The 144179-nt window shown below is 33.4% G+C and overlaps 7 protein-coding genes and 2 pseudogenes across 9 annotated transcripts; 5 read left to right on the top strand and 4 right to left on the bottom strand.

The window, feature by feature from the left end:
* Positions 1-30512: 30512 nt before the first annotated feature.
* Positions 30513-32537, top strand: LOC142636985 (putative pectate lyase 2). The gene is made up of 4 exons (XM_075811280.1): positions 30513-31232; positions 31695-31798; positions 31878-32016; positions 32144-32537. Exons 1-4 carry the CDS (start codon positions 30513-30515, stop codon positions 32360-32362), a joined length of 1182 nt encoding a protein of 393 aa, XP_075667395.1. The 3' UTR covers positions 32363-32537.
* Positions 32538-33094: 557 nt separating this feature from the next.
* On the bottom strand, positions 33095-34694 carry LOC142636850 (uncharacterized). Its single transcript, XM_075811143.1, has 3 exons — positions 33765-34694; positions 33478-33522; positions 33095-33387 (listed from the first exon to the last, which is right to left on the bottom strand). The coding sequence occupies exons 1-3, from the start codon at positions 34624-34626 to the stop codon at positions 33260-33262; spliced, it is 1035 nt and encodes a 344-aa protein (XP_075667258.1). The 5' UTR covers positions 34627-34694; the 3' UTR covers positions 33095-33259.
* Positions 34695-54967: 20273 nt separating this feature from the next.
* Positions 54968-57832, top strand: LOC142636308 (putative WRKY transcription factor 31). The gene is made up of 6 exons (XM_075810486.1): positions 54968-55508; positions 55624-55722; positions 55872-56036; positions 56166-56540; positions 56631-56744; positions 56873-57832. The coding sequence occupies exons 1-6, from the start codon at positions 55074-55076 to the stop codon at positions 57593-57595; spliced, it is 1911 nt and encodes a 636-aa protein (XP_075666601.1). The 5' UTR covers positions 54968-55073; the 3' UTR covers positions 57596-57832.
* A 7918-nt stretch (positions 57833-65750) lies between these two features.
* On the top strand, positions 65751-71985 carry LOC142636236 (aspartic proteinase-like). Its single transcript, XM_075810382.1, has 14 exons — positions 65751-65878; positions 67224-67601; positions 67707-67767; positions 67982-68076; positions 68159-68271; positions 68371-68539; positions 68662-68701; positions 68865-68929; positions 69451-69564; positions 69761-69825; positions 70303-70459; positions 70547-70666; positions 71540-71628; positions 71731-71985. The coding sequence occupies exons 2-14, from the start codon at positions 67230-67232 to the stop codon at positions 71813-71815; spliced, it is 1545 nt and encodes a 514-aa protein (XP_075666497.1). The 5' UTR covers positions 65751-65878; positions 67224-67229; the 3' UTR covers positions 71816-71985.
* A 7343-nt stretch (positions 71986-79328) lies between these two features.
* Positions 79329-80805, top strand: LOC142634057 (mitogen-activated protein kinase kinase kinase 18-like; annotated as a pseudogene).
* A 4148-nt stretch (positions 80806-84953) lies between these two features.
* LOC142633471 (S-type anion channel SLAH1) lies at positions 84954-87742 on the top strand. The gene is made up of 2 exons (XM_075807710.1): positions 84954-85835; positions 87423-87742. The coding sequence occupies exons 1-2, from the start codon at positions 84969-84971 to the stop codon at positions 87738-87740; spliced, it is 1185 nt and encodes a 394-aa protein (XP_075663825.1). The 5' UTR covers positions 84954-84968; the 3' UTR covers positions 87741-87742.
* Positions 87743-87813: 71 nt separating this feature from the next.
* On the bottom strand, positions 87814-90508 carry LOC142633472 (uncharacterized). Its single transcript, XM_075807712.1, has 2 exons — positions 90010-90508; positions 87814-88661 (listed from the first exon to the last, which is right to left on the bottom strand). The coding sequence occupies exons 1-2, from the start codon at positions 90290-90292 to the stop codon at positions 88288-88290; spliced, it is 657 nt and encodes a 218-aa protein (XP_075663827.1). The 5' UTR covers positions 90293-90508; the 3' UTR covers positions 87814-88287.
* Positions 90509-125453: 34945 nt separating this feature from the next.
* LOC142635654 (serine carboxypeptidase-like 18) lies at positions 125454-131596 on the bottom strand (annotated as a pseudogene).
* Positions 131597-132729: 1133 nt separating this feature from the next.
* On the bottom strand, positions 132730-142162 carry LOC142633536 (serine carboxypeptidase-like 7). Of its 3 annotated transcripts, XM_075807773.1 has the most exons (14): positions 141899-142160; positions 141636-141781; positions 139164-139240; positions 138949-139071; positions 136000-136102; positions 134766-134803; positions 134548-134649; positions 134346-134432; positions 134090-134242; positions 133937-134008; positions 133738-133856; positions 133249-133362; positions 133067-133121; positions 132730-132969 (listed from the first exon to the last, which is right to left on the bottom strand). In XM_075807773.1, exons 1-14 carry the CDS (start codon positions 142057-142059, stop codon positions 132886-132888), a joined length of 1434 nt encoding a protein of 477 aa, XP_075663888.1. In that variant the 5' UTR covers positions 142060-142160; the 3' UTR covers positions 132730-132885. The 3 variants fall into 3 exon arrangements, with proteins under 3 accessions (XP_075663888.1, XP_075663889.1, XP_075663890.1); XM_075807774.1 differs by lacking the exon at positions 133067-133121 and having other exon boundaries at positions 141899-142161; XM_075807775.1 differs by lacking the exons at positions 133067-133121; positions 133249-133362 and having other exon boundaries at positions 141899-142162.
* Between the last annotated feature and the right edge of the window lie 2017 nt (positions 142163-144179).

Consider the following 144179-nt stretch of genomic DNA (forward strand, 5'->3'; position numbering starts at 1 on the left):
TATAGCAAAAGAAGAGTAGAACCCACATCATCCATGTAATGGACGACTATAGCAAACATTAAATGAGTTCCCCATAAATGATATGAATAACGATTAATGTGCCAAACATGCAAAGGCGTAACGATTAACGCCCTAGCATTTATTGCCAACAAATTTGTAAAGTTGTGATTTACAACTATATTTTATGTTGGCTTTCTTCCGTGACAAAATATGTTGTAATTGCTTTAATTTGTTTCCTTGTATTTTTGTGGGATTTATTTGTAATGGGTTTAGTATTAAGTGGTGGAGATTTGATCAAGACAGCTAAAAATCACATGTGGAGCACATGCCAGAAGTTGAAGAGTTATGTTAGGCTATCGTTTTTTGCGAGTGTCTCACGGGTAAGGCCTTCCTGCGAGATACCTACGAAACTCTCTGCAGCCTTGAGGATTTTTAAGTGTGACTTTCTTACCCTTCACCACAATATATATACCCTCATTACCCACAAATGTGTAAAGAGGTCATTCAGAGAGAAAAACCCTAAGTAGGTTTTCAACAACACACACACCCATCCTTTAGAGAGAGAGCTACCCATCCTTAGTGAGAAATCATTGTAGCCTATTCTCCTTCCCTCTTCGATTGCCATACCTTGAGAGGAGATTTGTACCCAAACACAACCCACACCATTTTCAAAGTGTTGAGAGTGTTTTGGAGATTGGAAGCTTTTGGGATTTGCCAAAACAAGCCAGTGAGGCTTGGTGGATGCAATCGGGCGTATTGCAGGATTTTGAAAGCTAGAGAAGACATGACTCTGTGAAGTCTGTTGGTAGCAGAAGCTTGGATGGCTCAAGTACATTGAGTAGACTAGGCTTGGAGGGTCTTTTATTATTCGTGTACTCTAACTTTATTCTCTAGTGGATCGATCACCGCTTGGAGGGCGGCGGAGAGGTTTTTCGTCGAGTTCTTCGGTTTCCTCTTTGATAACACATCGGTGTGTTATCTTGTGTTTGCATTTCTTTTCTCTTACTCTTATGCTTTACTTTTATTGTTTGTTGTTCATGTTTATGCACTAGAGTAGTCACGGTTCATTGTGCACATTTACTCTTGTTTCCGCACTTAGTTTAAGTAAGAGTAAAATCAATCGAGCTGTAATTTTTAATTTGGGATCTAAAAAAGCTCTTGTGTTTTAACACAAATCCGAGCTTTCAGAATTCAAGACAATTAAGGTTAACAATTACTCATAATGAGGGGCAAATACCTATAAAATGGCACAAAGAACCAGAACATAAGTAGGCAACTCTTATGCAACTTAGGCACTACAACTCTCTAGCCAAATTGCAATTCCTCTGTACAATTAAGCTCTGATCTTACTAACTAGCTCATTGGAGACCCTCTGGCACTCACCACCCCGGTGTGTTCCAAGTATATTTATCCTTTCTGTAGGATCTCACGACTGTTGTGATAAGGCTGTCCATCTAAATTGACGAGAAATTCAACTAATGATTTCCTGTATCATTAGTTAGGTAGCGTCTGTAGGAAACGTTTGTAGAGTCATACAGTTGCTCTTTTCTTTACAAAAGAATTCATTTTGATACCAGATGGATTATTTGAAGCAGCATAGAAAATTCAAATACTAACAGCAAGTATTGAAGAATTGACACGGCAGAATTTGGAGCTAAGTCAAATTACTGAAGCCCAAAGTAATTAAAGAAATGAAGATAGGCAGGCGAACAACAACGATGAAAAGACGATTGATCCATTGAATCATAGGAGAAGAACACCTGAGGGAGAAAATTCCTTTAGGATGGAAGAGATGTTCCGCTACATGAAGAGAAAAATAAATGAACTGAGACGTGCAGTGAAGGACAAATCTACGTCCAACCTAAACGGTATGATCTAGAGAATAGATTCACCCTTCACCACAGAAGTCCCAAATCATCCATTACCTCCAAAATTTTGGCTTCCATAACTTGAAACCTTCAATGGATTGAAAGTCCCCCTAGACCATGTCGTATCCTTCAAGACTTTGATGCACCTAGAGATGACACCAAACGAGGTCATGTGTAGAGCGTTCCCAACCACTCTAAAAGGCGTGGCTAGAGTGTGATTTTGCAAGCTATCACCAGGTACAATTGCTAAATTTGAACAGCTAAGTAAAAGCTTTGTTCGTCATTTCATAGGAGGAAAACGCCACAAGAAGCCCATGGGCCACTTGCTGAATATCCGACAAGTACAAGGAAAATCATTAAGGCAATATATGGATTGCTTCAACAAGGAGGTGTTGTAAGCATCACGAACATATCATTGTCTAGAACATGATTGCATGCAATATCTCTAGTTAAAACCTTTTAATGTATAATAATATTTTTAAAATAACCTCATGACTTACCAAATGCTTGTATTACTTATGTCTTACCTAAAAGCAAAAGAACCGAGAGCCTAAAGTTGAAGGAGCTCGGACTTGAGTGCTGGTAACACCTAAACCAATGATTAAAACTTGTTACTATTAAATCTAGCTTAAGCGTTGACTTATAAATACATCTTAAAAATATAGCTCTCAAAAGTAAGGACATCCTAATCTCACCTCAAAGAGGTTCCCAAAACACAATTTACATATATATCAACAATTTAATTCACATAACCGAAGAGAAATCATTGTTTAAATGTTCACAATCATGTCATGTCAGATGGAACGAAAAATTAGTTTCCATATACAAAGGCCACCATGTTTCAATGAGTTCAAAACTCAAACTTTCCATAGCTTAACAAAGAAACATATTTTAGGATCTCTTGCAATGAAATGGAATCTAAATACGAATTCTTTAGGTTTCATGGTTCACATACATCACATATCCTTCTGATCAATAATCTAATATGAAGAATTTTTATAAATAGTGATAAAGAGTCCATCATGGTGGAAAGATATAATAGTACTCATGAATTTAAATGATAGATCACTAAACAGGATGAATAAGTACAGCACTATCCACTTTTAGAGGTTCCTTCATATAATACTATTTCTTTATTTCAAGAGTTTATTATGAAGATATCCACAAGTATCAGATAGCCAGCAAATTGGGTCTTCATTAAATATACAATAACACAAGATATTCCAAACACCTCACAAGCTCAAACACATAACAATAACCTTCTATAATCCCAAATGAACCTTACCCAATGCAGTAATCAATCACAAGACCACACAAGTAAACCAAAAGAAAATCATATTTGCTTAAACCTGAAGGGATTTTGGCTCTACCGAATGCAAAGCAAAATGTTCCTCCCAACCATAATTTATTTATTTTACATTATGTCTTTGGCAATTGAAGTTGAAGCTACATAAATCATGGAATAACAATAAGGATACTTAAATATTGAATTACATAACAAGAGATATGCACAACCAAGGCAAACAATTCCATGGAAGCCTTGCCTACACAAACTAATATTAGATTCGGTTTGGACTTGGCTGAATATCAACTTGGCTCATTTTCTTTAGAATTATCTCACGAGTTCCCTCCATCTCTCTTCAAATTTTTTGGTCGACATGGGCAGAAAATGACCCGTTTCAGTAGCTAAAACAACATGGTTGCATGACAAAGTACGTGGAAGCAGGCTAGGTGGTGTCATGTGGTGGAAGCCTTCATGCATGGGGAAGTAGGAGGTAGCGTGAGGGAAGACTGGGGGTGTTGTAATAGGAAGCAAGGGGTGTCAAGGGCTGAATACTTAAATCTTTATTTACATGGTCCTTAAGTTTCTTCTTAATTGCACTAAGTCCCCTACTTTTTCAATATTTTCTCCAACACTACTGTCATTTACCTTCCACGTTATTTGAGTGTCCTATTTTACTTCTAGATTTCCATTTCCTTAAGATACTACTTGATTATCATTAATGGAAATGATATAGACATAATCATTAGGCTTAGAGCTGTGGGATATTACATCTTCTAATAAATTCCAATTGTACTTCTGGGAAAAAAAAGTGAATGCATTTATTCATTTAATAACTAGAAGCAAGAGTAAAACAAATCTTGATTGAATATTCTCCAATCACCACTGCTTAAGATATTCCCATGTTAGAAAATTGTAATATGCCACTAATTAAGGTTTAGAAATTTAAGATTAATTTTTTACTCATACTACTAAACTAACGACCTATTCTCAAACTTGAGTGTTAGGATAAGTTCACATTAAACAAAACCCAAGAGAGCCATTTAGTTGGTAGTCGTGGTAGCATTCATAGGCTACGTCTTAGGGTGCTCGCAATTAGACCTTAAGCAACAATATACACATCCAATATGAATGTGATTTAATGTTTTTTATTTTCAAATATGTAAATTTTTTATAATTTTTACTATAAATGGACTGATTAATTCTTACTTGTATAATTTTCATACAAATATTTATGGGTTATAAAAATTAAACATTATTTTTATTTAATATATATATTGTAAACATAAACATAAAAATAACGATAAGTACATTGTGTTTGTTTTATTTTGAGCCCACAAACATATTTTAATCTTTATTCAAGTTTTGAGAATAACGAAATTTGGAAATTGAATTGTCAACATATGAATTTATTAGGATATTTATACCTCATTATCATTTTTTTTTAAAAATAAAGACTAAAATATTTATCCCTCCTCATCCTTTATGAGAGGTGCTTAAGCTTGAGAGTCTCAAAGCTCTAAACAAGTTTTAGTATCCAAAGATAATTCAACATTGTTTTGTTGTGTTCTTCCACTTACTATTGATTTCATTGACTCTTCTTTCATTGTAATTTTGTTCGATACAATCGCAATTGTCCAAACAAACAAGTGCAATTTTACTTAAGTCTTGAAGTATTCAAAGAGCCAACTATTTAAGTGTTCAAAGAGCCAATTCTCTCGCACGTATTCACAAACAAATTCAATTTTAAGCAGTTTTGAAACTATAAAAATCTACATTACAAATTCACTATGTATATTTATATATTTTTTATTTTCTATTTAAATTTATTTATTAATTTCTTTGAATTGGTTGCCAATAAATTCTAGTTTATTGTTTATTTTTCATATATATATATATATATATATATTCAAAAAACTGAAAGTGTTACAAATATATCAAAGAAATAATAATTCTCTAGAATATAACATCAATAATTAATGTTCATGAACAACATAGTTAAAGCAAAAACAAACATTTGTTTTTCTTGAAGATTAATGCAAAACGCTTAATTATATTAATTTCAACCACTTGTTAAGTGATGAGAAATAGAATCCAACTAAAATACATCGCTTCACGTTATGGGTGATGAAGAAGGTAAGAGAAGCATAAATAGATTAATGTTTCGTCACTATATACAATACCCCCACAAACTATTTCAACATTTTGATCTCCGTGCATGTTTACTTACTCAAATGAAAGCAACTAGGAATCTCTTTATTGGGAGAAATGATCTATAATGATAGGAAACTCAAAGTTACCTATATGAATTACTCCATCCATCCTAAATTGTTGGTCTTACTTAGAAAACCTATTTTTTTTTAAGGAAATATCATTAATTGTCTTGTTTCTCAATTAAAAATATAAAATTTTCCAAAATTACCCTTAAACAAAGTTCTAAAAAAATTTACTATTTAAAATGCTTGTCTTTGGTAGGAGCAAAATATAAAACTCAATAAATTTATAGCTTTTAAATTTAGAAACAAACAAAATTTTGCAACTTCCTAAAATGAAAAACATGACCAAAAATTTGGATGGAGGGAGTATTAATTTTTTACATTATTAATTTGTCAATATATTTATAACTACATGAATGTTTTTAGTTGCATCTTTTATTATTTGGATACTAAGAACTTCATAGACATAAACATAACTATATCTACACACACACGTATGTACATACATACATACATGCATATACTATTTTTTATTCATATAAATAAGACCATATATGAAAAAATATTATGTAAATTAGTGAATTCAATAGGTTGTTTGCACCTCCTCCACATTTTTGTATATATAAATTAATTTTAAATTTTATTTACTAGAGATGTGTAAGAATAAAATTCTTTAAGCTCCAAACAAGTTTCAACATGTTAGGACATATGTGTTTCATGTTAGGAACATATGTCATCATGCATTGACTAATCCTTTGACAAAACGCATTTTACTTGTATTTGGGTAGATTTAGGATGTGTTTAATACTTTAAGGAACAAGGTTTCAAATTCAAGTGTTAAAGTCATGTAAGTCTATCCAAGAAACAAGTGAAGAAGTGCTAGTTTTTAAATCTCGACAACTAGCCCGACAGCTAGTATCTATCGAGGTTTAAAAATCTGTTTTAGACTGATACTCAACAGCTGTTCGATAGATAGGGTACTATCGAGATTTATGAAAAACATATTTTCAGTTCTGATTTTCATTCTAATTCATGAATAGATGTTTGGGCTTTCTTTTCTCACAACCCTAAATATATATAAGAATTATTTAAGGGCTGTCACAGCTAATGCACATCAACGCAAAAGTCCTTCAAAAACATATTTTGAACTGGAGACATATGCCCTAGTTCATCTTTCTCTTGAAGAAGCTGCTGTGTTTGTACACCGTAGGGTTTTATGACCAAGGAGTTTTGTGATCTTCATCATGTGATAAACTGAAGAATTTTGCAGCCAATATCTTTCTCAAGTTGGTGATTAAGTTGCATGCTGGGATCTGCGCATTTATTGGTTAATTTCCACTGCATTTTACTTTAGTTGGTGATTTGTTTGTGTTACCACGTGTTTTGCATGTTAATTTGATTAATTAATAAACTTGGTTAATTAATCAATTAATTCATCACAATGGGTCAATACATTCTTAACCTATTACAACACTTGAAGATAATTTGTCCTTACTTTGGATTGTTATTATTTGTATTGCTTTAATTGATTGAGATAAAATTTGCGGCAGTAGAAGGATAATATAAAATAAAATAATTTTTCAAATTAAACCATCCAACGTATGATGGTGCACCCCTATCCTAATTTTAGACCGATGAGATCATGGCACATTAGTAGTCATAACTAATTGTTTAAAGGACCAATCAGAATTAATTAACTATAATCATACATTTCTAGTCCTAATTATATGGATACATATTAAGCGCTAAAACTTTATTTGGTTATAATTTTTAATTTTGTGTTCCAATTGAATCACGTTTATGTTGTTTTGGTCATTTAGAACTTCTAAATTTCTTTTAAATGAAGAATTCGAAAATTCAGTGGTTGGAACTATATCTTTTCATTATAGTACTATTCATTTTCAGTTTTTTGCATGTTCCTATGTTGGTAAAGAAAAAAAGAGCATGTCATAACTAGCCCAAAACAAGCCCAGACCTTGAGTGTGTGACACAGATTGAGTTTGAAAATTTCGGGCTTCAGTGCTCTTGTCCTCCTAAATTAATTTTCTTTTGGGTCAGAGATTTAACTTTACAAAGCCAAGATCAGAAAGAAAATGCTAGTGTTCATTATTCTCTCCTCCTAAAATTTGTGTAAACTTCACTTCACCTCACCGCAAAATAGCCAAATCTTGCCCGAACATTTGGACATTAGAATTAGTGTATGACTATGATTACATCTAATCTAAGTCAAAATGTAGAGGAGACGTGGCTGCATATATTCATGTTGCTATTGCAAAAGTTGAGTACTTCTATAACTAATTCAAATGAATCAAATCAAATACTTCATTTAATTAGCAATATTGGTTGTGGGCTTTGTGTATGTCACACTTGTAAATGCTCCACATATACTTTTTTTTCTCCCCTTCCTGATGGAGATGTACAGGACCAAAGGAGTGCTTGATTAATCCCTAGGTAAGTGTTGTTATCCCTCCACACGCATCGAAAATTCATTAATTGAAAGCGTCCGCGTATATTTTCCTAGGTTATCTTAAGATGTTGGTAAGGTGACATGTACATATACACAATTTAATAATATGATTTCAACGATAATTTAATTATTGGAAACAAAAAAAACATAGTTTATTTATTAGTTATTAGCATAGATTTGAAGGACAGTTTTAGTGATGGTGCTTACTGTATATGGCAAAGGAATAAGTTTTACAAGTTGCTCATGAACAAGTTTTATTAGTTGAGCTTGTTTGAAAAGAAAATAAACCAAGTTTTAACATATAGTCAAATTTGTTAATAATCTAAACTCAACTTATGTACGAAATAAAATTAAATGAATATTCTTAAATTTATAATACTGACTTGTTTTGTTTACATTCCTACAAAATATATGCGTGCCTCTAGCACATACAAAGAAACTACACTGTAGATGCATGCATGCCTTTGGTACATACATAGCAACTATACTCTTACTTGTCCTGTATATAATATAAGAGTAATTCTTAAGTACTTCCGAAACACCATTTCTCCTTACTCCAAGAGTACCTAATCATTTTCCATAATATAATCCCATGCAAATCTATATAAATATATATATGAAATTTCTCCTATAATTTATAAGACTGAAATGGGATAATTCTTCATTGTTTGTAATATATTTCTCTCCATGCAATAAATGGAGGGTTAAGGTGTAAACTATGAAGCCTAGAGCCGTGTAGTTCAACTAATTAGCACATCTCATTGTAACCATCAAATTATTAATAAATAAATAATATTTTTTTTAAAAGGGTTCAAACTATGAATGAAATATGCTATAGTTATGGATTTTTTTTTAATTTTTTTTATATAAAATGTTTCCTATTGAAATGAGAACGATGATTAATCTCACATCAACAATATAATAAATAAATTTTCTAACTATTTTTGATCTTGTGATTAGAGTTAGATAATAAAATTTATATTATCTTTAATATTAATCATATAAAATTCAGAAGAAGAAAAAAAAAGTTGCTTTACTCGCTGAGAAAGGGAGGGGGACCTAATTACAAGGACCTAGTATATATCCCCTAACTATGCGATCAAGGGAAATTTCCTGAACGCCTACTTCAATGCACTAGTCAACACACTAGACATGTACCAATTTTTAGTTCTCTTCTTTTCCCAAATGTCTCTCTTACAGTGGAAAATATGAATTTAATTGGAAACTTAACTCCCATTTACTTGAATTTCATATGCTGTTGATAGAGACTACTACTCCAAGACAACTTACATATCATCATATAACCCTCTATAAGTACCTTTGAGGCTTTAACATCCCATCTTCAAACTACTCATATTATTAACCCTCTCTTACTTCCTCTCTCCGCATACGCATACACATACACATACACATACGCACAATGGCAATGAACTCATCAAAAATCATGCTCACCTTGCTGGTTTTAACTATGTGTATAGCCTTATCTCTTTCAACTCTTGGTGATGAATTACATGTCAACATAAAGAATGATAACGCTTATGAACATATGTTACCATAAGGCGAGGAACCCAAGAAGGGGTCGATTTCTTGCCCAACAGGTCAAAGCTGTGAGAACTTGTGAAGTGTACCCTAAACTCTGTCGGGATAAGAACAGCCCGGGGCCTAATTGCTGCAACAAACAATGTGTTAATCTGATGAAAAACAAACTTAATTATGGGAAGTGTGGAAAAAAGTGCTACTACTCTGAAATGTGTTGCCAAGGGAAATGTGTGAACCCATCCAGTGATGAGAGACACTGTGGCCAGTGCAGCAAGGGAAGTTCATGCGAGTATGGGCTATGCAGCTGTGCTAATTAAAGAGTTGTACTAGTGCTTTTCTGGTAATAACAAGTAACAACTAGCAAAGATATGCTTCATATATATAAATGGCTAGGGATAAAATGTGATAGTAATACATACACAGGACCAAAGGACCAAAGGAGGAAGTATGATTTTAGGTAACAAATAAAGGCAAGATGATCACTCTTTCATACGCTTTTGCCAACATACATATCTATTGGTGTGAAATATATTGCTTATCTTGTTTTTGGTGTAATTGGTGTGATAATATTTAATTATTGGTTTTTTTTTTTTTTTGAGGTAATAAGGTATAGAAATACCTCTCTATCTTATAATATTTGAGCATGCTTAATGCTTGCAATTGTAATTTCCATCTATGCTAAACCACATTACACATTACGAATACATATATATGTGGGTAATTGGTTTTTATTGTAACACAAAATTAAACATGATTTTAGTATGTGAGAATATTGTGCTATCTATTAGTTGATTGATATACTTTTCGATTATTTGGGCACAGTACTTCTATCAAAAAAAGAAAAATGATGTAACGTTGAGTAATATTGTCATAAATTGTGTAATTTTTTAATGTAAAACTCCCTCCCTCTCTCTCTCTCTCTCTCTCTCTCTCTCTCTCTCTCTCTCTCTCTCTCTCTCTCTCCAATACAACATTCCAAAACTTTTATTTTGCTTCCTTTTTTTAACCAAAGCCACCCCTCCCCCCAAAAAAGTAATTTCTATTTACATTTTTAGATTGGAAATTTGAACTGACTGATTAAAGGAAAAACTGTTAACATTAATAAATAAATAACCAACTAAATGATAAGAGGCCAAAACCGCAAAGGCAACAGCAGGAAAGCATCATTTTATAACCAAAAATAAAAAAATAAACTAAAATAATAAAAATATAGCAAGAAAGCATCATTTTAGCAACCATGCATGTGAATAGAATAGTGAGTATGACAAGCCCAACCTAGAGTTGAATTTAACAACTAAACCAATGGGTCAGACGTTTGACTGCATCCCAAACTGCCGTCTTGGACTTTTCGTCCAAAACTCATCCATGGAAAAAGGATGGGATGGGACTCGCCTTTGAGTGATTGCCGCTACATGCGCAACGGTGATACCAAGTATATCAGTTTTTATCCCAAAAAAAAAATAAAAATATATATATTATTATTATGTCTATCAGAAAAACAATTATTTAAAACGGTCCTCCTCAATCTTCTCAATTGATAAAACATTGCCACTTATGTAGGTAATCCTACTAGTGAATCTAATAATTTTTTATCCTTATTCATGACTAAAAACTCTCTCTTCCTTCTTTTTTTTTTTTTTTTTTTTTTTTCTCTCTCTTTTATAATAATCATCTGCTAATTCCTTACAAAAAAAATCATATAATACATCACATATATATGTATACACACACACATATATAGATTATAGACACATAACATAAGTACCATCTTTAGCCTCTCTTTTTTTTTTTTTGATTATTTTCATCACTTACGGAAAGAACGTATACAGAAGTCATTGTCGGTATAATTTGATTTTTTTTTAAGTTTGACCTTAAATAAAACTCTGCCTTATTTTATAGTTTCTTTTTTCGTATATTTTGTAATCATATAATACAATTTTGTCTCAAAATCAAAAAGTAAATTTGTAACGATCTTTGCACGCACACAAAGCTCAAAAGAGTCCCAAAACATAAAAATTCTTAATCACATTGATTTAAAATAGCCATCACTTAGAAGGAAGTAATCCTTTCACTATATATAATTTAAAAAATAAAAATACAAAGGGAAATTGTAAGGAGAAAGAAAAGAAAAATGGAGTCAGATATTGTAAATGTAATTCGAAATAAAATATTTGTAGTATATATAATGGAGCATATGATAGATATTCATGTGATTGTTTTGCTTCTAAGCAGTGAATAAGGCTTTTTTGTTTCTTCATTTCTATGGAAAATGATTCTTTCAATATTTTTTATTTGAACTAGATCTAGTTTATCTGTATATATTAAGAAGATTCCGAAAGTTAGTTATTGTTTTTTTTTTCTACCAAAAATACCCCTAAATTACTTAATCTACAACTTAAAAATGGGGTTAAAATAGTAAATTAGCAAAAATAATAAATTCTTACTCCTACGTTGTAATGTCTTCCTGCTTCTTCTAAACTCCTACTTTTACGTTGATTTAAATTTCTACTTCTACTCACTAATTCCCTACAAAATAAAATCACTCTTTTGTTAGTTTTAAAACTCCTCCAATCTACAAAACTCACCCCATGTATTCATCACACCCTTAGATTTTTTTTTTTTTTTTTGGATCGAAAAAAGTAAAAATTCAAAATTATAATAAATGCAAATTATTAATCTTTACCCCAAAAATAGAAGAGCCTCGCGCGTGCTCAGAAGCTAATAATGATCTAATTAAATGTTATAAATCTAAATGTATTAACTATTTATTCACCCACCCCCCCCCCCCCCCCCCAAAAAAAAAAGGAACACCTTGTTAAAGGGCATTTAGATTGCAAGCCTATAAAGGATCAAGGATACTTCTATCATTTACACTTCATAATAATAATAATAAATAAATAAAAATAGTTTAATCAATAAAGTCCCTTAGGATCAAATAAGAACAAGGCCAAATCCTTGCTATACTAAAACTAATTGATATTTTAACCTGATAATAAAGAGCAATTATTATGAAGTAGATATTATAAGTTCAAATATATCATATCAATAATATAATGGGTTCTAAGTTAGTGTAGGCACTATAAGTTAAATTTCTATCAAATCTATTAAAAAATACTAATGACAAAAAAAAAATATAATAATATGGTCCACCCTGCTTTTCCAAATAGTTTTATGATAAAAGCCTAAAAGTTCAAAACATAGACTACATGGATGTGCTTCCGTACCGGGTTTTTGTTTGTTTTTTTTTTTTAATCTCGAAAAAAGAAAGTGCTCTTTCCGAATTAAACGAGCCTTATAGAGCCTTTCTGAATCTCTCTTATATACGTACTGTTGCCGTCCTTTTTTTATTATTATTATCCAATTTTTGAAACTAAAGGTCCATTTGGATACTGCTTATTTTGCTGAAAATTAAAAATACTATAGCAAATAAGTGAAAAACTCTAGCTAATTATCTTTGGGTCCGAGTACTGTAGCTCAGCTGAAAGTATTTAAGGGTTGCATTTTTTTTTCTTCTATTCACTCCTCACCCACCCGAACGCCTGTGTCTTCGAGAAGAAAGGTCCACGCCTACCAGAGAAATCCACGAGGAAGACCTACATTAGTCTGACGCCAACGAAGAGCTGAGGAAGACAACCCAATCCGACGCCGACGAAGATCGGGTTCCCTTGGTGGTGGTGGATGGGTTGATCGGTGGTGGGTTTAATCGACAGTGGGTTTGATATGGGAAGTCGGTGGTGCTGGGTGAGGGTGAGATTGGTGATGGATTTGATTTGCATTTGCTAGGTAGATCCATTTGATCGGTTGCTGGGTTTGATCGGTTGCGTTTGTTGGGTAGATCTGTTTGATAGATTGCGTTTGCTGGGTTTGATCGGTTGATTGGTTTGATGGGTTTGATTTTTTTTTTTTTCACATGGGTTTGATTCATATGGTTTTGGTTTCACTGTTTTGATCTTCTCTTTTGATGGGTTTGCTGGGTTTCAAGAACATGAATAGTAATGTTCTGGGAAGAACATGAAGAACATGCATGCATTTGAACATCTTGATGGCACTGCTGATTGGTGCGGTGTTGGTGGTGGTGCACACCGTAGTGAGAAAGACTGATGATTTTTTCTTCGATGTAGAAGCTTATGGGTTGATGACTGGTACTAGTACAAGTTCTTCCAAAAAAAATAATGAAAAGAAAAGGAGCAGTACATGCCCAGTTTGATTGAAATAGTACATGCATGCAGTGTTTTATTAAAACGATGTGTTAAAGGAAAAATAAACTACGCGTTTCAGTTCACAGACTTGGCATTTTTCTTTGTTACTGTTTGCGTGGGTCCCACCTATGACCAAACGCCAGACGCAAGATGCTCAACTCAGACGCAATCCAAATGCATACTAAATTATTTCATGCAAATTTTAATTCATAATTATTAAAATGACACTAATTGTGAATCTGTGATCAATGTATAGTAATTAAAAAATATATTAATGATATATCTGAGTAAAGTTGTACAATTCACAACTTGTCGGCTTTTTCAAGTTAGTTTAAACTTTAAAGCAAAGATAGAAATTTAAAACTTATTGGCTTTTCGTTATTCTACTTTTGGATATGCCCAACCAAGTCTGTCATTTGCTTAAAATACTAATGATGTGTTTGGCTCAATGTAAAATCTTTTCAGAATGTAAAATAATTTTAGCTAAAAATATTTTTGGGAAAGAAAAATATTTTTAGGTGTTTGGTTACATTCCAAAAAATCTTTTGGAAAATATTTTCATGTGTTTGTTTGTATTCTTGAAAATGCTCTAAAAAATGCATGTTCTACCATTTCTCACATTTTTCTCAGCTTCCAAACAAATATTATATTAAAAATCCAAATATATAAACCCAAAGAAACAAAAAACCAAAATGAAAATCTCTATGGCACTAACCCAACACTAGAGAGAGAGAGAGAGAGAGAGAGAGAGAGAGAGAGAGAGAGAGAGAGAGAGAGAGAGAGAGCGTTGAGGCAGTAGCGGCGGTAATGGCAAGATTAAGAGAGAGAAGCAGCGACGACAAGCTTGAAAGAGAGAGAGAAGCAATGGCGGTGAGATTTAAACGCGTCGTCGAAGCAGAGGTGGTTTGATCTAGTCGTGGTGGTTGTTGTTAGTGGGTGGGTGGGTATAGTGGTTCGATTGGTTCGTTTGTGGGCGGGTCAGGGTGGTCTGATCAGTTCGTGGTTGGGTCACGATGGAGCAATGGTGAGCGACGACGACGAGGGTCTAGTGAGAGGAGGCATGAGGTTGTGGTAAAGCTATGGGTAAGCACTCTCTATTTCCTTTGGCTAGCAAATGTGTGATGTGAAGAGAGTGGAAAATGATTTGAAGGTAATTTGGAAATGTAAAACATATTATACTCCACGTCACCATATTTTCTGATCAACTGAATTTATTTTCAGTTTGACCAAATTTTCATATTTACCTAAACACCATCAAGGGTGTAAAATATTTTCCTAGATTTCTTTACAATTGAATCAAACACAGCCTAAAATTCAATCCCATCGAATATGATATTATTACCAACGATTTATATGATCCACAGGAATTAATATTATAAGGAGTAAGGAGTAAGGACATAGCAGCCTACCACCTTAAATGTAATTATGTCACTTTTTCAATTTTCCCCTAATTTGGAGCTTAAAAATTCTTTGGAAGCCTGGCTTCGTGTACTGAATCCATTTTTAACCATTGAATTAGACCATCTCACCAATTGATGAACACACCATATGGCCCATGCAACTATGACCTTTACTTTCCTTATCATGACCTTCCAATTCTCTATAAAAATCCCTATCTCTAGCTACATTTTTACCCTTTCAAATTGTTCCCTCCTCTTTTAATTCCTTCATTCTTCAAAAATCTCTCCCAGTCTCCCTTGTATTTCACACACTCACACACAAAATCATGATGTCCCCAAGTGCTTTCCTTATGCTAGTCATGCTCATGGCTTTAGCCATTACTAGGGCAACACCATATGAAAATGATGTAGGATTATATCTCCTTAAAGAGAATTTTATGTGGCCCACATTTGAAGATGAAACTCATATCTTAAGTTTCTTATTTCATGTCTTAAGTTTCCTATCTGTGAAAGTTACATGTTAGATGTAACATCCTTTAGTAACTCTCAAATGGTGTAACTCATTTGGTTAATAAATACTATCAAGTTACAACTTTTAAACTCCTTGATAGAAGGAGAGTTATGAAAATTTTCATCTAAAAGAGTCTCTAGTCTAGCCTATATATATAGCCTGTGTTTCCATAAAAAAGATATGTGTGAGGAAAAGGCCATAGACTAGAAGATCCTATTATATACACTATTATCATATAGTGAGTCTTCTTTTCTTCAAAGACTTAAACAACTATGGCTGGAGGTATGTTTATTTTATTCCGCAACTCTAAATTTTTCTTACATTTGGTATCAGAGCCTCCTTCATGCTATGTTGTTTAGTAATTTTTTATTCATATATTTTTCTATGATTTGACTAAATTTCCAATGCACATATGGATTTAAGGATATAAATTATTTGCATTGCATATTCTTTTGTGCTGGGACCTTTCAGCTAAATTAACTATGACATCAAAATCTAGCCTTTTAACCAATGTCAGCAAACCCAGTTTTAAGAGGCATGGAATAGAATTAAGTTTTATGCCATGCATCTCATGTGTGGGTCATAGCATATAGTATTGAAGCCTATCACTGAAATAGCTTTTATCATCATTTGGGCTGAATGGCTTTAATATGGGATAGTTTTCGGATATAGATGACTATCTATAGAAAATTATTCCTTTCGCATTTGGCATTGGCCGAATGTTTCTGTGGAGATCATGTTGGTTTTTTCAAATTTAAGCTTCTCATGAAAGTGGACATATGTGATGATAACTTTGCATATAGATTATTATGCCTCTCTGTTATTTAGCTGAACTTATCCTGTTTGACTTACATATAGTATGCAATTATTTTATAAAGTTTGTGACTATATATGAAAATTTGATCATTACATAGTTAAAATTTATAATATTTTTAGTGTATTTACAGTTTCTTATACTTGTCTTTAAATATCATTTTATGGTTTATTTTAATTGACAAATATAACGTTTAGTTTATCTTTATGATGTCATTTGAAGGGGTGAATATCAAAATGACTTGAAAGTAGCCATAGCATCTTAAGCCATAATGATAATCACATCAAGTTAATTTTTATAATATTTAATTAAGAATAAAGACATCTAAATTTTAACTAATTCATGAAAAGCAATAACTTGGCCCCATAGGGAGGTTATTATTTTTATGATTTAATTGGAATAAGACGGTGAATTAGGCATTAAGAATATAATTTTTCCTAGGCCCAAAGGTACGGAAAATTTTATTCTTCTTGTTTATATTTACTAGTCTTATTAATAAAGTATTTTAGTAAATTCATGTGTGATGCACCTCTACCCATAGGAAGGTTGGAATTTACTACTAAATTGACATTGATTGATTTAGAATTAAGGTTTATATTTCATAGCATTAAAGTTTATTTTTCTTGGTTATTGCAGCAATTCCTACTACTTATATAACTGATTCTTCACGTGTTCCAATGCTAATTGGTGACAACTATAATGACTGGAAAGAAGGTATCATATTTTCATTAGGATGCATGGATCTTGATTTGGCGCTCTGTGTGGATGAACCACCTGTCCCCACGGAATCAAGTGCACCAAATGATAAACTTGACTATGAACGGTGGGAGCGATCTAATCGCTTAAGTTTAATGTTCATAAAATCCTATATAAATAAGAACATTAGGGGTTCTATCCCTGAATGTAATAAGGTTAAGGATTTTATGAAAGCCATTGAAGAACAGTTCATAAGATCCGATAAGGCTTTGGCAAGCATCTTGATGAAAAGGTTTTGAAGTAAAGCTTTTGACTATTCTAAGAATGTGCGTGAGCACATTATGGAAATGAGGGACATGGTTGCTCAACTTAAGTCCCTAGAAGTTGAGATTTCTGAGTCATTCCTATTCCATTTCATACTGAATTCTCTCCCCTTTGAATTTGGTCGTTTCAAAATATCTTACAACGCACATAAAAATAAATGGTCAGTAAATGAACTTTTAACTATGTGTGTTCAAGAGGAAGAGAGATTAAAACATGCGAAAGTTGAAAGTGCTCATTGGGCCACTCATGTTAAAGAAAATGCTAGGAAGGGCAAGAATGCCTTACAAGTGAAGAAAAAACAGATAAAGCATAATGACAATAAAAACAAAACTAAGTGTTTTTTCTGCAAGAAAGAAGGGCATATGAAGAAAGACTGCCTAAAGTACAAGAAATGGCTCGAAAAGAAAGGTAATCTCATTTCATTAATGTGTCATGAATCTTTTTTTGTTGAAGCTCCAAATAATACATGGTGGGTTGACTCTAGTTCCACAATTCACATTGTCAACTCCATGCAGGGTTTTCTAAATCTAAGGAAGCCGAAAGGAAATGAACAATGCATCTATTCAAGAAATCGGATGTGTTCAAAAGTTGAGGGAGTTGGGACTTTTCGTCTAATTTTAAAAACTGGATATGTATTAGATTTAAATAATGTTTTCTATGTACCTTCATTTTCCATAAACTTAATTTCCATTTCAAAACTTGTTGTTTTTGGTTATGGATTTTTATTTGAAAACTCAATTTTAAGTATTTTTAAAAAAAATTCATATTGGAGGTGGAACCTTAGTTGATAGTTTATTTAAAATTGATATTGACCCTAGTTTTGAATGCAATTATTTAAATATGCATGTTAATGTTGGTATAAAGCGGAGCTTGATTAATGAGAATTCCTCTATGCTATGGCATAGGAGATTGGGACATATCTCCATAGAAAGAATTAAAAGATTGGTGAAAGATGGAGTTCTAAAAACTCTTGATTTTACTGATTTTTGTACTTGTGTGAACTGCATTAAGGGTAAGCAGACCAATAAGACCACTAAGGGTGCCAAGAGGAGCTCTGAAATTCTTGAAATCATACACATTGATATATGTGGACCTTTTGCTACTCCTTGCCCAAATGGTCAGAGATATTTTATCTCATTCATTGATGACCATACAAGATATATGTATCTCTATCTTTTATGATAAGGCTAAGGCACTAGATGCTTTCAAAACCTATAAGGTAGAAGTAGAGAAACAAAGAAAAAATAAAATTAAAATAATTAGATCAGATAGAGGTGGGGAGTATTATGGAAGGTACACAGAAAAGGGACAAATGCCAGGTCCATTTGCTAAATTCCTTCAGGAAGAGGGCATCATTGCTCAATATACAATGCCAGGTACACCACAACAAAATGGTGTTTCTGAAAGGAGGAATCGTACGCTTATGGATATGGTAAGGAGTATGATGAGTAACTCCGATCTTCCTTTATCCTTATGGAGTGAAGCTTTAAAAATTGTTGTGTATATCTTAAACAGTGTTCCATCTAAGGTTGTTTCCAAAACACCTTTTGAATTATGGTATGGATGGAAGCCAAGTTTAAATCATTTGCACATATGGGGTTGTCCTGTTGAAGTAAGGATTTATAATCCACATATAAAGAAACTAGACCTAAGGACAACTAGCGGATATTTTATTGGCTATGCAGTAAACTTCAAAGGGTTTAGGTTTTATTGTCCTTCTCACACTCCAAGAATAGTGAGGCTAGAAATGCTAAATTTCTTGAAGACTTTGAGCTTAGTGGGAGTGCTTTTCCTAGAAGGATAGAATTTGAGGAGGCACAAGATTTTATTGAACAGCCCTCAAATGATATCCTTGAGGAGCAACCAACCCATCAAGAACAAGTTCATATTAAACCAACTGCTGAAATTTTTAAAAATACAAGAGAAGCAGAAGGTGTAAGAAGATCCTCAAGAATGAGGAAACCGGCGATTTCTGATGATTATATTGTATATCTCCAAGAGTCTGATTTTGATATCGGGCCTAAAGATGATCCAACTTCGTTTTCTCAAGCCATGAGTGATAGCAATTCCACACTTTGGTATGATGCCATGAAGGAAGAGATGGAGTCTATGGCTAAAAATCAAGTTTGGGATCTCGTTGAGTTGCCAAAGGAAGTAGTAGCTATTGGCTGCAAATGGGTTTATAAAACTAAAAGAAATGCTTCTGGTAACATTGAACGATATAAAGCTAGACTTGTAGCCAAGGGTTTCACTCAAAAAAAAGGCATTGATTACCATGAAACCTTCTCTCTGGTTTCTAAGAAGGATTCGTTTAGAATAATCATGGCCTTAGTAGCTCATTTTGATTTAGAGTTACATCAAATGGATGTGAAAACGACATTCTTGAATGGGGATCTAGAAGAGGCGGTATACATGGTCCAACCTCAAGGATTTTATGATGATAAAGACAGTCATTTGGTTTGCAAGTTAAAGAAATCTATATATGAGCTAAAACAGGCCTCACGACAATGGTATATAAAGTTTCACAATGTTATCACTTCATATGGATTTGTTGAGAACATTGTTGATCAATGTATATACCTTAAGGTTAGTGGGAGCAAATACATTTTCCTAGTCCTATATGTGGATGATCTACTTGCAAGTGGTGATTTGGGCTTGTTACACGAGACAAAACAATTTCTTTCCCAAAACTTTGAGATGAAGGATTTAGGTGAAGCCTCATATGTCATTGGCATTGAGATTCATAGAGACAGATCACAAAGAGTGTTAGGATTGTCTTAAAAGGCCTACATTGCAAAAGTATTGAAGAGATTCGGAATGAAAGATTATGCACCTACAGTATCACCCATTATGAAAGGAGACAAATTTAGTAAGAATCAATGTCCTCAAAATGAATTAGAGCGAGAGCAAATGAAGAACATACCGTATGCATCTGCGGTAGGTAGCCTGATGTATGCACAGGTCTGCACAAAGCCTGATATCGGGTTTATAGTGGGGTTATTAGGTCGATATCAAAGTAACCCTGGTTTGGATCATTGGAAAGCTGCGAAAAAGGTTATGAGGTACTTGCAAGGTACCAAGGATTACAAGTTGACTTACAGACACACTGATCAATTGAAGGTGATTGGTTATTCAGATTCTGATTTTGCCAGGTGTGTAGACACAAGAAAGTCTACCTCAGGATATATTTTCCTTCTTTCTAGAGGAGCTATATCTTGGAGAAGTACTAAGCAAACACTTGTTGCTTCATCTACCATGGAGGCAGAATTCGTTGCATGCTATGAAGCAACAACACAGGCATTATGGTTAAGAAATTTTATCATAGGTCTCAAGATTGTCGATTCTATATTGAGACCTCTAAAGATTTTTTGTGACAATTCGGCTGCAGTTTTCTTCTCTAAGAATAATAAAAGTGGAAGCCAAAGTAAGCATATCAAAATAAAGTACCTTAAGGTTAGAGAGAATGTTAAGAAATAAAAGGTGTCCATCGAGCATATTAGTACTAAGCTAATGATTGCTGATCCCATGACTAAGGGTTTTCCAACCAAACCATATAAAGACCACGTGGAACATATGGGACTTAATAATATATTTGTTGTTTAATTTCTCTTTAGTTGTTTTGTATTTGGGACACATATTTGCTTGTTCTTAGAGAATAAAAGACAATATATACATATATATATTATGCACATAAAGTATATATATAAAGTTTATTTAATCCATGGGAATAAATAAAGAACAATATATCCATAGGGATGTTTAGAGGAGGACTCAAATGGCTAATAAGTAGTTCATTCATAAAGAATTAATGGCCCATAAAGTACTCATGTAAGGATTACATTACATTGTAATACATGGAAGGAAATACTCATTATAATTGAGGGGATTACCGCCATGATTCATGTATTGGATTCTTTATATGAGTGGGAGCATTTCACAACTAGTGACATGGATAATATCATGGCTATAGCATAGTGATAAGCACTTATTGAGTTATTTAAATTTCATGTGGGCCAAGTGGGAGAATGTAGGATTATATCTCCTTAAAGAGAATTTTATGTGGCCCACATTTGAAGATGAAACTCATGTCTTAAGTTTCTTATTTCATGTCTTAAGTTTCCTATTTGTGAAAGTTACATGTTAGATGTAACATCCTTTAGTAACTCTTAAATGGTGTATCCCATTTGGTTAATAAACACCATGAAGTTACAACTTTTAAGCTCCTTGATGGAAGGAGAGTTATGCAAATCTTCATCTAAAAGAGTCCCTAGTCTAGCTTATATATATAGCCTGTGTTTCCATCAAAAGGACATGTGTGAGGAAAATGCCATAGACTAGAAGACCCTTTTATATACACTATTATCATATAGTGAGTCTTCTTTTCTTCAAAGACTTAAACAACTATGGCTGAAGGTATGTTTATTTTATTTCGCAACTCTAAATTTTTCTTACAAATGACTCATTTCTCAATGATGAGATAGTGCTACAAAGCAAAATAACCTTGATTCTCTAAAACCCAATAACCTATTTCTCTTCGAGGAACAAGTCGCTTTCTTGCTCAGAGCTCCCAAGTCGTGATGGCACGTAACAAGTACCCTAGGGTACCTATATTGTTGCAAGAAGAAATGTGTGGATGTGTGAGGGCAGACAAACTTAATTGAGGGAGGTGTGGGAAGAAATGCAAGTACTCAGAGATATGCTGCAAAGGTGAGTGTGTGAACCCAATCTCCAACAAGAAGCATTGTGGAATCTGCAACAACAAATGCAAGAAAGGGACTTCCTATGTGTATGGGATGTGCAGCTACGCATAAAAAGAAACCAACTTCAAAAAAAATTAGGATAAACTAGTTTTGTAGCTATTCTTAGAAATTAATGTACAACTTATTAAGAATGCTAAAACTACTACAAACTTTACTTCAAAAATTTTTAAAATTGATGTTATAATGAATGTAATTGGTACCTCCTTAACAATACAATAATGGATTTTAGTAAAATTTGTGACATTTCTAACATCACTCATATCTTCTATTATTGATATTTATAAATTTATGAAATGTATATCTAAAAAAAGGCAAATCATCAATATAATTGACGGGACTTTGTCACATGCCTCTGTATATATATGGGTCATGATAAACTTACATGTAATATAATTCTTTACTAAATCTTATTCTACTTATGAACTTTTTATTGAATTAAAATTTTAAAAATTTCTTAGTTGGATTATACATTCTCATTTCTTTTAACACATGTCAAATTTCACGCGAATTGAATGTTATTTATTATTAGATTCAAAAACTCACATATTATGTATACTTTTAAATTATAAAACTTGAAATTTAAATGTTTTATAGATGAGAGAGTAGTTAATTTTATATCATCATGAAATTTTGCAAAGAAAGTATAATAAAAAATATATAATCCAACAATATATTTGATAAATTTCATATAAATATAAAATTATTAAATAATATGACATTACTCAAGCGAAAAAAAAAAGAAAAAAAAAAAAAAGAAAGAAAGATTCACATACAATTTGTTTTTATTTTTGTTTTTATTTTTATGAGATCAATATGAGCCGGACAGGATGATTTCCATACCCCCAAAGACTGAAGTGCAAGTTTTCTTGCTCTCACACGTGAATGTGAAAATATGAAAATATTAGCACGGGTTTCTTATTGTATATCTTACTTAGTCCATGATTATGATTAAATTCAATAAACATTTTTTAATTTTTTATATTTCGATAATTGGGGGAAAGAAAATCTAAACCTTAAATATCTTCATTTCAAGACACTAAAAATATTTAAGTAGTTGAGTTATGAAATTCTTGACAAATACAAGAAAGATTAATTGTCCTTGATTTTAAGTTAATCAATTCGCTGTCCATAAGTCAACTATCATGTACTATATAATATTTTTTTTTTTGAAACTAATACTTTTGTGTGTGTGTGTACATACATACATACATATATATATATACTGTAAATCATGTTTTTCTAACACATTGTACATCACTTTGAGACATATAAATGATAAAATACAAAGATTATTCAATCAATACCTTTCCCTTTATTCTTTCCCTGTCCTTTTTATTTTATAAAACCAGGACATTTCTTGCATATTTTTATATTTATATATAAATAATAAAGTTACGTACGTACTCAACTAGTTGTTATATAATAATCGTGTCACCGTCAGACCGAAGTATTCATGGTGATTAACATATTACTTTCCTTTTTCTTATTTGGCCAAATTTAACAAGACTACCTTTATAGGAAATCCACTACTTCTTGTGAATTTTGATTTTATATATAGAGTCAACCGCAGGTTTCAAATATATTATACCAGTATTAGTATGTATTTGCAATAGTCAGGGATATTAGGAACTAAGTGCTTCCCTAACGGTTTTTTGTCTACTTGGAAAAGAGAAACCTGTTATCCTCGTGGCCTTTGAAGTTTGAACAAGAACATTAGAGATTCAAAAATCTCAGAGAGAGAGAGAGAGAGTCGACTGGTCAGGTAAGACTAGAGATGCAAATTGCAATGCAACTACGCAAGTGTGACATTCTTTCTAGTATGTCTGAAAATGAAAGACCTCCTCTGGTTTTTATAACAATCTGAAAGATTTTGTAAATTCCTCTCCTGAGAAAGGAGAAAATTTGCTTAAAACATTAGTTCTTAGAGCATGTCCTGAGCATTGAGGTGTGTGAGATTTATGGAGGATTGGGTTGGTTTTGCTTTAATTTGTATGCTAAACATGGTATGTTGACGGATTTAATGATTTGTTGTTATAAAGGCAACGATAGTTTCTTAAGCTGCTGAATTTGGAAGTTCACCACAATATTCATTAACAAAAATTTTAGAATCACAAACTACCCCATAATTTTTGTTACAACTATTCATATAACTAACTACATATGGTAAAAAAAATGTGGGTTTATGTGAAAGTAATAAACAATGTCAATCTTAATCTTTCACGTAAATAGTGGCAAAAAATTGAATTAGTTTATAATTTTAGAATTTCTCATTTATTAAATATTGATTGAATTAACATTAACAGCATATTTGAGATTTGTGAGCTTGCATTTATCCAACAGGGAATGCATTTCTCCATGTAATTTCAGCTTCTCTCACAATAAATTCACCATTGGCTTCGTCCAGGTCTTGAGTGATTTAGCTTTTTCTTGATGAGTAGCAGTTTTTTTCCTAATATGTTTAGCCTATTTTCATGGGATTGTGCTTTTGGGCCATAATAAATAAAAAATAATAATAATAAAAAAAAAAACCAAACAATACCGATTGCTATTTACATAATGTTACGTAACTTAATAAGTTTTCTATTACATTGTTATTTGCAAAATTCCATCAGTGGATTGAACATCCTCTTTGTTTCAACAGTTGCGCCAAATATCGTGTTAGTTGAATGCTTATTTAATTCATAAACTTATTACTTTTGTATAGTTTTAAGTAAAAAAATTAAAAAGTTAAACATTTTATAGATGAAATAATTATTAATTTATTTTTGTTTTGATCTTTTACAAATATAGAAGGTATAAAAAGAAAATCTAATCCAACAACTAATTAATCAAAAAATTATTAAATTATATATATTGACAAAAGTTATATACTAGTAAGTATAATTTGATCCTAACTCAATTTAATCATTTTTTTTTCAAGTCTATATATTATGCTATGCCGATGTGAGATTCATATTTTGTAAAGTTAACACATTATCAAGTTATGTAACACTCACAAAAGTTATACTAGATATTATCAAACTAACTCAATTACGCAAACCACTCAGTGACTCACATGAGATTTTTTTTTTTTTCCACAAATGCATTTTTTTTCAAGACTATCATCATGTAAGGCATGTGGATTTCTTATTCTATAAAGCAAAACAAATCTATTATGCATGCTTCTCGTTTTATATATTTAAATATTCCTCCTTTTTGTTGCTGTAATTTGGATTAATATTCAAAATTTGTTAACGAGTAAGCCCAAAGATTTGCTCGAAAAGGGGAAGGAAATAGCCTAACCCACCTAACTTTTTATTTTTTATTTATTGACTTAAAACGTTAGAAATTTTATTAATGAAAGAATATAAGGTACAAGGTGTACAACTTATTTGACCAAATACTCCACTATCGAATGGAGGCCAAATGAATTGCATGCATAGCATGCAAAACTATCTCAAAGTGCCTTAAAATATATCTATAAACCAATTGTTTAACCACAGAGTCCTTAAGCAAGCTGGTTGTTCCTTTGGGGCTCATTAGCAAGAATTCCGAGCTGGATCTTCTGAGTTATTCTCTCTCCATTTTCAGCCGAAATTGGAGTTTAATATTTCTTTCGAAGCCTAACCTTCGTTTACTTGACTCTGATAGGCCGTTGAATTAGACCACTCCACTAATAGTAAGGACTAAGGAGCATTAGAATATATGCAATTTAATTCTTTTTCAACCAAACACGTTATCTTTTAGTCTCCAATCTTCTCTATAAATACCTCTATTCCTCCCTCCATTCTTTCCATCCAAAGCATTCAAACTTTTTCCCTTTATTCTTCATTTAGTTCATTCCCACTTCCATCCATATAATCTCTCTATCTCTCTTTCTTACACAAACACACCCCCAAAAACATGAAGTCCCTAATGCTATTCTTCGTCCTGGTCAATCTCATGGCTTTGTTCATTACTCTTTCCGCTACAACATCTAACAATGAACAATTCCTAAACGAGGATGATGAAACTCAAGAAGCAATTTCTCTCCGCGGGACTAGCCGGTTTCTAGCTCAGAAAAATGCCCGAGTTTTCATGACATGTGACAAGTACCCTAGAGTTTGTCAGGCCAAAGGCAGCCCGGGGCGAGATTGTTGTAAGAAGAAATGTGTGAACGTGTTAACAGACAGACTCAATTGCGGGAAGTGTGGGAAGAAGTGTAAGTACTCAGAGATTTGTTGCAAAGGTGAGTGTGTAAACCCCAGGTCCAACAAAAAGCATTGTGGAAGTTGTGGCAACAAGTGCAAGAAAGGGAACATATGCGTATATGGGATGTGCAATTATGCTTGAAGTTAAAGATGAGAAACCAACTTCAAACCAATCAGGATCAACTAGTTGTGCAGCAAGCTAGCTATACTAGAATATTAATGTGTTTCATTATACTCATAGCTATAGATGAATTTGTTAATGTGTGTGACTAATAAAGGCGAACCATCACCAATATTTGAAGGCTATTGCCGTTGGTAATGATTCTTTTCATTAATTTCTGTAAAGAGCTATTTGTTCATTCGATATTCTTGATTTGGTGTAAGTTGTAAGGTTGTTTCTGAATTAATTCATGTAAGTGTTTTTTTTTATAAGGTAATTCATGTCAATCACTCAATAATTATAGTACACTGTCATTTCAATTTGCAAAGCGGGTTAGCAGTAAGCCATGGCCTCACCCTCCACTATTGTAAATGATGAAACCAAGATTGCATTTATGATATTAACACAGTATTATTTTGGTACGTGCTACGTCACAACCTCTACAAGCCAAATGAAGAATTTTATACTCCCATTGACATATTTTTAGACATCAAGTTGGACTACAAATGAGTTTCACATAAATAGTAACTCATTGTCTACCTCTACGTATGTTTTCTACGAAAGTTGGCATGCAACAGAAGAATACAAATCATCTTGTTCCATTTTTTATATTTTATTTTATACTTTACCGATCAAAGTGCTACGTGCATTTTAATTTTAAATTTTAGTAATTTTATAAATCAAATCAAATAAATACATGATAAATTGTAATTGGTAGAACATAAAAATGACACAAAATTTATTTTTGCAATAAGTTCCTTTTCTTTTCTTTTTTCTTCTTTTGTTAAAATAATAGATAGAAATAAATAATCGGCTTTGATTTTTCTACCTGGCGTGACCATAGCCAGTCTCCATATCAATTATGATAAGAATTAACTTAGGCCTCAATGATTTTAGCATGTAGTGGACTGCAGAGAAAATTTTAAAATAAGAGTTTTAGCCATTAAACTAACCTAGTTGCCCAATCCATGTGCACCTAGTGGTCTTGGGACCATTTAGTGGGCCGCACTAATCATATTTTTGGTACTAGCTGGCTGCCGGGCTCCAGTGCTCAACCTTGGTGTGATTAATTTCTTCCCCTAATCACGGTTTGGGGCCTGACTGTATCAAACAATAAAATCACACTTTTCATCGTTCACTTATTTTAGGATTTGTTTTCTCGATTTTTGTTTTCTTGCAACGAGTGAAAGAGAGATCTGAATTCAGTTTCTCCTAATTAACTAAGGCGTATAAACAATGTAACCACAAGACTTTTAGTAGGATGTCTTTATTTTCTTGAACATTCGTCTACTAGGATCTTGTATTTATTTTTTTATTTTTTTTTTAAATAGCTTCAACCTATGACGTACGCTCCTGATAATAGCTCTTTATTATCAAACTAAGACACCAATCAATTTTTGATGTAGGCGGAGATTAATTGAACCCCAGATCTCTTATACAACCATTAGAGACTTTACCAACTGAGCTAACTGGAATCCACAGATCTTGTATTTAGTATTTACATATTCATATTCAAAAGTTTGGACCCCTCCCCCCCCCCCCCCCAAAAAAAACAAAAAAGAAAAAAAAAAAAAACACTCTTAGATCTTCATATGATTGCCAATCTATTTCTTATATTTCTAATATGAACAATTAACCATTTGAACAATATTTTTGTAAAAATGCTCTATTTTAGCCACCGGCGAAAATAGGGGAGGCCATGGTATCTCTTTCTCTAACCTACGAATGGTACTACAACTTAATTTGTTTTACTGGAAAATTTTGTGTAAAAATAGTTTAGTAGTATCATAAAAAATTAGTTAACGGAAAACTATTTTTAATTAACAAAGAAAAAATGACTTATTTTTATAGATTGTTTTCCACTAATTTTTTTTGGAAAACAACTCTATCACACAGTAAGCTTAATAAAGGAAGTTAGAATATTATTTTTTAACTCATTTAAGATTGTTAGAAAATATAAAAAAATGAAATAGTTTTATAAAAAATACTTTTTTTAAAATAACTCATTTTCTAGACAATATTATCATTCAAACAAACAAAACGAATAACTACTTTACTAATAAAGATGTGTATAGTTTCTACTATTGTTGTATATATGTTTTAAGATATTTCTACAGCTGTATTGCTGTAAGGTAATTTAAAACCTATTTTAGTACAATACAAGAATGTAGAGAGCACAACTTATTTGTGTTAAAGTTAATTTATGAAAAGCATTTTTTTAATCATTATTTTTTTACTTAAGAATTTTATTATATTTAGCATGGTCTTCCTAGAAAATTTAAAAAAAAAAAAAAAATTCTGACTTTGCCATTGATTTTAGTGATTTAGCTAAATCTTGGTAATATTTAACAATAAATTTTAGTAGAAGGATTCTTTTTTTTTTTTTTTTGTCAAATGCATAAAGTCCAACAAATTGAAGATGCAAAAATTAAATTGACAATCGCATAAAGTGGTAGGCAGTCACTTTTATTATTATTTTAGAGAATTTGAATGCTATCTAATGATAGTGAGTTTTGTACTTTTCTTTAAGCGAAGAGATATTATAAATTGTACTGTATATGCCTAGCTCATAAACGAATTCCATGAATTTTAAACACATAAAAGATTTTAAAAATTATTCATTGATGTAATGCTAACCAGATTTACTATTTGCTCAATTTGTAGAAACATGATCCTCTCTATTTCAAATAAAACAATGGAAAAATTCCATTTCATGGTTAATCTTCTAGACCAAAAAATGCATCCTAATACCAGGTTGTAACCTTTTATAATAAAATTGACAGTAACTTCACCATATTTCTTTCCTTAAAAATCTGCTCATTTACTTTTCTTCATTGACATACTAAATATCATGTTGGTCTTTACTCTCTATTATTATTTTTTTTAATAAGGAGATAGCAACTTTCATTATGAAATGATAAAAGTAATACATCTTCTGCCAAAATAGACTCAATCATATAAAGATTATCATCTATCCAAGTTACATAACTATCAATACCCTTAGTGAATTGTGCCAAGATATGTGCTGAGTTGCTACACATGAGATACTTGAGTCGATCTAAAATCTTGCAGTCTTTGCCAAATCCCCACTATAACATTATCAATAGCCACAGTTGGAGTGTGAAAACTCAAAACCGCAGCAGCTACAATTTATAAGTCACATTCAAACACGGCATCAAGAATACATACATCCCAAGCAAAGCTAACTTCTTCCTCCAAAGCCTTGGCCTCAGCCTCTGCCGAAAGGCATATGGAGGTTCTTAATAAGTCTAGCTTCCACCTGTATAATTGAGTGCTTGCTCCCGTGAAATAAGTTGGTGCATCTTTCTATATAGAAATAGGAAGTAGATATTCTCAATGTTTAATATTTGAGCACCGCTATTTTTGGCACTTAACCCTAAATCTTGTCTCCAATATTTTAATTAAAGTTGACATTATTTTTTCCCTGATATATCAATCATGGTCCATTGAGTGTTCGATTTGACTTTCCAAGAAATACAAAGCAGCAAGCCCCTTAGTGAAAGGGAACTCCATGTTGATGCAAATAAAGGAAAATACCATTGAAGGTTGAGACAGATCGTAGAAGGATCAACACGTGGACATGCAAAAGTTGAAAACACAACTCCGAGCTCCCACGTCTTTATAATTTATCTTTTTTTAGAGAGAGGTCTCCATAATGTATCTATAGTTGGACATTTGACATGTAGTAATAATAATACTAATTATAATCGTATTCATTAATTGAAACCAAATTCCCCAGCTTTATAGATATACAAATTATTGACAATTCTGGTCAGTGCATAATATATTTCTAACCCTACCCCCGAAAATTCCTCCCTATATATTTGTAGATATGCATGGAATACAATTATAATATTCAATTAAAAAAAAAAACTCAACACTCGTATATTTTCTATGATATCTATGGGACAAGTTGGCCAAGCTAAGCTCGTGCACCCACGTTTATTTTGGTGGCCAAAATCATACCAAATTAACAAATATAAATTCATCCCCTAAATCGTGTGCACCAACTTCTCTACATCAACACCTATTTATATTTCTCTCTTTGTCCCACCTAGTTCATTGTCTCACACATAAAATATAGCCATGGCTTCCCTATCCCTTCTCTTACTATTGCTTTCATGTTCTCTAACACACTTTGCTTCAATCTCAGAAGCAAATTACTCCCCAACACCTTGGAGCTATGCCCCCACTACTAATTCCTTGCCCACAAACAAAATTATGAATGTAATAGACGCATGTTGTCGCACCAAATCAAATTGGGCCTCAAATCGCGGTGCTTTAGCAGATTGTGCTGTAGGCTATGGCAAAGATGCAATAGGAGGGAAATATGGTGCAATATACGTAGTCACAACAGCTGAAGATGACCCTGTAAATCCAAAACCAGGCACACTTCGATATGGTGTTATCCAAACACAACCTCTTTGGATCATTTTTGCCAAGGACATGGTCATTACACTCAAGAATGAGCTCATTATGAATAGTTACAAGACCATAGATGGAAGAGGAGCTAAGGTTGAGATAGCATACGGGCCATGCATAACAGTGCAAGGTGTTAGCCATGTTATAATACATGGGATTAGTATTCATGATTGTAAGCCAGGGAAATCTGGACTTGTTAGGAGTAGTCCAACACATGTTGGACATCGTCGAGGCTCAGATGGAGATGCCATTTCCATATTTGCATCTTCATATGTTTGGGTTGACCATTGCTTTCTTGCCCATTGCACTGATGGCCTTATTGACATAATTCATGCTTCAACTGCCATCACAATCTCTAACAACTACTTCTCCCAGCATAATAAAGTATGGAGATAACATTTTTCCTTTCACTATATTGGTTCACTTTTAAGATTTTGAGTCCTAAGGTCAATGGGTCTCACCTCCACGTACCTTAAGGTGGCCTAATTTTTGGGGCTCGACCCATGTAGTTTCAGTTTAAAAAGGGGAAAAATGGTCAGGCAGCTAATTATACTTAGGGTTAGCGTTTTTTTTCTTTTTTTCTAGAATATTTTTTTATATGCATTTAAACGAGAGGGGGATCCCAAATTTCGAACCCCGAACATCTTCATAAAAAAAATGCTAGAAAGTGTCAATTGATTTAAAAACCATTGGCTCCTAGAATGTCTTAGAATTTGATAAGAAGCCTATCCATGCCTTGAAAAAATATATATTAGTACCACCATGAGCTCCATCATCAACTTAAGTTTACTTTCCAAATACGCTTTATTTGGATTATATGTAACTAAATATTGATTGTGCTTGCAGGTGATGCTACTTGGACACAATGATAATTTCACTGCAGATAAAATTATGAGAATTACAATAGCCTTTAACCATTTTGGTGCTGGCCTTGTACAAAGGATGCCAAGGTGAGGGAGACTATTTTTATGATTTCCAAAAGTTAAAAGCAGTCACATTATTCTCATATCAATTATGTGAATATTGCAGGATCAGGTTTGGATATGCCCATGTAGCCAACAATAGATATGAAGAGTGGCGTATGTATGCTATTGGTGGCAGTTCTAATCCAACCATCTTCAGTGAAGGAAACTATTTTGCAGCTTCTAATCTTCGCATTTCCAAACAGGTAACAAAATGAGCAAGATGTTCACTAAAACCTTTGGAAGCAACTAGCGAGTGAATTATTCGAAATGATATAGATGTGTTTAATTGCTTTAGATTTTCTTAGGGCATATCTCTTTCTTGTATGATAGGTTACCAAGAGAGAAGCAAGCAATGGATGGAAGAATTGGAAATGGAGGTCTTCTAAGGATGTATTTCTCAATGGTGCTTATTTTGTTCAATCTGGGTGGGGAAATTGCGATCCATACTACTCTCAAGCTCAATCATTTGTGGTTGCTAATGGATTAATGGTGCCTGCTCTGACTTCTAGTGCTGGTCCTTTGAAATGTGTATATGGCAAAGCTTGTTAATTTGGCTAAGTATTTTTGTTACAACCTTTTTCCTTCCTTCCTCCCTGAAGTAATATACAACAAGCTTCATTGAAGCATGTAAAACATTTAGCACTCGAGAATAATTGGAAGGGAACGTGTATCTGAAGGCTTGTAATCAATCTTAAATATTACTTTGAGACTATCCAAAATAAGTTCCAAGTCAATAGATGTAAAAACCTTTTACCAAATATATATATTTTGGTGAAAATTATTCACCACTTCGGGTAGTGGCCTCTCATCTCACATGAATAGAAAACTTTATCATGAATTTATTTAAAGTAAACCATTATTATATGAGAGAGGAATCAAATCGTCTCTCAATCTATTTTACTGTTAAGATTTTGTACTTTATCCTTAGCAATGCAATATCGAGTCATTTAAGTTTGAAATGATATGGTTCTAAATACAAATTTATATTTATAATATTTAATTTAAACTATGTTTTTTTAAATATAAGAAGAAGACACTATTGTTCGTGAAGTGTTGATTCTTATAGACATTGTGACAAAACCAAATGGATATGTGCCAGTACGCTGCTGATCCCTGCTATGCATTTGAATTGAAGGTTGATTGAAATTATTGTATGATATCAAGCAAAAGATAGATTCGCACCTTGCCTCCTTCTCTTTTTACAGATCTTCATTAAATCTTTCACTTTTGAGTCAACATATATATTAATTATGAAGGACGCATGAGAAAAAGAGGCATAAATTGTAGCTAATAACTGTAGAATTAAAGCAAAATCATGTGCTCTCTTAATAATTTAATATAGACAAAGAAACAGAAGCCATCAAAACAGACATGTTAAAAGTGTAAAAAGCAATCAAAAAATTTAAGAAATGAAAAGAAAGGTATTTGGTTAAACGTCGAATGTCTTCAGAAAAGCCTGTTCTCGTTGCTTTGAACCCCACATGTTACTGGTGCCTTGGCTCTCACTTTCTTCAAGTACCATACTCCACCTACAACTCCTAAGGCCCCAGCAGCTGAAACTGCAGTTACTGTCCCTGCACAATAAGAAAATACAAGTCAATAATTCCTTCACATAATTCAAGCCCTTTACTTTTGAATTTTTATATCAAATTCCAATCCATCACCTGCAATAACTCCCACCCTCCTATTATGCCCAGAAACGCTATGATCTGCACAAGGGTATCTAAGTTAATTTACGTCAAATAATGGGTATCGAATTTGATAATATACATAGGGTCATATCATTTAAAATTTTAAATAATATGCACTAGATACATTTTTAAATTTATAATATTTAATATAAATCATGAAATAGATCTATTTTAAATAAATCATCCTAATTTGAACTGATATATATCTACCATGAAATTTCTAATTAAATGCAGTTTGTTCTCAAAAACTTTGCACATACCTTGACAATAAGTAGTAATATTTCTTTCCTCACATAGGCACAAGAAATTCTGTGTCTGAGTGTCAAATCCACAAGTCCCTCCTCCCTTCACCCTATCTTGGCACTGAAGGCAACGTGTGGTAACCGGAATATCAAAATCAACCCTAATCCCATATTCAGGGACTTGATCATATGGTTGTGGAGAACCAATATCTTTCCAGTACACACTAGTATAGCTTGCACAATACTTAAGCATTAGCCTCAGAGATTCAGTGGCTTTAGGATAGTATGAGCAGCAAGAAGTACTCCCACTCAATGCAGAGGGACACTGCGGTAAGTGCCGACAAAGATAACTAGCACTGTCACAAGACGAGTCACACCGGTCAGGGAAGTGTTCACAAAAGATAGGCTTTGGTTGAATGATCACATCATCTTCACTACAATTGAAGAATAGGTATTCATTCTGAGGTGAGAGTGAGAAATGCGTGCTTGTGTCAAGGCTAAATGGCCTTGTTGGACGAAATCTGTCAGTGTCTTGGCAATTCCACATGAAAGGATCAGTGAGTAAAATGTGACGCTCAGAATAGCTCACATTTTGAACTGGGTATCTCCCAGAAGGTGTTCTAAGCTCAAGTTTTCCAGAATCTGAACAGACAAGAATGTATCTGTAATAAGGGCTTCCACAACCATCATCAATGCCAAAAGGGTATTTGATAGGAATATCTCCACAAGTGGTTCTACAATGGCTGGCTTGGGCTGTTGTGAGGCTTAGAAATGGAAGCTGAACAAGTACAATGACTAAGAAAAAGAAAGAACATGTAGAAGGCGGTCTATTTTCTGATAGGTTTGATCTGCAGATGAAGATAGAACCCATGAGAGACATGATAGAGGTTTAGAATCTTTAGATGGTTCCCTTGAAAGATTTTTATGATTTAAGGGAAACAGTCGGATGAGTAAAGTGATGTCTTATGGACACAGAAAGAATCTCTAGGTGCTACTTTAATCTTTCTCTTTTTTCCACTTTTTCTTTAGTATTCTTTTAGGCATTTTTGTGTTTTTTTATTATCTTCATTTTGGTGCTTTTGCTTTCGGGTTTAAGAAGGCTGGAAGTGAGTGATAATGAGTATGTGTGAACTTTAGAGGCAGATGGTCTAACATTCTTGATTCCTTTGCTTGATTGAGCCTTTTCTTTTGTTGAGAACAAAAACAGATCTTAGAGAAGATGAGTTCAATAAACTTATCTGGACTAACATGTCTTATTCACCAAATTCACTTTGTTTTGAGTTCTAACCCAACATAATAGAATGTGACTAGCCTCTAAGCACGTATGTTGCACGTGCTCGGAGACTATTCTATTTTTTTAGATAAAAATTAATAATTTGCATCTATGATAATTTAGAAATATATAGCATATTTTTATTTTTCAAATAAATATAAAGGATAAACTTTAGAAATAAGCAGTGATTTTTTTTTTGAACGTAAGGGAAAAAAATCCTAAATTTTAGAAGTTGCTTTTTTAAATTCAAAATGAAATTTGAAATTTATGACTCTATTTCTAAATGAAGTTACCCTTCATTAATGAGAGTATCTTTAAACTACATATAAATTCAATTGAAAGAGAATAATCTTCTTATATATAGTATAGATTAGCCTCCCATACCTATGCCCATAAGAGGAAATAAAGTAACAATTTTACTATGAAAGTGTAGATTCCTCAAACTCAAATCCTGGGGTCTCGTTGATTCTAGAGGCTTGTTCGGTTGTTAAGATTTTTAATTCTTGTGAATTTAAGATTCTCATGAATTCAAATTACTATTCAATAAGGCTCTTAAAAACTAGCTTAGTCCCATAAAAAATAATAAAATAAAAAACTAACTTAAGAGATTTTAAATTAAATTTATGTTTCAGATAGGAAAAAAAAAATCACCTCGCAATTATATTAGGTGAGGCCTAATAAATAATTAATAAACTTTTGTTAAAGTATGCCTTAGGGCACCTATTTTAGAGCATTTACTCTACTTTTCTAACTCTTTTTTTTTTTTTTTTTTTGAGAAACTCCCTACTTTTCTACCTATTTTTTAGAAGCAGTAACTACTTTTTTTTCTTTTTTTTTTTGGTGCTGAGATTAGAAGCATCTACTGACAATCAAACAACCAACACATTTTTTCTATGTTTAATGACAAAAATATTAAACCTCTTTTAAATTTTCTTTGTTTACCCCATATGACCATTCCCATCATTTTACAATATGTGTATAGTATGTAACCAAAAAAAAAAAAATGCAAACTCTCCTCACACCTAGTTCAATCAACTTTGGCTTCCTCAGACTGATAGATGAGAGAAGTAGCTAGAGTGGTTGAAGTCAATTTTGGAAGGACAATCGAGTAAAACTCATGGCTAGGTGAGTTGCACCTTTTCAATCCACTATCTCAATCTTCATTCTTCAGTACGATAAAATCTCAAAATGCCAAGCTTCACTTCAAATGAGATCGACTTGCCAATGATGGCATGATAGTGATTTTTGTTGTCTTTTTTGAGAGGTTTGCTTTAGAAGAGGGGAGTTGATTTTTTTGGCTAACTTTGAGAGAAAGGAAGAGAAGAGTATTTTTGTCCCCTTTCTAAATAAATGGCTTCTCAGATAGATTTTCTAATTTCTAAGAAAGTGGACTCTACTCTCTATTAACATGGTGACATTCTAATTTCTAAGAAAGTGGACTCTACTCTCTATTAACGTGGTGACATTAAATTCTTACTTTCTCATATTATAGGAGAAATTATTTAATCCTTCTAGAGAATCACGTCAGCTAAGTCTAATGGTTCTCCCATTCAATAACATAATACTTTGTATTCAATTTAATTGAATAAAAATCCATGTCACAATTCCTATCACTAACCAATAAAAATTAAATTATATAAAATAAATAAATAAATCATCACCATCATGGTAAAGAGAGTGAATTAATTCTATATTAAAAGCCCAACGTACTCCTGATGTGGGCTTGGGCTTACATTTTAACAAAAGAAATAAACAAGTTAGGACAAGATTAGAACTTTAAAAACCATGTCTTCTCTCTCACCCTTTTACTTATTAGGCACAATCCAAACCTAAGGCTTAAGTTAAAGTTTAAGGATTCATTAAATCATCTTATTGTCGGATTTAAAGTTGTTAATTACCCCCATTGATACAATTATTTAGGTGACCTTCCTCTTTGCTTGACATTTAAGCAGAATTAAACCTTAGAAAAGCCATTATTTTATGCATAAAGAAAATAGCAATCATAGCTGGGAGAGGCATTGTTCATGCAGAGAAAAAAAAAATACCATCATGTTGTAAAGGTTCAATACAAGCACAAATGATACGAGCACAAATGGGTGTAGCAGTAAGACCCAATAAGAGAAGTTGAGCTAGACCCATATTAAGACTAAGTACCAAAAATGAAACCACTTACCAAGGCAGAGCAAAAGCCCAAGCCCTCTACAGCGTGCTCCATGTCCAGTCAGAAAGGCATCCATCTGTGGGCCAACAGGAGCCTTGATAATAGTGGGGTTCCCATGGGATGGGAATACAGTACACCCTTTTTTTTTTTTTGGATAAGATGGTATTTTAAATTTATCACATCTACTTCATAATAATTATTTTTTTATTATTATACTAAAACACCAATTGATTTTTCGTATAAATAAATATCAAACTCCAAGTTTCTTATTTGACGACAAAAAATTTTATCTATTGAGTTATCTGAAATCTATAATGACACATTTTCAATAAAATGATCTTTTATAACTTATAGCGGTAAAAACAAAAAACTAAGTTAAAACCTAAATTCTCCAAATCTAGTATTTTACCACTAGTGATTATAAATCTTTGCAGTATGAATTATGTTTTCTGTTTCTTATTATAATAATCATGCTAATAATGTTCCTTTTTTTATTCATTTACATACTTGGGTTCGTATTGCTTGCTTTTCTAATTGCTATACTACCCGTGTATCTACAAGGATCAAATATCAGCATCATCCATGAGTCCCTTTCCCAATTACATTACTTTAGTCTTTATGACTTCATTATTGACTATCACAATATATTGGCTACTTCCACAAGACTTCCATTTCACACGGTTTCTGTGGGCATTCTCCTAGAATTCTTTCTTTCTTTCTTTCTTTTATTTATTTTATTCTTACCTAGCCTTTCAAGAAATTTTCTTTTTGTCATTTGCATCATGTACTTCATGTTCATGCCCTATTTTTTTTTTCATTTTTTTTTTAACTTACACTTAGCACACCTCATTTGGCCCAACAAATGGGTAATCAAATAAGCCACTCAATTAGTGAGGAAGTAGAGAGAAAATCAACCTATCCATGATTATAAAACCTCACCAACTTCAGTATAAAGCATATACTTTTCAAAATAATATTATACAAGAAGTAATGTCATCTGTCTAAACGTTTTCCTCATTCAACACTTTTTAGTTTTATTTCCCTCCCTTTTTAGTGTTAAAGCTTTGATTATGGTCATAGGCCTTTTTCTACTATCACTTAATTGTCGCTGTCCATGCATTGCACAAATGTACCAATAGTCAAGTTCTTTGTTACAGCCTGAATTGTTACGGCAAACAAATGTCATTTTAATCTATGCAAAGCAAAAGGAAGCTCAAACAAGTTTGTCTAGTAATGACCACCAAGCAATAATACCAAAGACTTTCTATTAACGCGGTTTGCGTGAACAACTTAAAATCTTTTTTAAAAGGAAGGAACCAAAATGCGAAATGTCCAAGCACTTTGGTTGACAATGACCAAAGGATTTAAGAGGCAGTGAACATATACATAGGCTTATTATAGTTGTATCTACTATTTTAGTTGAATAGTTTGGTCTAAAAAGAAAGCCTTCATTCATTGACAAATCTGCAAAAACTTTAGAGGATACCCAAAAAAAAAAAAAAAAACTAGAAAGTTTATGGAAATCACTCTAAAATGAAATGATCAACATTGTCACACTAAAGAAAGTCATGAAATTTCAAAACAGTTTCCATATATGACATGGTGTGAAAGGCATCTTCTACATGCCTCTCTCTCAATCTCTCTCTCGCGCGCGCGCTTAAGGGAAACTTTTTTCTATCTATTAAAGTCCACAGACTTAGGCTTAATTGTCTATAGAAAGTTGGAAACTCTTGGACCATTCTTTATTTTTTTAGCGGTTTAACACAAAGCACACGGTCCACCGCACACCATGCCTCCAAAGTCCGAATTCAACTTTTAGGCCCATCAATATATGGTCCTTGAAAGAGACAGTATGAACTATGAACCGACCTAGAAATTCAAGTATTTTGGCCTAAATGAAACTAGGAATTAATAGCTTATCTTCATCTTATATAAATTTCATAGAGTTTTAAGGGTTAGGAGATCTTACCTTATGAATTGAGTTAGACTTCGGGTTTGAATTCCTTTCTCCAACATTTTTCCAAATTAGTACCACAGCCCCACTTTCATCATTTTGTCCTTTCTATATTTTTTTATCCCAAACCAATTGGTCATTTTTGTAGATATATTTACAAATAAAAAATTTGGAGGAAGTAAAATATTGGGGAGGGGCTACTATGGTCCCCTTGATCCCACTTTCTTTTTAAAAAAAAAAATTATTGTTAATATTGTAGTGTAATTCGTTAACAACTCTTAGTCTTAATTTGGCATTTAATGGGTCATTTAGTAATATTGTTCTAGCAATGTTGTTTAAGTGTTGTAAAAGTATGTATAAGTGAAAAAATGTTATTGAAATACGTGTTGTTTAAACAACAAAACTGTTTTTTAAACAACACAACCAAACACCTCACAATCTCTTACGGTAACACTATCAAATTATCAATAAAAAAAAAAAAAGGAAATAGGTCACTCTTCATAATCGGGTTTGGTCAAGAGAAAAATTGGTATATCAAGAGGGAAATTGTTCCCACCCTATGACAAGAGAGCACATTGTAATGGCTCCCAACCTCTTACAAGATGGGGCTGGATCTAATGTTCTCTATAGTATAGTAGCTTCTATCGATCAATGAACTGACCAAATACAAGCTTGGATGGTTGAATGATATTTAAAGCGTGTCCTTCTAGAGTCATGAACTTTAAAGCTTGGGTCTTTCACTTTATTAGCAGCCAAAAATGTTGTACACTTGTACTTGCTTCAATAATGCGGGGATCGCCAGGCTTTAGAATGTTAATGCAAAGGAAAAGAACTTTAAGTTTGTGATTTCTTCCCCCCCCACCCACTAAGTAGTAAGTACACATGCCTTGTTGTTTCTCAGTGTACCATCGAAATCAATTTCCACATAGGGTGGGGTAAGGGGGCTCTAGTCTCAACTCTCAACCTTGTTTGAGAGACCTGAGCTGTCCTCTTAGCTTTTCTAAGCCAATATATGGGTTTCATACATCGGATTAACCTACCTCACTAATCTTAGAGGATCAGTTTGAATTGGGTTTTCAATATGTTTGTTCATATTCATTCACAACTAGTCACAAGACTCAGAACAAATGACTGCAAATAGGGTGAATTTTTTTTTTTTCCATACTTCTGGGGAAATTTAGGTTTGATGCTGGGTCCATAAGCAGTAATCTGAATTTTCCTCTTTTCCAATCTTTTCTCATATGATTTCAGCAAAATACTAGATAAATTTGGTAGTAAAATAGATTACACGCGTTATCACTTTCTATAGACGAAATTTTCTATCAAAAAATTCTTATAATTTTCACTTGAAAGCTCTAGAGAGATAGAACCAACCCCTTTTCTTTGTATGCTTTTCTTTGTATGTACATAATTTCACTCATCAAACAGGGCCAAAAAAACTTTAAAAAAAACAAGGATTTGGTGCCCTTTCAAAGCTACATCCCGTTATAGACAGACACAACCAAATTGGCCTCAAGATTGATTTAGTCACATATTATCCAGGTCGCAAGGAGTGAGTAGCTCCTCCGCTCAAAACATACGCAAAGCATCAAATAAGAAGCTTTCAAGAAATATTGTTGGGTCCGGTATGTTTGTGTGTATTTGTTTTGGGGTTTGTGTATGTGTGGTAAAAAATAAACACGAGAGGACTAAAGTCAAGAACGAGTTCGCTGTCTAGTTGACAATGAATGATGGATTTCTTTTGTTTTCACTATATATTAAAAAAAAAGAAAAAGGGGGGGGGGGGGGGGGGGGGGGGGGGGGGGTGGTGGTGTTGTAATCGTGGTTTGTTGTCTCATGTCAAATATATATGTGGCGAAGACTGTGATGGATTTGTCGGTCTCAAAGGCGTTTGAAATTGAGAGAAATGTGTTTGAACCAAGTAAATAAACAAAGGAAAATTTTGAACCAGAAGAAGCCAAAGTGGTTGAAACAAAGAATCAAAGATGACTTGTCCAATTAAAGAATTATCAAGGTGCTATCCAGACCTTTCAAATTAAAGTAAATCTAAAGATATTAAAAAAAAAACAATTTCTTTTCCCCAAATAAAAATGAGTATATATCTGGGATGAATTCATCGACTTCACATCACATAATAATAAGGGTAATATCATACGTACTACTAGGGCCTCATTAAATTTCTAAATGCACAATATTTTTCACAACGATTAAAATTGCATGTTGCATGTCAAATATTTTTATTATCACAAGTCAGCCATGAATCGATATAAAAGAATAATACTCTAATTACAACATTTGTGTGTCGACATTGCACCACATGACAATAAAAGTAATACCACACATAATATATCAGAGTCCCATCAAATTTCCAAATGCACAAATTTATGTTTGCACAACTGTTGAAGTAACATGTTCCATATCCATATCGTAGATTTATATTATCATAAGCTAGCCCTCTGATTACAATTAAATGTAATATTGACATGATTTTGTCCCATAATGTGAAAGGTATCTTCAAATTATTTGTGGGTTTACGCCAACCTTCTCATCAATGCCGTTCACAGCATGGTTCTTGATGGCTAGTGTGCTAATTTTTCTCTAATCCAAGCTGTCCCAACCTAACCAGTACACCAAATTCCTGTGTCATGCAAGTAAGCCACGTGGGAAGTATCACATGGTCAATGATAATCTCAGTCAACTGTCTTTTTCTTCGATGTGTGCATTTAGAAACTTTCGTAGTTTTAGGGGGTCGGGGTGTTGACATTTTGATCGATTTACTATTTCTGATGCTCTTGCCCATGATATATAATGCAAGCTTTATGGGGGGGAGCTTTCTTTATTATCGATATATCTTGCCCGACAAGAAAAAGAAAATCAATTAAATTTTGGGGAAGAAAAAAAGAATAAGAAAACAAAGTCATATCTTTAAATACTATTAATACTAGTGATTATCTTTCATCAATCACCAAGGATTTGAAATACAAGAGAGAAGCCTATTTATCCTCATAATAAGTCCATTATTAAATTTTAAGAGAACAATTTGTTTTATTTCTTATTCATTTTTTTTTCTTAATTGAATAAAAGTAAAGATACATTGGATGATTCTTGGGTAGTAAATAGCTAACAAGACTTGTGATATTGAGCAGCGAATGAAGAAATAATGGATATGGCTTAATTAGATATTTTGAAAAGAGAAAATTGGAATGAGGATTTTGTACCTGCGCCAGCTGACTACTCTAGTCTATAATGATTAACTATTCTAAATCCTTCTTTTGGACTCGGAAACCTTGCAGCATTAATCAAGCAAGGGGTGCATCACTCACATCATTCCATAAATTCATAAGATGCATTATATATCTAATGTTTAGACTTTAGATTAATTGGTTAACAAAATATTAAAAGTTAACAAAACCTGTCTTCACTTTCCACTTGAGAAAGAATATTTAATTTTATGACAAAATTTAGATATAGTACTTAAGTGTTGTTCTTTAGATTCCTTTCTTAAAATTCAACTATGTGGTTGTACCTAACTAAAAATATGCTTCCATCACATGAAAAAAAAAAAAAAAAAAGCCAAATGACTGAATTTTAAGAGATGAACCTAAAAAACAACATATAAGTACTATATTTAAGTTTTGGCTTTAAGTTGGATCTAATTATAAAATCATTATATAAAAAACTCTAGCTATTGTACATGTGTTTTAGAATGTGGGGTTTTAGTTTATAAGTTGGGTAAACTATATATTTGATACCTATCATTTACACCATATTTTAATTTGGTCTCTAACTTTTCAATTGTATCAATTTGGTTCCTAGCCTTTCAGTTTCGTGACAATTTATTCTCTATTGTTATCTCTTAGATGAAAATTGTTAATGTGGTTAACAACCAAAATAAAAAATTAGTTTCCGTTGATATGATAATAAACTAATTTTTTATTCTAGCCGTTAACCATATCAACAATTTTCATCCAAAATATAACAAAGACTAAATTGACACAACACTAAAAGGTTAGAGACCAAATTGACACAATTAAAAAGCTATGGACCAAATTGAAATATGATATAAAAGATATAAACCAAATACATAGTCTACCCTTGTAAGTTTAATGTTTTAATTAGGGCTTTTTAGGATTTAAGAACTTAAAATTAAAAGATTCTTAAGGATCTTTTAATTCAGATTAAAAAATTATATATTTATTATGATTAAGTCATGCTTTAGAGCGTAGACATTAGAATTTTTTTTCCCATAAAAAAAACAATCTACTAAAGTCTAAAGGCTTTAAAAATCAATTACTAAAAGAATTTGTAAAAGGAAGCTTATGAGGTTGCTAAGGCTATTAATTATAATTGATCATTGTTGAAAGTTGAGACGATGTATTTAAAAATTAATGGAAAATGATCTCTCCATTTCAAATACAACTCAACTGTAAATTGACATAATTTTTGACTTTTGTCTCATGTATCCTTAGTACATTTGGATGATCTAAGCGATAAAATAATTGAAGGCAATTCACGCTTGATCACCTCATTGACATGATGTGATAAAGAAAAAATGATGCTTATACATTTGTTATAGTAAAATTAAACGCCTATATTTATATTAAAAAATTGAAACCAGTATATTAAAAAGGGTCCGGATACACATTAAGTCATTCATTTTTTGAAACATTTTATTAGAAACTGAAAAAACTGTCAATACTTTTTCAATTTTCGAGAAAATATTTTTCCAAATATGATTAATTATTGTGTGTCCTTATAACACACATTAGTAAAATCCTATTAAAAATAATGAGTTGATAAAAAATATATAATGAGAACTTTCATATATAATCGGTATCGTCCAATTATCTATCGCAGCTTCAACAATTTGTAACAAAATTTTAAGGCCGTTGAGTTTGGGCATATATAGATGGCATATGACATGGTACCATTAAATCAAACTAATATATATATATATATATATATTAGAATTTCAGTTGTTGTGTATAAATATAATTATTTCACCATTGTACATATAAAAGGGTGTGTGTTCAACTCAGTAGTCTCTCGAGTACTAGTCGAGTCGGATTGATAGGTTGAGTTTTATTCTAAACAAAGTTCGGTTGGGTTTTAGTTGACAAAATTTCCAACTATGTTATGTTTAAGACTTTTTTTTAATTTATTATTTGATTTATTTCAAATTTTGGGTGTTAGTTGTAATTTATTTTGAAATTTTGAAAAAAAAAATTAAGGGTAAATTGCAAATTACACCCCTAAAGTTTGGGGTGGTTTGATTTTACACCCTAAAGTTTCAGAATTTGGATTTTACCCCTAACGTTTAGGAGTGTTTGGATTGTATACTATAATGTTTCAGAATTTAAATTTTACCCCTATATTTTAGGGGTGTTTGGATTTTACTCCCTAAAGTTTGAGATCTTTCGATTTTACACCCTAAAGTTACATAATTTAGGGATGTAAAATCTAAGCACTCCTAAACTTTAGAGAGTAAAAATTCAAATTTCAAAATATTAAAATGTAAAATCCAAACACCATAAACTTCAGAGATAAAATCTAAATTCCAAAACTTTAGGATGTAAAATCCAAACACTCTAAACTTTAAGGCTGCAATTTTCCATTTACCCAAAAATTAAATTAAAATATTAAGCTTTATTGGGATAAATTTATTTCATCTTAAATGAGAAAGTACTGTTTTCTTAAAAGTATCACATTTTTTTCATAGTTGTAATTTTACACAATAAACGAAATAAAGTTATTAAAATAAGCTTTACCAAGTTTACATTGAGTCCAATTGTATAAATTAGGGTAAAATACAATCATCCCTGAAGTTTGGACTATTGTCAATTAGGTCCATGACATTTTAAAATTAACTGATTTGATCCTTGAACTATATGTTAAATACAATAATTACATTTCTAAGTGCATATAGTTTAAGGACCAAATTTTGAAATATTAAGATGTAAAATCCAAACACCATAAACTTTAAAAGTGAAATCTAAATTCTGAAACTTTAGGATGTAAAATCCAAACACCCTAAACTTTAGGGCTGCAATTTGCCATTTACCCAAAAAATAAAATTAAAATATTAAGCTTTATTGGGATAAATTTATTTCATCTTAAATGAGAAATTATTGTTTTCTTAAAAGTATCACATTTTTTTCATAGTTGTAATTTTACACAATAGACGAAATAAAGTTATTAAAATAAGCTCTACCAAGTTTACATTGAGTTCAATTGTATAAATTAGGGTAAAATACAATCGCCCCTGAAGTTTGGACTATTGTCAATTAGGTCCATGACATTTTAAAACTAACTAATTTGATCCCTGAACTATATGCTAAATACAATAATTACATTTCTTATAAGTGCATATAGTTTAAGGACCAAATTGGTTATTTTTTAAATATTATGGATTTGCTTAGCATTAGCTCAAACCTCAAGGATACCAACTATATTTTATGTTATAAATTATAATTATTTATTTAATTATTGATTTAAATAATTGAAAATAGAACCCAAAATTTTTTTTATTAAACCTAAAAAAATGGTCCCTAGCTGATAACTCAACCTAACCTAACCTAACACAATGATATTTTTCAATTTAAAATGTTCAAAGCAGCCTCCGGCACGAAATTGACTCTCTAGCTTCGGATTAGGTTGAAAAACATCCTAAATTTAATATAACTTGACCTATGTGCACCTCTGATTGCATTGAGTTTTTCTTTATCGTGGAAAGAAAAAAGAGTAAAAGAAGATGGCGAAGGAGAGAAATGTATAACCTTGATTTTTTTTTTCTAACCTTAATCACTTACATTTTTTTAAAAAAATCCAAAAACCAAATAGAAAAGGAACATAACTATTCAATAAAATTGGCTGAATCTGGATCTAGAAACAGAAATCAATTATCAGAAAGCAGTCAAATTCATGCATTGATAGGTTCATTAGAGGTTCTTCAAATATTCAAATTTTGAAGTAAATTGACTCGTCTGATAATTTTAGCATTTTTCTTCAAACACGTTGGTTGGTGGAAGTACTTTTCCTCAAGTTAAAAAATAAATAAATAAAACTAGGGATGCCATTCCTTTAATTCATACCCAACCACCATGAAGCTTCAGAAAGAAAATGCGTACACAAAGAAGCTTAGATTTGACAATACAGAATCAGGTCGCAGAGGAAATAAAACTTGGGTACCTAAAGAAACCACCAAAAGTCACTCATATTAAACCCATTGTTTAAATACACACGTTGTAAACCTGCCTTTTTTGTCAAAGAAAATGAACAAAGCACGACTTTACTCTTCTTTTCTTTCTTTTCTTTTGGATCTCTTAATTCTCTATATGAATATGGGAATTGGGACTATTCATTTCTTCTAAACCTTTATTCCATAACTTTGGGCGCCGTATGTTTGAACAGATTTTGAGGAAAGAAGAGAAACCTACTAACTTTTCCCTACTATTTCCCTTTTGTGCACCAATTTCTTAATAAGACAATGTTGCATGCATGGAAAAGTTCTTCAATAATTGATGGATTCTAATTTCCAAGTCCGATGTATGAGTTTGGCTTACCAGTAAAACAATTGGGATAAGTTAAAGACAAATATTGTTCACATCTATTATTGATGACATGTTGGGATTAGAATGATATCATTTTCATACAAAGAGATTAAAATGTTATAAATCTAAAAATTCATCCAACATCATATCAATTAAAATTTTAAATAATATTACACTTTATATATTATTAAATTCATAAAATAAAATTTTAACGACAAGAGAGAGGGTATTTTGTTTCGGATCGATTATCAACATTATTTTGTTAACACAAATCACATTATATCACTTTCATAGTTGTAAAAAAGATTATACAATTTTTCAAGTCGGTATAAGTGTATCCACTCTTTTCAAATTAATCTGACGGTCAAAATTAGGCCAACATTTTTTCCAGACCAAGAGAAAGATGTTCAAAGGTTTGATGTTTAAGTTTCCTACAAAAGTCTAAAACATGAAAAATAAAATCTTTCCTACAAAAGAAAACTCTTATTGGTCAAAGGTAAACAAAGGAAGCTACCATTAATTTTTATTGGTTGGGGTACTCTACAAACGATCACCTTCCCTCTTCAACAATTTTCAAAAGAAACATTAAATAGAATTGAAGGGAGTAATGCAAAAGTACGTCAGAAGAGATTGAAAAACCAGGTGTAATAGAAAGAAAAAATATTAAACTTATAGATAGAGACAAAATTAGCAGTATTATCACCAAGATTTCTGCTGGGATTAGTCTAATCATGGTACAGTAATTTTCACTGTCAGAAAGGTACACCGCAAACGAGTTACTTAGACCAAGCCTCAAATAATTAGAGTATTAAACAAAGAGGCAGTTTTGTAAATAAGCATTAAATTTCATAGCATGCTTAAAGACTTTTTTTTTTTTTTTTTGATACGCGCTTGAAGACTTTTATAAATAATTTAAACTTATAAATCTTATTTTAATGACTACCTTACGGTCTATGAACATTATCCTAGACCTTGAAAGTCGAAGTTCATTTAAATAAAATACATTATTTTAGTAAAGAATTTGTATACATCTTCACTCATTTCTTAGTAATTAATAGGCTTAATTTAGTTACCTTAGAAGTTGTATTTTTTAATATTTTTTTAGGTGGACTTCGGATGATTACCTTTTAGAAGTTAGAATAATCATTTCGAGGTGGGTTTGGGATGAATATATATAAGCATTTTCTATTAATTTCCTTCATCACTTAGTAAAAAATTAACACAAAAAAATCTCAATTCTGCGTTTAAAATTTTAAATAGATAATAGCTTCGGCCCAAAAAATAGATAACAATAAACTGCGAAGTCAAAAATGAAGGGTAGTTTGTTTGAGAACGTTTGTTCACCTTTCGATTTAATGAACCACTTTAATTAAAGTTTATATTTTTAGATTTGATTGCTTAATAAACCAACCATCTACACAACTTTAATTGAAAATTTTCCAAAAAAAAAAAACACTTGATATAATCTAAAGTAAGTCACCAAATATGGCATGAATGAAATCATTAAGAACAACCCTCTGAAACATCCATTTTAAAAATAAAAAAAAGTAAGTCAATTATTATTACTACAAAAATCAGTTTGGAATACAATCTAAATATCAGGTTGTAATTCTTTTAACAACTCATGAAATTAATAGATAAAAATGCTCTGACATATCCTGTGATAGAGCTATAAACCTTTCTTGCAGAGAAACCAATTAAAAAAATCACCTGTTTTTTTTACTGGAAGTCCAATATAAATTGAGATAAACCAAATTTGCAAGATGGAAAATGTTAGTCTAAAATTCAAATTCAAATAACATTATTTATTTATATAAAGTGTGAAATGCTATAGTAACTTGTAAGAGAAACTTGAATTTGGCGGATGATGACATTACACAATATTATCGGCTCCATCAAACATTTATAATAAAACAAACGTCGTGTAAAGAAGAAAGGTAAGATATCCATTTAGAAAAGAATGGTAGAAAAGGGTTCGTATAAAGCCGGGGCAATTTAAGATAAGACTTTCAAATTTCTTTGGATAATGATAATGACCAGTGGAGTCATCATCAGAAACCTTATCATAAAACTTATGGCGAACAATATGAACATGATGCTTCCCCAAGCTTTGGTTACAGTGTATGGGTTTTGTACCTCAAATTAACATGTTTTGGTGTTTTGAATAGAAAATTTTAAGATTTAAAATTCCCTATTCATTGTAACTCTTAAATTATTTAAAAAAGAATATATATATATATATATATATATATATATATATATATATATATATATATATATAAGTGGATGGAATGCATTTAGATCTCACCAAGCCAATTATAATCTAAAAATAGAAGTGGGGAAAGGATTACATGAAATAAGTGCAAAAAATTAAAAATTAAAAAAATACAATAGTACTTTTGTGTCACACGTGCACCAAAAACTAACACTTCATTAATGGGTTAGGTTTAAGTTATATATGGTGTAATTTTTATTTATTTTTAAATTTTCATTTGAAAGAAATTCATTTCATGTTTGAGATTAATGGTCCGTTTGGATTGAGGATGAGGAATGGGGAGTAGAGTAGAGTAGATTTAGCCTAAAATTAGCCTATTTTCAGCCAACTCACTCTGTTTTCCTCTACTCTCTCTCTTTCTCCCCTCAATCCAAACAAGCCCTAACTTATACAAATCAAGTGTATAAAACAATGTTGTTAATTCCATGTAGGTGCCCATTTTGGTTTGTCTATTGGAATTTGGAATGGACATTTAGGTATTGGTTAATTCTAGCATACCATTTTGGGATTACCACTAATATATATAATACTCATATTCACTCATCATTAATGAAATAATAATAATAATCAAATCCAATCAACATAGTTTTAGGTTTTTTTATATAAAAAAGATAACTAAATTGGTATTTGAACATAATGGACCAGGTTCACTAATCAAAATAGGATGAAATGACTTAGAATTCAGCTTGAGATGGAACAAGGGATTTTTTTAATTCCAATTTACTTAATAATACGATAATTTCTATTCATTCCAGTAAGAACAGAATGGAATCCACAACTATAGTATAAACTACCACGTCATTTAGAATTAAAAATGATGTGATAGTTTGTATACTATTTTTTTTTTATAACAGTCTGAATACTATTAGATCAAAATAAAATAAAGTTTTAACTATGAAATGGATGAAATAAAGAGGATTTTTTTATATAAAAAAATTGAGATAGAAATCCTACTTTACATATGTGTGTGAATATCACTTTTGAAAACTTGAACCTTGACCCATATCCCCCCTCTATCCACATGAACTTGTACCTGTGGAGTAACCATTATGCTAAGGGTGCATGGTGGTGAAACTAAAAGGAGTTGAAATGGAAATGGAAATGATAATGCTCAACTTTTGTCAATGTTATACCACTTTATAACTTTCTATTAAATGTATTTCTTGAGAAGCCTATTGTTGGATTACATTGTCTTTTTATACACTCCAAGATTGTAAAAAATTAAAGACAATTAGAAATTAATAACTATCACATCTATAACATGCTTAAATCTTCAAAACAAAAAAAAAAAAATATATATATATATATATATATATATATATATAAACTTCAAATTAGATGCAAAACATTAATTTATGGATTTCATAATAAATAATAAATTTTATTTCATAGTTTTGTGTGCATATTAAAGGAAACTAAAACATTTAATCCAAAAATATTTTTTTTAAATATTAATCAAATAAAAAGTTATTTGTTTGGTGTTATATATATATATATATATATATATATATATATATATATATATATATATATATATATATATATATATATTTTTTTTTTTTTTTTTTTTTTTTGAGAAATAATTACAACATGCTGCTAACTCCGCTGCTCGAATCCTTTCACTTTTATACCCCCAAATACTTTGTACATAAGGATGTGTCAATTCAACTATAAGGCCTTTGGCTTTGTTTGGTGTTATATTAACTTAATAAGGTGATCAACTACATGAAAGATGTCAACAAAAAGTTACACAAAGTGTAAACTCGAGACTAACCATTCATTAATTTCTCTAATATGATCATTTATATGTATCGGTGACGGGTGAGATCATCAAAATTAAAATATAAAAAAAAGAATATAGCTTTTACTAACATATATTATTAAAACATGTGTGAAGGAATATTAAATGTTTAATGATGAGATGTAATGCATGTTCTTACATCTAAATAAATAAAATACACATTTTTTTTATACAAGATAGAATTTCTACTCTAACCTAATTTAAGTGTATATGTATGTAAAACTTCCTGCTAGAGACTTGAATCCCGGCCCTTGCCCCCACACTCCACAAGCATTTATACACATATTGTTAATTCACTTGGAACGCAACACAAATTTAATTTAAAGTGGTTGTGTGTGCTTTTCTTAATTCTTTTTTTACAATTTTTTTTTAATGAAAGATTAAAATAATCAACTAATACAAAATGCACCTTCACTTGTTCCCACAATTTAAGGATCTTAGTTAAGGAATTTGTTAACAAAATCCAATAAAAATAGAGGAAAAATATGAATAAAAACAATATTGCTGACTGTAAATGAGTCACTTCCATGGAACTATACCATTAGCAAATTCTTGTTAGCAATTTAAATAGTGAAAAAAATCCTCTTATACATTGGATAAGAATTATAAAACTATAAAATAATCAGCTATTTAGTTATTATAATTAAAACATTCACAATAATCAGCTATTTAGTTATTATAATTAAAACATTCACAATATAATAATTAATTATTCAAGTTCATATCCAACCCACGCATATTCAGGGGAGAAGCTAAAAATTTTATTTGGTGGGGCCTAATTGTAGTACTAAATATATTAGTCAAGAGTCAAGTTAAACCATCACATACATGCATAAATACACATAGATATATATAACCCTTAATACTTTAATACTAGGGTTGCTCATAATTTATAAATATATAGTATAAAAAATTATTTACTTTGTCATATGCATATTCACTAGATAATATTTTTAGGGAAATTTATCATTTTTTTTAAATTCCAATGAGGGTTCAAAATTTGTCTAGTTTGATATTAAACATAACAAAAAATGAATTTGAGAAAATCAAAACTACCTAGTCTATATAACTACTAGGCCAATTGACAAATTTTATTATTTTTTAAGAGCATTATTAGACTAACTTAATTATTGGGGGGGAGGGGGGGAATTCTATTTTTGAAGCTAAGTATTTAAAATTTTTAATAACTATACAAAAAATAAAAGAGTTTAAAAAAAAATTGGAGGGGCCATGGCCCGCTAAGCTTAGCTATAGCTCCGCCCCTACCCATCATGTAAAATCCAATAGAATAAAAGTTGGATTCTAACCGTCGTGGTTACAAGTTTTATTATTTATTTTAAATTATATTATATTCTTTGGATATGTACCCATGTGCATTCATTACGTAACGTAAAATAATTTTTATTCTATTATTTTTACTATTTATTTTATTCTTGTATATCACTTAAATATTTTATCTAGTTTACATCTAAATTTTAGTTAAATCATACATCATACAAGCATAATACTAATGTAAAGTGAAAAAACAAACCTTAGGTCTTAAGTGCCCAAATTATTAGATTTGGGTGCAGTTTTCCAATTCCACATATGCCAAGTAATTATAAGAAGAAATCTCATAGATGTGATCCCAAAATGTTATGGAGGAGTTTTGGAATCCCAAACTTGTTTGATTTCATCACGAGACACTGAAAACCACTAGATGAGATCTAATATGTGGGACTTATTATTTTTTAAATAAGAGGTAGAGTAAAAACATGGCTCAAACTTAAGACCACATACCATAATAAATTACTAAATATCCTTTAAGTATAAACTATTTCTTAAAATTCATTCATTCATTTAACAATACTTTTTAATAGTTGATAGGTTGATTTGAGCACAAAATACTGTAGACCTCACCCCATTTGATAATTCCTAAAATATTTATCTAGACAAATTAAAAAAGAATAAAAAAAAAAAAAAGAGAAAAAGAAAACAAGGTTAACCACCTATTCTCCAGGGGTTATTTACCTAAAGTCAAAAGAAAACTAGGTGTGTATTAATGAGTAGTCATGGACAAAATAGTAGTATTTTAAGTAGAAGAAGTATATGAATATGAATAATATGAATATGATAGATGGGAGGGGGGAGCAATAGGTGAAAGAAAGAAAGTCTAAGCAAGGGACTCGGTCCCACGGGTGGACAGTCAACATGGTTCCCGGGGGGTAGATGTAGAGAGATCTGAAACGTGGTATATCATGTCATGCTACGTGGGGCCATGCAGAGACTAGTCCACTGGCCCACCCGGTCGCCAGTCATCAACAGCCCCCACCAGTTCAGAAGAGAAAAAACCAACATAGCATTAGAGAGAGAGAGAGAGAAGAGCCGGGCCGTCAAATTCGTTGACTTGGCTACCCCCCCCACGCTTTTTTTCATTTATTTTATACATTTTTTTTTTTATTTCCTCACGTGGAACGCGCCGCACCGTTCGGGGCGGTGGGTTTTCTTTTTCTTTTTTTCTTTGGGTTTTGATTTTATAGATATATAGAAGAAATGAAGCCCAGTCAAACTCTTTTCTTGACGAAATGTGGACGAAACCTCGTTTCTATCACTCACTTCTGCCTTTTTTTCCCTTTTTGTCTACCTCTTTTGGGTCGGTACTTACCACCTACCAAACTTTCTTTTGGGATCCCCGACCCGGTTTTGTCTATGTTCACATTGCTTAGAAAAAATTTGAAAATTGGAATCTAGTTCTTTTTTTTTTTTTTACAAATTTGATACTTGCAGAAACTTGGATTTTATTTTACCTTTGTTTTGAATATTTGTCTATTGTTCACACATTGCTTGAAAAAATTGAAGATTAGGAGCAATTCAGTTTTGATAATTTGATAGTTGGAAAAAAGTGGGTTTAATTTTTTAGTCCAAATTTGATAAGAATGGAATGTAAACCTTATATTTTACACAATTTAATAAGAAATTATCACATCAGTATTTTATTTATAATTTAATACATCCTACCATATTTAATAACATCTCAATAAACTCCTAATTTGGTTGGATTTATATATAGGTATTAGAAATGATTGGGTGTGATTTTGCTTATTTTTAAATATGTAATAAGATGATGTAATATGTTGAAACTGGAGGGGTAAAATATGGGTTTTATTACACGTCCTTATAGAATTTAATCTCTTAAATTTTTGATGTTTCAGTTCAAGTTTCACTTTTATTTGGTCTTATACTAAAAATTGAGTTAATGTCTTAACTACAAATTTCACTTACACTAAAAAAATTGTGATTTACTAAAATTGAGTTGGTGACTTACTTATGATAGTAATTAGTAAGTACTCATCATTAAGTGGAAGCTATAAATTTAAATCCTATCATATTTAAGAAAAACAAATCTTATCTAACTTTTATACCAACTACTAAGTTATATATTGAAAATTATACAATAATGTATAATTATATATAAAATAAAGGTTCAAATTAAGAACAAGTAAGTATTGTGTTCATTATAAATTAAAGAAAGTATTACTTAAAATGAAAACAATGTTAAAATACAAGTTAGAACCATAATGTTTTTTTTTTCTTTTTTAGAAGTAAGAACCATAATGTTAATTTGTTAAAAGTGGGGCATATATATATATTTTTAAAGATTCAAAAAAATAATCATACTTTCTATTTAAAATTTAAATTTCATGATTTATATCGATTGAATTCAAACAAAACGTGAAACACCTATAACTCGTGTACATAAATATTATTAAAATAAAACATATGAAAGTCATAGTTTTTAGGAAGAAGAATAGTAAGGGAGATTAAGTGGTTTTGGTAATAAAAAAAAATAGTTTCATTTACTTCGACTGATAAATTCTTTAAAAAGTTAATTAAAATGTGAAAGGAGAGTGAAACAGGGAAAAAAAAAATGGAATCAATTTGATGTTGGAGCAAGTTAATGGGTGAAGAAGACAAAATGGGGCAACCCATTGAAATGGAAATCCGAAAGGGGAAAGTCCACAAAACAACTGTGGACCCCAAAGCCATCTGGGCAGAGTGACGCACCGTCTGACGCAAATAGCAAAGTCCCATCAAATTCTCCCTCTCAAATACACACCAAAAAGTAGAAATTAATAATTAAAAATAAATAAAAATCTAAATTCCAATCCATTTGGTCTTCGTTCCAAACCCTTTTTATAGGCGAGCCCATTGCACCGGAAAAAGACTTCACAGACTTCCTTCATCCTCTTAAAATCTCTTCTTCTCTATCTCTATAGTTTTTTTTTTTTCGTTGCTTTGTCTCTGAAAAAAAAAAACCTTTCTTTCTTGCTTTTATGGACAAAGGATGGGGTCTTACCCTTGATTCTGACTCTCTCGGTTTTTTCCTTAACAACAACAACAACAACAAAAGGCCCCCACACCCACACCCACACCCACAACACAACCTTAACAACAACAACCACCACCAACACAACAAGAGATCGATCAGCCTCGATAATACTATGTTTCCGGTGAATCTTGGCCGTAGAGATTACCATCATCATCACCATGAGCCTGCTGCTGCTGCTTCATCACCGCCGTCTGATCATGTCGAGACCCGTAGGGCTGTTGTTGATGAGGTTGACTTCTTTGCCAAAAAGCCTCGTTTAGCTAGTGAAGATGCTGATCATCATGATCGTGATGATGATGCTTCCAAAGCTAATAGAGTTAGTGTCAAGAAGGAGAATTCTCTTGGTGAAGCTCCTTCAAGGCCTGATTTGGATGTCAACGTAAGCTCTCTAATTTATTTTCACTTTTTTTCTTTCTTTCTTAAAGTGTATTATCATTAATTTATCCAATATGATATTTGCTTTTGATGCTAATTATTGTTTTTTCTAAATATAGACTGGGTTACACCTTCTTACTGCTAATACCGGAAGTGATCAATCAACGGTGGATGATGGGATTTCATCAGACTCAGATGATAAGCGAGCTAAGATTGAGGTAAGAGATTTTCCTAGATTATCTATTTATTCTAGATAAGAAAAAAAAGGATAAGGTTTTTTTTTTTTTTTTTTTTTGGGGGTTCCCTTTTTTGTTTTGCAATAATTTTGGAAGATTGCCCATTAAAGAAATTCACGTGTATGTTTCAGCTGGCACACTTACAAATGGAGCTCCAACGTATGAATGTGGAGAATCAAAGGTTGAAGGAAATGCTTAGTCAAGTGAGCAATAATTACAGTGTCTTACATAATCACCTTGTAACATTAATGCAACAGCAACAGACTCGTGGAGCCGATAGTGCACAAGAGAACGAGGTAACAACAACTACTACACCTAAAAAAAATGGATAAATTTAATTTGGGAAATACCTTAGTTTTGTCCTTGTATCATAATTGTGTATGTGTTCAAAATAACTCATTTAATTTTATTGGTATTATGGTCAGGTTGTTGAAGCTAAATCTGAAGAGAGAAAACTTGAGGTTGGAGGGTCACAAATGGTACCTATACAGTTTATGAATCCAGGTCCTGGTGCCACAGCTGAGGCAGACGAGATATCTAACTCTTCCTCAGAAGATAGGACCATTTCTGGATCTCCAAGGAACAATTCTAATGTTGTGAAGAACAGTGAGGTTGTTCCATATGATTCGGATAAAGATGCTAAAAGAGTTGGTAGGGAAGAGAGCCCAGAATCTGAATCACAAGGTTGGGTTCCTAATAAGGCTCCAAAATTTACTCCAAACAAGCCTATTGATCAATCCACCGAAGCCACCATGAGAAAGGCTCGTGTCTCAGTTCGTGCACGGTCAGAAGCACCCATGGTACGTTAATTTGTCAATCTTGTAACAAATTTCAACAAAAAGGGTGTACATTTTTGTGAGTGAAATTTATGTAATTTGATTCGTTTGCAGATTACTGATGGTTGCCAATGGCGAAAATATGGACAAAAAATGGCCAAAGGAAACCCATGTCCCCGGGCTTATTATCGATGCACTATGGCAGTTGGTTGTCCTGTTCGCAAACAAGTAAGTTTTTATATTCTTGTAATTGTTCCATTATAGAATTTAGCTAGTCATAATCGTATATAGTTTCAATCAAATACAGTAAATCCTGGTTTAGAGTACTAATAAGAATTCTGGGTTTTGATTTACAGGTTCAACGTTGTGCCGAAGATCGATCAATTCTAATCACAACTTATGAAGGAAACCACAATCATCCACTTCCACCAGCTGCAATGGCCATGGCATCAACCACAACAGCAGCTGCCTCTATGTTACTCTCGGGGTCTATGTCAAGTGCAGATGGGATAATGAACCCAAACTTGCTAGCAAGGGCTATTCTCCCTTGTTCATCAAGCATGGCAACAATTTCAGCGTCGGCACCATTTCCAACTGTGACACTAGACCTCACACATACCCCAAACCCATTACAATTCCCAAGACCCCAAACTCAATTCCCAATCCATTTCCCAGGTCAAGGCCAGAATGGTTTTGGGTCAGTACAACCCGCACAATTGCCTCAAGTTTTTGGTCAAGCACTTTACAACCAGTCCAAATTCTCGGGCCTCCAGCTTTCCCAAGATATGGGACATTCCCAATTGGGCCACCAAGCACCCCAACTACCCTTGCATCAAACCCAGCAGCAGCAGCAGCCCTCATTGGCTGACACAGTCAGTGCTGCCACAGCAGCCATCACAGCTGACCCAAATTTCACGGCAGCTCTAGCAGCCGCTATCTCATCCATCATTGGTGGCGGAGCTCATCCAAATAATAACAACAACACCTCCACCACCGCTACCAATAACAATATCAGTGCCAGCATGACCACAAGCAACTCCAACAATAGCAACAAAATCGGCAATTTTCCAGGGAATTAGAAGTTGGGCCTGATAATTTTCTCTTAATTTTTTTTTACCGATCTTGTTCTTTTATTGGGGGGCTTTACCTTTTTTTTTTTTTTGGTGGGATGAGAATGTGATTAGATGTTCATAATTTTTGTCCTTGTTGTGGGAGGGTTTATGACACACAAGTTCATTATTTCTTATTGTTTCATTTTGAATAATTTGATTCAAATTTCTCAGTAAATACATAGACAAAAAAAAAATTGAAAAAAATTCTAGCTGCTTTGTTACATCATTAGACTTTCTCAATTATTTTAATCTTTGTTCTGTTTTTCCTTCAAATTAAACAATCACTGACCCAATCTTGGGAACAGTAAAGACAAACAACACACCGTTTACATGAAGAAAAGAATCATCGTTGTTTTTGGCTTTACACAAAAAAGAGTTTGGAGGTATATTCGTTAATATTCTAGTCAAGAAATTCGGCCCACAGTTTGACACGTAAACTCTGTACAATTAATCCGGGCCTGAAATCGTAGACCAAAGAAGAGACTTTCCAGGCAATTACGTGTGTGAGACATGAATGATGAAAATGAATGATATAGAGGTCAACTTCATACAACTATAAAATTGCCAATACTAATTTTCTCTGTTTTTTTTTTCAAAGACTATTGAAGAAATGGTGGGTGGTACTTGTAGTTTCGTGGATTATTTTGGTACATCTTTTTCAATTGGACAACTGGGATACGTTTTTGACTTTTCGTCCACCTTGATTGACATCACGTTATGAGTTGTGCCACCCAATTCCAATCATGTGGTAATACTATTAAAATTTAGAGAGCGAGAAAAACAAAGAAACTTGGAACTTTGTGAGTCGCACCGTACCTCGTCCACCGTACAAGGATCTTTTACTCTTTCAGCTCCACCAAGAGGCGTGAGTACTGGGAAATGGAAAACAGACCATAATTAAAGACCGAAGACTAATGAGAAGTGAGAGAAGAACACCCTGTTTTTTATGATCACACGTGCATGCATGTGAACAGCAAGACTAATCTCAATTTCTTTTAACTCCTAAATTTCCTTGCATTTTCTCTTCCATGGAGAAAATTGTTGATCCATTGTGCACATAGGAATTTCTAGGTAATTGCTTGTGATTTGGTGTGAAGCACCTCTGTGCTTTTTGGTGTTGTGTTGAAATCTTTAAAAAGTGATATATATAAGTTAAATAAGTTATGTTGGAGTGAAAGCTCCATGTTTTGAGTAACAAATAATTATATATGTAATAGACATTTATATTGGTAGATTGAATTAACTCTTGCGCATAATGGGTAGACTTTTTTACTAGATACTTTGAAAGGGGAAAAAAAAAAGAAATGATGATGTCTTCCCATGTGCTTAACCAATAATTGATTTAAATAATGTGACATTCGATAAAGCTTTACAGTTGTAAATCTCAAGCTTATCCAAAAAGAATACCATAACTTTTTTACTGAGAGAGCATCTTTAACACCATTTCAAAATTCTCATCTAAATTTCGAGGAAAAGCCACGTTTTCATTTTTACCTAATTTCATTTTCAAATATATTTTCAACAAACTAGATACGTGTTTATCTTTTTTCTATTTTATATAAACAATCTTTTTATTCTTTTATTTTTCCTTTATAAATTTCTATTCTCAAATGTCTCACTTTTTTATCCATTCTCCCCAGGTTTCTTCTTATTAATTACTTCCCTTTCTTCTTTTTCACTACCTACATACAACCCATACATAATAGACTCACAAATATAGTGCTCAACTCACAACTCAAAAAAATAATCTTTTGTTCCACCCACAACCCACCAGCATTGTTCAAACACCCATAGACCCAAAACCCATTAACCATTACCACTTATCACTGTCTAGGAGGGACTAAGAGCACAATTGCTAAGCAAAAAAAAAATGCAAGAACACATTAGCATCTTGAGGGCCGGCTTGATGCATTTGGGGGCCTTAGGAGAAAATTGATTTGAAACTTTTTATATATTTAAATATGAATTTTTTTGAGAAAAAAAATTAAATATGACTTAAATTCTATTATCTTGTTTTAGTTGTAAAACTACTAATTAGCTACGTAGACTTTTTTTTCTTCAGAAAATCTATAGACACAAAAAAATTGACAACTTTTCATAGTTGTTGATATGACAGATTGGTAGTGGTAAAAACGTGATATTTGCGGTAGGTCTAGATAAAAACAAGTAAAAGTTTGTCAACTCAACTGTTGTGAAAAATGTTGTAAAATTATTTGTGTACTGCTCTTTTTTCCCAATATTTTCACAACAAATCCTAAGTATTAAGTTGTTACTGATTCTAATTTTAACCCACTATTGAAATTACTTTTTTGCCAACCAATAATAGCTAATAACAACCTGACACTTGAGATTTGTTGTTAAACATGTTGTAGACGTAACATTTTTCTCTCTTTTTCTTGTATTTCATTTGATAAAAAATATTGTTTTATTTATTGACTAATATTTGAGCTTTATTAATACTTTTAGACTAAAAAGAAAATTACTTTATTGGTTAAAATTTAGGAACCTTTTTCTACCTGGGGCCTTAGGCGGCCGTATCATTCACTTTCATAATAGAGCCGGCCCTGCATCTTCAAACTACATGCCCCAAAGGTTTGCTCTGCCATTGGACAAGACCACAAAAGCATGTAAAATGGTTTGCTCTGCCTGGTGACGCAGAGTACAAAGGTTCAACCTAGACAGAATTCTTACTCAAACTATTTATTGTTGGGACTAGCAAAGACCAAACTGATCTCCACATATTGCGACCAACAAAACCTAGACTAGAACTACATTGTCTAACTGGGTCTGGGTCATTAAGAACTAATTTGTTGGAGCTCTATATTTGGGCTTGGGTTTCCAAAATTTGGAAGAAAAAATGTTTTACATTATCTATTAGATATGCTCTAACTTTTGCATTAATAAAATTATCATTCAAGTCCCCCTTTTGACTAGAAGCAACTATTAGGCATTGGAAACCAAATAATAGTTAAAAAAATATATATTATATTAACTAATTGATTTTAAAGGATGGCTAATCCCTTGTGTTTGTATTTTAGTTATGAATTTAATGAACTCTGTTATTGGCTGGATCATACAAAGATATAAAAAGATGAGGTGCAAACCTTTTTTTCTTTTCTTTTTCTTTTTTATCAAGGTCCATTTTAGTTTCTTCTTAAAAAAAATGCACTTTAGTTTGATTCTCAAAAAATAAAAAATAAAAGGTCCACTTTAGTTTTATAGTAAGCACCTTTAGGCCCTAATTTCGCCGAAATAGTATTTCGTTGGGCTTGAAAGGTACTTTAATTTTATTTTTTGTTCTTTGGATAGTTTTATAGCCCGTGCTTCTAAAGACCCAGTACTCTTTGTTATTTCTAAAGAAAAAAATATTATAAAATGTACGTTTTAATTTCCAAGGCCCAACTAGTTGAAATATAAAGGCCCAACATTTCCCAATAAGTCCACTAACACATATTTTTCTGTAACTTCTTTCCCAGTTGCGGACAGATATATTGTGTATCATAGAAAATTTCGGAATATTGTATATGAATATGTACAACTTTTTAATTTTAATTCTTTTTAAGATATACCTCTATCTTTTAATCAAATTTATTTTCTTAGACCTTATCTTAAGATTTCAACTCCAATGAATCTTCAGTAGCAATCAACTAATTTTATTTTAATTTATTTTTTTGATCTAATTTTATTTTAATTTATTAGATATTCATTCATATGTTAAAAATGTGAAACAACATCATTTTATAAGGGAATTAATAGAAATATTTTAATGGCAGTAGAATGAAGGAGTAAAGTAATCACATAATCAAAGTTTTTTGATACAAGATAAAATTTCTACTCTAACTAATCTATTCTATCTAGCTTAATCTAAGTATATATGTGTGTGAAGCTCCCTTTTAGAGATTTGAACCATGACCCTTGCCCTCCACACTCCACAAGTATTTATACTTGTGGAGCCACCACCACATCAAGAGTGCGCGATGGTAATCACATAAGCAAAATTAATGTGCTAAAATAATTAAACTTTTAAACTTAGTGGATTAAAATGACAGTTAATCAAAATAAAGTTAGGGTGAAAAGGTGTATATTTTCCTTTCTATTTTTCCAACAATTCTTAGTAATAAACAAAGGCTAAAACCCACTCTTTTTTATATTTAATAAGAAGTTTAGGCATCAGAAAATATTTCCCAGTACTTTTTTTTTGTTGCACTATTATATTATTTAAATTGTGTTTATTAGAGTAGTTTTCAATAACTTTTATTTTGATTGTTCTTATTTTTTATATTGATATCATTAAATTTTGTATTATTAATAATTTAAATGTTGAAATAAAATCTTTATTTTTATATCTATATAAAAATATTAGGACATAATTTATTTTATAGAGTATTTTCAAGAATACAACTAAACAGTAGGAGAGCAAGTAGTTTCCTCTAAAAATGTTTTTAGACAAAAATGATTTCTAAAAGAAAATATTTATGTTGAAACAAAAAAAAAAAAACTTAATTTTTTTTTTTTTGTGTGTACAATTACTGATATGTACAATGAAGATTGGTATATATTAAAATTACTATTAGTAGTGAATCCGCATTAGAGTATCATACAAAAAAGTCGAAAAGCAAAATATTGGCCAGTTTGTAGACGTGGCAAAACGGGCGGGTTGGGTTGGGTTTGGGTCAATCAGGTTTGCGGGTCAAACGGGTTGCAAGTCAAAACGGGTGAATCGGGTTGCGGGTCGTGTTGACCCGTATTTTTCAAACAAGTTTTTTTTTTCAATTACAAAAACAAATCAATGACAACCTGTTTAGAAAAAATGAATAAAATCAATTAAGCAAATTAATTGCACTTAATGCCACTTGTTAATATTCTTCAAATTCTGACAGTCTTGAGCATGACAAAAATTATTTATAGTCATAAATTCATGATAGAAAAATTCTTCAATGTTAATAGTTCACTGTCAAAATGCATATAATTACAAGTTTACATCTTCAAAAAGAGATAAATCTTAAAACAAACAAAACAAATAAGCCAACAAAGTATCAAGTTATCGGTCTTCTTAAGTGCACATGTTCCTGTTGCATTTAAAATAATAGTAAAATTAGATTACTTAGAAAGATAAACTAAACAAAAAAAGATTTAAAAATAAACACAACATATTAAGTAAAGAAGAATAAGTAAATATTTTATAAGAATTACACCTCAATCTCAATCTACTCAACGTTGGTAGTAGATTCAGCATTGCAATATTCATACTTGCAAATTATAGCTCAAGTTGGCCAATTTCATCAGCATCTTCGTCTACAATACAATATTTTAATAAAGCAAATCAATAAAGAATTAAAATTTTATAATTATGACTATAAAAAAATTCAATTGCCTTCAAATCCATATAGCCAACTTTTAGTACACAACGTAACTTCCACATTCTTAGGTAAAAGACATGATCCATATGTAGTAAGAATTTTTTTCCTAGTGTTAAAACTTGATTCAAAAGCAACAGTGCTTATCGGAATGCTAATGAGATCCCGTGCCATTAAAGAGAGCTCTGGAAACCGATTGTAATGCTCTTTCCACCAAGAGAGCACTTTTAACTTTGAATTTCTCTTTTTGTTAAGTCTAGGCTCTTCTAAATACAAGTCCATCTGAGATTTTTTTGTTTTGGCACCACGACCACTTTCATAATGATCAAATTCCTAATCATTAAAAAAAATTGCAATGAAAAATAATACCACACAGCATTACAATCTTTATTATTAAAAAAACATAGCACAATGGACAATGGACTTTGTTATGGTTTGTCACGTTTCAACTTTTAGGTTTGTGCATTGTGGGTGTCTTTGGCTTTGGACAATGGACTACAACTAGTATTGAATGAGATTTTTTTTTTTTTTAATGGTTGTCTTGACAACCTTGTGTTTTGTCTTGTCTCATAACTCATTCTCTCATGTCATGTCCAAGCTTAGCTCTTATTTGTTGTGATGAAGCTTAAATAGTCTTCAACAAATAAATAAATAAATAAAATAAAACTTAAATAGTCATTTGCTCATGTCATCTCTTGACAACAATTTTACTTTTTTATAACTTTATTTCTATAATATATTGACTATTAGTTTTGATACTTTGTGCTTTATGCACCTAGTATTATGACGTAGTTTAAATATTTTTTTAGTGAATTTTTTTTAACGGGTCGAGTGATGGGTTATCTAGGTCGGGTTAGGTCATGGGTCAACCCGTTTTGCTTCACATAAAAAAACAATTGAGTTCGGGTCAAGTATTTTTCGAGTTGGATCAGGTTAGAAAATTCTGATCCGTATTGCCATGTCTACTAATTTGGATAGAGGATAATTTCTAGCAAACATTGTGCTACTCTCTTTTTTCACTCCATCCAAAACTGCACATAAAAAATGGACATACTGTGGTCCTTTGGTGGTCATGACTTATGAACTTGTCTAACACACAAGTTTTTCAATGTTGGAGATAGGCATATTCATGTGATCATCTATGTAGTTGGTGATTTTAGTTTCCAAAGTTCCCTTCTAAGCATTCTCTTCCTTGCACTCAAGGAGTGTATCTTTCAGTTGGGTTACCTTAAATTAATTTATTACGATCATCCAAAGCTATTGAGCTTGCTTTTCGGAAACATCTTCATCTTGTTCAGCCAAACCTACCAATTTTTTTGAGGGCAAATCCAAACGGACCAAACCTACAATGCAATGATTGGTTTCTTGTCCTTTTAAGAAATAGTACTAGCTATGGGACTGCCTAGGCTGAATCATTCTTGTGAGTTGTGATCTTACCTCACCTCTCACATGCATTTAAAACCGTACAATGAGATTGATTTTGACAGCGATTTTTACCCCCCCAAAAAAAAAGGTTAATTTTGACAAACCGTAATAGTGTAGACTGGACACCAAAAAGGGGATTTTTTTTTTAATATGTACAGATTATAACTTTATAAGGTTATTGGTTTTATTTTTGGAAAACAAAAAACAAAATGGAGACCACAAAAGGCTTATTGGAGAAGGACTAACCATTAATTCTGTAGTTCATGAAATGCTTAGGTTGTTGGTGCTATTAATGAACAATTATTCTAAATATATAGCTGAATTTGCCTAAAAAGAACTTGTTTATATTCGAAAATGTTTACCTAGTAAATATTCCTTTAAAGGCCTATTATAAACCCAAGCAAGCATTCAAAATATCTGTCCTAGTCCTACAATCATTAATGAAGTTAGTACAGAATGAATGAAGAGCAAAAAAGCTATTCCTGCAATTGCCTTCCTCTTGTATTTTTCTCACAAAACCACAAACTTCCCACGAGACTAAAAAACGAGGTGTCGCGTGTTGAAGTGAACAAACTGCATGCACCACTGCCACGTAAGCAACACTTCCCCAGTTCCCCAAACGCATCTCCGATCACCGCCAATTTCGCCTAAATCAGACGGCCAAAAATAAAAAAAGAGGCAAAAAGAATATTAACTAAAACAACTTATTTAATTGATACTGACAATTTTTTATTAAAAATATTGTAAATAAAGTTAAAATGTAGCTGTAATAGTATAGTGAGACTCGTGAATTATGAATAGTACCAAAAGTGTAATAAGATTTATGAATAGTAGTAAAAATAATCTGAATGGTAAAAAAAGTTAAATTTTTTAGTCAATGCCAAACGTACACTAAAACTACTTGTATTGTTGGCTTTAGTTGCTTAACTAATAAAATTTTTTATAATTAAATAAGAGATTTAAGATTTAATTTTCACTTACAAAAAGAACCAAATAGTATTTTAGTTTAATAATAAAGAGTTATCATTTTAACTCATCATAATTTGATGGCCCGTTTAGTACATAAGTTTAAACACGTATTTTCAATTCTTAAATAATATTATATATATTTTTATACAATTTTTTAACCATATGTATTTTCAAAAAATACAAATTACCTCTAAAAAAAAAAAAAAAACACGAGTCCATCGTGTGTGGCCAACGCTTACCACGCCATTTCTGCAAAAACAGATCAAACGGCTTCAAAAAAACGAAACTTTCACGCTATAGTATTTACTGGGCCCCACCATTTTCCCCTTTAAACAAAAGGAAGAAAGATACCATACCAGTATTAGCTGGGCCCCACTGAGTCTCACACAGTCTCTTTCTCTCTCTCTCTCTTGTACTTTCGTCTAGTTTAAATTCTCTGTTCCTCTCTCTTTTCTCTTCAACTCTTTTTCCTCTACTTTTCCTTTTGCTAAACAAATAGGTGAGTGAATTAAATATTTATTGCAATAAATTTTTAATATACTATTAATTATTAATTATTTTTTAATCATTCTGTTTTGGTTTGCTCTGTTAAGAATTTATTGTCTTTTGCATGTGAGAATATTGGCTTGGTGATCGGTCATTATTATAATATTTTTAGTGCTTTTTGATGCAAATTTGTTGGAGATTGTGCTTGATCATTGAATTCATGTTAGTGATTTGAGCGTTTTGTGTAAATTGTTTTTTGTTTTTGGTAAATGTGGTTAGTGTTATTTATTTATTTATATTTATTTTCTGATTAAGCTCTGTTTGTTCCGTGGGAAAACGAAGGAAAATGAAGTTTAGTAAAGTTTAAAATTTTAACTTTTTACTTAAGCGCTTTTTTGGTAAATGTGGTTTTTTTTTTTTTTTTAATTTTTAATTTTATTTTTTTCTCGTTAAGCTCTGCTTGTTTCGTGAGAAAAAAACGAAGGAAACTAAAGTTTAATAAAATTTGGAAATTTTTAACTTTTTTACTTAAAGCTTGTAGCTTAAGCGCTTTTTATTTACGAATTACTTAGTTTCTAGAATATGTTTTGGACTAAAAAAGAAGAAACAATAAATTTTTTTCAGATTCTGTACTGAATTAGTATCGTGAAGGATTGAAAATTTTGATTAAATTTAAATTTCCTTCTATTTTTGAAGCAGTTTAATGGAACTTGTGCTTGAATTTTCGGCACTTCCCTGTTTGGTTGCTTAGAAAGTTGCTGAAATGATAGAAACGTAGTTTAGAATTTATTGTGTTCTGTTTTTCTGTTCTAAATATCAAAAACTGATCTGTAACTAAGTTACACTGTTAGAATATGGAGATAAAATGTGTAAACTGAGCTTTAACTAAGCTAAAAAAAACTCAGCTTTATTGTTAAATTCAACTTAACATTACACCACTTTATAAATTTTTATTAAATTAATATTTTTAAAGTTTCATTGTTAGATTACATGTTTGTTATGTTCTTAGCACGAATGCCAAAATTTGTGACGATCAGGTGTTGTTTACCATTGATGCATAAAGTCAATATTTTGCATATAATTTTAAAGTTCAAATTTAAACATTTTATAGATGAGATAGATATTAATCTCCAAACATGTTGATATATTGCAAGCATGTAGGGTATAAGGAGAGAATGTAATCTAACGATAGATTTGTCAAAAACACATTCAATAGGTAGCTATTGAGTGGTGTAACATTGACAAAAGTTTCTCCCAATGTAACTTGAACCCAACCCATGTGTATATGTTTTGCATATTATTTGTTTTGCTTGTTCATGCCTTTCCTGAACCTGAAAATTGCAATGTGAATGAAATAGGTGAACATGGGAAGCAATTTGAAAGCAGTAGTGTTATCTGTGTTCCTTTCAACCCTTTTGTTTTCGCTGGTCACCTCTGCTTCCAATGATAGGTTGGTTAGGATTGGACTGAAGAAGATTAAATTGGACCAAAACAACCGCCTTGCTGCGCGGCTCGAGTCCAAGGAGGCACAAGCTGTAAGAGCTTCTGTTAGGAAGTATCATATCCGTAATAGTCTTGGGGACTCTGATAAGACAGATATTGTTCCGTTGAAGAACTACTTGGATGCTCAGTATTTTGGTGAGATTGGCATTGGTACTCCTCCTCAAATATTCACTGTAATTTTTGACACTGGTAGCTCTAATCTGTGGGTGCCATCGGATAAGTGCTTTTTATCGGTGAGCTTGGACTTCTATGTTTATAATGAATGTGATTAGTGTTCTTGGCTTTATTAAAATCTTGATTGAAGGCAATAGATTCATGTTTTTGTATTTGTGGTGCAGCTTGCATGTTATTTTCATTCTAAGTACAAGTCAAGTGAGTCAAAAACGTACAAGAAGAATGGTTAGTCCTTTTGTCACAACCTTAGAATAATGTTCCTTTCATTTATAATAATCAACATCATGCTGCATGGTATGTCCTTTACTCTTAATTACGGTGCCCACTTTATGATACGTGATTGCAAGGGGCTGTCTTCGAGAATTGCCTTATGAATGCGCAATATATATGTGTATTATCTATGTTGTCTGATTTAGCTCTGTTATCATCCATCATGAAGGGACGTCTGCTGCTATCCAGTATGGTAGTGGAGCTATTTCTGGTTTCTTTAGCTATGATGATGTCAAAGTTGGGGACCTAGTTGTAAAGAGTCAGGTACCTTGAACATTTTTCCTATACATTGTTTCAAATCTTAGTAGTTTGATTATTCTGTACTAACTACAGCTGAGCCCTTCAGGAATTCATTGAGGCAACTAGAGAGCCTGGGGTCACATTTTTGGTGGCAAAATTTGATGGCCTATTAGGACTTGGATTTCAGGAAATTTCAGTTGGAAATGCTACTCCTTTGTGGTATGTGTGTATATCTTTGGTTTTAATTGGTCTTTCACTGAAATAAGTTTCTTAATATGAAATTTTTAATGAGGTGCTTGCTTGTCGACTGTCGTACAGGTACAACATGGTTGAACAAGGTCTTATTAAAGAGCCAGTATTTTCGTTCTGGCTCAACCGTAAAACAGAGGAAGAAGCAGGGGGTGAACTTGTCTTTGGTGGAGTAGATCCAAATCACTTCAAGGGCAAACACACTTTTGTTCCCGTGACACAGAAAGGCTATTGGCAGGTAGGTACTATGTTGTCTAAAAACTTCATATTTAAACATGGTTAATAGATATTATATATGCAATATACTTTTATATTTTCAATTATCTTCTCATTTTGCCAAAATATATTTCTTTTTGATAGTTTGACATGGGTGATGTTCTTATCGGTCGTAAACCAACTGGTATGTTCTCTCTCGATGCCTAGTACAATTCCTCAAATGAAAAAGAGATGTTTTTTTTTTTTTGGGAGGCAAGGGGGGAGTTGAAGGAAGACATAAATTTTTTTTTTATGATCTGGCTCCTGTTCTTTTGTGGGACTCAATTTTCCGTCTGGCTGCTCTGTAGGCTATTGTACTGGCAGTTGTGCAGCTATTGCAGATTCTGGAACTTCCCTAATGGCAGGTCCAACGGTATGTGTAATAGCTCAAGTTCTTTGGAGCTATTTCGATTATTGTTTATCAATCTCTTGCTTCATATGTTGTGCTAGTTTATTTTGCCACTTTGGATGTCATTTTCAGTGCTAGTTTCCGTTGAGGTTAAACTTGAAACATTATTCAATAGAGTAATTGTGTGAGCAAGATGACACAATGTAGAAGCAGAAAATGAGAAACAACTAATACATTTTTAAGTGAGCTTTGTTTGATAGATATATCATCCTTATTATGATATGCTTCTGTGATTTTCTGGTCACATTCTTCTAATTCTCATATTCATATCTTGATTTGATGGCTGAATTATACGGTTATTACTGTTATTCATTTGGGTGTCCTAAAAGCTTGTAGGCTGGTCATCTTGGCACATTGCTTTGAAAGTGAGAAAATCTAAGATGTAGAATTTATGTTTCTAAATGAAAAATATCTGTGATTGCATTCTTAATATTTTACATGTGCTTATCCCTGAAATGTATGGTTTTTTTTTTTTTTTTTGTTAGACTGTGATTACAATGATAAATCAAGCAATTGGAGCCAATGGAGTTGTTAGCCAGGAATGCAAGGCAGTTGTTGAGCAGTATGGACAGACAATTATTGACTTGCTTGTAGCAGAGGTAAATACTGGGCTTTTATTAATTTCTTTTTTTTTTTTTTTCTTATCAGGTAATACAGCTTATTATTTTATTTTATCCTTTTCATAATGAGTGGAAAAGATTTTGTCTCAGCATGTCAATTCACTTATGTCCCTTGCAGAATGTTCCAGTTAATTCCATTATTGAACTAAGTTCTAGCTTTCATTGTGCATAACAGGCAAACCCGAAGAAGATCTGCTCAAAGATTGGATTGTGTACGTTTGATGGTGCCCGTGGTGTTAGGTCATACTCAAACATTTTTAATAGTCCTCTGTCCTTTTTATCTTTCTCTTACAATATGCCCGTGAGTTTAGGCCGTTTGGCTAAACTGGAACTTCACCCTCCCACAATAACGGGTGGGAGGGAAAGGTTGTGGGTTGAAAACTCATTGGGTGCATTTGTCACATACCAATGAATATATATATTCTCTTGGGGTGCCCCTTATAACGTTTCCTGTTGTTATTTCCTTTTCATTATCTGCTTCCAGACTGCATTGTGAGTCCTTAAATGGTACCCATGTTGCTGTCAAGTTCAAAATATATCATTTTGTTCTTAAATTTGGCTTTAGTCAGTCATTTTTGAAAACTTTTAATTATTTCTGGTATTTTTCATTTTCTTAAGGTAAAAAAATTGCAACACATTTGTAATTGTTTCTTTAAAAAATCTCCCAATTTAATTTTTAGATGGGGAACTTATTGGTCTGTGAATATTTTTGTACAGTATTGGCATTGAGAGTGTCGTGGATGAGACCAGTGACAAAGCATCTGGTGGACTTCGTGATGCTATGTGCCCTCCTTGTGAAATGGCAGTTGTGTGGATGCAAAGCCAGCTAAAGCAGAATCAGACACAAGAATATGTGCTGACCTATGTCAATGAGGTGAAATATATATCTGGTACTGCATTGTTGTATATATCTTTAGGAGATTGCTGCTCATGCTGACTTGACCATCTGGTACTTCCACAGCTTTGTGATCGGGTGCCAAGCCCAATGGGAGAATCTTCTGTGGATTGTGGAAAAATATCTAGCATGCCTACTGTTTCCTTCACAATTGGTGGAAAAGTTTTTGACCTCACCCCACAGGAGGTAACATGTCATCTCAAATCAATCATGAAATATTTTCCCCCTTTTTGAGAGAAATTTTAGTAATAGTATTATGGTATTTTTAACTTGTCAGCAGTGATCGTTGTTGTACTTAATTCTTCTCCTTTAGTGTGCATCCTTGACCTGAAAATTACATATGCAGGACCTAGTAAAGCTTGCTTTGACTTCTGACTCTTGTTTTCTATGGGTTCAATCGTATCATCCAAAATAAAAAATATAGGTTACCTTGAATGGCTCCTTGAGTAGCAGTTTTTTCAATACCACCATCTAAACATAAAATTGCCCAATGCTTTGTCAAAATGGTCTAGATTTTTTGTTTTTATTCTTATTTATTTTTTTAAATGATAAGTTGTCAGAATGGTATCGATAAAACCATCTTGGTATGATTATGTTAAGCTTAGAATTAGATTAGAACTTGTTCATATATTACTTATAGAAAAAAATTATCTCACTGACTATGTATTCTGAAAGGAAAAGTTTCTTATAAGGATAGGAGGTGTCATTGAAGCTTCAAAGAATTTTTTTTTTTAATTGTTTCTTTGTTTGCATCTTACTCATCATCTGATCATCTGTATCTAGTAAACTGCATAATAAAACTAAAGAGCCAAACAAGCTGAAACATTCAATAACTTTGAACTGTTTCCCCTTTCTGAATTTTTTTTCCTCCTTAATCATTGTGTGAGTAAAGATTCCAACTGATACCAGACGTTGTTTAGAACGAAAATTCTCCCTGGCTTTTGTCGAGCTACTGTCATAATATATATATAGATGATGATAGTATATCGGCAAACTTCATCAATATATAACTAGAATATCATTGTACTGATGTCAAACTTTTCTGGATGGTGTCACCAGTACATAATGAAGGTGGGCGAGGGTCCTACGGCTCAGTGCATCAGTGGCTTTATGGCTATGGACGTTCCTCCTCCTCGTGGACCTCTCTGGTAGAGTTCCATTCAAGTCAACTTTCCATTTATCCTTCAGCATCTGTATATGTGATGCTTCTGGTGTAGATGATTCTCACTAATGGTTCTTTTGCAATGCAGGATATTGGGGGATGTCTTCATGGGTCGCTACCACACTATCTTTGATGCTGGTAAACTGAGGGTTGGATTTGCAGAGGCAGCATAAACACTCTACCCTGGGCATCTTTATCTATTTGCTGTCTGTGTGAACCTTAAATAAACTTGAAGAAGTTAAATGGAGGAGAGTTATGCTGCTTGTAAATATTTAAAATGGATCTCTTTTATCTTTCTGAAAAGTTTATTATGTGTGCAATGTGAGCCCAATTTCTATTCTTATTTTGTGGATCTGCAGAATGCGGCTTCCTTTATCCTTCTATATAATACATATTTATTTACCATCCTCACAAATCACAATCGTCAAGTTTCATGTGGGTCCTTTTTGCAACTCAACAAGGAGACCCAACCTTGATTTTTATTCAAGGATTGTAACTCCTCCCTCATGGCCTTTTGCCAATATTAAGATCCACTACTATCTATAGTTTCTTGAATACAAAGGAGAAATAATCACATGTAGGCCGGGCTTCATATATAAGATATGCACATGATTCTCATCCCTCAATCAAAAATCTTTTAACCTAAAGGCCACCTTCAAGCACACGATTCTTATGGAGACGCCAGAGATTTAAGAGCCTGTAGTTGAATCAATCAATAAACGATATAGGCTAAAGGGATGGACTCATCTATGTGTGCGTTTGATTCAGCTTCAGCTTTTAGAAGCTGAAAACGCTCTTTTTGAAACCAAAAAAATAAAATGTGCATTTGGTGAGGTTATTAAAAGTTTTTTTATTTTTATTTTTTAAAAGTTGCCTTTTGAAATGTGAAGGAACAGCATTTCATAAATATTACCGTTGAAGGCAGTGTTCAATTACCCAATTGTCCAAATATTTTATTGAAAACCCAATTTTACTCTTTATAAATCAAAGGATAATACCTCTCTAGAGCTCACCTCATGCCAGATTCCTCTTGTCTCTCTGCTTTGCTACAGAACAAGCCTCTTCGTGCTGCTATAGGTAAAAGTCTTTTTCCTCTTTCCTCCTCCTCTTCTTCTTCTTCTTCTTCTCCTCTCTACATTTTATTTTTTTATTTTACTTGTGTCTAATATGAGAAAAATATTTTGAAGATAGAGTTTTTGATCAACTAAACACCAAGCAACACTGATCTGCTACCAAAAACCACCAAGTACCATAAGAGATTCTGAAATATTTGTAAAAAAAATTTTAGATTTGTGCGTGCTTTATTTGTTCTTGCTATTTACATGATCTATTTGTTCTCTTTTGGGTACTTAAAAAATTTGTGGGTACATGCTTTGTATTTTTTGTTCTTTTGTGGGTATATGCTCTGTCTTTACATGCTCTGTATATTTCCATGTTCAAGTCACCTTTTTATTTATGACAAAATCGTCCAACCCCCCTTTCTTTGTTCAAGTCACTTTGGATTGAGATCTATATATATCTAAAAGCTAAAGTATATTATTTATTGTTGCTATGCTTCCATTAAGCAACCTCATCCTCCACTTTGTTGCCACAACATTATTTTTTTCATATTCATTTTTTACCTTTAATTTTTTTGACAATAATAAATATATAAATACATTGGCTGTAAGGTCACAATTTACACCCAAAACCAATAGTAAGAATGAAATAGGCCAAAAAAGTCCAATACAATGACATTTATAGAGAGTTGGCTTGAAATCTAAGTTCTAGGGATGTTGGATAATAAAAATGATGGGCTAGATCCTAACGTTATACACAAGGACAAGTTCATAGGACAGAGTTCGTCCTCGGACATAAGCCGAGGATGATTTGTGTTATCTCTCTTGATCTCTTCCAAAGATAAATTACAATTATAGACTTTGATGTATCCAATGTTTATCCTCCTTCCACTCCCTAAAGGTCCCTTTTTCCTTTTTATATCATCCTTCTTCTTCTCCTCACCCTCCACGTAAGAGTTCGATTGCTGGTTTCGATACTTGTCCCATCCACCTCTCCTGAAATCTTTGGAGGCAGGTATAAGGCTAAAATTCTGATGCTCAGGTATCACTTCCCCATTAATGCGGCTAGAGAAGCAGTTGCAGAGTATTCAATGTGGGGGCGGTGGTAATAGCTTTATCTTAGATATTTCACCGCCCTTCATCTTATCTTCCACATTTACCATGCTTACCCTTACCTATAGGGTCTTCTAGAATATTGTCTGTGGATGTTAACCAGCCATTCTCCTACCTCGAGTTCACATAGCTGAGGACATAATCTTCCTTGGACTATCTTCTTAGATATACTTGTTTAAGTATCACCTCCTTACCTTCTAGTATTGCTTTGTGAGTTGACATTCTTATATCCTCGAACCATTCAGTATTCTCGGATTGGGCATTTAGCCAAACAAATACTCTTGGGCCAACCCTACACATATTCCTGGGCCCATTGACCCTACATTGGCTTTATAAATTCATCATAGGAGGTTTTGACTTTATATATTCATCTATTTTAATTTTATATATTCATCTATTTTAATTTTAATGTTATTACTAAGTATCGTCTGTACATATTCCTCTTAGATGGTTTTAATTTTGCATATAATTTTGCCCCTTTATCTTTCTTTATTTTGGCTTTTCTTATTCTCATTCTCTTACTATAAATTTGTCACTCTCTCTAATTTTATGTATATTTTTTCCCACACAAAAATGTTATTTCTCTCTCTCTCTCCCTCTCAATTTTTTTTTTTCATTTTTTGTTTGATGTTTTATGAGGTTTGTACTCCCATTGTCTTATTATTGACTAATTCATATGTTTTCCTTGATGCGAGTATTTTTTTTAATCATTTTATTTACAATACTAAATACTTTTAATATTGTTGACCATATTTGGGGAAAATCATATTATAATATTCCATAATTTGTTTTGTTGTCAGGTTTTAAGTTTATTTGAAAAATAGCAGGATAGTTTGGACAATACCATGAAGAATAGTTGGTGCAATTGAAGAAGATGGTCATTGTGCAATTTCCTTTCATTGTTTGTAAATATTTTGTTTAACAAATTAGCACCAAATTGTTATGTCTTTATTAGATGATGTTTTTAGATGCTTGAGTAATGTGTTTTAAGCATTTACGAATATTTTGCATTGCTCATCTTTCTTATCTCATTAGTGTATTCTTAGAGATTTTTAAGTTATTTATTTATCTATTCATTTTTCACATGTTGAATTAGATGTTAGATTAGATTATGACAGTATTAACACAATACTTATTTTTTCAAAAAAAAGTTCTCTCCTTTTTTCCCCTTTGTACTCTTAGTTTTTTTATTAAGAAAAAAGAGTTAAAATCATTATGTATAAAGCTATAACCAACACTTTTGCTTAGGAAGAGTGACATATTTCTATTGCGTTACTTCAAAACCTTATTAAAAATTTTGAATTTGATTATGAATTATATATTTGGCTTGATCTTATCATGTTTGAAATGTTTTGGAGAATATTTCGAGCAATAATTTTGTAAGTAATTCATGTTGTATGCTCATTTTGTGATTATGTAGAGTAGTTGCATAATGTTTTTGGTTTGTATTTTTGAAGTTATTTAGGATTGTAATTTATAGTGTTTTGTTTGTTTTATGGATTAGTGATTGTTTAAGTTATTAGCAACTATGTTTTCATTGTTTATTTACAGAATAAAAGCCTTTCATATACCCTCAACTATAAAACCGAAATCTTATAGTGTTGAATATATATTTTAATTGTAACTGATGTTTAATAAGCTGCCCAAAGCCCCCAACTGTTACAAATAAGACAAACATATAAGTACAAAAACATCTCTTCATGTTTGTGAGTTTGAATGGATGTTTACGTAACTTCTTTATCCTTTAGTCTTAAGCTATTAGCAATTTTTCTTTTGTTTTTTTTGTTTTAGTGAATAGAAGTCTTTCATATACCCTCTACTATAAAGGTCAAATCTTATAGTATTGAATATATATTATCATTGTAACTTATGTTTAATGTTCTTCCTCATAAAGTGTATTATTATTGAGATATTTTAATTTGAATTGATTTGTGCTACATAATTCTTATCTGCCAACCTAGCCTTGTCTTAATTGATATTATAGTGTTTTCATTAACCACCACGCATTCCATGTATCTAAATGGTCAGCAAATGATGTGGGCACCAAATAAATTAATATCAACATTTGAAAATTTATATACTTTTTAATGACACAAAATTTATAATTAATTTTTATTAAAAAAATAGTATTTTTTTCTTCTATTTCTTGAATTCCAAAGAAAAATTGTATTGTTTTCATTATAGTATGACAAAAATTATATAAATTACATTTGTGCTTGTCCCTATAAAAACTGAAAATATGATTATGAAATACATTATTATTTGTTAAAAAGAAATGATATGTCCACAACATTTTCACAATATTTTTACAACAAATCCTAAGTGGCAGGATGTTACTGGTTGTTATTGTTGAGGCAAAAAAGTAATCTTAGTGTTAGGTTCAAATTTGAACCAATAACAACTAACCACCTATGATTTATTAAATTAGTCCAAACTGCAAAAAATAAATTTAATGAGACCACTTTATTTAGGTCTGCGACTAGTTCTACTAATTAATTACCCCTATCCCTACATATATAGTAAAGATCATCAAAACTACGTAGAGCATAAGAGGGGAGATGAGTTCTACTTTTAGTGACTTTTGGTAAAGAAGGATCAAAAACCGATTAGGAATCAAGGCCATATTCTAGGGCAAGGGCCAGTCCAATTCGTTGACTTTTGAATTACAAGAAGGCAAGTTGATTTGATTTGATCCGAGAAGAAGCACAGCCACTAATTCGGAAAGGTTGTGTGACATGCTTCATAAAATTGAATGATTAGAAATAGTCTTGGTGTCATGTGAGGAGAGAAGGGAGGAGAACAACTACCATAAAGAGTTATTATGTTTGATAAGCCCCTTTTGAAAAATTTGGGCAATATAATCAGGGAGGGTTTGACCTATTTTTATGTACTGGTGTTGAATTATCACATCAATTTTTTTTTTGAATTCTGATTAGTTGATCTTAGGGCTATATATATAGCTTGGGTGCTTTATTTAGTTGTGACTTTGTAAGGTTTGCAATATTGCAATTTGATTCGGTACATGGGTTAACTACTAAACTATTTTGGCTTAGAAATAATATACCACACCTGCAGTTCAGAGACATAAATAATTGCAGTATTTAACCCAAGCACTTCCTCTCCAATTCAATACATTGGCATGCACATGCGGTTGTGTCATGTGTGTATGTATTAGAATTTTCTTGTGTGGGTTCATCCTTCTTTTTGTATCCCTTTTGTGATTCTAACAACAAGTAAGAAGTCACATTCCCCTTCCATTCTCCTGAGGACACATTGGTTTTCAATCTGACCACGAAGTTAATTACCAACTTTGGTTTGCTTTCATTGTGTAGTGAACATGTCTTTCATTGAGGATTAAGCTTGACTTTCTATCCCAAATTCTAATTCATTACGTACAATATCAACTAATAAAGAAGACCTTATTTGAGATAGATACAAGGATAAATGTCTAATCCTCGTTGAAAAAACGCTTTTGTTTTATGAAATTCTCGTAGGGTTTTGTCCTTAAACATGCGTAGAAAATGACCCAAAAAATATTTTAGTACTATGCTTCTTTATTTATAAGCCAAAGAAAAGCATGTTTTGATGTGTTTGCTGGTTCACGCTTTCAACAATAAAATGATTGATTTTAGCTGAATACAGTGCTATGCTATGTCAATATGTGGTCACCTACTGGCCAAATGTTACTTGAGAAATTGAGATGGAAAGATGAGTTTACATTCCCATGCGTTCTCCACAAAAAATAAATGATTTCAAACTATTGAGCGTGCTTAAAAATCTACACAAAGTTTTGAGAATCTAATTCATGATTTTTTTAAAGAAAGATTCATTTATTACAATGGCGCTGAGAAACATTTCAATGCTTGTATGGGAAGAAAAAAAAAAACGTGGGGGTCCCCTAAGCTTTGCCGAAAGTGAAGAAAGAGATTCAATGATTGGGTAAAGGGTTTGCTTGAGAGGGACCCTTTTTACACTGTGGCATAAGCATATACTTTGTTGCTAAGCTTTAAAGCCGTCCAAACGTTGCTAAAAAGAATTCCTTAAATTATTCATATACTTATATTTTAATTGTTGTTGTGTGCTGAGAAGCTGATAGGCTGGTATTGTTAAGAACAATGCACACAATTTTAACAATATTTTTGATAAATAATGATGTGGTAAATTGTGATGAGAAGATCAATTTCGCCTCAACAATTGAAAAAGAATGTGAAAAATATATATATATATATATATATATATATATATATATATATATATATATATATATATATATTTCTCTGTGAAGTGATTGGGATTTGGGACTAAGAAATTAAAGAGTAAATTGACACTTGAAATGGATTGGACTTTGGACTGTTTAGGCTATCCCATTTTCAAAGAGAATGTGAGTTTGGTCGGGCGGTTTATTAGGCTTTCCCATTTTCAGCTAAAGTCCAACCGCCAGTTCCGAAAGAGTGTTTTAGCTTTGTGGAGTTGGTTCCACATAGCCAGCTCTATCCTGATCCTCTCTTAACACTTTTGCTTTTTGGTTGGTGTCTACGTACAGAAAAGCCTGCTGTATCCTCTCTTGCCCTTTTGCCTTTACTTTGATTCCTCTTGCAAACTTCACCCACAATCCAAGCAATGCTTGAAACTATGCAAGCTCTCTTAATTCTTGAAAAGGGTAACTTTATTTTCACTCCAACATTTATTCATTAACATTATTGCCCTTTATTATTATCTTAGCGTCAACAAAATTTTAATTGCATTGATCTAAAGTATGCAAACTTAGATATTATTAGTAAATTACTAAATAAGTCCACTAGATTTGGTGCATAGCCTTTGAATCTTGACACTGCTCGAATACAAAATGGTACTAGTCTTGCTTGCATAGTGCTTTAGGTTTTAAATGTCAAACCAGTTACTCCAATCAATGCATGTGGTCCAGATATTTTTGGTATGGACCTTGCAATTCTTAATCTTTGTTCGGAGAATCAATGTGGGCATTGGGACTTGGGAGTCAGGAGTCATTGTATCTGCACTAAAAACATTCTACCTGCCCACCAAAATTTCTTTGGTCAAAACACCATCCCTAGTAAAACCAGGATGGTTTGGTACGGTCCCAACTTAGCTTGTGCAACTGTCTTTTTATTGTTGATTATTGCTAAGAGGGCTTACTTCAACAAAGTCGAGCACTTAAAAAAAACTAAGAGTTGGTGACCTTTTTCTATTCTTAAATCACAAACCAAACCCATTGGAATATCCCATAATCCATTGTATCCTATGCTCATAAACAACACCACTTTCCAAACCTAGCACCCGTTGCTCACGTTTTCACATGATGCCATGTGGACAAATACATATAAATAATTCATAGTTAAGCTATGTAACTGCCGGCCAAAGTTATCATCACTTCTCCTCTTGCCACGTGGCTCTCTCACAATGAGAAAAAAAAAAGACTGCGGCTGCCCATTGGTTAGGACGAAGATAACCAAAACTTTAAAAAAGAAAGTGCAAAAAAGCATTACTTCTTGGATTAAGCCAACCATACAATACCAATGGTGAAGACTATGACTATGCTTTTAGTTATATATACATGTATTGAATTGAGCTCCCACCTAACAAAACAGACATACCAAACTGCAAAACTTTGCCTTCTTATAACTCAGTTTTCTCACCCTCCTTCCTAGTTACCTCAGCTCTTCAATGGGCTGGACCAGAGGCCAAATCATTGGCCGTGGCTCATCCGCCACGGTCTCAGTCGCCAAGGTTCATGGGTCCGGTGAGATTTTCGCGGTCAAGTCCACCAATCTCTCACAATCAGAATTCCTCAAGAGGGAGCAAAGAATTCTTTCTACAATAAGTTGTCCACAAATTGTAGCATACAAGGGATGCAATGTTTCATCTGAAAATGGTAAGCTTCTTTACAATCTTTTCATGGAATATGCTCCCCGTGGCACCCTCATTGATGCAATTCACAACCAAGGTGGTGGTCTAGACGAGGCCACAATCCAAGCCTACACACGCAAGATTGTGTTGGGGCTTGAATACCTTCATTCTAGTAGCATAGTGCATTGTGACATTAAATGTCCAAACATTTTGGTCACTAATGATGGGGTGAAGATTGCTGATTTGGGCTGTGCCAGGGAACTTGATAACGTGTCAAGTGCTGATTTGGCAATTGCGGGCACTCCGGTGTTCATGGCACCTGAGGTGGCGCGTGGAGAGCAACAGGGGTCCCCTGCTGATGTGTGGGCTCTAGGATGTACCATGATCGAGATGGCTACCGGGCGGGCCCCATGGCCCGGCGTTTCGGACCCAGTATCAGCCCTTTACCAAATTGGTTATTCGGGTGAAGTGCCAGAGGTTCCTAACTTCATGTCAAAGCAAGCTAAGGATTTCTTGGACAAGTGCTTGAAGAGAGACCCAATGGAAAGGTGGTCAGCTAGTGAACTTCTTAATCATTCTTTTCTTGAGGAGCCCAAATTTCAGTTGAAAGAAGTTAATAGTTTTGATTCGGATACTCCAACTTGTGTGTTGGATAAAGGCTTTTGGGAATCCATGGAGGAGCTTGAGACAAATCCAAGTACAACCTATAAAAGTTCCTTGAATTCTCTCAAGGAAAGAATCCAGCGGTTGAGTGAAGGTAGCACCACATTGTGTCAACAAAAGCCCAATTGGGCATGTGAGGAAGATTGGATTACAGTTAGAAGCAATTGTAACAAAGAGCCAGAGTTGGTCAATTCCAGCCAGGATTTTGCTTTGTTAAATGCCAATGAATCCATTGCAAGTGTTAGTCAGGACAACAGCTTGGTATTTTACAATGAACCCACGAGCACTAGTAGGATAGAGGCTTGTAATATTAGTAGCAGTATTAGTGGTAATGATAATAGCAATAGTAGCAATAATAGAGGCTCATTGGTGGCCTCTAAATGTACCAAAGTTGATTTAAATGGAAACAATATTCATTTGAGAATAATGCTCAAATTTTGCTTTCATAACCATGCGATTAAGGTTCATTCTTGCCAATATTTTGACCTGGGCCGCCAGGCTAGAGCTTAGACCGACTTTATTTTATAGTTATAACCAGGCCATATAAATATAATAGTGAATTTAGTTTAATGGGTAAAAGAATGGGCCTGGGGATGTTGTAAAAGAGGACAGGCCTAGTCTGGGGTACAACTAGGTAGGTTTGGGCTTGTCTGCCAGCAGAACTAGCTAAAACCTTAAACCTTCTCTTGAGACTGGATAAAGATATTAGTTCGGTATAAAAGCAAGTAGTATCAGCTTATTAGAAATTGTCTCAAACACTTGATTTAGGTTTTGTTAGTGCGGAAGGAAAGGCTTTTACCTTTCATTGGAAGAAAATAAAATTTTCTCAGTATGTAATGAAAGTTTCTTATTGAACAAATAATTGTGTATTCTTTCTAAATTAAAGAGTAGAATTGGAAACTTATAAATAAGCATTGTTGTAAGGGGTTCAGTGGCTTTTTCCCAAAGATTTGATAAATTATTAATTGTCCAAAAAGTTTGAATTGTTAAGAAATGATGAATTTAATCAATCAACTTAACCATAATTCCCACACTCCACTTCATATATTGTGGGCCCAAACACTCTCATAATAAGTGAGGACCAACATATATTTTTTTACATTTCAATGGGTGTGTGAGTATGTAAGTTTGTAAGGTATTAGTGAATGTTGCTATAATCCACATCATTGATAGTAGATTTTGTTTGGTGTTCTACGTGGACGTATACTTAAAATTGACTTAACCATGTTAAATATTGTTGTCTTGTATAAACATTTTATATTCTTATTTGCGTGAATGCACTTCTATTAAGTATTAACTAAATCATACAACTCGGTGAGTTGGATATGAATGTGCTATAAAGAGGAAATCCCATTATGTGATGGATTGACTATCCATGAATTTAATAATTGCATGACTAGTTAAATCATTTGAATAAATTATATAACTACTAAATATATGTTTATGTAATTAAAAATACAAGTAATCGTCACCATCACCTGTCACCTGCAACTCCTTTTCAGAAATCAGCCATTGCCAACTTAAGAAATGACTCATTTTATCTTTGTAGAGTGCAGTTATTCTATTGTCGCATGTCTTTGCCGCCACATTAGGTCAATCGATCAATACCTAACTGATGATTCATAACCACAACTTCCAACTAAAAAATTAAAAATAAGTTTCTTGCAAAAGCACAAGCCCAACCTTTTCCTCAAGTAAATGATAACGTATGAGCACTTGCACAATCAATTCATTAGGTCCCCCCCCCCCCCCCCCCCTCCCTTTGCTATCTTTCAATGACTCAAATGCATTTGCTCATAGTCCACCATAAAATGCTTTCTTTTTTCTTTTTAATCCTACCCAAACAAATTAAGAAATAATAAATATTTCATTTATAATATACAGTTAAGAAAATATAAAATTGTCAATAATTTATTGATTTGAATAAACAAATTCATTCTAATTGTATATACTTTTCTAGATATTTGTACATATTTTTTTTTACTTTATTTTTAATGAATACCATACAAACACAAGTTAAGGTGCATATAACAATCTACCTCCTCTTACTCTTTACTTGAGTGCCAATTTAATATCCCATTTTGAAAGTGATTATTTCTCGTGTTGCAACCTTACGTCACAAATATAAGCTACTTTTTTTTTTTTTTTCTCAACTTGTTTATGAGAGGCCATTGTGAAAAATAAAAATAAAACTAAAACTTAAATGCATGGCTTCCCACTCCAAATTTGTTTGGACATCCTTTCTTATATTATCCTCCAATAAAAGGTTGTAGTTCAGGATGTACAGACGGCTTTATTATAAGTCATCACTCCAAATGCTTTTGTTTGTTTCCACTTTTCTGTCGTGCCAATCACCATTTTTTCCTGTTTAGAAACTAAGCTACTAGCCATTTCACTTCCGCATAATATAAGTGTTTCACTTTATCATCTCCAATACTTTGGTAGAATTTAGCATCTTGTGCTATAAGAGGGGAACACCTTTTTTATTTTTAAATAGCAGAATTAAGCATTGAAGTTGAATTATGTTTTTGAGCACCATTAGCTTCTTGCTTCCATGCCTTTTCTCCTCCTTTTTGTTTGGCTATCACCAACCATTTTAACCATTTATTATCTTCCTCGTTCCAACCATCTCCTAGGATCTATGACATACCAGATGTATCAATATTTAATAATCTTTTAAAATAGTCTTAGCTACATAAATTGTTTCTTTATTATTTTTTCCTATATATATATATCAATGGACAAAGTTTATCTACAAAATTTATTGTAACTTAAGGCTAAAAACTTAATAAAATAAATATTACTACATATTTTGAAAATCTAACCATTAAATTATATGTTCTTTACGCTTTTAATAAACATGTTAAATTTTGTGTCAATAGGATATTATTTACTATATGATCTATAAGTATATATTTTATGCATAATTTTAAATTGCAAAAACTTGCAATTTAAAAAATTTATTGATGACATAGCTATTGATATTTAATTTTCTTAAAATTTACAAGTATGGAGGATATATGAAGAAGATGTAATCTAATGATGGATTTGTCAAAATTTACCTTCAATAAAACGATATTAAATAAGGTTATAGTTAATTTTGTAGTTAAACTTTGCCACTATGCCTTTACACTATGCTTCTATATCCATCCCATCTAGTCATTCCTGAAGAAAAAGGGAAATGGGGGTCATTCCCTCTGGGCCTATCCTAAACTCAAAAGGGAACCAAGCGAAGATAGTTGTCAAAGTAGCATTTAATGCAATTTGATGGTAGTTGGATTGCATTAAATGCAATGATAAGGGCAATAGTTGAAGCAATCAATATGAATTCTTGTAATTTTGACTCTATGCTATCGTCTTTCTTGTAGTCAACAGTTCCTAGTCAAGTTTCAATTAGGTCTATTTTGGGAGAAAATATACCCTGCATTGGGTATATGCTTCTTCTCTCTCACAATTGATGAGTCCCACTCCTTAGTGGAACTCACCAGTTGCAAGAGAGGAAATATATGCCGTATATTTTTCTCTATTTTGGATAGACCTCTAACGGACCTATGTGATTGATGAGGCTTCCTTTGTCTACCTAGTCACCTAGTGTGATTGGGTTAGCAGTTGCAGTAGACTGCTCAAGGGGAGATACTTCTAGCTCAGCATATATGGTAACCATGATCATAGGACCTAGACCTGCATCAAAACTGAGCTTATGGGTCAAATGGTCCATCTAACTACTATTGTGAGCTCAGAGACTTGGATTCCTCCTCATAAATACCTAAGCTACCTTATATTTTTGGTTACATCACAGTTTAGAAGAAGTCCGAAGGTACTACCCAACCATTAAGGTTATTGGCAATTCCTAAACTATCTTGAAAGTTAAAATACTTCTTTTTAGATGGGCTTTAGAACTAATATATAAGATACACCTATTCATCTATCATTCACTTATTTGCATAGCAAACAAGTGTCATGGTATAGTATCCTAGGAACCATTTTCTACTTTATTACTGTGGACATATTGATGTAAAAGCTTTTTATTGAAATTCAGCCAAAAAAAAAAATCTTGAATGACTGAAGTCTATCGAAAGAATGCTTCCAATCAAACAATCTCCATTAAAAGTTTTTACAAACTATAAAGGCTGTATCTAGTTTACAAATTTCATGATTTCATGAGATTTGGAAGAGGTAATCAGTAGGCAAATTTATTCCTAATTTATTTTATTCTCAAATTTGAACTTGTGATTAGAAATATCAAAATGGAATCCTCCATCTCAAATCCAACTATTATAAAATCTTCATTTTTATAATAAAATATTGATTTTTAATTTTAATTCGTACTAACTTGTTAATAGTTCATTTAAATTGAGGGAGAGGGATGGAGAGTAGAATAGAGTAGAATTGCCTTAAAATTAGTTTATTTTAAGCTAATTCTAATCTCCTCTCCTCTACTCCCCCTTCAATCCAAACAGGTCCTAAATGTCAGAGTGTATTGGCTTTACACGCAATTCTAAATTGATTTTTCAAGTGTTTCTAACACTCACTCCTTTCCCTATATAAACACCCTTTGCACTTATTTTGAAAAATGCAAATCTTATACACAAAGTCACTGATCACTTCTATTATTATACTATTACTAATGGAAGACCCTGCATTAAAACCACAAATTGAGGTAGTAATTGATGCTTCCATTAATGTCACTAGCCAAGAGTCTCATGCCCCCCCAATTCCCATTTCCAATCCATCACAATCATACATCTTAACCAGGCTCCATGCAGGCTACTTCAGAATAAGCATCTCTCTTGGTGCCCAAGCTTTACTATGGAAAATTCTAAGTAAGCCAACAGATGAGTCACAAGCTTTTCAACAAGTATTCCACATGATTTCTTCAACGGCTTTTCATTTACTATGGTGCCTTGCACTTTTGGTGCTAATTACACTCTCTATGCTATATATTCTAAGATGTTACTTTCATTTTCACATGGTCAAGGCAGACTTCTCACACCATATAGGAGTGAACTTCTTGTATGCTCCTTGGATTTCATGGCTTCTCATGCTTCAATCAGCCCCATTAATAAGTCCAAAGAGTTGCACTTATCTAGTTCTTTGGTTGGTTTTTGCAATTCCAATATTGGTGCTTGACATCAAAATATATGGGCAATGGTTCACCACTGAAAAGCGGTTTCTATCAATGATGGCAAATCCAACAAGTCAGATATCAGTGTTAGGCAACTTGGTAGGTGCTCAAGGAGCAGCACAGATGGGGTGGAAAGAAAGTGCGATTTTCATGTTCTCACTAGGCATGGCACATTATTTAGTACTCTTCATTACCCTCTATCAGCGCCTACCTGGTGGCAATCATTTTCCAGTAATGCTTCGGCCAGCTTTCTTCTTGTTCTTTGTTGCACCAAGCATGGCAAGTTTAGCTTGGAGCTCCATTTCAGGAGCTTTTGATACTTCATCAAAGATACTCTTCTTCCTCTCTCTATTCCTTTTCATGTCTCTGGTAATTTTCATCATTTACTCTTCCATTTCTCCGCTATTTCAATAGCAGCACAAGTACTGTGTAAATGAACCGAGTTCATAAACAGTTTGGGTAAAACTTCTTCATGTTTGTTTATTTAACGAGAGGCAAGTTCAAACTTAAGTTTAGGCTTGACTATTAATCGAGCTGAGCTCAAACATATTATTGTGTTTGTGAACAAGTTTGTGAGAGTGAGGCTTGATTCAAGTGTACACATCAAATATTATATACTTATATGTATAAATGCATACAAATATATTTATATAGGCTTAAGATTAGATTATGTAAGTTTGAAAATAATTTCACAGTTATCAAATTATTATGTGGTAAAAACTATATATATATTTTCAACGATACAAGGTTGGTGAATCTAATTTTTATAATTTTATAAATGAAAATCATTTTATCTAATTAAATCAAACAAAATAATTTCAATTGTAATTTAGTTATGAATTATTAGTATATATGAGTCCATTTGGGAATAGTTTATTTAGCTAAAACTGCAATCTTTTTGCTAAAAGTATTGTAGATAAAGCTAAAAGATAATTGAAATAGTACAGTAGAATCTATGAATAATATCAAAAAGTGCAATGAAACCCATGAATAGTACTAAAAATAAGTTGAATAGTAGCAAAAATAAACTAAATAGTAAAAAAATGCTAGCTTTTTAAGCCAATGCCAAACACAACCTTAGTAAGAGTTAAAAAAGAAATGATAAGTTAATTAAGCAGTTTATGAAGACGTTCAAGATTGTTCAATAAGAAAATGAACAAAGTTTAAACATATAATCTAACTTAATGATAAATTTAAGCTAGACTTGCGTATAAAATAAAGTTAAATGAACTCATCATAACTTTAATACTCGCCTTGTCGTAACCCTTAAATATATATATATATATATATATATATATTTATTTATTTATTTATTTATTCAAATGTTATACCTCTACTGAGTATATGCCTTTGAAGTGTCTTTTAGTCTAGTCAGCGTAGTTAATGGAAGAAATGATCTGACATTGATAGTTATCGTAAAATATTTGTTGCTCTTGACATTGTGACAAGTTTAATGCGTCAACTTTCTGCAACTTCAAATAATTAATGTCACAGAGAGTAGAGAGTATATCCCTGATTAATCTGCAATGTTCCATTAGCAGATGCATGAAGTGAAGAGCACTCTATTTGAATGTTCACCATTAAGCTTATGCTTGGTTGGATCAGAGTTTTCATTGGCAACCTTTTGAAGTAACAAGCTTTAGCTGTTTAGCTGTAATGGCCATAAAGGTCAAGTAGAAGAAATAAGTTTCTTTAGTTTTTGAATCCCTAAAAATATAGATGTGTGATGAAAAAGTTTAGCTGGTTGTCAATAAATATTTCTAGGTGACAAATAATAGGAAAAGAGTGCTATGAAAGCCCTACACAAAGCAGCATTTACACACATGTTTGCATGTAACATGAGAGGTGGTTAATATACATGTTAATGCAGCCTTGGCCTCTGGCTTTGTTATTAGAAGAAGGGGGCCCCTAGCTAATTGAAACGTGCAACTAATCCACTCATGGATTTATATACAGGCTTGTAGGCCAACCCTTTTCAAGAAATCTATGAAGAGGTTCAATGTTGCATGGTGGGCTTACTCCTTCCCTCTTACCTTTCTTGCTCTAGCCTCTGTGGAATACGCAAAAGAGGTGAAAGGTCATATAGCACCTGGGATGTCGCTTGTGCTATTAATGCTGTGTGTTCCAGTCTTCCTGGGTTTGATGCTACTTACTGCACTCAACAGCAACAGGCTTTTGCATGAATATGATCCTGTTCTGAATTCTCTTAATGAACTAAGGAAGACTGCAACTAGGCCAGAGATTAAAGTTGACAAGCGAGATGAGGAGACTTGAAACTAGGCTAGTGGTGCAGACACCGGTTATGGTTTACCTGCAATTATGACAACTAATTGTGGTGCAAAGCTTATGACAGAAGAATGCCACTAATTATAATGGAATCAAATAAACTTTGTGAATGATTTGAATAATTCAATTGTAGCAGAAAGAACCCCAAAGGTCTTGATTACAATCCAAACTTTAAACCATACAAAAAAAGGGGGATAAAAATGCATAGTCATAAACATAACAAAATCAGCAGAATTTTTTTTTTTCCATGTTATAACCTAATAATTTGTCTCAGTTTATCAGGACAAAATTGATCAACTCCAGCACTTAAGCTCTAAATAAAATTAAACACACAATGAAAACCCTATTTACTCCTGACTTTTTTTTCCCTTGGGGTTGAGGTGGGGAATGGGGTGGAAGGAGGGGATTTTTAGTTACCACACTAACAATGGTGCATAGCCTGTACCTAACCAAACCATCATGAAACTCCCAAAAGATACCACGAAAAATGAAAGAAAACTTCAAGAAGGAAAAAATGTAAGAGGTGCTGTGTTGCTTAAGTGTTCTTCTTGCTACCAGAATGTGACAATCTCCTGTCCAATGATTGCAACTGGTTCCTAAGGTTTTGGTTTTCCTCAAGTAAGCGGTCATACTCAAGAAGGAATCCTTCAGATTGTTTACTTAGCGCAACTGCATTGGCCTCTGCAGCATTCATTTCTTTTGTCCTCGTCTCAAGTTCCGATTCTAGATGCTTCAGTTTTTCTCGCAATTTAGCTGTCTCTTCCTCCAATGCTTTAGCTTCCTCAACTTTCCCATTTTCAGATCCTCGAGCCTGTTTCTGAACTGCCTCCATGCTCTTCCTTCTTATACGTAGTTCTCTGATATAATGGTGTAGTCTGTCTATCATCAGTGCAAGGAATAGGGAGGAACCTGCAAGCAGTTGCCCCAGGTTTACATTTTAACATAGGTCAACAGCTAACAAGTTTACTGAGCAAAATGGAATTCAAACTGAAACAAGCAGCCCAGTCCTAAAACTCAAAGCCATAAAGCATTATTACATTACAAATTGAAAAAACATGATGTGATCCTGTACATGAAAAACTTTTAACCAAAACAACAACAATCAAGTCTAAGTCCCAAACTCTGGAGTTGGCTATGTATCCTCAACAAACTAATAAAGGTCGCCCTCATGTATCAAGCTAAGTTTATAGATTATGTTCAATAACTTCTTTGCAATTTTTTTTTTCTTTGCCCTATACCAAAACATAGATGGGGAAAAGAGAAAATGAGAGCATTCAAGCTTCATCAAACATCGTGTCCAGCAGTAAATGTTCCAACATATATTTCCTTTGTAATCAGTAAGTTGCAAATGTACCCAAAGGATTTGAACCAATGACCTCAACCTCCCCCACTACTCTTAAAGATGATGCGACATTCGAGCCAGAGCTCATTGGCTCCAAAATGAAAACTTTTTAACAAAAATACCATGAAGCAAATCACTTAACAGCTTGTCTGTAACTGAAAAACAAGGTGAAAAATAACAAGGACTAATTTATAACAAGATTAAAATACTTCAGTCTTAGATAAACCACGGACGGACTTTCAAACATGTACTTATAAGCAACAAAACATTACCTAGGTGTTTTGACAAAGGTATTGATGCATTCAATAGTCACAAGTCATAACAGTGCTATAGACACAACAAATTTCACAACTTTTTTCACAATTTGTCAAGGCAACGGATTGAAATTAGTGTGAAAATCACTTTCACATCGAATCACCACTGACATTCCTTTTATGGTACACCAATCAAAACCGACCACCTCAGAAGTTGTGAATAATTTTGGGCTTATGGCTACCCAACTATATATTACATCACAATATGTATAAATTCAGAACAATGATTTTAGCATTGATTGTACTATACCAAAATGTTGCATATTTTGTTTGCTGATCAAGTCATTCCTTCTTAATCACTACAATTAATGATCCTATAATTGACTTTTCATTAGACAATTACTTTTCCATTAAATTTAACGAAAATCTTAATGACACAAAAAAAGGACATCGCTCAGTTTTGAAGTTTATTTGAGATTGCAATACTTAAAAGAAGAAAATGCAAAGAACCCATTAACCAATTTCTCATATAGAACAATCACGAAAGTCCCATTTCCTTGAAAATCAAAATCATTTAATTCATTCAAATCATATCATGATTCAAAACCCAATGATTAACACATAAAAAAGAAGAAGAAGCAAAGATTAGATTAGTAATTACCCATAAGAGTGGCTTCAAGGAGATGCTTGGCCATGAGGACCTGATCCGTTGGATTAACAGCTCCCTCATCGATCCAACGCTTCTGGATCTTGGTCATGCTGAAGACGCTGGACAAGAGCACCACAAAGACGGTGGCACCAACGGTCTTGACCATGATTGGCCCACGACCACGCTTGACGCGATCCAGGCCCAATATCACTAGCTTTCTCAATGGGGTCTTGAATAGTAGCACCAATATCAATGCCATTTCCGACAATATCACCGTGAACAATAGCTGTTGCATTGTTTCTCTCTGTTTTTTTTTTTTTTGGCTTTGGGGTGTTGTTGGTTTTTATTGTTGTTGTTAGGATTTTTGGGTGTATGGGGAAAAAAGAGCAATGAATTGGTTTGGTTTGGTTTGGTTTGGTTGATGGAGTGAAGAGAAGGGAAGAGGTGAATAGAGGAAATGGAATTTGGAAGGAAAGGAAGGAGTGGGTTTCCTCTTCTTTGTTCTTTGTTTCTGCTTCAAAAATTTTATGAGTTTTATATGGAAGTCCCTAGGCTTTAGTTATTTTACATAAAAGGGCATTTTAATTATCTAATATTATTATATGGGGTGGAAACACAAACTATGAATAAAACTTAACATGTTCTTCTTCTCAAAAAAAAAAAAAAACTTTAACACAAATGGGGTATTTTTTTAGATCAACCAAATTAAAAAAAATCCTCACATGGGGGTACATCTTAGTTTTGAGGCCACTTTATTAGAAATATTTATCTTTCAATGAATTTAGAAGTGTATTAGCCTCATTATACACATTTTACATGTGCAATGAATTTTTGTTCTCTCTCTCTCTCTTTAATATTTTGAGTTTAATGCTGTAATTTTTAAATTTAAATTTGTCTATTATTAGTGAGGTTACATAGAAAGAGATTTTGAAGAAGCTAAAATTCAGGATATTGAAAAAGTGTAGACTGCTAGATTTAGTATGTTACTAATTTTTAGGAAAAAGTTTTTTAAAATAGAAAGTTTTTCTTTTGAGGTATTTAAATAGAGAGTGTATGCTAATTTTTAGGAAGAAAAGGTTTCTCGGGAAGTTTTTTATTTTGAATTTTGTTGAACTATACAATTTTAAACTTTTATTTTTTATTTTTTAGGAATAAAGATTGTCTAATTAGATTATAGGTATTTTTGATATGTTATAAAAGCGTTACTAACTTTTTGAATACTCTTAATATATAGAGATATGATGTGTTTTTTAAGGATGTGACTAAGTATATTTTTAAATTTATAAAAAAATAATTTTCAACATGAAATAATTTTTTATTATTTAAAAAGTAATGAAGAGAAACTTTTTAGGACACACATTGAAAGAAGAGAATTGCTACATCCATAATATTTTTTACAAAAAATCATAGGTGATAAGTTGTTATTGGTATTAATTTGAATTTACAATTTAAATTACTTTTTTGTTTACTCGTAACAAATAATAACAACCTGTCACTTATAATTTATTGTAAAAGTATTTTGAACATAGCAATTCTCTTGAAAGAATTGATCTAAACAATAATCATAAAAAGCTCTTTTTTTTTTTCTTACTTAAGTTGAATTAATATTTGTGTGGGATTAAACTCCAAATATTTTGTTTAACGACAGAAATTTTAACTAATTAAGCTAACTGAAACTTATATAATATTTATACTTGAAAAGAATAAGTATGAATTAATATTTGTACTTGAGTTGACCAATTTTGTAATTGAGGATGGTACTCATCCACCCAATTTTGGATTTTTTAGTATAGGACTATAATTGAACCAAAAAAAAAAAAAAGATTGTCTATTTATATTAGCAAAGGTGAGGTGGAAACTAGAAAGTAGAGTAGGCTTAAGCCTTAAGGTGCAATTTAAAAAGAAGAAAAGTTAACGAAAAAGTCAAAAACCATGTGGAGTCAAGATGGTCATCTACGTACATTAATTAAATAAATGTAATGGAAAAGGACATAAAACAGAAAACAAAGGCCAGTGGCCACGTTATGATAAAGATTTTAGGATGACTTGACTTCTCTTTTAAATAGGGTGTAAATTTGGAAGATAATTTAAAGAACTTAAGACTTTGAATCTGTACTTCAGGCAGATTAATTTGCAGAGTCTTCCTTAGCGAAATGCCAAAAAAAAAAAAAAACTTTAGACTTAAAAGAACAATATTTTCCTCCAAAAACAAAAGCATTAAAATATATAATATTATCACAATGTTTTGTCAAACTTTGGCCACATTGTAAAAGACATGCTGTATTTAGCATCTTATTTTTCGAACTTAACTTATTCTCACGTACAGAGGCAGTGTGATACTCTAGTTCACTCACTGGCGAGACAAACAATTTCTTTTTTCTTTTTCTTTTTTTCTTTACAACTCTGGATGGAAGACCAAAAATGTACCACCAGATATTATAAATGTATTTCAGGCTGATTTTAACAGCCTTCGTTAATTAAAATTCTTTGTCTTGATTCTCAAAAAAAAAAAAAAAAAAAAAAAAGTTTTGTCAAAGCACTTTATCAGAAATTTTAAATTGGTCATATATAATATAAGTTATTTATGATTGATTCAAGCTTGATTCTAGAAATAATTTATTAATGTTCTTTTATCCAACAAATGAGTTAAGTTAAAGCCTAAATTTAGATTCAACTATTAGAATCACACGGACATTTTGATGTAACTTTTGGCAAACAAAATAGAAGTAGAACCTGTGAGAAACCCAAATGAACACACAACGACAAATAATGATCCATTTGATATTTTGATTGCTGAAATTTACACGTAATCGAATTATGCATGATCAAATTTAATTAATCTATGAAATTTTGATATTGCTGTGTTGGTTATTCTAGCCGAAGTGGCTTTGGAGTTTTGAATGAACAGGTTAAGTTAAAACGATTATATGTATTTGATTGTGGCAATTGGCAAATTAGGCATGTTTTTCAAAAAGGATTATTTTTCAAGATGCATTATTGCTGTCTTCCGATTCCTCCAGAGAATGTTAATCACTGTGTACAACACAAGGACTCATGAGTGTGTAGATAGATAGGCAATTTTAAAAGATCAATTAAAGCTTGGACCACACTACTCTTAAAAGAGTATGAAAATCAACATCACCCTGCTAATCCTCATTTGATCCCATAACCATGTTAATCCATTCCTTCCCCACTTTCCTTATGTTTTTATTTTTAAAATTTTTTTATATAGTAAAAATGGAAAGAACTTTATTCCATTAAACATTAAGAAAGGAAAACAGGACAGAGGGCATTTCTCAGTCCAAACCAATGCCTCCACAACCTCTTTTGCAGTCCCAGTACGACTTTGGGCAACTTGATTACAAGTTTTTGGGATATAATTAAAAGAAATTTGTCAAAAAATCAAAGCTACCTTCTTTAAATTTAAATAAATAACAACTACATTTAAAAAAAAAAAAAAAAGGCTGTAGTTTTGGAAAGGATAAGGTTTTGTACAAACTAATACTTGAAAGCCATAGTTGGCAATTTGCAGTCCACATCTGTTCCATCCATACACAAAAATCTGGTTGAGGCATTAAAAATGTGAGGAACTATTGTAGTTAGGGGCCAATCTTTCACCGATGAACTCTATCATTTAAGCCACCTATTTAACTATACATTTAAATTGTGTGTAAAGGTACCACCATGCACCCTTGGGCCTTGGTACAGTGGTCACTCTATCAGTATAAATGCTTGTGGGGTGTGAGGGCAAAGGCTGGGATTCAAGTGTCTAGGAGAGAGTTTCACACACATATATACTTAGATTAGACTAGAGTGGAAATTATATCTTGTATCAGAAAAAAAAAAAATTGAGTGTAAATTTACGAAAGTAATGTTAAAATAATGATTTAGTGATTAAGTTTATTATATTTATTAGCTTAAGTATCAATTTATTACAGTAAAACAATCAAGACATGCAAATTTCGTGACAAAGTGGAAAAACGTTGGAGAACATTTTCAAAGGAAAAACCAGTACTAAGGCAATAGACCCAAATTAAGGCAATTAACTACAAAAGGAGTTTACAAGCTAGAACAGAAAATTTGTTTCCTAGACTCTAATATCCCAGTAAATAACTCATTGTTGCAATCCACAACAACTTCGAAACCTTCACGAATGAACTGTTTGTATTAGCGACATGAATCTTTGACTAACTCAAGGCACCTAGGTTATGGGTTGGGCTTATTGGTTGATAGTTGACTCATATTTTTTGTTCACTTACAAAAAATAAAGTAACAATAACAATAACAATAATAAGAAAAATAAATAAATTACCAAAATAAATGTTAAATAATACATAAAAGATTACACATTCATAGTTCACTATCATCATAAAAGAATAGGGGAAAAACTAGATGTCATGGATCATAAGTCTTTTTAGGTACAGTATATCATCATCATAAATACTAAATGTGCATGTGAAACTGTTTTTTGATACAGCAAGTGAAACTGTTAAGAGTAAATGTAATATACTATCTCATATGAATACCTGTGAGAAAAAAATCACTTCAAAATGGGTCGATTCATTTTTACTGCTATTCATAAAATCCTCGGTCAAATCAAGTATTAATCTTTAGGTTATCGGATTGGGGGTTCAATTTTGCAAAGTCTAAACAAAACTATTGCACTTTTACAAGGTGTGGAGAATGGAGTAACCTTATCAAACATTTTATCTCATTATCAGAAAATAATCTCTTCCAAATATTGAAAATTAATGTTGTTAATAGAGTTGAAGGGAGAAAATATATAAGTTTACCAAATAAGAGGCTGCAATACGCTAATAATTATAATAGGGTATCTACTTACTTCGCCAGCCATAAGCATTCCCCAACAATAGTTTGGACAAAATTCAACTTCAATTCGGCCTTCACGAGCAGATATTTTTTGTGTCTGTTGCCATCTTTATTGCTAAGGATCATGAAAGTAGTGGCAAAGGTGCTTAGTAATCTGATGACAGTTTCTAATGAGACCTTGTTGGCTCATCATAGCAATAAAGAGATGGAAAGCCTAACTAGTGACTTACTATCCCATGGCTTCGAGATCGAGAATGCAACTTCTCACATGGACTATTAATTATCCAAATTTCCTCTTAGTGAATCCTCTTTGATACTAAGCTAGAATGTCACCACCATATAATAGTTGGGCTGATTAGGTTACAAGTTAACTCATATTTTTTCACATGCAGAAAAAATAAAGTAACAATAACAACAACAACAACAACAACAACAACAACAACAACAATAATAATATGATTGTATTGTTTTTATCTTCCTTTCAATATAATATAATAGAACAAATAGTCTCATTAAAAAAAAAGAGAACAAATAGTAAATTACCCAAAAATAAAAGTTAAATAATACTTAAATTCTTAAAATTATGCAATTCATAGTTCACTACATCATAAAGGGGGAAGGGGGGGAACTAAATGTCATGGACCATATTTTTTTTAAATACAGTAGATCATCACCATAAATACTAAATGTGCATGTGAAACTGTTAAGAATGAATATATTGTACTGTCCCATTTGAATTTAATGTGGAAAAAATTACTTTAAAATAAGTTAGGTTAGATTAATCTTGGTAAAAAAAAATCATGTGTCAGATTGGGTATTAATTTTCAGGTTTTTGGGTTCGACTCCAATTTTACTAGGTCTAGACAAAACCCGTGCACTTTTACGAGATTTGGAGATTGGAGTAACCTCGTTGAATATTTTATATCTTCATTCAAAAATAATGTCTTCAAAATTTTAAACATTAAGGTCGTCTAATAGAGTTGAAAGGGAGCAAATATAGGAAGTTGCTAAACTGGCAATGATTTGTCTAAATAATTATTGGAAAAAAAGAAAAAAAAAGCCACCAATGATAACAGAGGCAGAAAGTGAGCTGACGAGAGTTTCCAATAAAAACTTGTTGGCTCATCATAACCGTGAAGAGGGGGAGAACATAACTGGTGACCTACCATCTCGTGGCTTCAAGATTGAGAATGCAACTTTTCACATGAGCTACTAATTATCCAAGTTCCCTCGGACCCTCTCAGTGAAGCTCCTTTGACACTAAGCCAGGATGTTTCCACCATATAATAACTTACCACATATGAAGTGATATCTGTTTACCTACGTGGGTTGGTATTTCAATCATGTTTTATATTATTGCATGTAGAATAACTTTGTTTGGATGTTGAGATTTAAAAGTGAGGCCATGTTAGAGTCCCACGTTGATTAGACATGTACATTGGTAGGGGTTTATGTAATGGTTGAACACTTGAACCTCTCCTAATAACTTAAAGCTTTTACCATAGAACTATATGAAAAATATATCGACTCTTCATGTATCCAGAAATTGATATTCATGAAATTGTGGAAAGCTTCTTATGTAACCTTAATTTTTTTTTAACTCGATAGTTAGGAGAGGAGAAATTAAGCTATATACGTTTCTGTTAGAAATACTAATTAAAAGTGTCAATTGAGCCATAAAGCTTTTGCTTATCTAACATTATTTTCATTGTTACATTGCAAATGGTTTTCTTTTTCTCATTTTGAAGAGGACTAGAGGAGGATTCTTTATTATTATTATTATTATTATTATTATTATTATTATTATTATTATTATTATTTTACATTTTAAGTCGCGAGGTCAAGTCGCCAGACCACTCTGTTTGGGAAAAACTGACCTTTCGCATTCCAAACACACACCGGTATACCCCTTATACCCACGTATTGTAGAGACCTTCCAGAGAGAATTTTGAGAGAGAAACCCTAGAGAAAAACAAGATTGACTCATCCACAATCTTCATCCTTTGATTCTCCAAAATTTCTCTACTCTCACCCTCTCCATTGTTACATCCTTGAGAGGTACATTAGTCAAATCCTTATCTCACCATACCCATATCTGTGAGAAGGCATTTTGGTATTTGAGAAGCAGTTAAGAAGGGACCAATTCATTTTGGTTGATGTAATGGGCTTATTACGGGATCCGGTAAGCTAGAGAGGACAATGTTCGGCGTACCCCTGTTGGAGCAAGAAGCTTGGAGGGCTTAGGTGCACTGAGTAGATTAGGCTTGGAGGGTCTTCTGCTATTCATGTATCCCAACTTCATTCTCTAGTGGATTATTGACCACTTGGAGGGCGGTGGAGAGGTTTTTCGCCTAGGACTTTAGTTTCCTCTTCAATAACACATCGTTGTGTTGTCTTTGTGTTTGCATCTCTCTTCCCTTAATCTTTACCTTTTAATTGTTGCTGTGGTTGTGATTAATTTCGGTTTAGATTGTTTTATCAATTCTGTTTTAGCTTATTTTCATATTCCGCACATACATTGTTTAATTATAAGCTTGTGTTAGTAATTTGTAAATTGGGGGTCTAAACGTTTATAGGTGTTTTACACACTTTTTGAACATTCAAAAACCAACCACCACCACCACCTAAAATCCATCACTACCACAACGATCAAAACCAACCAGCACTACCATAGTTAATTCCCATCCAAAAATCAAACCCCATAGCAACAAAAAAAAAAAAAACAACCATAGTAGCTACCACCCTCACAACCCATCACCACCATATGGAATCCATCACTACCACCACAATCAAAACCATCCACTACCATAACAAAAAAGATCATGATGGTAGGTGTAGAATTTTGACAAAAAAAAAAATCATGCCACTTGAAAGCAGTTGGCCCATAAATCTTGTTGAACTCTCACAAAAAGGATGGTTAAGATTTGGCTACATGATCGCGTGTAGGCTAAGAGCCCCACCTACCTCAATAAGGTGTCAGACCAAGTAATGGCCACTTGTCATGCACAAAAAGGGCGGCTCAATGGCATACCCACTACAAGGAAGCCATTTCATTATTTTATTATTATATTTTTTATACGCTAAAATCTAAAATAGTGTTAATCACTTAAAAATTTACTTTATAATTAATATCACAAATTCTTGACATGAGCTATGTGGTGCACAATTAGGGATTTTGAAAACGCACAATTAATTTGTAGAGATGGGGTGGATAATCATTGTTATATAGCCCTCAATACAGTAATAGATTGATTAATATTGAGCACACTGCGTAAAAAAGGAGGAAGTTCTCTTTTATTAGCAAAATAGCATAAATACAAGCACAACTGTTCTCCTCGGAAATGGGCTGAGGAAGGCGAATTTATCAGGTGAATGCTTATTGCTATTACAAGTTCTTTTTCTCTCTCTCCTTTTTCATCCCCCAAACCTACTGGGATCCTTCCCCTTATACAGCCATCTGGGGTCCATCTTGGTCTTCCATTTGGACAGCTAGGGATCTCCTCCTTAGATACTTGTCCCATTAAGACCTGCTAGAAAGTTGTTGTGGTAGGTTATGAGCTATGGTGACACTATTTCAGGGGCCATTTCTTCATTAATGCAGTCAGCTAAGTGGGTACAGAGTATTGAATGTGGAGGTAATGGGTGCTTTACCTGGAATCTTCCTTTATTTACTTGATGTTAGGCCTTCCTTCGGTTCCTCGTCCAAAGGCTTGATGGTTTGTGGCCGGATCCCGGCCCTTCGAGGAGCTCCTATGTACCCCCACGCTCCTCGGGACTATTAGCCTCCTCGGCCTCCTCGAAGGTGACCTATAACTTTGGTCTCCTTTTATTGTCCCATTATCCTTGGCTTTCCTTCCCCCCCCCCCCCCCCCCCCCCACAAGTAATATAAAGCATGTAGGGATTTCTATTTAATATTAAATTGAATCATTTATTAACATTATTTTTTTTATTTATTAAATTTATCATAATATAAAAAAGTTTTATTATTGTTACTTTATTTTAAAATCTAACATAAACACAAACACATGTCGAAAAATTTATAAAATATATGTTAAAAAATATTTAATTAATTTTCTTATCCCTGTGTCACACCATAGTTTTTTAAGAAATGTTGTATTCTCATACCTCATAGTTTTTTAATACTGCTTCCTTTTAATGTATATTCTTTATATGCATAAATACATAGCTTTTGCTTTACCAATTTGACCAATTATGCCATTGGGAAGGCCTGTATACCATGAAATTCAAATGAAGGGCTCCTATCTGCCATCTAAGGGGCAACTAGCTACATAGAAAACAAGGAGAGGATTGCTTTCAAAGTTCTTAAGGCTTCAGAATCCAAATGGTTTTTTGGAATTATAAATATATGTGGTATCATTTTTTTGAACAATTTAGGTTGTTCACAGTTTGGGATTCATTTGGTTTATTTAACTAACATAATCAAGAAACTATTACAATGGTCAATTCCCCTTCCCCTGTAGGCACAGACAATCGCACACCATAAATTGAAGCATTGGCTCTTTGTCAATCAATAAAAGCAAACATAATTCTCTCTCACCTTGAATAGCCTTTCCTAGCCTTTCCATGTAGAAGGATCTCACATGTTGCAACAAGGGAAAACTAGAATATGTTTCTGTTGCAGAAGAAGCCTATTATTTGAACAACACATTAAAAAAGTATTTTCACCAATATAACTGAGAGACACCCAAATGGAAAATATTGTTAAAATATGTGTTTTAAGGAAGTATAAATAAATTACACATGCGCGCGCACACACACAAACACACACAATGGTAAGACAATCTTTAGAGCTAAAACAATTAGCAATCTAGTTATACCTGGTAGGCATACAATAGAAATAAATAAACCATAACAATACCGATAACAATAACAATAACAATATAATGATTTTATTGTTTATATCTTCCTTTAAATACAAATAAAAGAAAAAAAAATAACTCAAAAATAAAAGTCAAATAATACATAAAATTTAAAGATTACATGATCCATAGTTCACTATCATCACAAAAGAACAGAATAGGTACAATATATCATCGTCATAAATAATAAATGTGCATTTAAAATTATTAAGAATGAATATATTTTACCATCCCCTCTGAATCTAATGTGGGGAAAAAAAGTATCTTTAAAACAAGTTAAGTTGAGTCGACCTATTTTTACTCTTCAAAACATTTTGGGTCAAATTGGGTTATTAATCCCTGCATTACAAGTTCGAGTTAAATTTTGCCAATTCTATACAAAACCCTGCAATTTTATGAGGTTTGGAGAAATCTATGGTGATAGATTGAAATGGAGAAAATAAAGGAATAAGGCCAACATAAACAATGTAGTACTTGGCACAAAACAATATGTTGTTTTAACAGGTCTATTGTCTACACTTAATTGTCAGTCAAACAATGTCGTATCACAGCTCTCAATTTATAAACAGTTTTTACCAAATGACAGATTTTTGAGCCATTACTGACTGACATAAAACCCAAAGCATGTGGTGTTGATAAGTGTAGTTAATGATAGAATTGAGACAAGTGTTGTCATATCATTGGCTATGTTTTGTTAAGTTAGTTAACAGATTCAATCATGAAATATCCATGTTCCTAATTGTATGTAATTAGAGCACTGTGTAATTGTAATTGAAATCAACTTTTCATTTTCTCATCAACTCTCTCTGTATTTCTCTCTTCTCCCAATAGTTCATCATTTTCCCTCTTCTTCAAATTACGTTTACATAGTTATGGGAAACAAGCCACCAATGATAGAAGTGTCAAAGCGGCTCAGTTAGCTAATGAGAGTGTTCGATAAGAACTTGTTGGCTCTTCATAACATTATCACTTTAGAGTGTGGACATTAGTATGAGTTTATGTATATTGGTTGAACCTCTTCTAATATCGAAAAAAGTTTCTTCCATTAATTAATATAAAACTATATGAAAAATACATCGTCTTGTCATAAATCTAGAAATTGATATACATGACTTTGTGGGGAAAGCTTCTTATATAGTTTTCTTTGATAAAGAATTTGAAAGTTGGAAGTGGAGGATTCAAACTCTATATGTATCTGTTAAAAATATTAAAAAAATGTCAATTGAGTTATAAAAATTTTACTTATTGATAGATTTATTGCACACAAGTGACTATTCTTCTTCTGTGGGTATATGTAATTCAAAACATTCTTTATCTCTTGCTAATTTAAAAGTTTGGTGTTACATATCCCACTTTACTTTTTTTTTTTTTTTTTAAACAAACTTCTCTCTTTTGGTGGGTTAATCATCCAATTGTCAAGCACATGATATGAATGATCCCTTAGTTTTTTCTCTTAATTATTTGAGGACGCATATAAATCAAATGGTCATAATTGAGTTATTATCATTTGAAAGTTGATTTAATACAGCTTAATGGTGGATATACACTGTTTGTTTATTCCTCTTTTTTTTTTCTTTTTCTTTTTTTCTTTCAATTAAAACAATAATTTGGCCAAGTGAATTAGTTACTATATAGTAATAGGACAACCATTGGGGACTTGCTACTTTAATGGTTTCTCTATTTGGATGATCAGCGTTTTTGTATGTACTTTAATGGTTTCTCTATTTGGCTCATTAGAGTTTCTGTATGTTGTCAATATTCTACTTTCTATTATGCAGTTAGAATATAGTTTGGCTACAAACTTAGCTGTAACTTAAAACTACAACTTCACTCAATATCTTATTATTGAATATGAATTTTAACAAATCTATAATTAGATAACATTTTTTCTTATATCATCTATGTTAAAAAAAATTTCTAGAAAATCAAAGATCAATAGTTATGTCATTAATCAATTGTTTAAATTGCAAATTTTTGTAATTTAAAATTATATATGTGGAGAGTAAAAAGACCCTGATGGGTATATGGGCCTTTGGGCCATGCTAAGGAAGGCCGACCTGCTCCTGGGTTTAGAACTTGTTAATACTATGGGTCGACCCATACGCCGAGGATTCGAGAGTACAGCCGAGGATGATTTTTCCCCTCGGACGGACATCGAAGATTCCGGGACTTCATTGTAAAGGTTAGGGAATTACACGGTGAAGACCAATGGTAAAAGGGGGTGAACCCTTGAATGTCCTAGAAGCATCGATGCTAGAGAAATACCAAGGATAAAGGCTGCCACATCCGCATTAAAGACCCTGCACCTACCACCCTGGCCGCATTAATGGGGAAGTGACACCTGAACAGTGGAAGGGAAACTTCTGGTTACTATTCAAAGGCACTGAGAAAAGAAATATCTAGGCTAAGGGGGAGTTGGGGCAACACGTGTACAAAGTAGCAAAAAGAAGAGTATTTAAGGAGCAACCTAGAACTGAAAATGGGGACGGACTACTTTGTAATCTAAAAGGAAAAGAAAAAAGAGAAAGAGATAATATAAGAACAACTCCTGGCCTACGTCCAAGGAGGTTGATTTACAATATTCCCCGTTGTTTTTGAGTGTTTGCAATCTTTAGCTTGTCATTTAATCCTCACACACTTCTAACCTGGGTTTCAAGCCCACACTCTACAAATTCATATTGTTTAAGGCTCATTGGGCCTGAGCCCGTAACTGTTCTTGGGGCCAGGTGCAATTGTGCACTTACAATTGGCACCGTCTGTGAGGATCTAGTCTAGAAGAGGTAGGAATATTATGGCAGGCTTAGGCTCTCACCATGCAGAGTCACAGGGATCACAACCGGAAGATCATTTTGAACGTCTTGAACATCGAAGGGATCGTGAAGGGAGTGTCCATACAGAATACCCCGGCGCTAGCCATACTCATGGCGGGGGTAGCACCACCCACGAGGAGGGTTCTAAATCCATGCAGAAGGAAATCAATCGTTTGAAGAGAAAGTTGCGCTGTGCTAAACGTAAGTTTTCACCGTCCTCGTCTAATTCTTCCTCGGATAGGGGAGGTGGCTACAGCTCGAGGTCGCGCTCCCCCACCAATGCAACGTCCTCCGGTGAGGAGGACGACCAGCTAACCCGCAGACGTAAGAAGCTTCGTTCTAGGGGCTTAGGCAACGATACTATGAGTAGGGCGTTGCACCAACTCTCTAAATCTCCGTTTTCACGGAGGATTGAGAGGGGGAGGCTTCCCAGGAGGTTCACCCAGCCCACCTTTACAATCTATAATGGCTGGACTGATCCGGTGGAGCACGTGAGTCACTTCAACCAGAGGATGGCAGTGCACTCTCACAATGAGACTCTGATGTGTAAAGTTTTCCCCTCCAGTTTGGGACCTGTGGCTATGAGATGGTTTAACGGTCTCAAATCGGGGTCTGTAGGCTCATTCGGGGAGCTAACTAGGGCATTCGCTTTGCGGTTCATTACGTGTAGCAGAGTCCCTCGGCCATTGGACTCGCTGCTATCCATGGCCATGAAGGAAGGGGAGACGCTGAAAGCATACTCCGACCGATACTGGGAAATGTTTAACGAAATAGATGGTGATTTTGATGAAGTGGCGCTTAATACCTTTAAGGTAGGTCTTCCTACTAACCACGACCTAAGAAAGTCTTTGACGAAAAAGCCCGTCCGCAGCGTACGTCGCCTTATGGATCGTATTGATGAGTACAAAAGGGTAAAGGAAGACTAGCAGCAGGGGAAGGGAAAGGAGAAAGGAAAGGAGAAGGTTATCCCACAGGAGAGAAGGGATTTCAGGTCGAACAGATATCACAACAACAAGCTGATGAGGGATTACTTCGGGCAATCCGGCTCGGCAGCACCTCAGGCTGTAAATACTGTGTTTCGAGAACCAGTGCATCAGCTACTGGAGAAAGTTCGTAAAGAGCCCTTCTTCAGATGGCCCAGTAAGATGGCAGGGGACCCTGCGAAAAGAAACCAAAACCTCTTTTGTCAGTACCATCAGGATGTGGGCCACACTACCGAGAACTTGTCGGATCCCGTGGAACCATGCGGAACAACTCGTCGGTGAGGGAAAGTTGAAGCGACACTTGTGTCGGCCAGGGGCGGTCGGTCAAGTTGGCTCAAACAACCGGAGGAACAATTCATCTCGGCCGGCATTGGGAACAATTAATGTTATCTTCGGCGCACAGGTAGACGGCTCAGGTCCCACTAGGGTGATGGCGGTTTCCCATCCTCAGGCCGAGGATGTGGGCTGCAGACCGAAGAGGTTGAAGGGCACTTTGCCCGTCATAGGTTTCTCCGAGGAGGATAAGGTAGGGACTATCCAGCCCCATGACGATGCTCTTGTGGTCACCCTCAGGATAGGGAACTATGATGTGAGGAGGGTGATGATAGATCAGGGCAGCGGTGCAGATATCATGTACCATGATCTATTTAAGGGGCTAAGGTTGGAGTTGGAAGATCTAACTCCTTACGACTCCCCACTTATAAGCTTCGAAGGGAGAGCCGTTGTGCCGAAGGGACAGATACGTTTACCCATTCAATCCGGCACAGAAACGGTTGAGGTGGATTTCATTGTGGTTGACGCGTACTCTCCATATACAGCCATCCTCGCCAGGCCATGGCTGCACGCTCCGGAGTGTCTCTACCTTGCACGTTAAGGTTAAATTCCCCTCGGGGGAACATGTTGAGGAAATCCTCGGCACAGTGGCCGTGCAATGCATATCGGCCGCGGTGCTTCGTTAGTCAGAAATTGAGTCATCAACTTTGCCCATCCAGGAGTCATAGCAATTAACAGCTCCGGAGGCACCTGGAGCAATGACTGGAGATGAGGCTGTTTGTGAGGAATTAGAGAAGTTTGTAATAGCAGATGATCCAGAGAGGTTCTTCCAAGTTGGTATACATTTGCCACACCAAGAGAAGATGGAGTTGTTGGAATTTCTGAAGAATAATATAGATGTCTTTGCGTGGGACCCCTATGAGGCTCCAGGCATAGATCCGAGCTTCATTTGTCATCGTTTAAATGTCAATCCTGCCATTGTTCCGAGGAGGCAGCCACCTCGGCGATCCTCTAGAGAACATTCTGAGGCCGTGAAGGAAGAGGTTCTTAAACTCAAAAGGGCGGGGGCTATCAAAGAGGTTTTCTACCCTGAATGGTTGGCTCATACTGTTGTTGTTAAAAAGAAGAATGGCAAATAGAGAGTATGTGTGGACTTTACTGATCTGAATAAGGCCTGTCCTAAAGATTCGTTCCCAATGCCACGTATTGATCAACTGGTAGATGCTACTGTCGGACATCCTCGGATGAGTTTCTTGGACGCCTTCCAGGGTTACCACCAAATTCCCTTGGCGTTAGAGGATCAGGAGAAGACTACTTTCATTACTCCGACTGGGAACTATCATTATAAGGTCATGCCATTTGGGTTAAAAAATGCTGGGGCTACTTACCAAAGAATGATGACCCGAATGTTTGAATAGCAACTGGGGAAAACCATTGAAGTATACGTGGATGATATGGTGGTGAAGAGTAAAACAGTACCTTCACACATGACAGATCTAGCCGACACCTTCCAGATGCTAAGAAAGTATAGGCTGCGCCTTAACGCCTCAAAGTGCTCTTTTGGCGTGGGGTCTGGGAAGTTTTTGGGGTACATGATTACTCACAGAGGCATAGATGTGAACCCAGTGCAGGTCAAGGCTATTCGAGTTTGCGGTGCCTCGTGAACCCAAAAGAGATCCAAAACTGATCGGAATGATTCTTTTGCATTGAATAGGTTTATCTCTCGGTCAGCTGACCGATGCCGTCATTTCTTTCAATTGTTGAATAAGTGGAAAGGGTTTCAATGGACCGAGGATTGCGTGTTAGCTTTCCAGCAGCTTAAGCAATATCTTTCTCGACTGCCCATTTTGTCTCGCCCCGAGGTGGACGAGGTTTTTTTCGCTTATCTGGCAGTGGCTGTCCACGCGGTGAGCCTAGTCCTTATAAAGAATGAAAGCGGGGTGCAAAGACCGATCTACTTCGTTAGTAAGTCCTTGAATGAGGCCGAGGTGCGTTATCTACCCTTGGAAAAAGCGCTTCTGGCCGTAGTCCACGCCACGCGCAAACTTCCTCATTATTTCCAATCTCATACTGTGGTTGTTCTGACCCAATTGCCTCTCAAGGCGGTGTTACGCAATGCTGATTATTCTGGCAGGGTGGCAAAATGGGGAACCATTTTGGGAGCCTTTGATGTTAAATACAAGCCTCGCACCTCGGTGAAGGGTCAGGTCCTCGCTGACTTGGTGGCGGAGTTTACTGAACCATTGTTAGAAGAAACTCTAAAAGAAGCACACATGGATGGAAAATCAATTGGAATAATCACGGCCGCAGTGCCCTCGGCTTGGAAAGTATATGTGGATGGGGCTACTAATCAGAGAGGGTCTGGTATTGGACTTGTTCTGATGTCCTCTGAAGGAACTGTCTTCGAAAAATCTTTAAGGTTAGCCTTCTCGGCTACTAACAATGAGGCCGAGTATGAAGCAGTCTTGGTAGGCATGCAGATGGTACGTAAGATGGGTGGCAAGGAAATCCATGTGTTCTCGGACTCTCAGTTAGTGGTCGGCCAAGTCGTGGGGACCATGGAGGCTAGAGACCCCAGAATGCAGGAATATTTGGCCCAGGTCAAACGTCAGCAGGCTGAGTTCGACTCTTTTGCCTTAGCTCACGTCTCTAGGAGTGGAAACACTCATGCAGATTCTTTGGCTACGCTGGCAACGTCCTCGGCTCAAGGTTTACCTAGAGTTATCCTCGTTGAGGATTTGGTAGAACCTTCTCTTGTAATTGCTAGCGTGCCTCGCATCCATCTAATAAGGCCTGGTCCTAGCTGGATGGACTCGATCGTGTCTTTTCTTAAGAATGACATTCTTCCCGAGGACAAGGCTGAAGCAGGAAAGATACGTCGAAAGGCGCCACGTTTCTGGTTGTCCGAGGACCAGAAGCTATACAAACGATCCTTTTCAGGATCGTACTTGTTGTGTGTGCACCCTGAGTCAACAGAAGCATTACTGGAGGAACTGCATGAGGGAATTTATGGGAGCCACACTGGGGGAAGGTCTTTAGCCCATAGAGCCCTGACTCGGGGTTATTGGTGGCCCAATATGCGAGAGGGAGGCTCGGACTATGCCGAGAAAATGCGATCAATGCCGAGATTCGCCCTTAATAGTCATCAACACAGGAGGGGTTCTTAACCCTCTCTCCGGTCCACAGCCCTTTGCCCAATAGGGATTGGACATAGTGGGGCCGTTTCGAGAGCTGCGGAGGAAACAAAAGATGGCTTCTCGTGGGAGCAGTTACTTCACTAAATGGGTTGAAAGGCGGAGCCACTTAGCCAACATCCGCGATATTGATTCCAAGAAATTTATACGGAAAAATATTGTCACTCGATTCGGTATACCACATACACTTGTCTCGGACAATGGCGTTCAATTTGACGACAAGGCCTTTAGGCAATATTGTGGTGACATGGGTATCATAAATAGATACTCTACGGCTTATCCTCGGGGAAATGGGCAAGCCGAGGCCGTTAATAAGGTCATAGTCAACGGGCTCGAAGAGGTTAGACGATGCGAAAGGCAGATGGGTAGAAGAGCTCCCTCATGTTCTGTGGACATATAGGACCACACCGCGCAGGTCCACTGGAGAAACGCCATTCTCTATGACTTATGGAGCCGAGGCGGTGATACCTCTGGAATCTGGATTTCCTACTCTAAAGACGAGTTCTTTTAGCCCAGAGAATAACAAGGGACTCCTGGAGAAAGATCTTGATTTACTTGAGGAACGGCGTGAGGCAGCTATGGTCCAAATGGCTTATTATCAACAGAAGCTAAAACGAGGATATGATGCCCACGTGAAGCTAAGGCCACTTGCACCTGGTGATCTTGTATTAAGAAAGGTTGTGGGCACCTCTAAAAACCCAGCTTGGGGTAAGTTAGGACCCAACTGGGAGGGCCCCTATCGCATTGTTTCAGTGGCAGGCATATGGTCATATTGGCTAGCTGATCTAGATGAAAAAATTGTACCACGCCCATGGAATGTAAATAATCTTAGAAGGTATTATTATTAATGAAATTCGCTTTGGAAAAATTAACATTTGAGGTTATCATTTGTAAGAATCAAACAGAAACTTGGTTAAGTGCAGTCCTCGGACCACAAACCTTGTGGAAATTGATGTCTTGTCATTTGTTAAACAGAACCTTAGTTAGGCCGGGTCCTCGGACCTCCTGCTTTGGGAAAATTAACATTTGAGGTTATCATTTATAAGAATCAAACAGAAACTTGGTTAAGTGCAGTCCTCGGACCACAAACCTTGTGGAAATTGATGTCTTGTCATTTGTTAAACAGAAACTTAGTTAGGCCGAGTCCTCGGACCCCCTGCTTTGGGAAAATTAACATTTGAGGTTATCATTTGTAAGAATCAAACAGAAACTTGGTTAAGTGCAGTCCTCGGACCACAAACCTTGTGGAAATTGATGTCTTGTCATTTGTTAAAACGCGGAACCTTGATTAGGCGGGGTCCTCGGACCTCCTGCTTTGCGAAAATTAAAATTTGAGCTTATCATTTGTAAGAATCAAAAAGAAACTAGGTTAAGTGAATACATCTGACCACAAACCATGTGGAAATTGATATCTTGTCATATGTTAAACAGAACCTTAGTTATGCCGGTCTTCGGACCTCCTGCTTTGAGAAATTTAACATTTGAAGTTACAATTTTTAAGAATCAAACGGAAAATTGGTTAAGTCTTATCTTCGGACCACGATTTTGATCAAAGTTAACTCCTTATTATGTCTGGGTGTTAATGCGTTACTGTCTATTAACTCGGATCTTAAGTTTTATATCTTTAAGTGATAAGCAAATTTGTGTAAGGAATGGTCCTCGGACCTTACATCCTACTAGAAACGGTGCTATACATTACAAGGGTTTGATCGTTATATGAGGTCTTTTCTTCTTTTTAATCAAGGCATTGTTTAAATATCTCAACCATGTCACCTTCTGTTAAATCTTTAATAACATGCGCGTGATTATGTGGAAGTTATGATTGTGCAATCCTTGGAGTTAGATTTGTTTACTCTGAGAAACTTTTGCTATGTATTAATGGGAAACTTTTGCGATAAGTATAAAAAGAATAAAGTAAAAACAGATGCAACACGGGATAAAATCAAATAAAGTTGTTCTTCATTAATCATTTGGACATGCATTACATATATGGGCTGAACATGGAGAAAGAGAAGCCCTAAGCTAGGTCTTGAGCTTTTAGAGGAGGATCTTGCTGAGAAGTGCTGGTTCCCTCTGTCTCTTTCAGCTCCAACTCAAAAGGAGACAGAACCTTTTGTCCTTTGTCTGCTACTTTCGTTGGAGGGACATTGGATTCCATAGCTTGGCTAAGGCCCTTCTCGGCACCTCCGCCTCCTTCCTTGTCTTTATTGGAACCCGAAGGTTCTGTAGGATCTGGAATTGGCTTCGGGACCATGGGAGGAAGAGCAGGAAGAGTTGTCTCAGGGGTAGGAGTAGCGACGGAGCCTCTTCAATCTCCTGTATCTCCGGGGGAAGCCAAACATTCTCGGACTTCCTCGGATCCGAAGATAGAGGAACTCCCTGCTACGTTTAAAGCTTCCCCCGGACTTTCCGACGGTACTCCCGCACAGAAGCCGCGAAGTCCTCTGTCGAGCTGGCTCCTCGGTGGTTGCTACCCCTTCCTCGAAACTCGCCTGCTTGGCAGCTTGTAAAGAGAGTTGGAATGAGCTGGCTTCTTCCTTCATCAGCGCAAGTTCCTTTTCCAAATCCGAGCGTTCCCGTTGGACTCGGGCGAGCTCATCATCTTTTTCGCGAAGGAGCTGGCGCTGCCCTTCTATCTGGGTCTTCATAGTCTTCAAGTTTGACTCGACCCCATTTTTCTCTCTCCTCAGCTCAGCCACCTCCTAGGTAAGCTTTTCATTCTTAGCAAGAGCTGTGCCCAAGGTCTTCTCTGTCTCCAGCCTAATCTCCAGCTCAGTCCTGGCCTTCTTCCGAGTATCTTCTATAAATTTCTCGGCTGCAAAGACCTCCTGAATGGCCTGTAACAAAGTGTGATGGAATCAGGAATAGTAAACAAACTTATGAATATTGTTAAATGTGGAATCTTCCTAAAAAGGGGTAAACTTACCAGCGCTAAATCCTTTTTTAAAGAGAGGAATAGTTGTGGCTGGCTCATTTTTTCCAAGGTCTCCATGTCCTTGGGCAACAGAAGAGGGCGCTCCAACACTTCGGCCAAGTGGTAGGCATGGCCTTGTTGAACCGCCCTACCGGAGTTGGGGGAGATGGGTGCGCCGTCCAGTCTTAAGTCGGGGGACCAGGTGGTCGGTGCTCGGCGCACTTCGGCCTCGTCCCTGATTTCCTCGCTTTCAACTGAGCGGGCCCTACCCTTGCCTTTGTCCAGCTTCTGCTGCTGAACCGGTGGGAGTTGTTGTCGTGGTTTCTTGGGGTCCTTACTGATCGTCCCCTCAATATCCCCCTTTCTCTTCTTCTTGGGATCCTCGGCTGGAAGTTTTGGCTCAGTTGGAGGAGAGGGAGGTGGCAAAGATGGGGGAACTTGGGACGTCCCCGTCTTTTTCTCCATAACCTTCGCAGCTCTATTGGTTAGGAGACCCTTTATCCTGCCCATATCTTCCTCGGATTCGTCCTCGGGTAGGGCAACTACAAACCCTGCAATTCCGGAGGCCTCGGTGGCTTCTTCCTCCTCGTCGGAAAGTACGACGAACTGATTCCCTCGAGGTCTCTCGGTGTCTTCAAAATGGAATTGATCTATCTCCTCGTCTAGTGTATGTGAAGAAGACACCTGCTCTTCTGGAATAATAGTTGCCTGAGAGTGCACGGCGAGGGGAATTGTCGCTATGGGTTGGTTGTACAAAACGGTGTGGGCGACGTCAGGGAGCTCGCAGTCGTCCAAAAAGTGGGGCCGGGCTACGTTTATTCTCCTTGGTCTTCGGTCACCCTCAATTATGGTGTTCTCTATCTCCTGGAAGTCCGAGGATATGGGAGTGTACCCTAGAATGAGATGAGTAGCCCTGAGTTGTAAGTCTTCGTTAACGAACACCTCGGAGCGAAGTACTCGGTTTAGGTCTGCGATGTTACAGTGACTCAAACGAGGGCGCACGTGTTGCTTATCTGCAAAAAAGACGTCAAAACAAACAAGCCTGATCAGATTCACACAGATATGTAATAAGTTTAAGTAATTATGAATACTCATTTTTGTGTGTGTTAGAGGAAGTTGTGTTGTGGGGAGATTAATCCTATGGCATCGCACTGGGTCCCCCCACTCAGGCGGTGGAGGCCGTCGTGCCAGTTCCCAGAGACGAACAGGTGGTCGTCCTTCAGGCCTTTGTTGGAATTGGGCAGACAGGAGATTAACCTAACGACACTAGAGCGGGACTTAATGTAGTAACCTACATTGGAGAGTTTATGGGACTCGTACGGAAAAACGACATCATGCCGGGAGAGGTTTAGACCCATTTGCTCGTTTAGAGCATCGACGCTACCCAAAAACTCTAAAAACGTTTGGGAGGCTGATTGGGACACAACCGGGTGGTTGCGAAGGTACTCCTAGTTACAGGTTTCATTGGGAGGGTCATCCCACCCTCTATAAAGGCTATCATTGGGATGATAACCTCTCCCTCTTTCCTAGAATCGGCCACGGCTTCCGCTGGACAATATTCTAGACCTACGTCGCTGGGAATACGATACTTGGCCCTAAAGCCTTCCATCCCAGCGGCGGTATCAACTAGACACTTGAATCTTCCCATTACAGAGGAACGAAAGATTAAACTCTAAGAGGGAGAATGCTTATATTGAGAGCCGAGGACAAGGACCGAGGAGAAAAGGTTAAGAATAGAAAGAACAAAAACTTACAAAGTTGAAGGTGTGCAAATTTCCACGGTTTTCTGCAGGTAAAGTATGATGGCTGATGTTTTGATGGGATTAACCCCTGGGGAATTAAATGAAGGCGCAGGTTCCCGAAGCGTCATGGCGTGCGGAAAAGCGGCCTCGAAATTATATTTATCCCGCCCAAATTTTCGTGGAGTAACGAGGGCCGTTGGATGCCCATCTCGCCGTTGAACGTGGGGGACAAAGTGTAACTTGCAGTAATAAATGCGCGCATTTTTTAAAATAAAACCGCCAAGTGGCATCTTCTGGGACGCGAAACGATTTCCACATGTGCCATCACTCACAAAGTGTGTGGAGTAGGTTCTCGTCAGATCAAAACCCTATTTTTCTCCTCGGACGTCGAAAATTAGAGTTTTGAGGGGCTATTGTGGGGAGTAAAAAGACCCTGATGGGTATATGGGCCTTTGGGCCATGCTAAGGAAGGCCGACCTGCTCCTGGGTTTAGAACTTGTTAGTACTATGGGTCGACCCATACGCCGAGGATCCGAGAGTACAGCCGAGGATGATTTTTCCCCTCGGACGGACATCGGAGATTCCGGGACTTCATTGTAAAGGTTAGGGAATTACACGGTGAAGACCAATGGTAAAAGAGGGTGAACCCTTGAATGTCCTAGAAGCATCGATGCTAGAGAAATACCAAGGATAAAGGCTGCCACATCCGCATTAAAGACCCTGCACCTACCACCCTGGCCGCATTCATGGGGAAGTGACACCCGAGCCGGTGGAAGGGAAACTTCTGGTTACTATTCAAAGGCACTGAGAAAAGAAATATCTAGGCTAAGGGGGAGTTGGGGCAACACGTGTACAAAGTAGCAAAAAGAAGAGTATTTAAGGAGCAACCTAGAACTGAAAATGGGGACGGACTACTTTGTAATCTAAAAGGAAAAGAAAAAAGAGGAAGAGATAATATAAGAACAACTCCTAGCCTACGTCCGAGGAGGTTGATTTACAATATTCTCCGTTGTTTTTGAGTGTTTGCAATCTTTAGCTTGTCATTTAATCCTCACACACTTCTAACCTGGGTTTCAAGCCCACACTCTACAAATTCATATTGTTTAAGGCTCATTGGGCCTGAGCCCGTAACTGTTCTTGGGGCCAGGTGCAATTGTGCACTTACAATATATATAAAAATTAAGTTTATAAATCATATAGTAAATAACATCCGATTAATTTATACAAAATTTGACATATGTTTTGAGAGCGTACAGATCATGCAATCCAAATGTTAGAGATTTTTCAAAATATGTAGCAATGTTAATTTTTTTAAAGGAAGTTGTAGGTTTGGGCTACAATTAAGTTTATAGTCAAACTTTGTCCATATAAATATTGAATACAAAGTAGTTCTTTTTTTGCTAGGTAAGATTTGGACCGTCAACTTTCATTGACCCCATCCAATTCTTATCACAAGTATATAAGGTAAGGATGATGAAGAAATCGCTACATACCATTTGTGCCATTGCTGAGAAACTAAGACCACAGTGCATTGGTTGGTGGAGGCTCATAAATTAAATTACATTTTATTATTGTTAGTGGATGCTCATAAATTAAATTACAATGTACAAAATTTTATTATTGTTACTTGATTTTGTATTCTAAAATAAACATAACAATGTGCCAAAACATATACATAAAATTAATATTAATTTATTTAATTGTTGTGTTCCCAATGTGTCATACCATAGTTTTCAAGAAATTATGCATCCTTGTACCCCATATTGTGTTGTATCCATACCAATGTTAACATTTGTGCAATATATAAATTTACAAGTCTCTAACTCAACTACTAGAAGGGTGGACAAGACTAATCATAATTAGCAATTTCAACATAAAATTAATATTATTTTCGCACCTTAATTACAAGAATGTTGTCAAACTTCTAGGCATGCATTCTTCGAAGACCTAGAAATTAGAAATCTTATGGTGGCTACAAGAAGTATGAAGTTTGTCTTTGGGAATTTAGTCTGCACTATTTGATAGCCCTAGGCCAAACTACATGGGCCAATGTTCTAGTGATAAATCTTGGGGCATCACCCATGCATTTACCAATTTTGGCAAGCTTGCAAATATTTTGGATTATCTAGGTCTCTATTATTCAACATTGATCATAAATTGTTCAGTGCAGCGAGGATCACTGATTATGAATGTTGGATATTACTGGTACCATTTCTATCACATAAGTTTTCCTAATTGACATTTCGTACTGTCCATGCTAATAGTCTACATAATTCTTAGTGAAAAATCTAAAATTTACCATGTTCTGAAATTCAAAGAAGAAGAAGATAAAGTAGAATATCTATTTTTGTATCTTATATTTTTTTTGGCCTTGGAGGTTTCTCATGGGCTTCTTAAGTGATTCATGTGGCACCCATTTTGCATTAGGCACCTTCATCTTTGGAGTTATGATATCAAACAGAAGGTTGAAGGCAATGATGGCGGAAAAAGTTGAGGGATTTTAGTCAGAGATATTGATGTTTGTAGTTTTGGGGTTGTTCTCATAGAGTTATTAACAAGAAAAAAGTAGACTTGGAAAATGGATTGGGTAAGGTTGGGTAGAGTAAAAAACATTACTGGTGGGGTGCGATGATCAGGTTGTGGATTGGGTTGACTAGGTTACAAGTTTACTCATTTTTTCACTTCCAAACAAAAAAAATAAAGTAACAATAACAATAACAATATATTGATTATATTGTCTATATTTTCCCTTCAACATAAATAAAAGAACAAATAATATATAACTTAAAAAATAAATGTTAAATCATACATAAATTTTAAGAATACATAATCCATAGTTCATTGTCATCATCATCAGAACAGGAAAAAAAACTGAATATCATGGACCATAATATTATGTTTATGTTTATATCCACAACATTTTCACAATAAATCCTAAGTGATAAGTTGTTATTGGTTATTATTAGTGGGACAAAAAAGTAATTTCAATGACAGGTTCAAATTAGAACCAATAACAACTAACGATTTATGATTTGTTGTGAAAATATTGGGGATGTAGCATTTCTCCAGTTTTTATATTTAAAAAATAATAATTCTTAGTTAATATATGTACAAACATTTTATTATTGCTACTTGATTTTAAATTCTAAAATAAATATAACCATATGTCCAAAAATATACCTAAAAATAAATATTAATTTAATTAATTTGCATTCCTAATGTGTCATACCATAATTTTTCAAGCAATTATGCATCCTTGTACCCCGTATTGTGTTGTACCCATGCCCATGTCAAAACCTGTGCAATATATAAATTTACAAGTCTCTCACTCAACTCCTGGAGGAGTGGACAAGACTAATCATAACTTGCAATTTCAACATGAAATTAGTATTATTTTAGCACCTTAATTACAAGATTGTCAAATTTTTAGGCAAGCACTCTTCAAAGTTCTAGAAATTACAAATATTATAGTGGTTGTAGGAAGGATGAAAATTACCTTTGGGATTTTAGTCTACACTGTTGTGACAGTCCTAGGCGAGTTGACACAGATTAATATTGCAATTGTATACTTTGTGGTATCAGCTTTTCATCTATTGATTTTGGTGAGCTTGCAAAGATTTTAGATTATTTTGGACTCCAACATTTAAGCATTGGTCAAATAGGGCTTAGTGTAGTGAGAATCACAGATTATGAATGTTGGATGGTATTAGTTATTGTATCGATCATATTTTGATCATAGATAGTCTCCCCAATTCTCAGTGACGAATCTGGAGTTTACCTTGTTTTGAACTTCAAAGTAAAAGAAGATAAATCCGAATATTGATTTTGGTATCTTATATTGGTTTTGGCCTCGGTATTTTTGATGGGCAAGGCAATGGTGGTGAAGAAGGTTAAGAGATTTTTGTCTGAAATATTGATGTATGTGGTTTTGGGGTTGTTCTTGTAGAGTTATTAACAAGACAAAAGTAAACTTGGAAAGTGGATTGGGTAAGGTCGGGTAGAGTGAAAGACAAGTTACAAGTGGGGCGGGTTGATTGGGTTGTGGATTGGGTTGACTAGATTATGGGTTTACTCATATTTTTTCACATCCAGTAAAAATAATAAACAATAACAATAATAATATTATGATTATATTATCTATATCTTCATTTCAATACAAATAAAAGAACAAATTAAAAATAATTAAAAATTAAAGTTAAATAATACATAAATTTTAAGATTACACAATCCATTATTCACTATCATAAAAGAACGGAAAAAAAAAAAAAAAAACTAAATATCATGGATCATAATGTTTTAGGTACGGTATATCATCATCATAAATAATAAATGTGCATTTCAAACAACAAATCCGAGCAACGTTTATTTGCTTGAAATGTTCATTTATTAGTTTGAAATCGTGACTTAAAGTCAATCGTATATTAGCTTTAATATATATGCATTTAAGTTACCTACCCGTGATTTGCAATTTGGTATTTTACCTACTTTAGGTTTGCTCTATTAGGGTTCCCTAAGCCACCTCCTCACTTTCTATGTTATGGACATAAAAAAATATACAAATTAACGAAAATAAGATCAAAATAAGGCATTTGCAATTCATCCACCAGAGCCAATAATAAATGTGCATTTATTAGCTTGAAATTGTGACTTAAAGTCACAATTTTAGATATTTAATTGGGCAAGTTACAACTTACTCACCCAGCCTCCTGTGGTTTGGTCGAAAGTTAATTTGCCTACTCATGGTTTGAAATTTGGCACTTTATCCACATAAAGTCTGTTCTGTTAGGGTTCCGTAACCCACCTCCTCACTTTTTCCATTATAAACATAAAAAACAACAAAATTAATGAAAAAAAAAAAATCAAAATGAGACATCTGTAAAAATTTAAAACCTTGACTCAAGAACTTCAATAGAACATAGAAGTCACTCAAACATCAACTTTTACCATCAAATCAGCCACTTGAGCAACATTTTTGGCATTCAACAAAGAGGTAAATGCCCAGACTTCTCTCTCTCTCTCTCTCTCTCTCTCTCTCTCTCCATTTTCCAAAATCCAAAGTTCAGACCCATTGTGGACACAATGGAAAGTGTCAGAGTCGCCACCTTGTTACATGGTCTAGGAACCATGAATATAGCATCCTTTCGAGGAAGGATCATTGATCTTACTACCAAAGATATTAGTTCGGAGTTTAAGTACGATTTTGGGAGGTGTTAGGCACCCAAAGCCGCCCAACCCTAAGGTTGGTCTCCTCTCATTGTGTCTTATATTTTAACCTTAGTAAAAGCATGTTCAATACTTGTATTCTAACTCACACACACACTAGTATACATTTAAGTATACAACATGACATCATTCATCCCAAACCCTAACCATACATTTAATCATGCTTATCAAGCAAACCTAACATACATCTATAATAACAATCATCTCATCACAAACCCTAGCATACATCTATCATGGCATCTCATCAACCTAGCATTCATCATTCCATCATATCACATCCAAGACTTCTAAGCATTCATACATCATGTCAAGGCAACAACATAAACATGGCAACATCAAAAGATTATATTGGAGCATCAAGAACATATTATCCAAGCAAACATATTCATACTCATCATCAAACCACATTATCAAACAATGTTCATGTACATATGAATGCATGACCTACCTTCACTTACCTTACAGCATCAATGCATGACTATGTGGATGCGTGCTCATGGCATTTAGACAAGAAAGAAAGAAAGAGAAAATCCTAATCTAACATGTTAGAAGCATACAACATCCACCTAACATTCATCTAGCATCAGATCACATATTTCATCCAAGACAGCAACATGTAAGCGTCAAAGGATCACATTGGGAACATGAACATCACCAAACACATTCATGCTCATCATCAAAACATGTTATCAAACAAACATGCGTGCACATATGAATGCATGACTTAATTTTACTTACCTCCTTGCATCACAACACATATGGCATCAATGAATGGGCATGTGAATGAATGTACATGGCATTGAGACATGAAAGGAAGAGAGAACCATAATGTAAACATGTAAACAAACAACCAACATGTGAAAGGTAAACAATTGACAACCATGTGAAACAGAGACTCAAGACCAAAAACATGTGAAAAAGAATCCAAAACAAGAGCACATTATACGAGATAAAGAACAAAATGGAAGAGCTAGGGTTTCTAGGCAAGATCATGTGTACGCATGAACAAGCCTGCGTACGCATAATCAAGCTTGCACACACAGAAAGGATTATGCGTACATGGAAACCAACCCATAAACTTTAACAACATAGCAAAATAGAGTAAAACACAAAACGATAAATCTAACATCCTAACATGCTCAAAAACATAAAGAAAGGTTAAAACTAACCTTAAAAATATATATAAACATAAACTAAACAAAAAAAAAAAAATTAAAGGAGAAATGGAAAAAGGAAAGTTTAAAAGAATACCTTAAAAAAAGAAGTTTTCAAACTTGATTTTGACCGTTCCCTTCAATCAATCTATTCAAAAATCAATAGAAACGTGATTAGTAATCTTAAACTTAGAGAAGCAAGGCCAAAAAAGACCTCAATCGAATAAAATTGAGTTAAGGATGTTTTGTGAAAAACTTCCTCTTTGATTCACTATTTCTAGTGAATCTTAGGTGTTCCCTTAGGATTTTTCGCCGTCTTGAAAAGGTACCATGAAAGGCTTTATATAGTTGAAAAATATGGGTTTGAAACAGCTCCTAGACTATGTGGGATTCTTTTCAAACCTCAGTTTTTAATGCAGAAAACTTGCCTTTTTTATATCTTTGAAACCCTAGCTATGTATGCAAGTTTGTGCTTGCATACACAAACCATGGGTTTTCTTTGGTTTTTATTTTCCAAAAATAGATTTTTGCTCATTAAAAGCTATATTTCCCATTTTAACACATCTCAAGTCAATTTAACATTTGATTGGGCTCTAAACCAACCTTGGGCCTTGAAATTTGGGCATCATTAGGAAACAAGTGCCCAAATTGTAAAGGGTAAAAAATGCGGTGTCTACACCCACGACTGACCTCCACCCTAAAACTGATTATCAAGATATAATCATCAACTAGGACTGCCACCGCACCACCAAACCCACGGCTAGCCTACCATGATCTAGAGTCTAGTCCTACAACTGAGTTCCACCTAACACTGATTCTCTCGCTATCTCACTCTCCAATATGGTACCTATCAATTTCAAGCTCTCCTCTTCTTCCATAGAGGTCTTAATCGCTCCTCCTCTTCCATACAAGTCTTAATCGCTCCTCCTATACACCATTTTTTTTATGCATCGCTCCTCTTCTTTCTCTCTGGCATTCCATACTTTTTCTTCCCTTGTTTGGTAGTTGGGAAAGTGTTGGAAAATGAGTGAAATTGAATTTTGAATTTTGAGTTTTTATTTGTTTATTCATTGGAAACCATAACAATACAAGGGAGAGTAACAGTTATTTGCTTTGGGCCTGACTGAAAGGTTTTTGTGTGTTATGATTTGGGTGATTTTGGTTGTTTTCATATTAAGTATTATGGTTTTTTTTGGGGGGAGGGGGGGGGGGGCGAGGGGTTGTGGAAAATCTAAGCTGGACTTGATAATTGAGATGTACTATGGTTGTTTTTAAGTTGTGGAATCTAGGTGTTAAAGTTGATAGTTGTTGGGAAAGAGTGGGAAATGGAACGACATTGAGTTTTGCATTCTGGGTTTATCTTTGTTCATTTAGAAGTAGGTTAAATGGATGTGCGGAAAATTTGAGTGAGACTTTGAATTGAGTAATTGAGATGTGTTATGGTCGTTTTTAATTATAACCACAAGTGCATAAATTGTAATTTTCTCTATTTAATATGTGGAATATATTTTTCATATTTTAAATCATCATCTTAATAAACACATCAATTTTTCTGAGAGACCTGGGGTTCAATCCCCGCCTTTACTAAAAACTGATTGGTGTCTTAGTCTGATAATAAAGAACTATCATTAGGAGTGGATGCCATAGGTTCAAACTCTCTTTAAAAAAAACTAATGTTTTAATTCATGAATAATTCAATTTTTTTTTTGAAAAAGATAGTTTAGACCCCAAGCAATGTATGCAACAGAATTGACACGCGCGCGCGCACACACACATATAATAATAATAATAATAATAATAATAATAATAATAATAATAATAATAATAATAATAATAATGCACCCTGTAAAATAGTACATCTCACTATGTATATCATAATGCATTTTGTACATTCCATCATGCAATGTGGTGTATCATTTCACTATGTAGTATTCCTCTAGATCACAAATTCCACCAAGAATAAAGACGAAAGACAAGATATCATACCATGCAAGCAAAATGACAAGCAAAATGACAAAGTTTTATTATCAGCAAATGTAGAGCATTTGAGGCTCCCCTAATATTATAAATACTGAGTTATGCTTTGAAGACAGTCAAAGCTACTTGTAGAGTAAATTTTAGACCCAAAAAAAAAAAAAAAAAACTCGAGCTTTCTTCTATAAACTTGTATCATTTCTAACTTATCAAATATACAAACATACAAAAAACAAACACACACACACACACATATATACATATATGTTTGTGTGTGTGTGTGTGTTTGTTTTTTTTTTTTTTTTGAGAAGCATATATATGTGTGTGTGTGTGTGTGTGACTATTCTGCTTTTGTGGATTCCACTTTTCTTTTTCTTTTTAAAACAAGTTTCTCTTTTGGTGGGTTAACAATTCAATTGTTAAGCACATTATATGAATGATCCTTTTGTTTTTTCTCTTAATTATTTAATAAGTATGCTTATAAATCAATGGTTGTAACTGAGTTATTGTCATTTGGAAGTTGATTTAATTCATGTCAATGGTGGATATACTCATATACACTGTCTGTTCATTTCTCTCTCTTTTTTCTTTCAATTAATACAATAATTTGGCCAAGTGAGTTAACCATTGGGACCTGCTATTTTAATGGTTTCTCTATTTGGCTGATCAAAGTTTCTAGATTATGCCTACATTTTGCTTTATTATTATGTAGTTGGAACAAAATCAAACTTAGTTGTAATTTAAAACAACAACTTCATTCAATATTTTTTTATTGGATATGATTTTTGACAAATCTACCATTAGACTACATTTTTTTTCTTATATCCTCCATACTTACAAAATTTCAAAAATATAGAAAACCAATAGCTATGTCATCAATTAATTGTTTAAATTACAAGTTTTTGAAGTCTAAAATTATGCATAAAAAATAAGTTTTTAAATCATATAGTAAATAATATTTGATTGGCATAAAACTTGATGTATGTGATAAGAGTGTAACGAATATGCAAAATAACAATTATATTTTTCAAAATATGTGGCAATGATAATTTTTTTAAAAGGAAGTTGCAGATTTAGGCTACAACTAAGTTTGTAGCCCAACTTTGTCCATGTTAATACAAACAAAGTAGTTCTTGTTCTGCTAGGTAAGACTTAGACCTTCACTGACCCCATCTAATTCTTAACAAGTCAGTCAAATTCCAAGTGGTACTTACATCAACGAATTATTTGAAATTAATGCTTATCTCATAATCATTATGTAAGGTTGAATTTATTCAACCATGTGTTAGCTTTATTCTGTACCAAATTTGCTTGTAATTCAGCATTTAGAAACCATTTTTTAGGTGGGAATTATGTAAGAGTTGTGTGTGAGAGAGTGTGAAGAATTGATCAAGAGTGTGCATCAAAGAGGCAACTCACGACTGGAGCTCGCGATTGGCCATCCGTCAGAATCAGGCATACATGTAGAGCATGCTGAAAGTTGAAGGGTTAGGAGAACTCGCGACTCATCCCAGTCGCGAGTGACTCGCCAGAACACCCTGTTTTGCAGAAAAATAACTTTTCACATTCCTTCTCATACCTTACTATAAATACCGTTATACCCACGAAATGTTTAGAGCTTTTAGAGAGAAGTTTGAGAGAGAAACCCTAGAGAAAAACAAGATTGACTCATCCACAATTTTACACATTTGATTCTCTAAATTCCTCTACTCTCACCCTTTCCATTGTCATACCCTTGAGAGGATCTTTAGCCAAATCCTTACCTCACCAAATTCATAACTGTGAGAAGGTTTTTGGTGCTTGGGAAGCAGTTCAAGAGAGAACCAATTCATTTGGTTGATGCAATGGGCTAATTGCGAGATTCGGTAAGCTAGGAAAGACAAGGTTAGGCGTAACCCTGTTGGAGTAAGAAGCTTGGAGGGCTTAGGTGCATCGGGTAGATTAGGCTTAGAGGGTCTATTGTTATTCATGTATCCCAACTGATTTTTTAGTGGATCATTTTACCGTTTGGAGGGCGACAGAGAGCGTTTCCGTTGAGTACTTCTGTTTCCTCTTCGATAACACGTGCCGGTATTATCTTGCATTTACTTCTCTCTATCCCTTACTCTTTGCATTTAATTACTGTTGTGTTGTGATTAAATTATGGCTTAGAGTAGTTTGATTGTTTGGGTATAGCTTATATTTATTATTCCGCACATATATTGTTTAAATATAAGCTTGTATTGGTTATTTTGAAATTGGGGGTCTAAACATTCACTAGTGTTTTACACACCAAGTGAACATTCACGTTAACTAAGCTTCACTACTATCTTAGTTTGCTTTTATAAATGTGCGCGCGCGCGCGCACACACATACATATATATATATATATATATAATGCATTGGTTTATCCTGTTCTTAGGCTCTAATATATGCAACAGAGTCCCTATCTCATATACCTTTGTTCAATAATTTGCTGGATTTGACCTTGGATTGGGGGTCAGTAAATCTTAACTCTGTTGCATTGATGGAGATATTGCAAAAATCTCCGTTTAAAGACACTGATATTCATTATGGTAACTTTATCAGTACTACATTATTTACTATTGTGTTTCTTGTGCATCAGTTTCGGTTCTATATTGTTGTTTCTTATTTCCAGCAATGGTTAAAGCATTTAATTTGCAATGGTAATTTGGGGAATCAATCTGTCCTCAGATTGTGAAAAAGTTCAAAGGATATTGGACCCCAATACGGTTTTGTGCCCAGTGCTGTAATGCACTAGACACATTGGAATTTAGAAACGTGTAACACGTCCAGTGCATTGATGCACTAGACACAAGCTTAATCCATTGGACCCAGTGCCTCCATGCTTCTTGTCACAGCTCAAGGTGCATTAAAGTCCATGGTAATGATGGAGATCTATCTAGGGTAGAGACTTTACTAAAGAATGCATTAGCGTTGAACAAAATGGTTATGTCCTGTTTGGTAGGAGACTTAGAGAAGCAGGAGAAGGTTTGTGAACAGCTATTAAAGCTCCCTAGAGTGTCAAAAAATTGTGAATTGATTTTGGTTTGAGCCTTGCTCTCAGAAAAAGGCCAGTAATACGTATTTCTTTGGAACATTTAAAAGTTTGAATAATTATTCATTGTGCTTTGAGCTTGAAAAACTTCTTTCTTTTTTACCTCCCGTGCATTTCCTTTGTAACTTGCTGTTGTGACTTTTTGTTATTTGGTTATAATTAGTCTATGTATCCTCCAAGGGGTTCAACTTATGTGTGCAGTGTTAATCTTTTCATTGATGGGCAAATTACACTTTTTTATTCTAATCTTTTATATCAATTACACTTTTAACTCCCAAACTATTGAAACACACAATTGACCCCCAAAATTTAAAATGTTGCTTTAATGCATCTTTTGCCATCTATTTTGAGGTTAATTAAACAAAATCTAGTATTGAAAGTCCAACTTACCACTCTTTCCAATCTCAAAAATCAATTTAGCAGTGAAAGGTCAATTTAATCCTACTATTATAGTATAAATTTTTTTTCAGAGAAATCATTGAATCAATATCATTAATCAAGAAAATTTATAAAAGTACGAGGCATCCTCAACTAGGGGAAGAGAGTCTTTTAACCAAATAGCTTCCTCACTAATATATTTAGCAAACATAGCAAGCCCATGGGCAACTGTATTACCAGTTCGCAAAGTATGAAACAGAGCAAGTATGTATTCCTGGCATAATCAGTTGAATCTCATCAAGGATGTGGCCCTCGAGGGACATGTGTGGGCTTGGTGTGATCAAAGCCTTCTTCACATTCAAATTGTCTCCTTCAATTACTAACTCATGGAATCCAGCCTCTACAGCAAAGATAATTCCTTTTTTTTTTTTTTTTTTTTTTTGTGTGTGTTCGATTAAGTTTTTCCCCTTTTTCTTTTTAAATTTTTTGTGTGCGTGTGATTGATTTGATAATAAATATTTAAGGTTTGGATTTTCAATATTTGATTTTTCTTTTGGTTTGTTTTGGAGAATGTGTTGTAGTTTAGAGAAATGTAATGTTTATAACATTTTTCACAACACTTTTATAACAAATCTTAAGTGGTAAGTTGTTCTTTATAGTTTAATTAGAAGGATGGACTTTCCATAAGTTTGTTTTTCGTGAAAAACTTTCCAAACTGCTTGTTTGGCACCTGAAGATAGACTTTTCAAAGTTCAATTTCGTAAAAGATTAGTAATCTATTGAATACATCACAAATTTATTTTGTAAAAAAAGCTGGATCGTAAGACTTTTTGAGGTAATAAACTGATTTATGATTTATTCTTAAGTTATAACATCAGAGGGTCAATCGTGCATTTCGCAATTTTAGGGGTGTGTTTGTTTGAAGGTGAAATAGGGTGAATAGAAAACTTTAGAGAGCAAATAAGAAGATAAACTTTTTTGAAGTATGTTTGGTTGGGTGGAGAGGAAAAAAAATAAATAGTGAGACCCAAGTATTTTCTTCCTAGACCCACCTAAAAGTTTTCTCCCAAAAATGGAGAGAAAATTGGGAAGGGGAAGCTCATGAAATAAGCTTCCAAAAATACCTCTCACCGCGGAAATCACTTCCAAGCCCCAATGTGTTGGCTTCCCCCCCCCCCCCCCCCCTTTTTATTATTTATTCTTGCCCTGTTACTAACTAACATGTTGGCTTCCCTTTTTTTTTTTTTCATTACTAACTAATGTGTTGGTTTTTTTTTCTTTTATTTTTTCTAGACGTGTAGCTTTCTTCTTCTTCATATTTTTTCATAAGTTTATTTTTCCTAGACAATCATATGTTTATTTTTCTCATTAATTTTGGTTGGTTTTTGTTTTTTTTTTTTTAGAAAACAGTTTTGGGTTAATTTCTTATGCTATTTTTTTTTTTTTTTTACTTTAATGAAGTGTTTATCTATATACAATTTTTTTTTAAAGTATAATGTGTTACTTTTTGTTTTATTTAATAGGGACATGATGATAAATTTATACAAACTTTATTTTCAACCAAACACAATTTTTTTTCATCCCTACACTTTTCTACCCTCCCAGCCAAACAAATGAGGGAAACTAAAATATTTTTTATCCACCCAATTTTCCATTCTCTCACCATTTTCCATCCTCTTACTTTTCCACTTTTCCAACCAAACGAACCCTAGGGGTTAAGTGTGTTGACAAACAATTTTCCACAAAAGCTCATGTAAAAGCCCAATTAACAAAACAGTCCAAGCAAGATAAGGCTTATTCTTTTTCTTATTCTTTTTTCTTTCTTGAAAAGAATAATTATATCTTTTACGGAAAATTTTCAAGATTTGGTTTGGAGGGTTCAAGGGAAGATTTTTATGCACTTTCGTGAGATTACAAATGTACCATGTGTGAGTCAAAAGGAGAAAAAGGCTCTATAGTTGCCAATTCATTATTTCACTCCATATTTCATGATGGTTTCATGCCGACTAAAATTTAATGGTGCATTCACTATCATTAAATGCTCACTTGCATAATCCCCCAAATTTAGCAATTTCTTTAGGATGAAAATCTTCAAGGAGAGTCAACAAGTAACCTCCAGTTTTTAGATTACACAAATCAACACCAACCCAAACAATTTCACTTCCCCATGAAACGCATAGTTCAAAATTAGATAAACTAAAAAGAGACATTCATTAAGAACAAGACTTGAGCATATTACTATTTTCACGTGTGTTCTAATAAGTATTACTATTTACTCAAAAAAAAAAGAACAAGACTTGGGCATATTAGAGATCCTAAGAGTCCTCTATAAAAGCCAAGTGGATGGGAAAGCTAATGCAAGCTTCATTTACTATCATCCTACAAAATACAACTTTTTTTTAGTCAAATACAGCCAGGGCTAGAAGGCCCAAAATGTGTTTCTTGGGTTCTTCATCACACATGAAGACTCTCTCTCTCTCTCTCTCTCTCATAATTTTCTCTTTCATCATATTTTAGGGACAAATCCATTCTCACACCCAAGTCCTTACCTTATTTGTGTGTCAACTTATGATTGGATTGAGCCCATTGCATGCACTTGAAAATGTTGAAATTCAATCAAGAGTCGACACACAAGTAGGGTAGGATTTGGGTGTAGGAATGGGTGCGTCCCTAACATTACTCCAAACTAAAGGCCCATCATCTTTGCTTTTTTGTTTTGTATTCTAACTCTTTTACTTGCTAGTTAATATTTGTTGATAGTTTTTGAAATAATGCTACTTGCTTCACCACAATATAATATTTTATTTGTGATTACCCATGGAAGGTGTGATTACCCATGTAACAATTCACACCTTCAAACCTAGTTATACTTAACCTCCTGAACTATTAGAATGCACAATTGATTCTTTAATTTTAAATGTTACATTTAAACCTCTACATACTGTTTTGCAATTAAATTTGATGAAATTTAGTATTTAAAGATCAATTTTCTCCCTTGCCATATGTTTTGGAGATAGGGCTAAATTGGTCTTTCAACACTAAATTTCATCATACTTAACAAAATAAATGATATGGGGGACACTGAAACAGAAATATGACTTTGAATGGTCAATTATGCATTCCAATAGTTCGATGAGTTCTACCGTGCTAAAAGTTTGGTTAGTTTCTATTCGAGTAATATCTTGGATTTTATGGCCCTTTAGAAGGTCGAAAATGTTGTACATTGATGTCTATGAAGCAGATGTAATACTGAAAAAGTGGGCAGCAACAATTGAATCTGAAAATTATCTATTCCTCCTCCCATTTGCTCTGTTTTGCTTCTGTGTGTGTGTGTTTCTGCAGAAAATGAACTATTTTTCACTCTTTTTATGTTGATTTAAGTGAGTTTTTTGACAACAGCCACTAGAAAGAGAGGGTTAAAGCGACTTAAACTTTTCTATCTTTGCTTTGGATATGTGACTAATAGTTAATTCTAGGGACTGAAGCATGGTAAAAGAAATTGTTATATTACCTGTATATGAGGACCTGGTGGCCTTTCTTGATAAGGTTCCGGAGATAGTTTAGGCTACTTGAGACGTCGTATGTGTATACTAAGCTCTTATTGCATCTCACCCACTCGTTGATGCTTCCCTGCTTGTCATTTTGAAAGAACTTAAAAAAAAAACTACTGAATTCGAGATATCAATGTTAACACTCCCGAATGTGAAGAGCCTGTTGAACAGTTTTATCATTTGCCCAAATGTAGGAGTATAGATATTTATAATTCTACAAAAAGGAGTAACCTCGTTAGTATATGGTTAGCTATATTTTCAAAGAGTGCAGCATGACCTTGTCAAACAACTACATGAGCAGAAAGGCCCAAGACACCATCTTCTAGGTTCAGGAAGATGAGTAATAGATTGGAGAAGGTCTACAGGATCTTCTATAGTATCTGGATCCCAATGTGACACACTTGGTCTAGGTTTTGGGGATAAATACTGACAGTCAGGCTCCAATATTTGTGCAGTAAATATTTTCACAGTACACTGCAAATGCAAGAGATATATCAATGTACATGCGATATGATACATGAAAGTCCAAATACACATTTCTTAGCGCTTCACATACTCTCCTTTGTAAACATGGAAGCAAAATTATATTTAGGAAAAAAAAATGACATTTCTTATAAGAACCACAAGTGGTTTTTGCACTCACCTTAGTGAAGATATTAAGATCTTCCACACATGCTGCATTGCTAGGATCTACATTCCTATACTCACCCTTGCATTTGTTTTTAGTTGACTAGAAAAAACCAAAGTATCACAAATTTTAGTAGGATATTTTTGAAAGAGAGAGTTGAACATGTAAGAAAGTAACATATATTCCAGCAGGTGAAACTGCAAAAGAATTCCCATTGCCTGCAACCTAAAGCCAAAATCTCTAACCTGGGTCTCAAAGCAATTAACATGAGCATTTTTTTTTTTTTTTTTGACAAGAAGATAGAAAGTAGAAAATCACCACATATAGTTCTTCTGATTGCATATCCCTGGCACCAATTTAAAGCAAAATTAGATTTCCATATGAAGTAAAATATAAGAAAGCAGTCAAAGCACTGAACAGAGTACAGAGAATTTCAAGGAAGAAAAACTGAGAGCTAGAGAGAGAATGGAATTGATGAAACTAGTATTTAACTAACTGAATGAATCTGTGAGACAACCTTACATAAATAGACTCCTAAACTACTTGCAGTTTAGCTAACAGTATTAACAGTATTACATGCTACTGTCGTTTAGAGCTTAATCAGCTCCTTTTTGCTTCTTTCTTATCTGTTTCGTTTCTTTCTCTTCCTTTCTGATCTGTACAAATTTGATATAAGAACCCCAAAACTATAAGGCCTTGATGAACAAGAGCAAAATTAAAGTAATTGAAGTTATTCGAATTTTAATGTGCTTGAACTTGTACCTTTAAGATTCATTCGCAGCTCCTGACCAACTTCATTACCTGCAACAAAATGACAGTCAATTACCATCCTAAAATCTTTTCATGTGGTATCAAAATGATTTTTATTTTTTTTTTGGTTCTTTGTATGCAGAAAATTAAGTATGAATTAAGAAGAAAAAAATATAGTTGCTTTTCATTTATGTATGTTACCATCTAATATTTTTTTAACAAGGATTGGGATGATTATGCCCGGGTAAGAATCTCCCATGATGTACAATGAATTTGGGGTGAAGCTTAAGCCACTGCATCATAACTCAAAATTTAAAATAAATAGGCCACTTGAGCAAAAAATTTCTCATTGTCACCCCTTTATATTTGTATCATCACTATAATTCCCATGTACCAAATTAAATCACGTTATTATATAGTTTTTGATCACCTTCAATAGAAATTCATAGAGTTATGCTACGGCCAATGTATCACTGATATTGTATCCTTCCAAACTTTTGCATAAAAGAATCTAGTGCCAACCGATTCATCCACAAATATTATATTAGCAACCTGAAAAAAAAAATGAAGGCCATTTCTTTCGGTTTACATAAACACCTAATTAACCGTCAAATTGACAGCGTAATTTTCATGAAAACCTTATTATTGGAGGCTGCTAAAGTTTCGTACCTTTGTCCAGGAGTATGGGTTTAACTTTAATTTTGGTGAGTTGCTTTTGGACCTTTCATAGTCAAATGATAATGGACCTAAACATAAGAAAAGCCTACAATTAATATATATGTGTGTGTATATATATATATTAATTCTTTTACTATGAGTCTTATTGCTTAACAAGCATTTCTTGGCGTTTCAAATGAAAACATACAGGTTGTAAATACTCCCTCCTCAATTGTAATTATCAAATTAACAAAATTCAGAGTAAACAATGGGTTTGGCTTAACTCTACTACATTTTTAATTGGACATATTTTTTTGTTTTAAATATACAATTGCAAGTGGTAGTGAGTTTTAATTCACATCTTTTATTTAGTTAGTGGGCAGTGGCAGAGCCTGAATTTGAGTTAAGGGTGGGGGGGGGGGGGATTTATATATAATACATGCATTTACACATTATGCAAATATATAATATTTGAGACCAATTTGAAAAATTAAAAGTTGTTTATTTAAATGCGAAGTGGTATTTAATATAATTATACAAAAAAAAAATCTCTACAAAAAAAGTTTATTCATAATATTGTATTTATCTATTGAGATATTTCTCACATGAGTGATCTATTTTTTATTTTTTTTTTAGAGCCAAAACTCAAGTTATGAATGAAACTATTAGTAGTTAGATAAATACTGAGTGCAATATATGTGAATTCCTATTTATTTTTGTTAATGTGGACCTATAAAATGTTCAAATTATAATATAAAAGGGACATACTAAAAAATTCAGTACATGGCATGCTAGCGGAAAACTTCAAGTTTCTCAATGGTTCATTGAGAAGTTGTGCTCTGGTTTAAGACCAAAGAAATAGAGAGACATTTAATAAACCCAAAAACAAAAAGTTGGCAGGATTATTTAATAATAACTAAGGGTATTTTTTAGGAGGGCCAAGGGGGCAACTATCCCCCCTTGATCCCTTGGCTTCACCCCTGTTAGCAGGTGATGTGACAATTTCTCATTAAAATAAAAGGAAACTTCTTTTAAAAAAATATTAAAAGTAAGTCAAACTCTTTTTTTTTAATTATATTATTTGGAAAAGAAAAAAAATTAATGTGAAGTGAGAGCATATTTTGAGTGTGAATTGGTTCGAGTTCTATCTTTTAAATTAATGTAAGCTTATACAACTAGCCCAAATTAGTTCCTTAAAAAATTGCCATTAAAAAATTATATTTATCACATAAAAATTCTTTAAAATTAATAAAAATATTTTTATATTAATGATATCTCATTTTTTTTTTTTCAAAAAAATCTTTTTCCATTAGTTAATCAATTAATTGTATACTTAATGACAATTTTTTATTTGAAATGGTTGAAAGATCTGAATTAATTTGAAACTTAGAAAATTAAATTGAACCAAAATAAAGTTAAAAGAACTAGAACGAATTTTAATGTTTCTTAATTAATAATTAATAAGATTGAATCAAACTGTGATCACACAACTGATCAGAATTCAGAAGTAACAAAACTAAAAGCTTTAGCTCACACCCAGTTTCAAGTTTGAAAGGAAGATCACCCGAAAAGCCAGGAAGCCTATTGATGATCGACTACTCAGACTGTGATGATCATGCAACTGCGTTGGCAAAAGCCAAGAAATAAACTATGAACAACCACGTAATTGTGCTCATGCTTCTTCACTTCTGGTTCTGGAAAAGGTTAACTTAATTAACTGGGTTTCTTTTAATCGTTTGTATGTGAATATTAATTTGTGGTAATTATTAAGCTCGATCTCTATGACTCTATCTGGTTGTGGTCTCTAGTCTCTAGTAGATGGTATCAAAACTACCAATGAGTCAAAAAGGCCTCTGACTTCTATCCAACTTGTTCAGCTTATTTTATTAGCTACACTTCAAACTTCAAAGTCAATTTTGAGATGTCTCCTCCGCCTGTCATCGCTCTCTCCGTTTGTTAGTCTACGGTTTGTTTATTAATTTTAGGTATATATTTTTTTTAATAGTTTTACATAAACAACATTTTTACACTATTTCGTGTCAAATCATAAGTTACAAGTTATTAATAGTTTTAATATGAACCTATTTATAAAAATTATTTTATTATCCACCAATAACAGCAAATAATAATATATTGTCTAGAATTTGTTGAAAATGTTGTGAATATTGTATTTCTCATATATTTGTTTTTTAGTCACCATTGTGTTTGTCCGAAGAAAGAGAATTGCACTTTTCTTGATGGCTAAGATTGAAAGTTAAAAAACTTTCTTTTTTATCATTCTACTTTCTTAGCTTTTTCCTTTTACCATTGCATGGTGCACATGGTTCGGATTAAAAAAAAAAGTACAAGTCTATACAAGAGTTGAAAAGTATTGAGTAGGCAGGCGCAGTTAGAGGAAAATTTGTTTTATGTTAATAATGCATTAGCAAATTTCATAGATGATTTCATAATTATTGAGGTGTCAAGTTTATTGATAATAAATAATAAAGTAATGTTAATAATAAACCAAAGAGAACTAATATAAATCCATCAATTAAGTTGTTATGAACAATGTTTTGAAAATTACTATATCCATAACATTGCTTACCTTACATATCATATACGTAGTATCACACTATTAGGAACCGAACTAGCTAGGATTTCAAGCTAGGAGGGCTGGAGTATAAGTATATATATATATATAATTCCAAATAAGCATTCATTTAGTATTAACAAATTATGAACAAATATACATAACAAAATCATTGTTTTTTAATACATTACAATACAAATTATACAATCATCTATTAACAAATACAGCGACACAAATCAAAGAAAAATTATGTTTATATTAGCTCACAAAAAGAATAATTGTTGTCACTAAGTAAAGACAAATACAAGAATGTAGGTGATATGCATAATATTTTAATTACAAATTGAATAATTCCCAATTTATAGATTGATTAGTTATAGCATTAATAAGTCATCAATGTGTGACATATTTAATTTATTACGGCTTTGTTTCCATCTAAAAAATAGTTGGAATATTTCCTAAAAAATAAAAGTTGGAGTACTGTATTAATTAGAAATAGTTAGAATTAATACAATATATAAATTTTTCAAGCACGTGGTCTACTCACTGACTCCATCACTCACCCACCGTTCCGCCACTAGTACCAACACTATATAAATTTTTTGTAAAGTTTTTATTATATTTTGTGGGTTTGTTTGGGCTTACACGTGGTTTTTTTGGTTTTATTTGTGATGCTATTTGTGTTAGATTTTGGTTAAGGGCCAAGACTAGAGAGAGAAGGGCCCAAATTCTATTTCTTGAACCCAAAGCCCAGATATACATATTGGGTATCTAATACTTGATTTTTTTTAATAGCAAACAATTTTATTACGAGCTTATGACAGATGGCTAGAACTTTCTCTCTCACATACTTTAGCTACTAAAGTAAATATTTTATTCTTGATAGATGTTTATTCTTCATTATTAATAAAATACCAAATGTGCTGTGTTTTGTTTTGAAATATCTTAATATTTTCTTTTGAAGATGTGACCTAAATATTCAGGCTACTAGTTTATACTAGATTTTTATAGTAACAAAAAAAAAATTAGTATACTTTTTTAAAAATTACTCATTTTTTAGAAAATTTTAACGTTGAAACAAATAGAGCACAAACATCATTAAAGTATAACTCTTATTAAATCTATAGCTGGATATTACCAAAATTTACATTTCAAGAATAAGTAAGAAAAAGAAAATCTATAAAAGAAACATAAATGAAAGATGTTAAAGCTGTCGAGTTTCATTGCTCTTTCATTGATTATACCAATAATACTAAAACGATTTTATTGAACTAGTGCTCGATCTCTCATACATAAATAGGCAAGAACACTATTGACTAGAGAGGATAGTAAGCAAACCACCTATTAACCATGGCAAAACATTCCTTAGGCTTGTACTCTGGAGCAGTGTGGCCCGCTCCCTACACAAAAGAAAGGCATATAATGGAGTTAGCTTTTGTAATTAGATGGGTACATCATTAGAGAAAAAGTATATATTGATTGGAATATCATTCTTGCCTTCACAGTTGCATATGTCAACCAACTTTTTTTATAATTATATACCATCGTGTACCTACAAATTATAATGGATATAGATAATAATGAAATTTAGGATTGAAAGAAACTTGATTTACTTCAACTTATGGCTTTAGAAAAATGGTAGGTGGCTGAGATTATAGAAGGTTCAAGTGGAAACCAACCCTGCAATTTGTCCATCAACAAACCATGGCTCCCAATTAGTGGCAATTGTCAAATTTAGAGACTCTATCCATGCATATGTAGAAATGTGTGGAATAACCATGTCATGATCACCACTGTGTTCAAACCAAAGAAACAAAAATCAGTGAAGTGTCTTATTTCAAGGGAAAGAAAATGATAAGTATGAAATATTCGAATTAGTTTCTAGAGATGTGATTCCCAATTGATTGCGTTACCTCTTGTAGTTGATGGAAATGACTTTTTAGTGAAGTTTCTTTCTATGAACCGATGAGTATTAAAATATTTTTCATTTGAAATGCATACATTTCATTATTAGATTAGATATTATAAATCTAAAGATATATTCAATGTTAAATTATTTAAAACTTTAAATAACAACATTTTCATTGTTAGATAGAGAAAGGAAAATCTTATCTATGAAATAAACAATCTCTATTTATGTAAATTAGGTTATAAAGTAAGGAAATTACCTATAAATCAAAATACGATACCCTTTCTTGATGAGGTTTCGATGGTATTCAAGAGTAGAAAAGACATCATCTGTGTAAGATAAACTTGCATTGCACCTTACCCACTCCCTTGTGGTCCCCTGGTTGTCATGCTTGAAATTTTTGGTAAAAATATTCATAAACTTGATACCTATTATTATTTTTGGTAGAATTGTCATACCTCCCTAATGTGAAGAGCCCTTTGAACAGTTTCATTATTGGCCCAAATGTAAGAGAATATATAGTTATAACTCTACAAAAACAGAGAGCTGGTAAAAATGAGCCAAAATTGTACATGCTTACAATTATGATCCCCACACAAACAAATATTTACCCGGCACCATAGTTCAGGAACTTGAGTAAGAGAAAGGAGATGAATAGCTTCCTCTCCGAGAACGCTTGCATCCAGCTTTGATCCCACTGGTTTTGGGGATGTCAAACTACATGTAGGTTCCAATATTTGTCCCGTATATATTTTTTGGGTGCACTGAAAATTCATAGATAAATCAATGTCAATTCCTATAAAATTTGGTAAAGAGAACTCATATTATAAAGCCTTAGAAGTTAGAAGTGGTTGAGAGCTCACTCACATCTGTCACATTATGAAGATCATTTACGCATAGTGTATTTTTTGGATCAACATTTATATACTCGCCCTTGCAATTCGTTTTGGTTGACTTGATATTAAGAGAAAAAACACACAAACACCAAGGAATTTGATTCGGTTAACCCTTTTGCATTGAGAGCTCAATTGAATTTCATAGTAGAGTATATATAAGCTAGCAAAAACACCTCATATAGTTTCTGTGATATAAGTGCCTTCATGTAAGCAAAGGGGATTCTGTAGTTGTAGTCATCATGTGGGATTGTGGCTGGGTTACCAAGCACGTATCCCTGTATCCAATTCAAAGAAAATTTACTTCAACAAAACTCTAAAACTACAAGGCATTAATAAACATGAATTATCTCAAAAAAATTTAAATTTTCTCAATTCTAATGTAAGTACTTACTTGGAGATTCATAGCTGGCTTAACCCCAGCTTCGTTACCTATAGAAAAACCATGCTTCATTAGTGAAAAAGAGGTAATACATACTTCAAACGTAGTAATAAATAAGTAATACACATAACCTTTCAATTTATCAAATATATGGAATTATATGACTAGTGACTACAATTACATTGGAAAATTTTCCACCTTAAATTATATTATCATTTGCAATGTCCTTATTAAACTTTATTTGTGCCATCAAATTTTGGTAGTGACATATGCCAAATAGGGATTGGCTTGTACTTAATGGAAAATACAAATTCAGCACACAATTCCTCGTGCACAGGAAACCAAATTGACCTTTCCGAGTTGGATCGGTTTTGGTTGTTGTAGCGAAGAGGTTTTGATTTAAGGCCTGTTAAGTTGTCGATCAAACAGCCTTTTACCACAACATTTAATATTTATCATCACATTGCGATGCCTCGCTACAAAAGTCTCACAAATATCCATCAAATTTAATCTTAACTTCCACGTGCATATTTGCATACTACACTTTTTTTTAGGAGATAGTTGCATACTACTTGATTATGAATAAGGGGCTTAGCTTCTATCTAGACCTCTAGTGCACTGGATCCACTGCAATCATGACACATGTCCATTTTTGGACATGTGCCATGATCGCAATGGATCCAATGTCACAAAACACTGGACAAAAGCCACACCCATAAATAACAACAACAACCCACATAGGTTGATTATATTTCATATGATAATATAATTAGTAAAGGTGTGCAAAGATTAGATTGAGTTAGGTTGGACAATGTTTTCAACTCAACTTGACCTTATCGGGTCAAGATAGTCTTAATCCATCATAGTGTAAAAACCAACTTAACCCAACCCAAATGGGTTGAGTTGGGTCGGGTTTGATTTCTTAGTTGAGATTAAATATTTCATCTCTTGTTTAAAAATGGGTTTTCATCAATTATTTAAACCAAATTTTCAATAAATTATTACAAATCGCATATTATGTGCAAATTGAATTCCAAATTCATCAAAATTATAATTTTTAAAACACCAATATAAATCAATAAGCTAATGATAAATATATACTCAAACCTACAACTTAGAGGATTAAATACTCAAATTTAAAGTTTAGGAGAGACGTCAAAATTAGTCTAAGGTTAAAAATATAATTTATATAACAATCATTATGCTGATATTAGTAATGATAAGAATCTTCATTCACAAAACTTACCATCGGATATTTTCTGAACAATAATTGGGACAACTATGCCTGAATAAGAATCACCAGCAACGTAGAGTTGATTTTTGTGGAATGCTGGATGAGCCAAAAGCCACTGTGTCACAACCCAAAAGATTAAACAAATTTTGGCATTAGCATTTGCATGTTTAAATTCCTTGAATTAAGTCTAGAATTACTACACAAGGTTGAGTATTAAAGATACCTTAAACCCAATAGTTTAGTCTAACCAAAACATGCCTAGCAAACCCAATAAATTGATTTAAAATAATAATAATTACAATATGCTGTTGACTCTATAGGGAACCTTTTCTTACCTAAACTCCCAAATATTTTGTGCATAAATATGTGTCAATTAAGTTATAAGATAGCTTAGCCTAATAAAATGACATAGATTTACAAGTAACAACACAATAACAAAATTGTCTAGCATGCCTATTTAAAAATAACTAACATATATAGGTTAGGCAAAGTAATCTTTTCTTTTTGGCTCCTTTGTACACGAACCCAGACTCCTCTCCTCTCCTCTATTGTTGCTTCTCTCTCTCTCTCTCCAAAGCTCATTTACATATATATATACACACACACACACTCAGAACAACAAGAAAACAACACTCCGATCTACATCCACAAATCATTGAATAACCTAAAAGCCCAAATTTTCATCCAATTAAAACGAAAACAAATTCATTCCAGTAGTAGTATTGGGTCAAACCAAAATCTCGAGTACGGTCATGATCGATGTCCTCCCCTTCTACAACAACGATGAGGTGGCCTATGGTCGTGTCAGACCAAAAATTCATGTATATGATGTCACTAGTGTGGTGGATGGATGGCCACAAAGGCAAAGGCAAAGGCAAAGGCAAAGGCAAAGGGGAACTTATTAGAAACTGTGAGGTGGCTATGCCAAGTGTGATGAAGGGTGGAGAGAAAGAGATAGAGAGAGACTCCAAAAGAAATTTAAAAATCAAGAAGAAAATATTTTAATAAAATAAAATAATAAATGACGAATTAGATGTGATTTTATTATATTTTATATATATATATATATATATATATATATATATTGATAATTTAATAGTTTGATGTGAGTTCTACTTCAGAGTAAGCAAAATAGAAAAAATAGTTTCTTAAACTAGGATTTTGTTATAAAAAAAAAAAATTGGCAATGCTAATGCATAGACTCTAATCATGCATAATAGAAACCAAAACTCAAACTGGGTTGTTCACGACCTTAGCCCAAATTTTATGAGTGATTTTTGTATTTTAGGACTTTAAAAGTATTTGCACTAGACAATGCAAACTTGTCTCAATTTACCACCGCACACCCTTGGTGCAATGGTCACTCTACAAGTATAAGTGTTTATAGGTTCGAGTCTCCAGAAAGTTAAAAATGTGTAAATTTGCAAAGTTACAATAACCATATAAATAAGTTACTGAAACTTTGTATATAATTATGATAATTTTTTTCTCTTAACTCTTGTCTCATCAAATTCTCTCTCTCTATGAAGATAATAATAAAAATATAATATAAAATGATTATTTCAATAAAGTTGAATGTATAATAAATATGAAAATAGATAAAGAAAAAAATTGCAACTATGACTTGACAATTGTATTAAAAAAAATGAGTAAGTTACTGTCATAGACTTATAGACTTATTGATGGCTAGTATTCAAAGACTCTCTTACCGATCATTCTAGCATATTTAAAATATTACTCACACAGTTAGTTTCAGTTAGTTCAACTGGTAAAATTTTAGCATAAGAGATTTGGGGTTCAATTATCACCTACACTAAAAACTAATTAGTGTCTTAGTCTGATGATAAAAAGTTATCATTTAGAGTGAATAACATAGGTTGAAACTCTCTTTCAAAAATATTACTCACACTATTCTACCAATATTTTTAGGTTCTAAAGATTTAGTATTAAATATTTAGAATCATTGATGTATTATGTTGGCAAATTAAGAACAAAACATGTCTAGTCTAGGTGTTTAGGCAATGCCTAAATAAGGGTGTTTCAAGGTTTGAAGGCCAGCTAATTGCAAAAAAAAGAAGTGAAGTTCTACCTTTCTCGACCGATCGAAAATCGCAAACACAATTTTTTGCAAATTTTTTAAACAAGCCCAAACCAATGAAAATGTTTAGGGTTTGATCTAAACTTCTCCACATATAAAAGGGAAACCCTAACCACGTTTTGAGGGTGCTGAAGAAGACTTGTGTGTTACTCTTTATGAGATTTGAGAGGTTTTATACATTCTAACTACACAAGAATCTACCGAAACCAAAACTACAATCAAGCATTGGTAGAACATAGTTACTGCATCAAGATCAACAAGTGAAGGTGATATGAAACCTTTGAGTGAGATCTCAAAGTCACAAGCAAGGCGGCTTGTGTTGCTATAAATTAATCCAAAAAGAGAAGGAATCCGTGGATTCGGAGTTTGCATATGGTCATGTCAATAAGTTACTACTGGAGGTAACATTAAATTTAGGGTTAAATCTTTTATAAAAACTTTAATTCTCTTATAGTGGATTTGGTTTACCTTGAGGATTGCTAGGTCAAATCCTCCCTAGGTTTTTACCTTAAAATGGTTAGTTTCATTAGTTTTCCTAGATCATCATATTGCGGTGTTATTTACTTTTCCACATCTCTGCATAATATGATTTACTTATGTTTAACCTAGATCTGATAATTAATGTAAGTCATCACTTGGTTAATAAATTAGGTTAAACTATCTGGTTTAAGGGGTCTAAACGAACATACAAATATAAATACAAAAGTCAACCAAAATATTAAACAATTAATAATATTATGTATTCTGCCAAATTATTTTCACTTGAGTCAGTGAGTGCTCTTTTTGTTTTCTAAAACAAAATATTTTCCCCTATATCTAAGTTTGTTCTCTCATACAACAAAGGGAACAAGTGTTAAACGCACCTTCCTGAGAAAAGAATAGGTTTGTGCTGCTGATATGGTATCAGTGATGCTGTATCCTTCCCAACTTCTTGCATATGAGAATCCAGTGCCGACGGGTGCATCAACAAATATTATGTTCGCAACCTAGAAGAGAATCGTCATCAATTTTCAAAGAATATATCAACCACATAATTAGCCTTTAAAATATAGAAAACAAGGCAACCAAAATCTCATACCTTTGTCCATGAGAATGGGTTTAATTTAAATGTGGGTGAATCCCTACTGGAAGTGTCAAAGTCAAATGACAATGGACCTACAAGAAAGTATGGAACCAATCAAATCTTTGATTAAGGAGAGAGTATATAAAGAACTTACCAATCATCTCTTGGCCCAACGATACTGAGAGGCCGAAGTTTTTTTTTTTTTCTCAAATGACTTGAGACATAAGGTTGTACATCCAGCTCACCAATATAACAAAGCCTATAAACCCAAAAATTTGAGTTGGTTTTCCATGGGTTGAATTTTTAGAATTGGTTGGGACAAGCTAGCTTTGATAATGACATGAAAATCATAACAAGACCAATCATCTCTCTCTCTCTCTCTCTCTCTCTCTCTCTCTCTCTCTCTATATATATATATATATATATATATATATATATATATATATATATATATATATATATATAAAGTCAAACCTAAGAGAAAATTCAGTAGATCTCCAATTAGAGTCTAATTTTATGTTATGTATTTCATCCAGTCTTCTTAATTTTGGTGCAACTATTTACCACAATTCAAAAATCAAGGAGTCCAATTTAATTTTCTTAATTTTTTGTGTTGAACGAGTTTTTTTTTTTTTCTTTTAATACTATGTATTTTGTGTTGAATGAGTTATTAAGTGTGAAATTCATAGAATGCAAATTAATAAACCTTAAAAGAAATCACTATCATTGATTCTTTATTATTATTATTATTATTATTATTATTATTATTATTATTATTATTATTATTATTCAATAGTATTTGGACGAACTAAAATTGAGAATTTCATGAATTGTAATTTAAATTATTTTTTTATATAAATATACAAACATTACATATAAACTTGGTAAAATTTTAATATGAATTTAGTTATACTTATTTGTAAATGTATTTTATGCATATACATTAGGTTATAAGCTAATTTCAAATTATGAATCAAAATTCTCCAAAATTCCTAAGGTAAACTATATGTGAAATTCATAAAATGAAAAAAGTTCATTTCTAGGTTAAGACTTTATTTCCTAAATTTAGAAATTTACGTAGTGTCACATTAATTGTTTAAAATTTTAAATGGTGTAGCACTAATTAAGTACACCTTTAAATTTGTAATGTTTAAAAATAAGTTCATTTGATTTGTCATTTATTTTTTTTATTTTTTTTTTTGCTAGGTGAATATAGTGGAGGGTGTCGTTGTCTGGTTCTTTTTATTTATTTATTTATTTATGGTGTCAGTGTCTAGTTCGATTTGGCTATCGGTTGAAACTTGTCATGTCATATGCAACTAAATATACATTAATGAAATTCTTATAATCCTATATATTCATTGGAAATTAATTAGATTGGCTTTTGACGTGTTTTTAACGTTTAAATAAACGTTGATTAATACTGTTTCATATATATTTAAAAATGAGCAAAAGTTAAGTACAGTGCTTAGGTGATGTTCCTTAAATTCTCATTTTAAAATTCTGTCATGGAGATTTTTTCTTATGAGATGGAAACATATTTTTTAGTTAAGTTACCACATGACTAAATTTTAAGAAATGATCTAAGGAATAGCATCTAAGATACTGTACCTAAGTTTTATCATTTGAAAATTAAGGTAAATTGCAAATTACATCCTTGAAATTTAGGGGTGATTGGATTTTACAACTTGACATTTTAGAATTTAAATTTTACCCCTTATATTTTAGAAATGTTTTGATTTTATTCCCTAAAATTTTGGGGTGTTTGAATTTTATACCCTAAAGCTTTAGAATTTGGGATGTAAAATCCAAACAACCCTAAGCTTTAGGGAGTGAAATCTAAGTTTTGAAATGTTAGGGTATAAAATTTAAACACTCCAAACTTCAGGAGGCAAAATTCAATCACTTCCCAACTTTAAAAGTGTTATTTACAATTTACCCTAAAAATTATTAATAATACCAAAAAAATACAATATACTCAGTTTAAAAATTGCATCAGTGAATTTTTTTTTTCCCCCCTAATAAACGAGAGATCAGTGAAGTTTATCTATGAACTATAAAGGATCTTATTTCCAACACGTTATTTTCTTAGCCAGCCCGAATTGATGTTGACCTCACTCAAGCTTTCATCTTCACATGACGATGTCATTAAAATGTTGAAATTTCCGAAAGTTTTCTTAGATATTATCATCAACAACAATACATCAACATTTAGTCAAGAAGATTATCGTATTGTTTAAGAAATATTGAAAGTGATTACCTTTTACTAAGTGTTATTTAACTTTTTTTTTTCATTTTTAATTTAAAGTGTACCTCTTGCGCTTTGCAAAAAAATATGTTAAAAGCTAATCTGGCAACATTAATCAACTAGAAATGCCAAAGGCTTTCTTCTTTGTCTTTTATATACCTCAATTATTTTTGTTACTTGGTGACCAAAAATAAAACAAAACAATTAAGAATCAGAATAATGGGAATATTCATACGTACCTATTTCATAAACTAGGCCAGAAAAAGCTGAACAACCCGGACCCCCGGTGAGCCAAAGCACGAGTGGATCATCTCTTGGACTTCTCTCAGACTCAATGAAGTAATAGAAAAGCTGCACATCATCTAAGTCTCCCACTCCTATGTACCTGGTAGGTCACAAAATCCATAACTTTCACTCTCACGTATTCCATTATATTCCACATGATAAATTTGCAATAAATATGAAAGAGAAGCACAACCTCTTTTTAAGTCTTAACACTTACCCAGTTTCAAGTTTGAAAGGAAGACTGCCAGAGTAGCCTGGTAAGGTCTCAATGATTGATTGAGACTCAATAATGGCGAGGAAAATAACTATAACAAGTACGCGTGAGAACAACTTAGTCATACATTTGTAAGCTGGGTTTGGTGTCAGAGGTGTTGCCATGCTTGGCTTAGGCTATCTCCCAAAGTAAACACACCACACCACAAGCGAAAAATTGGTTGGAGTACTGTGGGCTGTCTTTCTTCTTCGTTTATAGGCCATTGAACAAACGCTAAAATTAATAGAATATTATAATGATATCGAAAGTTCAAGACAAACAAGTCAATTTAAGCTGCTTTTTTCTTATATATAGTAATTTCATTAGTATACCATATTTTTATGTACCCTGATCATATCATTGATTGAGATATATCCCTGGGTCACTCTGATCATTCATCATTTTACTGCACGTGCACCTGAACCAACCAAAATCGACCGCTAAATATATATAGCTACCGCACCATTTACCGGGGTGGAGGTCCAAAAAACACATCCATAAGTGCCCGGTGTGGTGTGGTTTGTAATTCTGTTTTCTTAGAACGGCAAAAGACTACACCATATTAATTGCTATATATAAGCAAGGACAAAATTTGGTTGCAAATTTAGTTGTAGCTAATGGCAACAATTTCCACTAACAAAAATTACCATAATTATATATTTTGAAAATGTAACGATTAGATTGCATGTTCTTTATATTTTTGACACATTTGTCAACTTTTATGTGAATAAAATGTTATTTACTACTAAGTCTATAAACCTTTTTTTTTTTGTGCATAATTTTTAGACTACAAAAACTTGAAATTTAAACATTTTATTGATAACATAGGTATCAGTCTTTGATCATTTTGAAATTTTTTAAGTATTGAAAATATTAAAAGAAAATATAATTCAATATGATAGATTTGTCAAAATTCACATCTAATAAAATAAATATTAATAAAATTCACATCTAATGAAATAAATATTAGTAAAGTTGTAATTATTAAATACAATCATTTTTCTAGCCAAACTTTATCTAGTAATAACAATTTATATAGAATTGAAAACATAAGCAAATGACAAAGTCTTCCTCTTTATCAATATAGAAAATAGAAATCATTGAAACCGACCAAACCACAATGTATTGCACAATCTAAAACCACACTAGACTGATAATATGACAAATCAATTAAGGTGAGGTGTAGTGATATATATGACCCAAAACTCCACCGCCACACCATGTGCACCCTTACCCCTATCCTTTTAGGACAAAACTTCCCCCTTACTCCGAAATTACTCCACTTTACTTTAACCATGGATACTGCGTCAGATCAATTTATTTGGGAGCCCAAGCCGACATCTTTAATATGACCTTTTTTTATAATTAAATATTAATTAAATCATATTATTTAACTTTTTAGTACCAATTTCTTCTTCATTTAAAATATATTTTTCATGCCTTTTGATATGCAAAATTATAAATTTTTTTATTCAAATTTTATTAACATTTTTGTGGGAAGGTTTCATGTCTCAGCCCCCAATTAGTAGGTATTGTCCTCTTTGGCGCTTGACCTCAAGGTTTTGCATAATCCCACATTGGGGAGAGACACCTCCCACATGTGCCTTATAAGCCTAAGCCCCAGACATGTGTATCACTACTACACATGCGTAGTAGTGTGTAGGCTTGTAAGGCACATGTGGGAGGCGTCTCTCCCCAGTGTGGGATTGAGCGAAACCTTGAGGTCAGCGCCAAAGAGGATAATACCTGCTAATTGGGGGCTGTGACATGAAACCCTCCCACATTAAAAGGCGCCTCTCCCCAATGTGGGATTGAGCAAAACCTTGAGGCCAAGCGCCAAAGAGGACAATACCTACTAATTAGGGGCTGAGACATGAAACCCTCCCACAATTTTATTTTTAATTGATAACATGACTAATCCATTCAAATAAAAAAATTTCAATATTAATTTTGAAAGGTTTCAGTTATGCTTTGTTTATTACTAGTAAAAATTTATCCAAAGTAATTTTTTGAGATTCAAGTACTCTTTAAATAATTTTTCTCTTATTTTTTTATTTTAATTTTTTCATATCCAAATAGATTTTTTTCTAGTAAACATTTATATTAGAAAAAAAATATAAATGTTAAAGGAGATTCTTAGCAAAATAAAAAGGGTGTGCCTACCGTGCTGTTAAAACATTTGTTTTATTTTTTATATTGATTGTTTACTATACAAGTGTTCATTGGCCTACAGTTTAGTTTTTAG

Source organism: Castanea sativa, chromosome 5 (genome assembly GCF_040712315.1).
Source record: "Castanea sativa cultivar Marrone di Chiusa Pesio chromosome 5, ASM4071231v1".
NCBI lineage: Eukaryota > Viridiplantae > Streptophyta > Magnoliopsida > Fagales > Fagaceae > Castanea > Castanea sativa.

Bases quoted from the DNA above. Each gene is read 5' to 3' on its own strand.
- LOC142633536 (XM_075807773.1), bottom strand. From the start codon at position 142,059: ATGGCAACACCTCTGACACCAAACCCAGCTTACAAATGTATGACTAAG. The intron at 141,782-141,898 runs GTAAGTGTTAAG...GTGACCTACCAG, and splicing joins CCTTTCAAACTTGAAACTGG to GTACATAGGAGTGGGAGACT. The intron at 134,650-134,765 runs GTAAGTACTTAC...AATTGGATACAG, and splicing joins AGCCAGCTATGAATCTCCAA to GGATACGTGCTTGGTAACCC.
- LOC142636236 (XM_075810382.1), top strand. From the start codon at position 67,230: ATGGGAAGCAATTTGAAAGCAGTAGTGTTATCTGTGTTCCTTTCAACC. The intron at 68,540-68,661 runs GTAGGTACTATG...TCTTTTTGATAG, and splicing joins CACAGAAAGGCTATTGGCAG to TTTGACATGGGTGATGTTCT. The intron at 69,565-69,760 runs GTAAATACTGGG...TGTGCATAACAG, and splicing joins TTGACTTGCTTGTAGCAGAG to GCAAACCCGAAGAAGATCTG.
- LOC142636308 (XM_075810486.1), top strand. From the start codon at position 55,074: ATGGACAAAGGATGGGGTCTTACCCTTGATTCTGACTCTCTCGGTTTT. The intron at 55,723-55,871 runs GTAAGAGATTTT...TGTATGTTTCAG, and splicing joins ATAAGCGAGCTAAGATTGAG to CTGGCACACTTACAAATGGA. The intron at 56,037-56,165 runs GTAACAACAACT...TATTATGGTCAG, and splicing joins ATAGTGCACAAGAGAACGAG to GTTGTTGAAGCTAAATCTGA.
- LOC142633471 (XM_075807710.1), top strand. From the start codon at position 84,969: ATGGAAGACCCTGCATTAAAACCACAAATTGAGGTAGTAATTGATGCT. The intron at 85,836-87,422 runs GTAATTTTCATC...ATTTATATACAG, and splicing joins TATTCCTTTTCATGTCTCTG to GCTTGTAGGCCAACCCTTTT.
- LOC142636985 (XM_075811280.1), top strand. From the start codon at position 30,513: ATGGCTTCCCTATCCCTTCTCTTACTATTGCTTTCATGTTCTCTAACA. The intron at 31,233-31,694 runs GTATGGAGATAA...TTGTGCTTGCAG, and splicing joins ACTTCTCCCAGCATAATAAA to GTGATGCTACTTGGACACAA. The intron at 32,017-32,143 runs GTAACAAAATGA...CTTGTATGATAG, and splicing joins ATCTTCGCATTTCCAAACAG to GTTACCAAGAGAGAAGCAAG.
- LOC142636850 (XM_075811143.1), bottom strand. From the start codon at position 34,626: ATGTCTCTCATGGGTTCTATCTTCATCTGCAGATCAAACCTATCAGAA. The intron at 33,523-33,764 runs GTATGTGCAAAG...ACCCTTGTGCAG, and splicing joins TATTACTACTTATTGTCAAG to ATCATAGCGTTTCTGGGCAT. The intron at 33,388-33,477 runs GTGATGGATTGG...CTTATTGTGCAG, and splicing joins GAGGGTGGGAGTTATTGCAG to GGACAGTAACTGCAGTTTCA.
- LOC142633472 (XM_075807712.1), bottom strand. From the start codon at position 90,292: ATGCAACAGCTATTGTTCACGGTGATATTGTCGGAAATGGCATTGATA. The intron at 88,662-90,009 runs GTAATTACTAAT...AACTGCTTGCAG, and splicing joins CCTTGAAGCCACTCTTATGG to GTTCCTCCCTATTCCTTGCA.